The 144179-nt window shown below is 40.1% G+C and overlaps 1 protein-coding gene across 6 annotated transcripts in view; it reads right to left on the reverse strand.

Moving 5' to 3' along the window:
• Positions 1 to 135436: 135436 nt before the first annotated feature.
• Positions 135437 to 144179, reverse strand: part of BNC2 (basonuclin zinc finger protein 2) — a 351311-nt gene continuing 342568 nt past the window's right edge. For all 6 annotated transcript variants that reach the window (XM_084504853.1, XM_084504855.1, XM_084504856.1 and 3 more), the window contains one exon: positions 135437 to 138133. In XM_084504853.1, coding sequence (XP_084360979.1) covers positions 137473 to 138133 — 661 coding nt within the window. In that variant the 3' untranslated portion in view covers positions 135437 to 137472. The remainder of the gene's footprint in view (positions 138134 to 144179) is intronic.

Below are 144179 nucleotides of genomic sequence, written 5' to 3' on the forward strand. Positions count from 1 at the left end.
TGGCTTGCAAGTAGGTCTGTCTGTCATGTGAGGCCTAGCAAAAAGTTGTCATGCAATCCAAACAGTTTTTTTTTTTTTTTTTTTTTTTTTTTTTTTTTTAATTTGAATTAAGTTTGCCGTTCCACAGAGCCTGCAGTTAACACCAGACTCTGTGTGAGCAAGGTGAAAACTCACTTTCATTGCTTTCTTTGAAAAGATCACTGGAATATTGCTTGGATTAATGTATGGTAATGAGCTCATCCAATGGCAAACCTGACAGGCATTTGTGCCAAAAGGATTTTTCTTGCTGAAGGCATTAGAAAATTAGGACTGTTCTGAAAAGAATTAGGACAGTCCACTTTAATGAAAAAAACAAATAATATCTTGGTATACCTGTTGGTATCCTTTCAAAAAACAGTCCTTGGCTTCCAAATATACATTGACTCTGCTCTCCAGCAAAGTGCATTTCCTGTGTGACAAACTCTAGAAATATTTTGTGCACAGAAAATAAGAAAAACAAATGCTAAAGACTGAATGTATATAGTCAATCCTCATTTGTTCCTTGTGTTTTAATATTAATTTCATCAACATAGCTGTGATGTCTGACCCACCATGATGATGAGTTATACTCGACTAAAAATGAATGCTTTCTAGTATAAGCATGAAAATGTCTAGGTCACTTGCTGTTAATAGAAGGTTGTTGTCTCATGGCCTTCACTTTCCATTTTTAAGCTCTCATACAGCATCACTCTATGTCATTAAATAGTAGCCAAGTTATGTCACATTCAGTGTTGGATCTCTTTGCACAAATATCTTGAAGAACCATTTGAGGGACCAAGATGTGTATCAATTGCTTAGACAAGGTGGTCTTCAGTATAGGTTGAATCTCTGGGATGCTCTGCAGTGATGTCTATGAAGCAGCAGAATGTTACTGAAAAGGCTAGATCTTGCAAGGTGCTGAAGGTTCTGTCTTTGGTGAATAAAAATTGATTTTTTTTTTAAATTAATTAATTTATTTATTTATTTTGCAAGTGTCTCTTAAATACTTGACATATTCTAGGACAGCTCTGAATGCATGTTTCACTGCAGAGTTTTTTAATCCTTCAGTAATACTTGTGTATAGATTTCAGCTGTGCTGGAAAAAATGGGGTGTTTCTGTGTGGGAGTGTGTGTGTGTGTATGTGTGTACATGTATTTGGGGGAGAATAGGGGACAGTCTTCTGAGTTCAGTTCAGTAAAATGTTCCATCATTGAACTCTCATGGATAATGTGACTGCAGAAATAAGAAAAGTTTTCATCCCCTACACTGTTGTGCTTCTGGGGGATCCAGGAGAAGTCTGAAAATTGGCAATGCTCACAAGTCTGGAATACCTGGGAGTGCATATAACCTTCACTGACTTAAAACTTTAAATTTTGGCACCTGTCAGCTAGTAAAAAATGAAGTACTGTAAAATCAAAAGACATGTGAAATGAATTAAACCTAAGATTATTATTATCATTGTGTAATCAATTCACAATTTATGATAAACTGAGTCATCAGTGACAGTTTCTTCTCTCTATACATTGGTTAAAATTAAATCTTTTTTTTTTTTTTTTTTTTTCCTTTATGGGGCAAATCCCAGTTGCACTGATGAAATTAATGGTGTTTTTCTCCTTTTTCACTTTTCTGCTTATCTGACTACTAGAATTGCGTAACATTGGATGGCTCACGTGAAACTGTCCCTCTTTGAGACCACTGTTAATCCAGAACTGCTGGAATTTGGCATGTGCTGGAATTTGGCATGCACTGACTACTGCTGTTCTCAAATGCATTCAAAATCTTGAAGCAAATCCTAAATGGAGGGTCTGAATGTCTTTCTTGAATCTCAGATGTAGAAGCTGGTTTAAATTTGTTTGGAAATAATTCAAGATTCAAACTTTACAAATGAACCTAGCTTCAGTGTTGAGCTTGGAACAAGCCAGACTTTTTCAAATCTTATTGTCAGTAGACATTTGTTCTGCTGTCCAAACAACCATGATCTTATTTGTTTACATTAGGCACAGGACCTTCACTTACACTAGGACATTCTGTCCTGTCACCAATTTAAATGGCTGTTGCAAGTTGCACTTCAGCTGATGTGACATTTAACAAACAACTTGTGGCTTAGAGAAGTCTTTGTGGTGATGTAGTGGGCATTATATGCACTAGCTGATGCTTGTCAACTGAAGAGTTGCTTAGAGTGCTTACTAAAACTCACATTAAGAAGCAAACCATACAGAAAAGCTATGAATGATCATTTCTCTTACACTAAAAGTTTCACTGTTGCCCCTGTGATCAACTTATGCCAGTTAGAGACCATATGTTTAAGGTCAAGGATTAAGTGAAGGTTGATGATACCTAAGCCTTTTACAGTAATACGTTCTTTGAAACCCTTTTTTTGTTGTGTATTGTAAAATAGAGACTAAATGTTCCCTACTGCAGATCACTTAAGTTTGTTTTCTCCATAGTAAAAACTATGTCTGTGCATTGTGGTTATACCTATTTTACCACAGCTTATGATCTATGTGTTCAGTTAGGACTGAAGTTTCTGTTTTATGGAAAGCTGAAAACTAGCTCATTTAAACAACAGAAAGAGAAAAGGAAGCTTGCTTTCTTCTGCATGGTTTGTATACTAACTGCTACAGGAGTACCTGGAACATGATATTTATTGTCAGAACATACATGTATAAGTGGGGAAAATGAGATTCCATTTATTTATTTGTTTATTTATTTATTTATTTATTTATCCTTCTGCTGAAGCAGAAATGGTTTCCAGAACTTTGCACTGGAAGGCCATCTGCAGTCATTATTGCTCCTGTACTTCTGAGCTCTGTACTGATTTGTCCCACCATCAGTTTGGGCAGCCATACTCCATAAAGCACAGGGGATGTCCCTGCTATCTCCTGTAACAGTAGGATTGCACAGAGACTGCCTTTTTCTCTTGGTGGCGGTAGGCTATGTCTTCAATAAAGCTGGAATAAATTACAGTCCTGGCATGTGGTCTCCATATTCCCTTTAATGTCCTAGAAAAAAAAATTACCTACAAAACTTGAGTTAGAAATTCTGTGTTTTATAAAACACAGATTAGTTAACAGGTTTTTGTTTGTTTGTTTGTATTTTTTTTTCTTTCTTTCATCTAATAGTTTCATATGTAGTCTAAACAATCCAAACAACCCCTCCTGGAGTCAAGACACATCCGTCCCTGTACACCTTCACTGCTGGCTGTCATAGATGCTGTACATACAAGTATGTATCCTTTTCTGCAAGATAGCATCTTAAGTGACAAGAGGAAGAACAGAAAGAAGGAGTTAGTATTCAAATTGCACATAGGGGGAACTGGGCAACAGTTGTTTTACTGACTTGTCTGCAATAACTGCAACAAGCAAATCAGAGCTTTACGTGCTACCATCCATATAGCACAGCAAATCATAACAGCATTTTTGTTTTTTATTTGCCCGAGTAAGTCTTACTAATTTTGCATTAATGCTTATGTATCACTGCCATGCTTAGAAGAACTATTTGGAAACCATGTCCTACTCACTTCCAGGATACAGATGATGAACAAAAAAGTCCCTGACACAGTGAGCTTACAATCAAGGCACCTCTAAGCCTGAGGAACAACAGTATTTTTGATGTTTAGAGTTTATTCTTGTGCCATTCAGGGTTCACTGAAAGCCTCAATTTTTATTCCAGTCAAAGATCCCTGGAAAGACAGCTTTATTCACTAAATTCACGGATCAATGCAGCAAGATTTGCATATAGGCAAGTATATAAATCCTGCCTCACCAGTATATTTTCCTTCTCTTGCAGTCTGAATTTTTAAAGAGTCTTGAGTCAGGAAGAGGCAATAGTCTGACAGTACTAGAAAATGAACTCTGTTTATCTGAGGTACAGGTAAAGCCCATGCAGGAGCAGTATCAGCTTTCTCTGACTGTGCCCACCCATCTGGGGTGGGCACTTCAGAAAGCATTTCAGAAGACTACTGAGCCTGTATGTTTGTTTAGTCATTAGCTTTATTTACATGTATGTATTTATTTATTTATTTTTCCTCAGGAGTTCAGTGCTGTCAACCATGGGTCCAAATAGCTGGATGCAATCCTTCTCCAACACTCTCACACCCTTTTGGAAAATAAAAAGGGGGATATGTGCACTTGCAGCTCTCAGATCCAACCACATCCTGGGCTGCATCAAAAGCAGCGAGGCCAGGAAGTTGAAGGTGATTCTCCCCCTCTGCTCTGCTCTTGTGATATCCCAACTAGAGCCCTGCGTTCAGCTCTGAAGCCCCCAGCACAAGAAGGACATGGACCTTTTAGAGCAAGTCCAGAAGAGGTCATGAAGATGATCAAAGGGAAGCTTCTCTCTTATGGAGACAGGCTGAGGGAGTTGGGGCTGCTCGGACCGGAGAAGAGAAGGCTCCAGGGAGACATTGTACTGGCCTGCCAGTACCTAAAGGGGGCCTACAGGAAAACTGGAGAGGGACTCCTTGTTGGGGGGGTTAAGTGATAGGACAAGGGGGAATGACTTTAAACTAAATAACAGTAGGTTTAGATTAGGTATAAGGAGGAAACTCATTACTCAGAGGGCAGTGAGGCAATGGAACAGGTTGCCCATAGAAGCTGTGGATGCCCCATCCCTGGAAGTGTTCAAGGCCAGACTGGATGGGGTTAGGGGAATCTGAACTAGTGGTTGGTGTCCCTGTCTATGGCAGAGGGGTTGGAATCACATGGTTTTTAAGGTCCCACAGAACCCAAACCATCTATGATTCTGTGATATGCTTCCAGTTTCTAACCTATGGAGTACATTTTAGTCACAATCACAAGCTTTCTAAAACAATGAAAATTGAAATATTTTTTGTAGTTTTTAATAGGCCAGAATTTAAAATCTCTTTTAATTGCAGCCTTAAAAGAAATATGTTTTAACTAACAGTATCAAATCCATAAGAAAAACCTGTAAAAACTAACACCGTGGATGCCATTTCTGACTCAGCACTTCTTCTCTTGAACTAAACTTCAGAGCTAATGTCTATTTTACATAGCTAGTTGAAAAAATCCTGAATTTTTGGTCTCCACAATGAAAATTGAATTAAAACTAGGAGCTACAAGGCCTGTGGTGCACCATCCCACTGCCAGCTCCACAAATGACAAATTTGCTGCTGTACTCTCTATCCTTAAAGGTATGTGCTCTTAAGAACTTTAATTCACTCCACTCCCCACACCCCCCAACCCCCCCCCCCCAATCTTGTATTCTGTTGCAGCTCACAAAACCATCACTCTATCCTTTTCTGAAGACCAGCGAAATCAGTTGTCTCGGGCAAAAATATATGCAGTTACTGTCTTGGTGTAGCTTGGTCTGAAAAGGAGTCTGGTTAATTAACATTGATTACAATCAGCCGTCTGCAAGTAAAAATTGATCGCCAAGGTTCCTAATTTGAATGCCTCTCTTCCTAGTTTCTCTGTTTCTGTGGCTATCCAATGAGAGACACAGGGATGGAAAGTTAACACACTTTTTAAACATCCCAGCTATTTGTAGGCACCCCTGTGAAAGACGTCAGTGATCCTTCTGGTCCCGCTTTATCACCTGCGGGATGGCCATTTGTTAGCAGAGCATCTAATTGCTGCAAATTGTCAGTGTGCACATTTGGACTCTGTTCAACACTCCATTTTTTATTGAGAGAGGAGCAATGGTATTGATTTTGGATAGCCAGGGAGAATGCCAAGGATATTAGTAAGGAGCTCAGAGAACACAACACATAAACTTTTATGACATGATGTCAAACTGGATCACGCAGGCATAAATGAAAAGGACAACATCTTCTGTAATTACTGCAAACACATATACATCTATTAGAAAAAGGCTACATTTGAATGAAAAAGAGACTTTGCAAAAGGCAGCACCTTAGAAAATTTTGCCAAAATGGAAAGGGGGAAAGAGTTTCAGATGTACATCTGGAAATGGCAGAAGCCAAGAGCTGTATTTCTGATGCTGCTGCTATTTCACTGCGACTGAAATCTATGTTTGTGCAGACTGGTGAACCACTTCCACCCTTCTTTGAGTATTCTTTTGTGTAATCTCAAGTGAAGCACTGGCACTCTCCCAGTGAAGCTTGTTCAAGGGCGGGTTTGAATGCAGGCACTGCCACAGACTGAATGAAGTTTGTCCTCTTCCTCCACACTAAGGTAAACTTCAATCTCGCTCTCCCCAAAAAGGAACCAGTAACCAGCTGAACCACTGTAGCATAAGGAGTAACCATTACTCCTTAAGTTTAAAATAAGCAGCAATTTAACCAGCTAAATCAATACTTTCAGCATCCTTCAAGCACTTAATTGAGAGCCGCAGGTGAGGTGGTGAAAGTTACAACATAACTAAACCAACTTATATCTGAGCCCTCACTTTTCTGTAAAGTGGTCACACAAGAGTTTGTGGTAAATGGTTTGTTTGAATCAATGTCAGAGCCATACATTCAGAGGTTTTTTCTCCTTGTGTCTGCTGCTCTCTGATTTCTCTCTCTTTCTCTGTGTGGTGCATTATGAATGTCAGTGTGAGTAGCTGTGTTTCAGCTCGCCTAGAATTTCACCCATGAAATCTTGATTGCTCAAATTTAAGAAAACCAAGGATTCTACATGGCTATGTCAAGGGCACAAACTGCAATGCAGGAGGTTCCATCAGAACATCAGGAAGCACTTCTTTACTGTGTGGGTGACACTGAGTACTGTCACAGATTTCTCAGAGAGGTTGTGAAGTGTTCCTCCTTGGAGATCTTCAAAAGCAGTCTGGACAGGGTCCTGGACAAACAGCTCTGGGTGGTCCTGCTTGAGCAAAGGGTTTGGGCCAGATGACCTCTGGAGGTCCCTTCCAGCTTCAACTATTCTGTGACACATGAAGAAGGCAACATGAAGAGTATAAATATACTCACAGTTATTGTGTAATTCTGTTTCTACTTTAGAGTTTATTTATTTATTTTATTTGTAGATTTATTTGAATTCTCAAAGTCCTGAATTAAATGAGTGAAAATTTTAAAGGTATACATGGCTACTAGAAGCAGTTTTTGCATGGGGTCTATTTCTTCAGGCAATAGCAAAAGGTGCAGGAGTTCTCACAGGAATTTCCCCACTGACTGACCAGTACTTCTCCCAACTTTGAAATACTGCTTTAAACTCAGAACAGCAGTAGATGAATGGTGAAGACTGAAATGATGTCAACAATTTGTGTGGAGGCCAAAAAAAATACAAAGGGGCCCTCAATAGCTTCATCTCTGAATTTGTTGCAATGCAGCTGTGAGTAATAAGTTTGCTTTCTTTTCAGGCACAGTACACTACATCTGAAATAGTATCTGAACTTAGCACACAGTTTCCTGACCATCTATGTTTTTCCTAGGGGATCAGGAGCCTTTCAAGCATTGCAATGAAGAGTTTGATCTGAACATATCGTACAGCAGGGAGATGGGTGGTGGTCTGTTGGCTTGAACTCACAGATTGCAGAGCTTGGGGAAAGTCACTATTTAGACATATTAATATAATTCGCTATCATTTATTTTGACTCATCTGAACAGTGGCCAATTTTGTACTATTTTAAGCATGTGTGCAGAGAAGTTATGCAAATATGAAGGTTTTCTGTATGGGTGGGTTTAGAAAAAACTCAGTGGGAATAAAGAAATAGATCTAGTTTTTCTTCTTCATCTAAAATATATAGAAGGCCTCCATTCATAGCAGTGTCTTCCATTTTAGGAGGTGAACAGGGCAAGCAGAAAGGTGTCCCTTAATACATATATGAAGGGCTATTTTATTAAAAGTATTTAAATTTTATTTTATCCCAGGACCATGAAATCAGAGATCTTACACATAGTATTTACTTATGTTTGTATTTAGAGATTTCTGTAATTTCTTTCTGTCTCTTGAAAATGACTAAATAACTACAATAACATCCCTCAATAGAGTTTGCATGAAGTAAATATATAAAATGAAATCAAAAGTAAACAGCATTATGAGGTTTATACAAAGTCAATATATTATTTTTTAATTTGATTTTGAGTTGTGCTGCTGCTTCTGTTGGCATCCCAATTCCTGATGAAAGTGACTTGCCTGACCCTTCAGGTTCATCACCTAGCAGGATTAGCATCAAATTAGATTTTTATTTCCTATATCAGACTGAGAGGGACTTCTCAGTATTCAGTATTTGTGGAGAAAGTGAATGTAGCCTGCAGCCTAAAAACACTTGTGTGTTTTGTTCAGCTAGCTGCCTGCTACTGCAAAGATTTTGGGGTTCATATTATCCCTACTATTGTCTTTCTCTGATGGTACAACATGGCTTTTTGTCTATTTGGTAGCTCGGAAGTCTGCTGTGATGTGTTGGGGCATATTTTACTGCTGATATGAACAGCAGCTGTCTTGTGATCCTTTCAGGGGAAACAACTTCTTGTGTGGATGCAGTGGACCAGTTCTGGTGATTTAGGAGCTTCCTTCAAGCCCTCCATGCCCGTGTTTACACTATTACTTCCAAATGCATAGCCCTTAATTCCCAAGGAAGTCCCTTGACTCTGCTTAGTAGGAATGAAAATACTGGCCTTCACATACATCTAGTCTCAAATGTCTGCAGCATGGGGAATGGAGAATGCAAAACCTTTGGTGTGGGGATTTGTCTTTTTTTTACTTATTGTGCATCTATCCTACAGCATGGGCGGGCATCAGGTTAATAATACTGAGAATTCTGATGTAGACAGATATGACTGATCTTGCCCTGCAGAACAGACAAAAAGTCTAAATTAAGGGAAAAAGTGATATTGCTCTGCAGAACAAAGTCTAAATTAAGGGAAAAAGCACAAATAAAACACAGGTAAATAAGTGAGATTTAAAAGTGGCCAAGGATCTGCTCCTTTCTTTGTTGTCCATAAAAATGGTTCCCATCACTATATTCTCTGGTAGCCTTTCTCTCATTTCCCTTTTCCTCCCAGGTCTCCAGGTGATCAAAAGTAATGAAGGAAGAAAGAAGAATAGTGTCAGCAAAGGATGCTTTGATGGCTATGTAAAAGTTAGGAAAATATTAATGATTTTACTAGGGAAAAAGAAAGTGAAATAATTTAAGTGGCATCTGCCAGATCTCCACTGCAGAGAGAAAGTGGCCACAGACACTAGGCACTCTGCTCTTGCTGAAGACCAGGAAGGGAAAACATGAAATGAATGGGATGTTGACACTCATGTCTTTTGTCTTTCTTTCTTTCTTTCTTTCTTGCTTGCTTGCTTTCTTTTGCTTTCCTTCCTTCCTTCCTTCCTTCCTTCCTTCCTTCCTTCCTTCCTTCCTTCCTTCCTTCCTTCCTTCCTTCCTTCCTTCCTTCCTTCCTTCCTTCCTTCCTTCCTTCCTTCCTTCCTTCTCTTTATTTCTTTCTCTGTTTCTTGTCTTTCTTTCTTCTCTCTCTCTCTCTCTCTTTTTTTTTTTTTTTTTGTATATATGTTACTGCTGTAATAGCCATGTGGCAGAAGAAGGGATTTCCCTGCTTTATCCTGTCTGTTAGTACAACTGTTAAATTAATCCAATGGTTTGGATGATTTAGTAGTGATGAAGGATTGAAAGACTGTGAGGAAAAACAGTATTTTTGGGACACTAATAAAAGGTTCATTGGGAATTTCAGTTAGTGAGAGAAACAAGGACTAAAACCATAGAGGCCAGGAGAAAACATCTGCAAAAGTAAACAGTGGCAAGACATACTGTCCCTTCTGCCACTGTTTTTCTTTTCTGAAAAGAAAAGCCACTATTCTGTCTGAGTGATTCAAATGTACCATTTATTAGAGAAAAGGCATAATTCTGACATTCACAGGGAAAAGAACATGAAAACAAAAACAGAAACTCTGAGAAACACTTGAGTTCGATGAACAGCAGAAATGTATGACAAGTCAGGTGAAAGCCAAATGAGAGCAGGGGTAAAGGCTAGAGATACATGACATTCCCAAGATTTGGTTGTCAAGTATGTGGGTTGTTGACAGGCTTCAGGTTCTCTGAATTCAATGTTGTTTGATTCTGAAAGCACAAATTGAGGTAATTTTTACCAGGAACAAAAGCATTACTGTCAATCCTGTAGGTCTTCGTAGATTCTGAATAGGTGCTAGGATCCGGATGCCCATTTCATTCACTTGCCACTAAGCGGTGCAATCCAGACTCAGCTTATTCTCACCAGCTGGCTAGATTGAATGTTCACAATAATGCTCCACAGTGTTGTTTGTGAGAATAAATGCATATTTGGCACAATCTCATAAGCAGCAGTTGGTTGACACCTTCACCAGATGGATCTTGGGCTTGCATGAATTCTCCAGGTCCCAAAAATGTATCTCTTACACTTAGTTTACACTGATTTTGCTACAGTTTACACAGCTGCAAGGGATAATGAAGAAAGTGCATGTATTTCTTGCAAGCAATATTTAATCAAAATATTAGTAATAAATGTAGGTACATGTCCCATTATCTGTTGGATACTGCAAGTTGCATAACCTTTTTAAAAATTAGGTTTAGTAAGGATGTATCATGAAATTACTACCTTTTGAAAACTGTGCTCTTGTTGCACATTTTATAAGCCCTTCAATAATTGTGATTATGAATTTTACAGGATTACATTTCTCTGTCATTCTTTAAGTTTCGGCATTAACTGTTGTGGTAGTTTTACCGTGCTGGGCAGCTAAACACCACAACCACTCTCTCACTCCCCCTCCTTAGATGAGGAGGGGAAGAAGTAAAGCAAAGAACAACTCACGGGTTGAGATAAGGATAATTTAATTAAAGTGAAATAATAATAATAATAGTTAAAGAAAGATTATTATGAACTAAACAATTTAACTAAAAGGAAAAAGAAAAGGAAAGGGGAAAAGGGAGGGGGAAAGGAAAAAAAAAGGAGGAAAACAAATAAAACAAATGAAGGCTATGTGGAAGTGCAGAGGAAAGAAATTACTCTCTGCTTCCCACAAATGAGCGATGATTGACCACGTCCTTGAAGCAGGGCCTCAACACATGTAACTGGTGTTTGGGAGAAGGACTGACGTTTTCATGAGAGCCCACCCCTTTCCTCTTTTTCCTGTTTCCACCTTTTATTGCTGAGTGTGACATCATATGGTATGGAATATCCCTTTGGCTGGTTTAGGTCAGCTGCCCTGGTGATGTTTCTCTTCTCACTTTTTGCACACCCCCCAGGAGGGTTAGAGAGAGGCCCGATGCTGTGCCAGTACTACTCAGCAGTAGACACAACACTGGTGTGATAAGACTGCTGTTCCAGATACAAGCGCAGAGCACAGTACTGTATGGGCTGCTGCAGGGAAAGTTAACATTCCAGCCAGACCCAGTACAACTGTGCACATAGAAGAGATGAAAGTACATCTGTTATATGTGATAGGAATTTCCTTTAGGAAATTTTATTTGGATTCAGGAGTGATTACTGAAATGTACAAAATTTTTTCTTGCGCAGGAAAAAAAAAAAAAAAAAAAAAAAAAAAAAAGAAAGAAAGAACAAGGTCAGTGTCCTAGAACTTGGCATGTCTTTTCTTGAAGTAACAGGAAAGAAGAAATTAAAAGTTTATCACAACAATACTTTTCAAGCCTAGAGCTTGCTGGTTGGAAAAATTATAGAATAAATATCTTCAGAGATGAGGCCACAATGATCCTAGACAATAACTTTCAGTATTTTTTTCTGTATGTAGTTTGAGTTATATCATTTTGTTAATGAACATGCATAATTTTATATGTTGTTCTATCTGTTGGACACCTAAGTTCTGGGTCATAGGTACTAAAATAGATAGCTGGCTCTGTATTCAAAAACTGGACAGTTTAAATACAACTCAGCATGTATTTTGGAATGACTTGAAGCAACTATTTGTGTTGCGATTTATATATTTACACCAAAGAGAAAGATAAGTGAGTCAACTGACTGCTAGGCATACTGTATGTTCATTTTTGGAGAGCTGCCAGCAGGAAAAATCTTCAGCTGGCACAGGAGCGGGCGAAAGTCCAGGCAAACTGATACAGCTCTCAGGTAACTCTCCTCTCAGGAGACCAAATTTGGTTCCTGACAGGTGTCACTGCCAGATTACTTTCAATAAACAGTAACCTGCCTCCTGGCTGCTGCTCTTTCTCTGGTACAATTACGTAGTTGCATGTCTGACATTATTCTCCAAACAGTAGACGTTGCTCCCAGTGATGGATGAGAAATGCACCTTTTGACATAATGAACCAAATGACTCCTTTGTCCTTTTCATAATTGTTGGGGACTAGCTGCCATGAATGGCAGAAAGAAAGGGAGAAAATCTGAGGAACAGACTGAGCAGGAAGAAGCATTTCAGAATAGCTCTGGCTTTAGGGAAGCCAATGAGGAAAACTCAACCAAGATCTCTGTATTTCTGTAATTAATGTGTGAGCAGAACCAGGTTCCCTTGAAGGGTTCAGTTTGGACTCTACAGCTTTGTATGGACTGTGCTTAAAAGTGGAATGGGAATGAAACCTGCTCTAAGACCATTCACAAAAGATTCTGAAAGTTTTATGTTCTTATAAGATCAAGATTGAAACTTTTATGTGAGAAAACGTGATTACCCATGCTCTGATCATTCATAAAATTACCCTATTCTATAAGCTAATTACTACCTATCTTTAAATATTCTTCTCCTGCATTCACTGTCAGACTTTCTCTGATTTTGTCTGGGCTTTCTCTTTGTATCATTCATCATACTTTCTTCAATGCAGTGACTACTACCCCTGCTTCCTCTTCAAAGAGCAGCTGCTGTGTTCTCACAGTCTTTTGGGTTTGTTCAAAACCCCTTGTGCACCCCTAGAAAGAGTTTCTGGATAGCTGTCTTCATGAAGGAAAACTTAATGGGGAGAACCAAAGCAGAGGCTTCGCTAAGTCTGTAGCCCTTAGCTGGGACTTTTGCCTGAGCAGGTTAGCTTCAAAACAGATAGCGCAGGTCAGATAGTATCCCTAAACCAGTTATTTGCTCCTTCCCAGCAAACGACCTACTCACTTGTCTGGTGCCAGGATCACAAATTCAGACTTTAATGTAGTTAATATAAAATTAATATAAATATATTTAATATATTATTAAATATAAAATTAATTAATATAAAAGTTAATGTAAAAACTAATGTGACACCAAAGCAAATAAAACCAAGTTGTTCAAATTTGGATGTTTGAAATATATATATTTAATATGCTTGTATACCTGAGGATGGGATTTAAAAATTTTAGATGCCAAAGTTCAATAGTTTTTGCTGCGTTTTCAACCAATACAAAGTCAAAATTTTGCATTTAATCTTCCAAGATAGAAACAACACATTTAGTTAGACATGTCCACCCACTGCATTTGGTAGGGCAAACACCCCATGGAATAAACAGCATAGGTTAGAATGAAGACTAGGAAAACTTGTAATCTTTGCACTGATACTTGTTAAGTCTGGAATGCAACCAGAATGTTCTTTTGATAGATTTCTTAGCAATTAGAAAATTGCAGGTATGCAAAACCGATCTATTTCACTATTATGTTGCCAAAATGGCATCTTAATACAACATATTACACAATGTTGGATAGGTTAAAAAGAAAAAAAAGTAAAAAGGTTATATATTAAGGAAAAAAAAAGACCCTCCCCATAGTCATTGAATTCCTACAGGCTGATGCTTCACTCTGAGTCAATTTGCTGAAACCTCTGTATGGTATTTTTGCTATCTGCTAGGATATTCTGGAAGATGGAGTTATGTCTTCATTGACTGCAGGTCCACTTTTTTCCCATTTCTCACCACTTTTACTGGTAAAGACTGAGTAAAAGCTGAAAAAACCTCCAGGATATTTATAGTGTTAATGATGGCAACTGTTTTAGCCTGGCTAACTGTACCATCAGAAATAAGCTGGCAGTAGCTGAACTAAAATCATCTAAAGAAAACAAGAATGAGCTTCAGTCAAGGCAATTATTTTAAACAAACACATTCGTTCACCACACTGGATTGACTCCCGGATTTTGGCTGATGATGGTGATGGAGCAGGGTGTGATATCTACACCTGACTTTCCCCTCTGCTGTTTCCTGCTCAGCTCTTGCTTTGATCTCTGTCTCTGAATATAATTATGAAACCTGAATCAGAACCAAACTCTCATTTCTGCTGCCCCAACTTGCCCTCCTCTCTAGCTCTTAAGGAATTGTGAATCTCAAATGCTTGCCCTTTATTTTCAGTCCAATAAAATGGACCACCTGCAAATTCTTTTTTTTTTTTTTCTTTTCATTACTTGCTTTTTATTATGTAGCCAACATACTCCAAGAGTATCCAGTAAGTGTGTATAAAACATAATTAATCTTCTGAAAGGAATGTATCTTCTTCGCCTGAAATCTTTGTACAAAACCCTTAGCTGACACACACTGGTAGAGCTCCACTGAAGTCAGCTAACCTATGTTCATTTGCACAACTTATATGTTTGGCCCAATCCTTTTGCTTTGAATAACAAGTGCACACTGAGCTGTATCCTCAAGACTAAAGACATCTTGATTACCAGCTGGGGCCAATTAGCATAGCTCTCTTAACTGGAAGGAGGTTATCATGCTTTACAGCAGCTAAACATTTGGCCTCTGCAGATATTGTTTCAATATTTTGCATTACTTGCTATGGTAAAAATACATACATGGCATATACATATATATAAATTTATAAGGCTTTACATTGATTTCAGGGGGTTAGGACCTTGCAGTCCTATGTCATACATGCTGCACTCTAGATCTCCAATAAGTAAACAGTATGGTAATCTCTATAATGATACATTGATGTAGTTATGATAACTAATTCCTGCCTACTGTAAAGAGAGCAAAAGTAAAGAATTACCAACAAAAACCAAAGGCTCTGTTTCTCTTTAAAGTAATTCTTTATAAAGATATGACTTCACCTGTCATTTTAAAATTTCATTTAATCAGAACCAAGAAAAAAAATGGATCTTGTACGTGATCAGGAAAATTACATCTCTATATATGCATATGTACATACACACATATACATAAATACATACCAGATCTCTGACTGATCCTTCTTTTCCTAAGTTTTTCACTAGCCTAAGTCCAGCATAAAAAACACAGAAGCAAGGACAGAATCATATATCTTACCTATAATTTTAGAGCTTTGGTTTTGTAAAAAGAATTGTCAAACTTGCCCCAGACATATTTGTTGACGCAGAGCTTAGTGTTCATCCTTTATTCACCAGAACATTTTGCTGTAGCCATTTTCATGTTAGCATCACAAACGGCACATGTCAACCGCATGTGTCTAGTGACTGTTATAAATTCTTCTGGGAGAGTTAAGGTTGTAAAACAAGAACATTAAGTACATGCATAAAAAGCACAAGTCAACGGTTTACAGCTCCTGCATAAATGTGCTCCTTATGTTTCCTTTTTTATTTTTTTATTAGAAAGTGACAAAGCAAAGGTCAAGTACCCAGCAAATGACTGCTTTTTCTGACTGTTGAACTAAAGCAAACTGGGTTTAGTTAGTTTACTTAATCCTTTCTATTGTAAGGGAAGAGCATGAAGGAGCAAATGAAGCACCTCTTTTTCTTCCGTAGTTTTAGAAAAATACTTCAGGTAGTGGAAGCCCAGGTTTAAATCTAGTATCATGTAGTTCCACCTAATTGTGGCCTTCAGCAGAGTTGCTCAAATTCCAACACAATACAGGTGATGAAAGGCTTGAACCTGTCTTACTTATGGACAGATTGGATTATATTTGCAATATAACTGAAATAAACTTTTTAAATAACCTTAAATATTTAAAGGAAAGCCTCTACCCTGTTAGATAAAGCTGCCACTTTTTACCACTATAGATTCACTGACCTTTTAAAGACAGAACTCTTCATTAAACAGTTAAGCACAAAGTTAAAGGGAAAGCATTTCCATCTCTTTTCTCTGAAGTGTCTAACTTTGAAGTTTTGTAGTGCAAAAGATACAGTTCACTGTGAAGTCAAATACTCACCACAGGAACTACTGTTCTTACAATAGCAGAGGGTGTGTAACAATGGAGATTTGCTGAATATACAGACTTTTTGAACACAGTCAATACATGGTGTTCTGTTAACAAGTTGATCTCTTCCTGGAGCCATCCTTTAGATCCTTTATCACAGGAACTACTGCAAAAGAGTTTCACTGAAACAGAGTAATTCCTTTGACGGATGTGATAACAATAACTATATTTTCCTTTTTGATACATGCTTTTTGGTTTCACTTCCCATATCTGTATTAAGGGATTTTATGGACTTTTTATCCTACTACTAGATCTTCTCTTAAGTTGGGATCATTCTGTAATCAGTAGCTTTTCAATCTGACAGAAACACTAGAGAGCAGTTGAGGAATAATTAGCCAGTTTTCTGAAGGCATTTCATGGAACTTTTTCTAAGTACTTAGTAAATGTTAGAACAGTATGCAAAGCACACCAAAAGACTCACAATTTTCACACTCCAAACTGTCTCTAAGGAGCTGTTAAATTTTCCCAATGAGGAGCGATACAGAAATGTTCTGGCTATGTTCCCATAGATATTTCCTTAAGGAAATGTTTCTATCCATTGAATCCGTAGGGAGTATTTTAATAAGACAGACACTCCCTCCAGCATGACCCATCAGTAAATGACAGCATGATGTTATTCTCTTTTCTCAGAGTAACAATATTTCTGATTTTCTGTAGAAAAGCAAATTCACATGCCTAACTTTCTTCTAACCTTCCTGTCTTTCCATGAAAAGCCCGAATGAACATTTTACTTGTGTTTCCAGGCAAGTCCCTTCTTAAATATATATGCTAAAAGAGTATCTATTTTTTTTTCATATAGTTGCAGTAATTCTTAACAGTTACATCAATACATCAGCTGTATTATACGTAGTAGGGAATAAGCCTGAAATCTAGCAAAGCAACTTTGTTTTACAAACACATACACACACAAATACGTATATATATCCATGGTTATATCTTTTTATTTATTTATTTATTTATTTTATATCCATTCAGATTTTCCTATTGAAACTCAGAAAATTTAGAGTTAAGATGGGAGATAATTATTTAATCATGAATGAAAAAAGATGCAAAATATTTACATGGCTTGTTGAAGTTCATTCAGTGTACTCCAAGTTCTTTCACACCAAAAATGATGCACATGCATCACTTCAATGTGTTAAATAGTGAAAGAGTAAAAACCTCACTCTAATTTTACTCTGCCAGGACAGTTTCTTTCTTTTAGAAAACTAATGCTAACTATTAGAAAACTAGAGGAAACTATTACTAATGAAGATAAATTTTATCAATGACAACCTCTACTGAAGAATATACACAGTGGCCACCCATCATTATAGTGTAAAAAAAAAAAAAAAAAAAAGGAAAATAAAATCCTATGTTCAAGGGACAACACTCGCAGCATATAAAGGTTTTAAGGTTTTACCAAAGAATGTTGAATGGCACTAATACCTGCCTTGTCTAAAGAGCCATACTTTTTAAAACCAAAACAAACAAACAAACAAACAAACAAACAACAAAAAAATGGTCTTCCCTTCCCTTCTCTTCCTATACTCCTCAAGTTTTGTGATTATCTATTGTGCTGGACAGTATATAAATATTATTGTAGTGGCTCTGAAAACATGGGACCCAGTTGTGTATCTCTTGCATGCCTCAAATACCTATCAAGGTATTTGAAACTGGGACAGGAGTCTTATTTCTTCTGTTGATGACAATTTATTGTTATTATTATTATTATTAATGTCTCTGAAGAAGCAGCAATTATCTATTCACACTCTTCTGTACTGCTTAATTCCTGAAAAGTAATTCCATGTAGAGAACTACTTTCTTCCTTCTTTTTCCTGCAGAGCATTCTTCTTAGACAAAAGTTCATGTAATCCTGTGACATTAAATTTCCCCTCACTTTTCATAAAGGCTTTCACTCACATCCATTTTGGATTGTGCTGGTGGAAAAAGTGAAGCTGAAGAATGAAAGTCCATCAAACAGTTTTGACAGAATCTAAGCACTACATTACTTTTAAATTAATGTTTGTTTTCAAGACAGTTCCCTGTACTGTATCTGTACATATAAACATCATTAAGAATATTTACTGTTTTGCTAAAATACAGTGTTCATGATAGCAAAGAAGAATGCCTAACTTAACAGAAAACAACTTGCTTGTAACATTTTGATATAGACAGATACAGACAAGAACTTTCTGCTGTGGTAACACAAAAGAATGAAATGCCAACTAGCAATGATCATCCACTGACAGTAACTGCCAAAAATATTATTATTATCCTATTCTAGGTCATCATTTTGAAATAGATAGATTAGAAAAAATCACAGGACAATATTAGCCTAAATACTGATGTCCTGACGTACAATTGCTGTGCTAAATGAGATTAAGAGATTCTGTGCTCTGGTTTGTAGACACTTAATTTCTGATTAGATGACTGGAAGAAACTGTTATGTTTAGAACGGCTGACTGGAAGAAACTGTCAGAGTGTTGATGTTTTCCAGGGACTATGGCTCCACAATGCACATTAATTCTATTTGGGTTTGTGAAACTGCAAATGGGTCATGTGTTGGGGACTTATGAGGTTTACTTGCCATTTTCCAACTTTCCTTACAGGAGTCACTGAATGTTGGTATACAAAAGCACAAACAGAGGCTGATTCTGTATGGTGGCAAAGGTGTTCAGTAGTGAAGATTTCTCTAGCTTGTAAGTTGGAAGAGAGTTAGAGGAAAGTGAAAGGTCTCTGATTGCAATTATCACTGATATTAATTCTTACTTCTCCATCTTTATTCTAACAGTACAAAACAGCTTTTGAAATCCTGAATTGGATTCTGAGAATACACTTTGTGTAGCTACCTTTACTCTTCAAGGAAAACAAGAGCACATTAGTGCCTGAACAAAAATCCGTAAAACACCAAAATGATATTCATTAAAAAGGTTGTTTAAAAAAAAAAAAAGATGCAAGTAATTAACCAAAACCAACTCACACACCGAGTATAAACAAATTCTGAGTTGCAATTTAGAGCCTAGTTATAGCCTAGGAGATTTAAACAGCAAAGATTCAACTTTGTGTCTGCCATGTAAGTATGTTTGGTACCCAGGAACTTAGGGCTTCATTACAAATCAACCTGTTTTCTGTTCTATCTTTTTCAGCAGCTTGAAGAGAGGACAGTTCCCTGTTTGTCTCTTTCTGTTGAAGAGGAGATACACATAATATGCAGTTATACAATCCCATGTCTCACAGCATCAGCAGCACATCAAGTATTGGCAATGAATTGCTATTGTGAGAGCTCTTGCACCTGTGGAGGCAGCAACAACTGTCCCTTGCCAGCCATCCCATGAGGGGACACCTTAGCCAGAAGCTGAAGAGGAGGAGGTGTGCTCTCCATCTGCCTTTCACACTGAGGTTAAAGGACACAAACAGAAGAAGTCCATTGCTACTCTCCATGATTCATGGTGGCATGAAAATCTCCCTGCCATGCGATGCCCTGGGAGGGGTTGTCAGCTACAGACATGATCTGTCTTGGAGCACCTTCCATCTATTGGTCACGCTCTTACTGTAGTGAGCCACTGAGGACTGTCTGGCCCTTACACATTAGTGTTGGACAGCCTATAAGGACCTGACTTGGCTGGATCACACACATTTTGTTCTGTTATTCCAGTACATTAAAACAAACTTATATATATGTGTTTGCTTCCTATAGTGTTTCCAATAATCACAGCTGCTGCAAAGATCATGCTCTCTCTTGCAATTATCTTGCCATCAAGAAAGCTAAGAAAATAGCAAAGGATTTTGTTTTCTGCTGGATACTCAGGGTGTTTCTCATTAAAGAAAATGTATCTGTTTTAAAATGTGTCAGCAGCTGGAATGTTCTGCACCTTTAAAAAGTTGTGTTCAGAGGGTGATGGATTTGCTTGTAGGGAATCACTTAGAAGTTTGTTTTGAAGGGTTTGAAGGGTTAGAAGGGTTTGAGCTTAAGCAGAGGATGAATCAAATTTATAACAAGAATTACAAAAGTTATTGTTGTTATTATTATTATTTTGCCATTACAATTCTGAATGGAAATCTGAGGGTACAGGATTGACTTAAGTAAATAACTATTCATGTGACAATGTATGAGATTTGTGTTAAAGTCTGGAAAGACCACTTGTCGATGATGTTATCTCCTGGAGTCCAACAGAGATTTACCAAGCACAGAGGAGGTTATTATCCCTCTGCTCAGAGTAACACACATAGTCTATTGGGTTCAGGAGGTTCTAAAGCTCTTCCTCACTACTGTGAACATTTATGGTGGATGCTTAAAACAGCCTACATGAGAACTAGGGAGACCAGAGCACAAACTAGGGAGACCAGAGCACAACAGCACCTTCTTTACATTCCAGAAATAAACTATAACAAATTAGTCAAGTAAAACCCTGTAAGATGTTTCCAGTAGAACAGTTTATGAAACAGTTACCTCATTTATCATAGAATTTTAGGATCATTAACAATAGCTGTCAAGAAATCAACTCAGATTTCTCTAAAAAGAGGCTGAGGTGGCAGACAGAGCTATTTCTAAAAGCAGTCAGCAACCACTAGCTCCTGCTGAAAACTTCAGAGACCAGGGCAATGGAGTCTTCTTAAGGAAAACAGCCTTCAAAGATAAAATCTCGCAGGAGTTTAATGGAAATTGAGTACCTAGGTCACACAATTTGCTTCAGAAAAGCCCAGTTTCTGGTCATTTGGCTTCTGCAAGCTGTTCAGAGTCCTTTTCCCTAAGTCCTATTAACTCTACAGTTTTCAGGATCTTTTCCATGTAAATCAGTTTTGAGATGATAAACATTTCTCTATTAACAGATTCCAGACCTATGCTGTGAAAGTATGACGAATCAGAGTACAACAAGCCAGAAATTAAAACGAAACAAAACAAAACACTTTTGTCCTGTGAATGATGATAACACGGCACAAAGATTGAACTGAGAAGCAAGAAAGTCAGCCTCATCAGCAAGAACTTCCTAGATTTAAATAGTTTTGTTAGTATTATTTGGGATGTCTTTACTGATTCATGAGGATCTGTGATTACCAAAATTAGCCAAGGATCTAGTCCTTTTTGTTAGTAAGGCATTTGATTCAGGTTTCTTTCTGCCTGTTTATTCTTAAATAATTAGCTGACCTAGCTGATGCAGCTTGAGCTGATTGCATTGTGAAATATCTCTTTCTCAGTTACATCCACCAGAATAAAAGCTTGTGATGATTCCCAATAGTTCTGATAACTGTTCTCTTCCTTATGTTTCACAGAAGTACTTTACACAACAGAGTTGAGTTTCATCTATTGTGGTGAGCAAACAGTAGAGTTAGAATCACTGTCTGGTTAATACGTGGATAACTTATAGTCTGAAATCACCTGTACTATGTTGCCTCATTAAGGAGCAAGATGATCTCTAAGGTCCCTTCCAACCCAAGGCACTCTGTGATATTTAATGTGTGACATATTTTCTCAGTCCATTACTTATTTCATATTTTCCCCCCAAAAGATGTATTTATGGATGCTTTTAGTGAAGAAAGTACAAGATATATCAATGTATCAAAATGGTCATGCAAGACAGCAGCTTACCACCGTTGACAAAGGAGGTCTTCTTTATTTCCTCTTCTGCTCATCTTCCAAACTCATGGCTGGTACTGGCTTGCACAGAGGCATGGATGAATGAGCTGACGCAAGGTCCAGAGAAGGGCGACGAAGCTGGTGAGGGGCCTGGAGAGCAAGTCCTACGAGGAGCGGCTGAGGGAGCTGGGCTTGTTCAGCCTGGAGAAAAGGAGGCTCAGGGGCGACCTTATTGCTCTCTACAGGTACCTTAAAGGAGGCTGTAGCGAGGTGGCGGTTGGTTTGTTCTCCCATGTGCCTGGTGACAGGACGAGGGGGAATGGGTTTAAGTTGTGCCAGGGGTGTTTTAGGTTGGATATTAGGAAGAACTTCTTTACCGAAAGGGTTGTTAGACATTGGAACAGGCTGCCCAGTGAAGTGGTGGAGTCACCATCCCTGGAGGTCTTTAAAAGACGTTTAGATGTAGAGCTTAGGGATATGGTTTAGTGGGGACTGTTAGTGTTAGGTCAGAGGTTGGACTCGATGATCTTGAGGTCTCTTCCAACCTAGAAATTCTGTGATTCTGTGATTCTCTGAAGGTGCACAGCTGCAGTGTGAGGTTGTTAATGAAAAAGGCAGAGGGAGAGCATTATCTTCTCCTTTCTCAACACCAAAATGGTAGATTAGCTCATCCCACACTGTGAAACTGTGTTCTGTGAATTCAGATATTTCTCCTATGTTGCTTTTTTTTTGGAGCATTGTTGCAAATTGGGTGGGAGAAGTTTCCCTAGACTATGTTGACCTGTTCAAGGGTAAGGAAAAACAACCTACTGCCAAGTAGATTATATAGCAGACAACATCAGTATTTCAGTCATTCAAACAGAAAGTTTTAAGACATAGGGACTTATCTATCCTTGAGGCATGGATTTTATTAGCAAATCTTCATTAGTTGATTTAACAGTGTCAGGAAACACTTCTATGCATTGGAACATTGGTCCCTTTCTGATAAACTGCGACAGTGAGTGGTCCCTGGTCCATGGTAAGCATTTCTCTCTCTGGAGGTTACCAGAGAGGTGTCAGGAGCTAGCACAAACTGAGTCACTCTATCCTGTATGTTAGGAGAGTTCAGTGTTAAGTTTGTGGTCAGTTGGCCTCAGAAACAATTTAACACTGCTCGAATTATCTTTATATTGTAGCCTCCATTCTAATGTGAATACATTTTACAAGGTGTTCCATCTATCTCAGGGTTTGTTGAACTGTAATCAGTGCTACTAGTAATGGACATTCTTACTGTAATGCTCAAGACCTTTGTGTCTACTAGCTTTTCATTTGGAGTCACAGGCTTGCCTGTTCACTTTGGTTCAGCTTTCCCCAGCTTGAATCAAAGATTGATGTGGAACTGCTAAATATCTTTTCAGTTTTCCCAAAATATCCCAGCCAGGGAGCATGATCTGACCTCTGATTGGGTGCACATTTCCATCTCCAGCAGATGCTGATGGTCCATCAGAGCTTCCCACTCCCACCCCTGATATTTTTATTCTGTGGAGCTGCTGAGATTGAAGGGCTGAAAAATTTCAGCATTTCTCTCCCAACCTACTCTAATTCTATTTCTTTTCCTCTGCTGTTGAAGCAAAAAGGAAAGGTGTCAAGAAAGCTAAAGCAGTTGCCCAAGGAAGACTTCTGTGTTGACAGAAAAGAAAAAAAGCTGAACCGTTCCATTAATCTTTAATCACCAGTTCTGGCTAAAGTACGTGTTGGGTGAAGTATATTTGCCTAACATGAAACCAGCTTCACTAATATTTTGACAAAGAAAAAGAAATGGCTGCTAGGTGAATGTTTTGTGCTCTGGATTTCTAAATACAGAGGAACGATCTATATCTTCAAAATTATATCTCATAACATAGGACAGTTCAAGTACACAAACAGGTAACTGTAAGGCTGTGCTGTTTGTTTCTGCTACTAAATGTATTGCAAGCATCATCAAAGAACTTTTATTTTATTTTATTTTATTTTATTTTATTTTATTTTATTTTATTTTATTTTATTTTATTTTATTTTATTTTATTTTATTTTATTTTATTTTATTTTATTTTATTTTATTTTATTTTATTTTATTTTATTTTATTTTTTAATTTGTCCATCCAGTTTGAACTTCCTTTGAATTAACATCTCTTATAGTTAAACATCTAAAGAATGAATATTAGTTATGCTGGAAATATTGGTGCAATACTAACTAGCGTAACAAGGTCTATGCTATCAAAATAACACAAAGATGAGTGCAGATTCAATAGAAGGAGTCTGTTTTTAAGTTGATGTTGAAGAAATCTTTCTCAAGTGTAATTACTTACTAAATGCTCTATTTGTACAAGTTAGATCTGTCCAATCATCAGACATAGACTATTGCTCTTGCACGCTTTGCTTTCATGACAGTATTTATACAGAAAACAATTATATTATCAACCTACACATCTACCCTCCAATCAGATTGTGGCTGCCATGCCAAACAAAGACAAATGGAAACCCGTATTCTACATTCCTTGCAGAGGGAAAGGGCGTAAGTGAATTATTCTTTGACATTAATAGGATAACGTGTGCTTTGTAACAAACAGCAACTTTGAGAGTGATACTGTGGATGGAAGGTTGGGGCAGATGGATGTTAATATCATCAGAGATCCCTGCTTGCAGATAAATGTTCCTGAAGACAGAATTAGATCAGGAAAGAACTTGAATTTGTCCATCATTTTCTAAATAAAAAGCAGTAAGAAATAAAAAACAAATGATCATAGATTTAAAAGCTAGAAGGCTCTGAAATTCATAACCAATGTTGACTTATGAATTTTTGTGGCAAAAGTTTAATTCATATCTGTGGGGTGATGTAAATGTTTAAAGGACAGTTGTTCTTTACCTTCTTTTACTTTAATTTTAATAAATTTTAATAAGTTAAAATTTATTATTTTACTAGTAAACTAATAAAATAGGAAAAACCTTCTAGATTACTTTTCCAGATAGGCAAATATTTTATCAAAAATATGAAGATGCGTGTAATAAGAAATTATATAGTATTTAAAATACTACAGTATTTAAAATTCCGTTGTTGTGGATGCTTTTTACCTGCATTTTAGTAAAACATTTGACACTGTTTTCTTCAGTATTCTCCTGGAGAAACTGTTTGCTCATGGCTTGGACAGTTCACTTGGTGATAAACTGGAAGAGTCCCTGATCCACTCACTGCTCTCCCACCTGTACTCCCTCGCATGGCACGGCCAGACCTAAACAAACACCATGTACAATACAACATGTCAAATGCAAGGGGAATTCAAGAATGCCAGTAATTTTAAAACAGTTGAAAGAAATATGTTTTACATAAAACAAGGGCATTCAGAGAGTTGTGAAAAGGCTTTCCCATACTTTTCTGAATTTCTTGTGTGGATGGGAATGCTGTCAGGGAACATCTTAGAGAACTGTGAAATGCTTTATACATGCTGGTGTGTGTCCTCCTCTCACTGCCTTCTATCTAGAAAGGCTGAGAGATTCTGATATGTGTGAAATACATCTGCTCTCAGTTCTTGGCCTCAGTCTGGTACCTGTGCATGTGATACATACTTCCTTTGCAGCTCTTCCTATGCATGAGGGACAGGATATTATCAGAGAGGGACCAAGGACATCATTTTACAGAATCACAGAATCACAGAATCACAGAATTTCTAGGTTGGAAGAGACCTCAAGGTCATCGAGTCCAACCTCTGACCTAACACTAACAGTCCCCACTAAACCATATCCCTAAGCTCTACATCTAAACATCTTTTAAAGACCTCCAGGGATGGTGACTCCACCACTTCACTGGGCAGCCTGTTCCAATGTCTAACAACCCTTTCGGTAAAGAAGTTCTTCCTAATATCCAACCTAAAACTCCCCTGGCGCAACTTTAGCCCATTCCCCCTCGTCCTGTCACCAGGCACGTGGGAGAACAGACCAACCGCCACCTCGCTACAGCCTCCTTTAAGATACCTGTAGAGAGCAATAAGGTCGCCCCTGAGCCTCCTTTTCTCCAGGCTGAACAAGCCCAGCTCCCTCAGCCGCTCCTCGTAGGACTTGCTCTCCAGGCCCCTCACCAGCTTCGTCGCCCTTCTCTGCACCCGCTCAAGCACCTCGATGTCCTTCTTGTAGCAAGGGACCCAAAACTGAACACAGTACTTGAGGTGCGGCCTCACCAGAGCTGAGTACAGGGGGATGATCACCTCCCTAGCCCTGCTGGACACAGTTTCTTATGCAAGCCAGGATGCTGTTGGCCTTCTTGGCCACCTGAGCACACTGCTGGCTCATATTCAGCTGACTATCAACCATCACTCCCAGGTCCTTCTCTGCCTGGCAGCTCTCCAACCACTCATCTCCCAGCCTGTAGCTCTGCTTGGGGTTATTGCACCCCAGGTGGAGGACCCGGCACTTGGCCTTGTTGAACTTCATGCAGTTGACCTCAGCCCATCGGTGCAGCCTATCCAGATCCTCCTGCAGAGCCTTCCTACCCTCAAACAGAGCGACACACGCGCATAGGATGGTGTCATCTGCAAACTTACTGAGGGTGCACTCAATGCCCTCGTCCAGATCATCGATGAAGATATTAAAGAGGACTGGCCCCAGCACCGAGCCCTGGGGAACGCCACTAGTGACTGGCCTCCAACTGGACTTGACTCCATTTACCACTACTCTTTGGGCCTGACTATCCAGCCAGTTTCTAACCCAACGAAGCGTGCGCCAGTCCAAGTCAAGAGCAGCCAGTTTCTTGAGGAGAATGCTGTGGGAGACGGTGTCAAAAGCCTTGCTGAAGTCAAGGTAGACCACATCCACAGCCTTTCCCTCATCCACCCAGCGCGTCACTTTGTCATAGAAGGAGATCAGGTTTGTCAAGCAGGATCTGCCTTTCATAAAGCCATGCTGACTGGGCCTGATCGCCTGCTTCCCCTGCAAGTGCTGCGTGATGACTCTCAGGAGGATCTGCTCCATGAGCTTCCCTGGCACTGAGGTCAAACTGACAGGCCTGTAGTTTCCTGGGTCTGCCCTCCGGCCCTTCTTGTAGATGGGCGTCACGTTTGCTAGCCGCCAGTCAACTGGGACCTCCCCCGATCGCCAGGACTGCTGATAAATGATGGATAGTGGCTTGGCCAGCTCCTCTGCCAGTTCTCTCAGTACCCTTGGGTGGATCCCATCCGGCCCCATCGACTTGTGCACATCCAAGTGCCTACCAGGTCACCAACCAGTTCTTCATGTATAGTGAGGGCCACATCCTGCTCCCCATCCCCTTCCACCAGCTCAGGGTACTGAGTACCCAGAGAACAACCGGTATTGCCGCTAAAGACTGAGGCAAAGAAGGCATTAAGCACCTCCGCCTTTTCCTCATCTCTTGTAACTAAGTTTCCCCCCGCATCCAGTAAAGGATGGAGATTCTCCTTAGTCCTCCTTTTTGTGTTGATGTATTTATAGAAACGTTTTTTGTTATCTTTAACGGCCGTAGCCAGATTGAGCTCCAGATGAGCTTTGGCCTTCCTAATTTTGTCCCTGCATTTTACAGTAAGAAAAAATCAATGAGTAGATCCAGCTTAAGAATAAGCCTTTGCTTTGCAAGCATCTTTTAAGTTCTGTGACAGCCTCATGATATATTATAGAATAGGGTCCACAAAACACCGTGTAAAAATGTCAGGAAAATGACCAGTGGCAGGAAATACCAGGAACGTCTCAAGTTGGCATTGCTATTAAAATTGCTGCAATATTATATTTTTCCTAGATGATCAGTGCTTCCCAGGAGCAGTCTATGTGTGAAGAGGCTCCTTAATTCAGATGAAGCAGGAAACAGAAGGCAAAGGTCTTATGGCTCTTGCAGACTTCTATTTCTCCTTTTTCCTCCACCCTGTCTAGACCCCTGCAACAGCAGTTGCTCTAGACTCTAAGTCCCCAGCACCTATCCTTTCCCATGTCATTTATCACAGTGGTCCTGTTATTCCCACTTTGCATTAATCAACATCCTTTCCTTTAGCCTCTTTCCTCCATCCTTTTTATCCATGCATAGCCATTTCCTTCTCTTGCCAGATCTTCAAAATAATCTCTCCTCATACTTCCCTTAACCCCCTTTCCTCTACACATCAATGTGTCAATTATTTTCTTTGATGAAACAGCCTGAGCCCCTTCAGAAGTCTATATTGGACTCAGGTTAGTTTTCCCCCAAAACAAGAAATTCACCTTATCACAGCAGGAATTTGCAAAAATGGACCTCCTTGTTTTTAATTTAATTTAATTTAACATTTTTATTGTATCGTATTGTATTGTATTGTATTGTATTTTAATTAGTTTAGTTTAGTTATTTTTCATTTTTATTTTCAAGGACCTGCTTAATGACAAATGCAAAATAACCCGTAGCAGTTATATGGTGCTTTCAGCAGCTGAGCTACCAGCCTGAAAGCTTTTCAGCTGCTTGGATGGTGCCTGGGCTCATTTAACCCACTTTGCCTGTAACTCTGATTTGTTTTTTTTTCTGAAACTTAAACTCTTTTAGGAGAATTAATTTTCATATAGTTTCTCCAAAGCAAAGGGGCAGAACATTGAGCATTAGAAGGAGAAAAAGTTATTTTTATGGGAAAAACATAAGGCACCTTAGGGCCTGAATCGTCTGGTTAGCCATCACAAATTGCTGGAGGAATTTGTCAAACCTATGACAGCCTTTGTACCTGAGAAGGTGGGGTCATGCTGTCGAAGGAAACCTTCCTTCAAGTATCAACTAATTCAGGACAACAAACCATCCTGGCACCAATCCAAAGCAGGCCAAATACTATGAACTTCTGGCTTATATGATATGCCTCTTGTGATATAGTTAAAGAAAACTTAGAAGAAATTTAAAAATCCCATAAATAAGAGGTTAGCTATAGCACAGATAGACCTCTGCTGTAATACTGACTAGGCTGTGTATTTTGCAAGTCCCTGTTAGGTACTTGGTCATGAAATTTACCCTTTGCTGGTAAATTATGTGCTTGGTATATAACATTTTATTTTAGTATCATTACCTTTCAAACCATAATTTCTAAAACAAGAGCCCAGTTGAGTATGAAATACAGTGTTCTTTTTTAAAAGTAATGATAAATCTTTAATATCAATATTGATCTTGTTTTGATTGCTGATAATTTTGGCAGAAGTATAAAGCTAACATGTTTATTCTACAGTTTCAGACTCCCCTTTGCTCTTTTGAGCCTTAAGACTCATTTGTCCCTTACTTTTTATTTTAAAATCCCTGAAAATTATACAAAGTACTTTTACGTCCCCAGTCTGAAACTTTGTGTTGCACTAATAACTAAGATCATAAATAGGTTAGACTTACTGTGAAATAAAGTAACACAGATTATTTTTTGAGTTATATTCTTCATTTTCACATTAAACACAATAAAAGCTATCCTTACAAGTTTATTTGAAGTTAACAAAGGGTATATAATTTGCTGTATCTGACTGTAACAGAAATCAACAGGCTGTATTCAAGTTAGGTGCCACTTCTCACCAAGTATTTAAGTTTGACTGATAGGCATATATGCTATATATCTACAGGTATACAGCATGTATCTACAGGTATATATGCTATATACACAAACACATACAAATGCACACTTGCACCTTATGTATCCTTAAAAAATCCAAATAATATATGGTTTTATGTGGCTGCTACCTAATGTGAAAATATATGTAAAATATGAAGAAAGGCACAGAAATGTTTAAGTTACACCCAAGCAACTCAAACCTGTAATGCTTGAACTCATCATTATTCATTGAGGTGGATCTGATAGCTGCATGAAGCAATATTTTCTTTTCTTTTCTCAGTCACTTTGATTCAGAGTATGGGGACAGAATGAAGGACACCATTATTCTTCCAAAATGTCAAAGCCAGAGCCATGAAAGCCTATATATTCACATTAAATGGCTTATAATTTGTGCTTTTATATCCTAAGTTGGGACAATGACACACACAATATCCATACTACTGTGAATAAAGTTGGACTTTGCAGCCTATTTGGGTTGAAAACTTCCGTCTTAGGTTGTTTTCATCTTTACCCCCATTTCCCGCACCACCTCCCCCCCCTTTTTTTTCCTATGTCCATGAAGAATTCTCTTTTTTTTTATTCTATTAAAAAAATATTATTATTCAAGTGCATGCTGAAATTGAATCATGTTATTCTTACATAATTTTTCATTGGATTGTTGCAACCTATAAAGAAATCCAATTAAATTTCCCTTGCAGGCACAGAGCCTCATTCAGTATGCTTTTATATAGCTGGTTTGTTGTATTGTATGGCACATCTACGAACTGAGAAGCACAGAGGCCCTGTCCCATTCCATGTCCTGGGTGACATGATGCAGAGAGAGAGAGTGTGCCCACAGTGTTTCAAAGAGCTGCATTATCAGAAAACATAAAGGCTTTGCCATCATTTCTGCTGCCAGTGCATTTGCTGAACAGTTTTTACTATGATTCACATATTACTCTCTGTTTCTGTGATTTTCACCTTCCGTATACTAAGGGCATATCATTTGAGCTTTCTTTCTTTCTCTCTCTCTTTTTTTTTTTTTTTTTTTCTCTCTTTCTCTCTTTTTTCTCTTTCTTTCTTTCTTTCTTTCTTTCTTTCTTTCTTTCTTTCTTTCTTTCTTTCTTTCTTTCTTTCTTTCTTTCTCTCTCTCTCTCTCTCTCTCTCTCTCTCTCTCTCTCTCTTTCTCTCTCTCTCTCTTTCTCTCTTTCTCTCTTTCTCTCTTTCTTTTCTTCTCTTTTTACAGATTTTCTGTTGAAGGCAAGGTTAGCAGTACTTTTCTGGATGATATTCTGGTTTCACAGACTGCACAAGTGAAGCTTGTGCTTCTTCTATCTCAAGGAAACAGGTTGAAAAATTTGTGGAGCTCCATAATACAATTGTGGGGTTGCTGCTTTGCTTTTCAATGTGTCTTGTCACTGGCTTAAACATCATAGGATGACCCAAATGATCAGCAAGCTCACTCCGACTGACTCCAATAGGAAGGGCAATGCATGCCTTCATCCATGGACACAGCATGGAAACACACACAGACACTGTCACTCAGTGTTAGACTTCACCAACAATAGCTGTAAACACTGTGTGTCCTACAGGTAAGGGACAGTCTAGGCTGTACAATACAAATGTACTTGATCAGGTTTGATCAGTCTGCTTGTTCTTGTTGCTGAGAAAGACAGGGCACATGGCAAACCACTTTCTGTAGGCTTCATGTACTTTGCACACAAGAGATTACAGGATGTGGTAAGGAGCAGGATCAGTTATCCAAACAGTGGCATATACCTGGCCTACATGTGTAATGAAGTGAACTACAAATGCCTCAGACCTCTGTATCCTGCAGTTGGAAATAAGCTATAAGATCCAAATTATAAATATTACGTGGAATGCAGGGATGATAAAGATCAACCACTACGTCTTCCTGTTAATGTGGAATTGATTTCTTTGCTGTATTTCCTGATGTTTCTCCAACCTAATTTAAATGTTCCCAAGTGTTCTTTTCCCTTGAGAAATTATTTCACCCTGTAATGTTTTGATGATGGGAAAAGTGTAGTCTGGATCCAGTTTAAGAACTGAAATATACATGTATACAACCTTAGGAAAAAAACAGTATCAATCACATTTTTAAAATCACACATGTGCTTCAGTGCTAGAAACAGTCTTACTGCCTGGGATTTTCTTCTGATAGTCAATCTACATTTTTCTTCTTTTAATTTCTTCTCATTATTGCTGTAGTTATACCCCTGTAACTAAGCTAAATAATTAATTGACATTTTCATTTACTTCAATGGGAGTCATTCACACATATCAGAGGACAAATTTTAGCCCTTAATAAAGAAACTATTGTTTCACCAAGCAGATACTGGAAATGCCAGCCTACACCTGCTTACACAAGAGAATTGAGAACCAACAGCTTGTGATGATCATTTGTCCCAAGAGTCCTTTGTAAGTGTTGTATTTTATTGATTCTTTACATACTATGTCTACAGGAAGTCAGGGCAGTCACCCTGAAGCCATATTCACACAATGTTTTTACATTGCTTTAACATAACCTGCATTTAATCTCATTTGTAGCATGGTTAGTGTGGATGTGGTTTTTCATTTTCCAGAAGCATGCTAACCAGACGTAATCTTGAACATCTGTTACCTTATTTTCTAACACTGAAGAGAGTCATGTCTAACTAACTCAAGACTGAGTCAGGAAGAGACATTTCAAGCAAGCTTTCCACAGCAGGTTGGTCTTAAGAGGAAAATTATTTGAATCCCTTTTGGTATATCTCAAACTAATCAACTAATTCAACATAATTTCAACAAATCACGAGGACTAGTGCTCACAGTTAGATGGCTCAGGGGATCAGTGACAAAGCTGGAAGAATGGTTAAGACAGCACAGTGTTGAACAGAGTAATGCATCTGATTGATAACATGAAGAAGAAGAGAATGTTTGTCACTTATTAAATGCAAAATTTCAGGCAGTCATGTAGCCAGAAACAATTTCAGGCTCAAATAGACTGTAGTCTGTTTTAGCCACTATTCTGTCAAAGAAAGGCAAATAGGAACAATATGGATACAGGACGTAGCAACAGAAAGTGTCCTTGAAGATGGTATAGTCATTAAACTGGTGAAATGTCACTGCGAATGCTGTGTTTATATTTAGTGTACATTTCCATGGGCAAAGGAAAACACTTCCTTGGAAGGAATATAACCAAGGACAAGGATGACTCATAGCAGACTTTATTAATGTCTGAGATGGAAGGCTTGCCTTTTTTACTTTTTTAATTTTCGGAGCATGAGTTCAGTGCCATCCTGGTCCATTCTCTGACTTGCTGAATATTGTGTGATGGGTAAAACAGGACAGACCGGGAATCAGTGTAACTCCATGGATTGAGTGCAGGTCCAGGGCTTTGGCCCTCTGCAAACGTTTTGCACAGTGCCACAGGCTCAGTTTCACCTTGGACCTGCTTTCAAAGGGAAGTCCAAACCAGAGGGTTAGGCCAAAAAAAAAGTAGAGATAACAATGAGCCTTATCCAGATTTTTCCAGAGGCTTTCCATGTAACCCTTCAGAGGACATCACTTGTGCTCTTCCTGCCTCAACACCTTAAAACACCTGCCCCCACAGGCTTCCGTTCTGAGCCTGGTGCCAAAGGAGAGATGCATTTTCTTCAGGAGACAGAGGGACATATCAGGGCTTGGACTGAAGGGCCACACAGGCAGGAAGAGTAAGGGAGACGTGTTAAGTGAAAGCCCATGTGAGGCAGAAGCTGCTGCTCTATATTTACTTCAGATCTTTTTGTTAAGTAAAATGATACCAAGATAATGTTTTACAATAAAAAGTGCTGTGATTTAGTCTTCATGTAGCATAGTACAGTGGCTCGTGAACTTTGGGATCTAAATATTAAGCTTTTCCCACCGTCTAACACCACAGCTGCACAGGCTTTAAACATTTATGTATTTCTCCTTTAGACTTTCCAGGTCTGGCTGGCAAGTGAACTCTCGTAGCTTTGATAACCACCAGAGGTCAGCAAACCACATTCCAGTAACTACTGAAGTGGTATGGTGAATTAGGGGATTTGGGGCCGTGTGTTTTGCTTTGTTTATTCAAAGTGTTGTAATCACCCCTAGTTCATAGTCTGAGCAGGTGACAGCATTGCCCCTGGTGAAGAGCAAGTTCTGTGTCACTCAACCCTATGGAGAGAGAAGAAACTCTTTGCTTTACTCTGTTTAGCGCAGAGCCACGTGGGCAGCATCCTTTAAAACAGACAGAATTTTATTAAAGAAAACCAGGAATAATTGAAAGTAGCAATACAACCCCATTTGCTGTACTTCCAGCTGCAAGATTTCCAGGATCTCTGAAAGGTCTTATGTCCATGGCAAAATGATGTCCCAGTGGAGTCTGGGAGCCCTCCATGTGGAGTAGGCTGGAAAGGAGGGGGAAAGGCAAGGAATTCTTTCTGTCTTCTCCATTCCCAGACTGCGACTCTAAGCAGAAAGAATTACATGGGGTTAGATGTCAAAACTGTCTCATTGTCTCATTTCTGGTTCCTGGCTCAGATCTTGCTTGATTCTTGATTTTTTTATTTTATTTTATTTATTTATTTATTTATTTATTTATTTTTAATGCCTATTGGTCCTATAGGGACTTCTGATTAAGGGCACATCTATGTCCAGGGCATATAAATATTCCTTCCCATTGCTGGAAACTGGGCTGAGATTCAGCTGTAAGTCTAGCTTGAAAAACATACAAGAGTGAATTGAACAGAATAATCATGTAGCTAAATGGATGCCTTTTAGACTCTGTATAAAGATTTAGAGATAATATGAAGCAGTTGGAATCCAGACAGTTAAAAGATACAGGAGGCTGCAAGAGAAGAAAAGGGGAGGGGGGCAGCAGGGCTGGGAGGATTTCTCTGAAATGTATTCTGCATACTCTAAAAGAAAAATGTGTGTAATTTGGACCCCAAATGCAGACCAAAGCGACAGCATCTAATAGGGGAAACATGATTTAGTGCTCGGTTTATAAACTAAACAAATTTACCGAGTTCCATAAATGAATCTCATGGCAAGATCCAAATTTTTTTCTTTAAAGGTGGATAAAAAATATTGTGTGTTAAAGGGGGAAATCGAGATGGTTTTTAAGCTGATGTCCTTAGAAATATATGTATATGGTCTTTTTTATAGCTCTTGGCATATAAAATAAGTCATTATTCTAAATAGAAAAATATTGATGATGTCATAGGAGCCATTGCTGGACACATCAAGCTGATCTGATGAACTGAGAAATCAATAGATATTTTCCAAACAAGATGGCATTTCTTTTAATTGGTTGTGTGAACACGATATACTGCAGAGTGTGAACATTTAAAGTTAATTTTCATTTGGCTTGGATTTCTTCATGTCCTTTTCTATTATGTAGAATGTACTTTTTTGTTTTAGGGTTTGCTTCTTCTATTGGCTTGAATATAAATTCCTTATCAGTACAGATAAAATAGTATCTATGCATTGTAGACACTCACATAGCATATCTTTGGGAGCTATTTGAATATCTACCAAGATCAGAAAGTATTGAAGATTTCACCCAATAATCGTCACACTGCTTTAGACTGCTTGAAATCTGTTGAGTCAAGTAAGTCTTTTTAATTTCAGCCCTATCATAGATAAGTAAGGAATTGTCCTTATGTCGCATAGCAAGTGAGCATCAGAATTTGGAACAGAAATCTGGCTGCTTTTTCTTTAAACTAAGCACCAGACTGTACAAACGGCATACGTGGCAGATCAATACACTAATATACAATTCAGGTGTTATTAAGTAATATTGCATACCCTCTGCAGTTCCCCAGACTCTGAATTTTCAAGGACATATAATAATGAAACCCTTGTAAAATCAGAAGTTGATCAGAAAATGATACTGGGTGGGGATCTCATTTGTACAAATTATCTTAGCTTTCTGTTTTTGCATGTTAGTATGTACATGTAAGTAAAAGATCCTGACAGATGTTTGCTCATTCTTCAGGCACCTAACATTTTTTGTGATCTTAGTCTTTTATCAACTTCACAGTTCCACTAATGAAGTGGGGGAGGTTTTCAATCTGTGATAGTAAGGGACATGCAAGTATATGGTATATTGCCCTTTTTCCATTTCTTTCTGTAAATATTGAATATTTTTTTTCACATGGATTTTATATTAGTTAAAGGTGGTAACTTATGGAAGGTCCTCAATTTAACCTCACAAATGTAACAGCAGAGCAGTTTTGCTGCTCCAGTCAAAGTGCTGCTAGTCATGCAAGTACTTCAGACTCCATGCCTTCCCCTGGAGTTGCTGAACAAAATTTCATTCACAATTTGATTATGGTTTGTCTTCTCCCCTCCCTCCCCTTTGAGAAATATTAGTGGAGAAAAGAAACTCTGGGATTCTTCTGACATCTTTCCTCCATTCAAAAGACGTTTAGATGTAGAGCTTAGGGAAATGGTTTAGTGGGGACTGTTAGCGTTAGGTCAGAGGTTGGACTCGATGATCTTGAGGTCTCTTCCAACCTAGAAAATTCTGTGATTCTGTGATTCTGTGATTCTAGTGGCCACAATAATGTGAGGTGCTATTATTTATTTCCACTGCAAAATTTGCAGATACTTTGAGGACATTACTTTGTTCATTGCAGTGAATGATTTGCTTAATCATTATGTTGCACTGAGGCTAAACAATGTGTATAAATACATATCTGTAAACAGGTAAAATATCTTCTCAACAGAAGTTCCAAGTTAGCACTTTGCTCATCTTAATACCCACATTTTCTGTTCGGTTAATGGAGAAGATAGTGACTCCCTTGTCCCATTCTCCCAGAAACTTTCCTTACAATATGCTTTTTGATTTTCTTCCTTCTTCCAGCTGTCAGTGCCCTGTTTTCGTCACTGCTTTAGCATTTGTAGTAGTTTCTTTAGCAGTGTTCTATGTCCAGCTTATTGTTCTTTCTTTATCATTTTTTTTTTTTCTTCTGATCCCAGCCATTCTTGCTTCTTCTAATCCTGAACATCCATTCTTTAGCACTGTAACACATCTAGAGGTGCTTCTAGTACTTCATTTATTTTGCTAATATGTAAATATTATACCTAAGCACTTGTAGAATGTCATTCATTGTAGTGTGTAAGTGCTGGTTATCTGCCACTTTCTTACTAGGAATACTGTTGGGAGGTCAATTTTTCAGTTCCTGTGGATGTGAGACCAAAAAAAAATATACATATTTGTCTTTTAATTAGGGAAAATTAGGAGGAACAGAGTGCATTTTCAAGAAGTTCAAACTTTATTCAATTTTGTCTGGAAGAAAAAGAAATATATATTTCTGCTGCTGTAAGGACTTTAGAAAAACAATGGTTACAGCCATAGACCAAATGATCAAAACTGCACTCTAACTTTCCATCTCTCAAATTATGCAAATGCATATTTGTGTTCACAAAACCTGTCCTCCTTAGTTTCTAGACCAAACTATTTCTGACCTAACCACTAACATTTCACATACAAACTCCTTGGAAGGTGAGCAAATGTGATCTTCGCACTTACACAATTCACAGGAAAAATTATCCTGGCTATAGTTTGAAAAGCTGGATTCATATTTCATAATGAAGAAGGGGTTCAGGCCTGAGCCTTGTGGGTGGCAAATACTTGGCCACTTTGATGTGTTCAGCAGCCTCAGTGTCCCTGCATGTAATAGCTGACAGATAAATGCAAACTTTCTTAACCTCAGTAACTTGGAAATAATTTTTTTCTTACTTCACAAACCATGAAGGTAGGAGTTCTTTTTCTCAACTTCTTAACTAGAATTCCCTGAAAGAGTAATAGCTGAATTCCTCTCTTATCTCTTGTTTATTTTTAATGCACCTTGGCTACATTTTGCTATGCATGTTGTTCTGTATGTGGAACAGAGATTTAATATCATTTCTTGAATCTTTAACGCCACTCCTTTGGAAAGAAACCCATTCTCTTAACTATTTTGAAAAATGCAGCAGAAGCTGTAATTGTTGAGTGGCTCTAAGTAAAACTGCAGATTCTTTTTCCACCAGGGAATGAAAGAGGATGGTTAAGTGGTATGTGTAAAAGGCAGAAATTTCTTGTAGCCAATAATTGCACGGGTGAACATCAGCTTCACAAACAGCAGTACTGGTGAATGTCAACAAAAGTTCTTCGGCTTAGTTGAAAATCACAAGCTAAGGAAGATGAGTCTGACTTATACAAACCTGTCTATCCTTTGTGTTTTTTTTGGGATTTTGCATTGCTGGTGAAATTCCTTAGATATGGGATCTATGGGTGTGAGGCAAGGGACTATGAAGACTTCAACTTCAGGAATGGGGCAGGAGGCAGACTGCCAGTTTATGAATCACATTTCTGCTGATTGCACTGAGGAAAATAAATTTTAGCCAGGCTTTTCACCTGTGGCTCAGCCGTGCCATCCAAGAGAGGCAGAACCAACAAATCTTCAGTGTAAAAGCTGTGTACAGGATGCTGAGGTAGCTCCTCTCTTCTCTTTAACTCTCCTTAAATCTGCTTGGGTGCTTAATCAGTCAGATGACTGACTTCATAGAACACTCACTATGTGTGGTAATTCGACATCCTTGTTACTGCTGTCTATGTAGATGATAAAAAATTTTCAGTGGGACAACAACATAAATATAATAATTACTATATCCCTTAAATTCCTGAGGGAATGATCACCTATTCATAAGAGTTAGGGATTTCTCAACTCTTTGCCAATCAACTATCAAAATACTTAAAAACTATGGAAGCTAGAGCTCCAGAATTAACCTCAGAGTGAACTTGTCACTTGTATTTTTGAAATCAATTGTGAATCACTTTTTATACCTTTTAAATATTGTAAGTCAATTTGACCTTTATAGTTGGAGCAACCAATGTAAATTTCCCATCCAAAAAGATTCTCAAAGCTGCACCTCAGCAGTGTCTGATCATCAGCATGCTCCTCTGACCTCCTCTTCCTCAGGATTTTCACTTCCTGAAGTAGATAGTGTTCTTAAATTCATGCAGCCCTGCTGCCTGAAGCCCTGGACCCCAGCTGTGCTGGGAATCAAACAGCAATCTTTCATGTGCAACAGGCTGTACATGTGAGGACCTTTGTATAATATTGACAAGATTAAAGGGTCTTCTTCACTGATTTTCAAACTTTAAAATGGACAAGTATGATTTAAAAATCTTGCTACCATTTCAAGATGTTTTCCCTCCCTCCCTCCCTCCCTCCCTCCCTCCCTCCCTTCCTTCCTTCCTTCCTTCCTCCCTCCCTCCCTCCCTCCCTCCCTTCCTCCCTCCCTTCCTCCCTCCCCCCCTCCCCCTCTCCCCCCGCCCCCCTCCCCCTTCCTCTCTCTTTTCCACTTCCCTCTCCCCCCTTTCCCTTCCCTTTCCCCTTCCCCTTCCCATTCTCCTTCACCCTCTCCTTCTGCCTCTCCCTCTCCTTCTCCCTCTCACTCTCCCTCTCTCTCCATTTCCATTTCCATTTCCATTTCCATTTCCATTTCCATTTCCATTTCCATTTCCATTTCCATTTCCATTTCCATTTCCATTTCCATTTCCATTTCCATTATTTCCATTTCCATTTCCATTTCCATTTCCATTTCATTTCCATTTCCATTTCCATTTCCTTTCCTTTTCTTTCTGCTTCTCCCCCTCCTTCTTTCTTTCCTTCCCCCCTTCATTCAATCTTTCTTTCTCTCTTTTTCTCTCTTTCTTCTAATGTATTTAATATGTATTCAAGACTGTCCTATCAAAAGAATTATTAATTAGAGAATCATTTAGATATTGGATCGCATTTCATTTTTTTCTCAAATATTTATGAGACATGCATATTTATGAAAATGCTCATTTTGTAATCTGTAAACCTACTTTATGAGTTTGCAGTCAGAATTTAGTCTTGCCAGGTTTTTGCAAAATCCTATTGCTAAATATGACCTAAATCTGTTAAATATTGACTCCAGACCTGTCAGGCAGAAATGTTATTCTGGTAATAAAACAACTCTATTAAAGATCATTGATATTATAAGAGAGATAACTTCTCAACATGTGCATCACTGTTTATTTTAATGAAAGGGATTTCCTGGCACATTGTCAGCTAAATGTTTTTTAGACTGAGAACTGCCTGGAAAAGAATTAAACATATTAAAATCAGCCTGTTACAGGGTTTGTGATTTTGTTTTTAAGTCTTTGTAACCCAAAGTGTGTAAATGGAACTGCATCCAGTAAAGCACAATAATTTATTCTAGAAATTAGCAAGCCCACGTTCCACCTATAAAACCATTCTCTGTGATGTGAGACTGGCCTTCATTTCAGTGCCCTTGATTTATAGTTAGAGTTTGTTTTATTTTCAAGGGGTAGAGACTAGGAAGCAGCCGGACAGAGCTATTAAAGCTGTTACACACAGCAATTTTTCAGGGGTTTATTAATTCTTACAGAGAATAAGCCAATGAACTGAACATTTTTCAGTGTGAGAACACCTTTTGTAAGAGGAAGGTTTTTTTGATGAATAGATATAGACAGCACAAAACAAAACATATGGGTGTTGTATGAATTTAACCAGTTGTGTTTAGCCACCTTCTCAGTTGCAAAGACTTCCCAGTATGAAAGCTTACATTTAGCAATCATATAATCCCACTGATGTTCATGATTTTTGTCCCAGGTTTTTCTTGATGCTCTCATTGATGCCTGATTTATGTAGATAAAAAGTCATGGATTGTTTTACAGAAGAAAGACAATTGGAGTAACTTAATTCCAGTAACACGAATATTCTCAAAAATAGAAATGCTGATATTTTCAGATATGTTAAAGTGGAATCTGGCTTTGTGGCTAATAATTTATGGAAGTGATTTCTAATTAAAACTGTTCTAATTAGTATTTCAGTAAGTAAATCTATTAAAAACAAAATTGTGTGTCAGCTACTTCAAAACTGCAACATTCGCATAAAAAACCATTTGTTTCTTTTACCGTCTCTCACACAAAGTTCTCTTACATGACTGATTTCTGAATATTTCAGCTGCTCTTGGGTCTTTTTTTTTTTTTTTTTTTGAGGACTACTTCAGGTAGGATGGACCCAAGAAGGCTCTTGGGACTTCTAGCACAAAGTTGTTCAGATCACACACACCATCCATATAATGTGAGCAGCTCTTCCTGGCCACAAGTGAGGTGGCAAGTTCATCTGTTTCTGATGCTTAGAGAACTGAAGGGACAGATATCTACTGATGTTTTGGACAGACTTGTAGTGCTGTAGGCCATGTTAACAGCTCACTTAAATTGCAAAAGGATGACTCTTCTCTTAAGTTACCATTAAAATCACCAAACGCCATAGATGGATCAGGAGATGGCTCTTAATTCACATGGTTCATTCACATACTTGTTTTTGTGTACAGAATAAAAAAAAATAGCCTATCATGCTGTAATTAATATTTACTTAAAAACTTCACTTTTTTTAATAAGTAAAAGATTGGAGCATCATCTATCCAGTAACTAAAGCCCTCTTTAATGAGATCTGTTCTCACCTTTGTGTTGAAAGATACTCAAACACTATGCACCAGGTCTCCAGATTGATGGGAGACATGCAGTGAACTGATCTCCAATTGCTGACGACAGTATTTTATAGCTTTCATGTGTCTGAAGGTACCCACCCAGCACTCTTTTGGATTCAGAACAGTGTAACACTAGAAGACAGGTGAGGTTGTGAGCAGCAACACTCCAGCCTACTTGAACAGGTCAATCAGGCAGTCAGGTTGCTATCCTACACTCACTGTACTACATAGTCTCACATCAACCTTTGTGGGTGCTGCAGAAGCAGGTGAAGAGATCTGAAACCGCTGGAGTTATTCCTATGTTGATAATGAAAAAAATCACTGCAAATGGTAGTCAATAAAATATTAATCTGAACAGCCTTTCCTCTTAAGCAGTGGCTCTGCAATTCAGTGCTCAGCAGTCTTGATCTTACAAGTATCCTAAATATTGTGCTTGAGCCTGCATGCAGTTATGTGGCAATTTCTGAAGAGTTCAACGGGTATGCTAGCCAGGATTGCAGCCATTGAACAGTTCTGAGAAATTAATAATAATAAATTGAACAAACAAAAGAATTGGACCCAGACAGAAAGAAAAAAATATTTTTCTTTTTAATAGTAATCCCAGTCTTGGGGCATTTTAAAAGGATGATATGTTAACCACTTTCATGTTAGTGATGCTGCACTAAGGTTAAAGGCCTTTGCAGTTGAGTAAACTGACCCCCCAAAATCACCACATTTCGACATTTAGAGTTTTCTGGCATTGTTTCAAATCGTGTGTGTGCGAATACTTCAGAGTTGTCGGTGAAACTCCCAGATGCCTTGAAGTTTCCTTAAGGAGTCTTCACATTGATTTGAAGAGAAGACAGGTGCAAGGATTGAAATGACTCTTTCTTTCTCCCTCTCTCACCTACATAAGGTTTCCTCTCTAAAGCGCTTAGTCTTTTAGAAAGTAGCATAGCTGTGCCATGTCTATCTAGTATCTTCTCAACTACTGTGGTAACACTTTACATTATCTTACAGCAAAGTCCTGCGCTGCAGATTCAAATCAGGCATAATCAAGTTCATGGACACTTTTCTTTGCTTAGGCCAAAAGAAGACAGAAATTGGAAAACAAACAAACAAACAAACAAACAAAACCAACCAAACAAACAAAACCAAAGAAAAAGAGGTGAATGAAGTAAATTGACTCACAATACGTCTTCTCCCTATCACAAAGTCCATTCTATCCATGTAGGATAGGTCTCTGAATGGCAGTATTATATTATCCCTTCATGGTATGCTGAAAAACATGAAGTTAATGAGTGTGCCTATGTTGGTTTTAGCCTGTCCAGATATTACCTGCGAGACGGGGAAAGAGAAGCTTGAGTAAGACTGCATTATCTTAGCTCTCTGTACTGTTCTGACTGAGCCCCTTTGCCCCTACCCTTTTCCACCCTACCTCCAATGTGGCAGTGGCAGCAAGTTGCTCCCCCCTGTGCTGGGAGCCTGCAAGGAGCTGCCGCAGAAAACCACACATGCAAGCGCTTTGTTGTGACAAGCTGGAAAGCTGTCTGCCTGTGCAGGTCTGTGTGCCTGTGTTTCTGTGATTCCGTGCCTTTGTTGTGGTGTAAAGCCTGGGAGGGAAGGAGGGAGGGAAGGAGGGAAATAGAGAGGGAGAGAGGGAGGAAGGGAGAGGCAGAGGAGCTGGCAGAGTGATGGCAGAGGGGCGAGTGAGTGATTCAGAGGCGCTCCAGCTTGCGCGCCCGCGCTCTTGCCGGCCTCAAAGCATGCACTCCAGAGGGAAGCTGAAGTCTCGTAACTGAGTGTTAATTATGTCTGAGTGGATTCTGGAGAAAAGGAAAACCATATACTGTATCAGCAGAGAAATGGTTTCACTGTGAGGAAACTAATGATGCTTTTATCAGGAACAATATAAAGATTGCTTTTTTACTAGTGTGTGTCCCACAGGGTTTGGACTATGAGATATTTCTGTATCTGGCTTTAGGTTCCTCTGAGCTTTTACATAATCAAATCAATATAGCTATGATTCACCCTCTGGCAAGAACTGCTCCTTGCAAGTTGCTGCTGCTTCTTTAGTGACTAAAGAGGAAATAAATAAATAAGTAGAAAGAAACTTATTACAAATCCGTAAACATTGATTTGTTTGGTCTTAGATTTTACTTTTTTAATTGCCAGGAAAAAAAAAAAAAAAAAAAAAAAAAAAAAAGAAAAAGGAGGAGGATGGAGGATATATGAGTTTGTGGTCAATGGGGCAGGCACATGATTGTTAGCATGATACTTTGGAAAGAAAAAAAATAAGGGTTGATAGGATTTCATGATCCAACACAAAGTATTGTCCAGATACAGACTGAAAGGCAGATTGGGTAAGAAGGGGCAGAGGCTGCAAAAGTCAAGGCAGGCATGGAGTCCAGAGATAGGAAAATTTGATTTTTCAATAGCAGCACTGTATTGCTTGGATCTGCATCTTGTGTATTTTTTAGTGGGAAGTTCAAAACCTGAGTTGCCGATCTCCAGCTTCCAGGCAAGAAGTGGAAGACAAAACAAAAACAACAACAAAACAAAACAAAAAAACTATCCCAAGAAACCTAAAGTTAAAATTTAAAGACAAAGCAATACAAACCAACAAGAAAACAAACAAACAAACAAAAAACAACCAACCAAACAAAACAGGTCAGAGATAATGTCTTGCCCAGCTGTATTTCTTTGTATCACTCCACCTCACCATTTCCGGTCCTACCCCTTGGCTCCCAGCTAACCCCCTTGATTCCAGAAATTTTCTCTCTGTCCCCAACTCCTCTCTCTCCTGGTGTCATATTATTAACCTCACATATGTTTTCTGCTTGCAGTTGCTCGTGCAGCACAGTACTCCAGCACAGTCATTGCACACTGGTGGATGTGACTAGACGATCTCTCAGGATCACCCTGTCATCTTTTACCCTGGGTTGACATCTCTGTCGCAGTGAAAGAGGAGAGACTGCACAAAAATATTGCTGCCTTTTACACAAAAGAAAACCTTGCTTTTAAACAGGTTGTTTTCAGTGTGTGTGCTGTCAGGTAGGAATTTAGTGGAGGGCATTCAAAGGGGCTGATAGCGTTAGTTCAGGAAACTCATTGGGCTCTGTTCCTTAAACGACCACTCACTCAGTGTGGCAGCCTTGATCCTCAATGTGCCAACTAACCTTCCAGCACTTCATTAATCCTGAGCTAACTCCTGCCTGGCTTGTGATGCTCAGTCTGCAGCAGGTAGGTCTGCTGGTGTTTGTACAATGCTCTGGGAGCTTTGGGCAGATGATGTCACTGGCATTAGCTTTTGGGGTTTCAAATCAAGTTTCAACAAAGACGGAAAAAGCATGTTGCTCTTCCCCTCCCCACTGCTCCTCCTCCCCCCCCCCTTTTCAATTCTCCTGATTTTTCTCATAACTTATTTTAAAAAAGAAAAGATGCTTCCTGTAATAAGAAGGTAGAAATATCTGATGATTACTAAGTACAAATAATGGCAGAAGTGATAAACAGCTGTAATTCACATTTCAGTCCCTCCATTCATAATATAAACCTTGCTATTTTCTGCAGATCCAACAGCAACTCTAACATAGAATCATAGAATCATAGAATATCCTGAGTTGGAAGGGACCCTTAAGGATCATCAAGTCCAACTCTTGACACCGCACAGGTCTACCCAAAAGTTCAGACCATGTGCCTAAGTGCACAGTCCAATCTCTTCTTAAATTCAGACAGGCTCGGTGCAGTGACCACTTCCCTGGGGAGCCTGTTCCAGTGTGCAACCACCCTCTCTGTGAAGAACCCCCTCCTGACGTCCAGCCTAAATTTCCCCTGCCTCAGCTTAACCCCGTTCCCGCGGGTCCTGTCACCGGTGTTAATGGAGAAAAGGTCTCCTGCCTCTCGACACCCCCTTACGAGGAAGTTGTAGACTGTGATGAGGTCTCCCCTCAGCCTCCTCTTCTCCAGGCTGAACAGGCCCAGTGACCTCAGCCGTTCCTCGTACGTCTTCCCCTCCAGGCCTTTCACCATCTTCGTAGCCCTCCTCTGGACACTTTCCAACAGTTTCATGTCCTTTTTATACTGTGGTGCCCAGAGCTGCACACAGTACTCGAGGTGAGGCCGCACCAGCGCAGAGTAGAGTGGGACAATCACCTCCCTTGACCTACTAGCGATGCCGTGCTTGATGCACCCCAGGACACGATTGGCCCTCCTGGCTGCCAGGGCACACTGCTGGCTCATATTCAACTTGCTGTCTACCACGACCCCCAGATCCCTCTCTTCTAGGCTGCTCTCCAGCGTCTCATCGCCCAGTCTGTACATGCAGCCAGGGTTTCCCCGTCCCAGGTGCAGGACCCGGCACTTGCTCTTATTGAACTTCATGCGGTTGGTGATCGCCCAGCTCTCCAACCTGTCCAGATCCCTCTGTAAGGCCTTTACGCCCTCATTTGAGTCCACAACTCCTCCAAGTTTGGTGTCATCAGCAAACTTGCTCAAAATACCCTCTATTCCTACATCCAGATCGTTTATAAAAATATTGAAAAGTACCGGCCCTAAAATGGAGCCTTGAGGGACCCCACTGGTGACCGCCCGCCAGCCTGACACAGCCCCATTTACCATAACCCTTTGGGCCCTGCCCGTTAGCCAATTGCTCACCCATCGTATGATGTTTTTATTTAGCTGTATGGTGGACATTTTGTCCAGTAGGATCCTATGGGAAACCGTGTCAAAAGCCTTGCTGAAGTCCAAAAAAATCACATCAGCTGGTTTCCCTTGATCCACCATACGGGTGATCTTATCATAAAAGGAAATCAGGTTAGTTAGGCAGGACCTACCCTTCACAAACCCATGCTGGCTGGGACCAATGACTGCTTTGTCCCCCAGGTGCGCCTCAATAAGTTCAAGAACCAACTTCTCCATGATTTTACCAGGCACTGACGTGAGACTGACAGGCCTGTAATTGCTAGGGTCTTCTTTCTGACCTTTCTTGAAAATCGGCACAACATTTGCCAGCTTCCAGTCTACCGGGACCTCTCCAAATTCCCAGGATCGTTGAAAAATAATTGAAAGAGGTTCCGCGATGACGTCCGCCAGCTCTTTCAGCACCCGGGGATGAATCCCATCCGGACCCATGGACTTGTAGGGATCCAGGTGGAGTAGCAAATCCCGCACACGTTCAGGGTCAGTTGGGAGTCTATCATCCCCACCGTCCCGGTCCTCCAGCTCAGGGCACCCTGGGTCCCGAACATGGCTCCACATACTCTTAGAAGTGGGTATTCCTCAGACCTAGAAAGGTGCTGTTGTAAGAACATGGATACCCAGTGAGAGCTCTTATTTGCTAATCATTTATTGTGACTCAATGAAAAAAAAAAAAAAAAGTAGCCAGTGAATATTATTCCACACATGGGCTTTGATCAGATTATGAAAATAGACAAACAGCATTGTATATTTTTCATTGAATGATGTAGGTTACAAACAGCTATTCAAACATTATTGTTCAAATGACAGTGATAAACATATTGTGCTAGAGGAACAGATAACCTGTGTCTGTACATACCACATTAGATAATGTATAAATGTTAAACCTTGTGTTTTTTCCAGGTATCTGGTGATCACTATTACTCAGAGTTAAGCACCTCCTTCCCTTTGTGTGAAACACATGGTAGACTTTTTTTACTCCCTGGTGCTGTACAGCTCAAGAGAGCACAGGACTTTGAATTCCTGGAAAAATAAAATCAACTTTAATTCTTAAAAGTTGTGGAGTCTTTAACTTCACAGCTCATGCAGAGATAGTAGCAACACTCCTGTGTAAAGCCATATCCCCTTTGTGCATTGACAAAACCTTCTTAACAAAAATGCCTTGTTCTGGTGAAATTATTAAAGATTTTATTCTGACCACCACCAACACAGAACAAAGGGGTAAGGGAACTAATGAGTTTTATTAGTTAGTTCTGTTTTTCTCTCTTATGGCGTTTACCTTTATTTTAGCAATATGGGGTTTCTTTTCCCAATCCAGAGAAATCTAGTTTATGTACACATCAAAACATTCAATGGAATAAGAAAGTTATGTGCAACATTATTTTGGTCTCTGCACTTCCAGGAATCAATGAGACACCATGGAGGCATGTTCCCAGCTGGGGTAAATTGCCATCCCCACACTGAAGCCAGTGGACCAATGACAATTTAAGCTGGTCTGCTCCTTAGTGTATGAGGGTTCGACTTTCTCCAACACACACATGCAATCAGAAAATACACTTTAAAAATCTAATAATACTTACTTGAGGCTTTTAAACTCCTGAGGGGTAGATAGATACAAGGCAGTAAACCAGCAGAGGGAAAGAAAAACAGTTAAAATAAACTAATAAAAAATCCTATAGGAAGGAAATGACACCCCCACCACCACCCACACACACCCCACATCCCCCACCTCTCCACCCCCTTTAAAAAGGGAAAAAATTAAAAGGGGAGCTAAATTGTTGTGCTTGCTGTGGTGGCTTGCCTAGAAATGAACCTATGAGTTGAAGGCATATGGTGCTTATGTTGGAATTGTTTTCTAAACAGACTTTTTGCCTGTGTGTCTTTTTCACCTCTTTCAAACATCTTGTGCCAAAAGCAGTAAAAACACTGCTGCATTAAACATAAATCAGGGCCCTGTGTCTGCAAAGGACCTCTGTTGTTGGAGGGGGGTTATTGGACTAGGGATGAAAGGAGACCTACCACCGCATTGATCTGAGGTGATTGTGTGGAGCATATTCAGTTAGGATGCTTCTAGCTAGTTATGACAATGTGAAACATTCAAGCAATTAATGAACACATGTTTCAAGTAGAAAGACTGAACAAGGGATTTAACTGAATGTGCATGTTTTGCAGACTAAATGTATTCTGAAAGAATACATTTTTATGTATGTTTGTTTAGATATATTACCTACCCAGAGTAACAAAGGGCCCATATTAATTGGCAAAATTATATTTTTGCTATTTATAAAACACTGTGAAGCTATTTGTTAGATAATTTTATGTAAAAGGAGCTATGCTTCAAGTTACCACAAATTCACTATACACTTAGGGTGGGGACAAGCTGCACTATGTCATGCCTGCAAACAATTTTCAGAAGCCAAAATTTGAGAATTTGTTCCCCATGTTGCTAATTTGCAACTTGTTTAGTAAGATTTTAACTCTTCTGTTCTAAAGGCATATTTCTTATATCTGAGACCTCTTCAGATGCCCAGATCCTGAGGTAGACATACCTGCTTCCTGCTTGCAATAGAAACTCTCAGTATAAATGAAGACTCTGCAGGAAATTATGCCACCAGTTTATACAATTGCATATTTAGGGTATGACCAATTACATAAACTAACAGCTATGTATAACCATTACACAGAGAAAGAAATGAACAAATGTCTGAGGGTTTTATGCAGACCATGGCTGGAAGCTAGCTCAAAGTAAAAGTGTTTGTCCTTAAAGTCTCCAGATATCTTGCACATCTTTTTAATGAGTAGGAATGTTAATTTGGCATCAAAAATAAACTTTTCTGTGTATTCAGTCTATTTTATTCCACCCACGACAGCAAGAAAGGACAATTCTTCCTTATCGAATCACTCTGTCAAAGGGTGGCTGAATTTCTGCAGGGTGTCACACAGACTGAGCACAGTTTACAAGTGGCCTGGGAATTATTTCTGGTTTTGGAGAGCAGGAGAAACCCATCCATATGTTACACCTCTGGGAAGGAGACTGGGGAAGGTACTGATTCTGCAGTTGCATGCTCACTGTCACTCAGTTCTGCTGAAGACTGCTTGGGGCCCTGGCTGAGATTCAGTCATCTGTTGAGGCATTCTTCCTGCTTTGGGGACAAACTCCTTGCTGCAGTACTGTCATCTATAGCACTGCCAGTGTCCCCTTGTACTCAGGGAATAATCCCATGTTCCTCACCACTATGGATGGTGAATGCCATGTACCCATGTGGATGTGCACATTCCCTTAGGTGAATGAAAGGAGGATGGAAAAGAGGTTAACAGTCATGTGCTGCAGGAGGCAGAAAAGGCAGCATGGCTACTCAGAAACTGGCGTTATGGCAAGGCCAGAAAGAAATGGGGCTCTGGCATTGGGCTCTTCAGCAGATCCGAGAACACCCATCGCTCTTGGAAGCTCATAACCCCTCTCTTTCCACAAGGAACAAAGCCCAGGTGGAAACTCTGAGCTGAAATGTATAAAGTTTCTTTTCTTCAAAGTGCTTTTATTCTCTTGGCACAGGGACAAATTGTGCCTTGAGGGCCAGATCTGCAAGTGGATCCATATGGAGAAATCTTTTTGTGTTGGGAACATCATTCAAGTCAACAGGACGCTGTGAGGGCACAGAAGCTTGCCAGGTCCAAGCAGCAATTTGAAAAGCGTTTTGTGTTCCTTCAAGGTAAAAGGCATACTATAAACCTAAGCAATAATTCTTTTAATAAGAAAACTATTGTGCTTGTTCTTTTAACAGCAAAATGCAAGGGAAGACCAAAAGCTGCCCTTCTTTCTGTATACCAGAATTTTTTTATTACTCTCTAACAGGTGGGAGAAATTTTATCTGGTACTTTGAGCTAAAGGGGAAAATATAATCCAATGGATAGTTTATCCATAGGTATCAGATGGAGTACAAATCCTAGGAGATCTAACTTAATTGTGCAGTAAAACTGAAGGTGTTCCAAGCAGTACAAGCCATGCCACTCTGTTCAGGAGACAACATGACAAATTCTTTTCACACAAAAAAAATCCACCAGACCCTGTAAATTGTTAGTGAACTTGAAAGTAAATTTAAGGAGATCTGGTTATGGCATTTGAGAGCAATGTGGGACCATAAAGATAGTACTCTATATATAAACATCGTATTTCATATGTGCTGTTGTTGGCTGCAACCTGACCTGAAGAAATGAGCTTAAATCTAGGAATTAGAAACTTTTTTGATTTTACTCTCTATTCTATTTATTTGCTATATCACCTTGAGTAAGTGACTAAACGTTTTCAACAAAGGTCTTACTTGTAGTTGCTTGTTTGATACATGTACAGGGTTGCGTGGAAGATGCATAAAGCTTGAAGGAGGGAACAGAAGGCTGAAAGCACTCCTCATCTTCATAGAGCTGGCATTGAGACTACCCTAGCAGTCTCCACTGCATAGGCCAAGGCAGTTTCCTGGGCCTGTCATACAGACAACACAATCAATGTGCAAGTTAAAACCCCCTTCATTTTCCTACCCCAAATTGTAAGATGAATATAGACTTCACATCAACTAACTCGTGTCCTACTGTCATGACTGCAATGTAAGGGAGGGATTCCTGGTTTCCCTTTTCAGTCAGGCATTAGAAGCACCTTCTATCTAGTGAAAGAATAAAAAGTGTGCTATTAATCCAATAAAGGGTAAGTGTCATTTCATTAGATGCCTGTCTCCAACAGAAGTCTTTCCTTTGCAAGTCCACATTTTGCTGCAAAAACGTCTGCTCCCCTTACCCATGTACAGCAAAACATGGTGGTTGTTGGCTTCAGTGAAAGCAGGACTGGGCCTGAGAGAATTACCTAGCTTACTTTGCTATATAACATAGGACCATCCCTCCCTGGAATGGAGAGGCAACAGATGGGTGGTAGTGGTTTGGAGGGAATGTGTACCCTGCAGTCTTTTTTTTTTTTTTCCTGTTGCCTGCTCTTGACCTTTCAAGAAATATGTTAAAATGACTACAATCCAAGACGGCGTATTGTATATAGAATGAATGACAGCTCCTAGTGCCACCAGGAAAATCAAACCCTTTGTTTATTTAAGATTTTAAAAAATACATGTGGGATTAGAAGTCACAGAGTTATAAATGAGCTCCCTGACCACCACCAAAAAAAAAAATAATTATAATAAAAATAATGATACCATATTCCCTGATAAACCAGTGCCAGAAAAGCTCTTGGGGATCAAGTTTTTGTCAGTCCCCAGCTTTTACCAATTTAAATTCTTGGCAGCATATTAAAAAAAATGTAGAAGGTATTTGAGACTGCAATCCCTCAGGTACTAAATCTAGTGTTTCCTGGCACTAGATGAATGTTACTGGAGTTAAAACCTAGCACCATAGCACCAGATCTCCATAGCTGTTCATATTTATACTTAACAGACAAATAAGTCATGCTTTCAATATCCCTTTACATGGCCAATTTTTTCTCACATTTTTTCTCTGATAAAAACAAAGGTGAGAAAGTTCCAAGCAGTGGCTGACATCAGCCTATTTTTGTTTGCTTTTCAAATTTCTGGAACACACCTTTTCCACCCTTAAACTGTTGCTCTATACTGCTTTTGTAACACTTGCTAGCAAAAAAAAGAGGAAGAGCACAGTACCTGCCAGGTATATGCATTTCCTCAGCACACCACAGCAAGTTTTCCACTCCACGTAACTAGAAATAGGAGGTTTCTCAGGCTCTCACCCCAAATCTCCAGATCAAGTGGCTTGTTCAAGCTGCACATGGTGCAGGCTACAACTGAACTGCAGCAGGGTCAGTCAGCTGTGCTCCTCCTAACACCAGATATCAAGTGGAGCTTGCATTCCAGCCACACCTTACCCTTTTTCTGCTTTTCCCATGCCATTCTCTGTCACCCGAAGACTGGGGATTTTAATCTAAATTCAGGGGGCTCCCTGTGCTGAGGCCTCCCTAGTACAGGAAAGACTGAGTCTTTTTATTTCCCCTGCTCTGAAGGGTCGTCACTGAGAGTACAGTCACACCTGAAGATGACTTTAAAGACTACGTAGACAGTCCGACCTTGCACCATGAATGTGAACCCTAGCATTACAGCTAAGTCCAGTGCAGGTCCATAGTGCCTGTTCTAAAGATTGTCTCTTTTCTTTTTTTTTCCAAACTTAGGTCTTTACCTTAGTGTAACAAGAACCTGCCATAGACAGTCTTTTGTACTGGCTGCTCAGATTATACTATTCATTCTTTTCACACTTCTTTACAAAAACCACCTTTGTTAATTGTTATATTTTCCATACATTTCTGAATCTTCAAGGGCTTAAGACTGAGTTGCTTCCACTGTAAAATGAGCCTCTTCAGCAAGTGAAGGATTCACTTTCCAATGTAATGTTACTGCTTTCAACTTCAGGTCCTTCCTCTTAAAACAGACCACCACACCTGGGCAAAAAAAAAAGGCATACAATGCCTGGCAATTGGTAAGACCAATGTATTCATGCTGTGCCTGCAAAAACAGGCACAAAAATTCAGCTCTAATGATATTGCTACCAAAAATAATCAAACCAACAAGCATAGGGAGCAGACAAAATATCTGAAGTCTACATTAAAGTTAAGTCATCGAATGTTATTCTTGTTTTCATTCATGCATCCTCACCACTTTCAAACCCATGGAGCTACGCAGAATATAAATCAAGAAACAGAGTGACCTAGATAGCATCCTAGCTCCCATCTGTAAAAAAAAACAGCTCTCTGTACTGCTTGCATTGCCAGTACTCAGGGTCTTGATCTGCTGAATCCTCTGAAGGGGGAAAAATAGAAACACAGGTTTCTGAAGAATTACACACTTCTTCGTAATGGATATTCCTCTACAGAACTGTACCTTTGGAAAAACTCAGGGGTTGTGTCCCTAGCTCTGTAGACAGAGCTTGACCCTTTGCAATCTCTTCTGTTCCTGTCCTTTTTGCTGCCTGCCTTAAGATACACCCTTGCAAAATGAAAAAAAAAAAAAAAAAAAAAAAAAAAAAAAAAAAGAGAGAGAGAGAAGTGGCATGTGTGAATCTGGCCCAGGAGGAATGAAGGAGGGTAGAAACGTTGGAAAGGAGTGGACGGTTATGTATTTTCTATATGATACTCAGCATCATATCGATTTCATCCATTTGGTAGACTAAACATGAACCTAATAATCAGATCCTGCTTAAGCCTTGTGCTTCCCCGGTAATTGACTCTCGCATATTGATTAAGATGTTGATGTGTCCCAGTATTTCTCAGTGGTAATGCAGCTGAGAATGGGCCTTCTCTCCCTGCGTTCTCAGCACTCTCTGTACTGCTGTCACCACACTCCCTTTAATGGATAAAGCTGTCATCCTAAAGCTAGAATGTCTTGCAGGCACAAAGACGAAATTAACTGTTCAATAATTTATGGGACATGGAAGAAAACTTTACCCAACAACTTCAATTGATTGCTGTAAGTGTTTTGACTGCACTTGCCTGCTTTGCATAAAGTCAGCTACTTTGGAAAGCCCGATTTCCATTTACAGTATTTTCTTGGCCCTCTCCACAATACAAGATTTTGAAGAACTCTGGCTTGCTTCAAGGGAATTTCCTGTATTGCACAGACCTGACATTTCTTTCATTTCCCCCTAGTTTCATGAGAAAATCAGGAACTTCAGTGAAATACGGTTGGTGGGTTTAATAAGCAAAGATTAAATTCAAGTGATTTAGAGTATTTTGGGACTGTCCATTTTTTTAATTCAGGATCCACAGAAACAGACTGTCAGTGGACTATACCACCAGTATGCTCAATCATGGACAGGGAAAACTTTTACTGTTTCAGATCAGTTCAAGCTAATAATTATTGAAATTTCTTGTCAATTCAGATCCCCTGAAGTGAGTTGATGGATACAGTACAGCTCCTGATGATGTAAGTTCATATCACAAAAGGAGACCAGCAGAATCTTAGTAAGAAGGTCCTTGTAGCCTCTCTGCAGAAGGTTAGTTGTCATTTTGCTGAGAAAGCTGGCACTGTTGCTGTAACGTGTATTAATCAGCAGCAAAAAGAACTTTGTTCTCCCAAGCTTCCACTCTAGAGCTTCTTCTTATTATCAGAGTCTTTAAAAAAAAGTACTCTCCTATCTGGCTGCCTCTTTGTACATTTATTTATTTATTTATTTATTTATTTATTTGTTTATTTATTTCGGTGTGGACATCTCTACTTACTACATCTTATTTGTATTAGTGAATTTTGTGTTCATGAAACAGGAGACATGTAATGGTTGATTAAAGCCAGGCACAATACAAAAAAAAAGAGGGTGGACATCTTTCTGAGATTCTTTTTGTATTTCCGTTCTATCTTACAATATCACTTTCTGTATTCACAGTGACATATTGTGTTTCCATGGTGTATAAATTTACTATTAGGAAAATATATTTCCATTGTGGAGTGAAAAGGTTAAGGAATCTTCTCTGAAACATAGTAACATGGTTACATAAAGGACTCAGTCTATTATAATATTGAGAAAGAAGGCCAAGTCTGCCATCTTCTAGAGGTGGCAGAGACCACATAGCTTCAGAGTGTGATAATCAAATACTGACACAAATCAGCTCAATTTTGGAATGTCACAGCACTGTTGAATATCCCCGTTTCAAGCCCAGGTGATCCAAATTTTCTTAGTTAACTAAGGCGTAATGACATTGATTTCAATATTTATCTAAAGTGCAGTTTTCTAGTGAAACTTTAGGCTAGGTTGTGTTCAACATATCATAATGACTGTACCTGGAGTGGTGTCTGTACAATTAATTTCTACTGGTAAGATCGGATATTAGCATATCAAGGCCTTCTACTTCTAATGGGTAATGGACATCAAGCAGTAGGAAAACATCTTTAAAATGTGGACATCTCACAAAGGCACAGCTGGCCACAACTTGCAGTTAAGTGAAGATCTCAGAAGATCTAAGAAGACTTGCTATAAAGAGGAGAAATCAATTTTTAGGTTGTTTTGTTGGTCAGCATCCAAAGAGTTAACATATGGTTATCTAGGGCCACATCTAGAAAAAAAAAAAGTGTTCATGACACATGCAATGTGAAGAGGAAATCAAAACAGAATGAACCAAATAGTGAAATCGTATCCAGTCATGTTTATTTGCTTTTTTTCTCATTTCAAGGTGTTAATCCTGTGTTACTGAGTACACTCCCAGAATGTTTCCCAGATGGAGACACAAATGCACCAGCATTTCCTGCCTCTATGTACTATATTTCCATTTGTTCTCCTCTGAGAAACTCTTTCTAAACAGTCCCTCCAAGTGAGAGGATGTGTTGATTTCCAGTTTATTGTAGTGTTCAGTAGTTCAGCACCAGCCGTCAGAATTTTCAGTAGTCTCTGCTGTTTGCTTCAGAGCCTGTTCAAAGTCCAGGCCTCTGGAAGTATCCCCAGGAGGACTACAGCTGGGCCTGTTTGGATATCAAAGTCCAAATTAAAAATTTATGCCAGTGTTTGAAAAATATCTGACCAAAATCTCGGTATGGATTAAATCTCCCTTGCCATGCAAGCTTTTCCAACTGGGGCTCGAGGATTTATTTTTAAAGTAAAGAAAGGACCCAAATAGCTGCAAAAGCTGATTCAGGTCAGATGTTTGTTAGCTAAATTATCACTGGCAATAAGACCTTGTAGACCTCCTGGGGAGGCTGAAAGAACTTTTTTTTTTTTCCTGCTCTCTCTCTCTCTTTCCTTCCTTCCTTCCTTCCTTCCTTCCTTCCTTCCTTCCTTCCTTCCTTCCTTCCTTCCTTCCTTCCTTCCTTCCTTCCTTCCTTCCTTCCTTCCTTCCTTCCTTCCTTCCTTCCTTCCTTCCTTCCTTCCTTCCTTCCTTCCTTCCTTCCTTCCTTCCCCCCTTCCTTCCCCCCTTCCTTCCTCCCTCCCTCTCTCCTCTCTTCCCTCTCTTATTCGTTTCCTCTCTTCCTTTCCTCCTTCCCTTCTATCCCTCCCTCTCTCCTTTGTTTCTCCCCTTCCTTCTCCCCTCCTCCTTCCCTCTCTGTTTCTCCTTCTCTGTGTCCCTCCCTCCTTTCCCTTTCTTTCTGTTTTCTATTTAAAGTCAGACCTCACAGCAAATCAATTGCCTACAACTTAGCACAGAAGGAGGCCTATTTATATTGGGGGAATAAAAACCTTGTACCTGCCAGCAATATAATTCAAAGTTAGGCATCAACAATACAGCAATAAGAATATGTTACTGGAATAATTTCCTGGGTCCTGCACTTCACAGCTGAGCTGAAAGAGGATGTGAGCTTGCTCTGCCACCTTTTGAAATTATTCCTCCATGGAGGGCCATAGGATGAGCCTGAGCTAAAAAGGAACAACTAAGAAATCCGAAGTGTTTGTGCTTTAGGTGATAATAACTTGTTCACATTTTCCTGGAAAATACTGTTTAGAGGTACCCACGTCTGCTGTGGAACTGTGGAAAATGGTTACTATTTTTTGCTAAGTGCCTATAGGTTAAAGGGGTGGGGGGTGGGGGTGGGGGAAGAGCGTGTGTGCTGGGGGGGGGGGGAGTGTTGGGGGGGATCACTAATGTGCCTGTCAAGACTTTCTCAGATTCGTTCCTGCAAGAAGTAAAGCTCTGAGTTAGCCAATTATAAAATGTCTAAGTTACCCCAGTTACATTCATGCATGGTATTCATGTTGCACTAGTAGATCAGTAGAGTTAGTCTGGTTTGGTGCTTTTCTTTAGAAGAAATTCCTGAATTTTGTGGAGAGCAACGTATGATCAAAAGATCATCTGATCACAGAATACCCTGGGCTTGGTCCTGCTCCATAAGAAGTCTCCGTACTCCCTGTGTGATCGACTTCTGTTTGTTTTGAACCTACCTCCCACTAACTCCACTTGCCACTCCCTAGTTTTTAACTTGAAAAAGAGAGAGAACAATTTATTGCTATGCACCTCCTCCGTGTCACTATGATTTTACAGGTATGAGAAGGGATTCAGACCTGCCTGGCAATTGTATTTGATGGCCATGTGTAGGGCTCAGACGAGACAGGCAGATACATCTGCCTTGCAGCCATGTCTAGAAAAGCCTTGCACTGTCTCACAAAGTAAGCACAGTAACCCACTCAAGAGTGTAGCCCCTTCTGTGCCCTTCTTGCGAAACCCAGAGGGACTTTGCTGTTCCTCTGGGCAGTCTAAGCCAGCTGCAGCTCAGGGCACATGGACAAGAGAGAAGATACTGCCCACTTTACCGGGGGTCTGCAGAGCTTTCCGAGTGCTGGAGAAAGGCCTTTGAGGCATTTCACCCAGGCAGTTAAAGGTATCACTGAGAGGTGGAAGCACAACCAGGATGGTGTGCCAAGGAGCAGCTGTAAGTCTCCTGGGCACAGTTTGAAGCCCTTCAACAGGAGGGTAGTTCACAAGAGCGCAGAGACATCTCCAGAGTGAGACCAGGGTGGGACAAACAAAATGAGTACCAGGGTGGGACAAACAAAATGAGCTCTAGCACTTGCTCCCTCTTATGACCATTTGCCACTGCCAGCCACCACTGTACTGTCACCAAGCACCTTTACAAATAATACCATTTGGCAGGTACCAGTTTGCAAGAACATCCAGGCAGCATGCTGCACAGCTTTGTGCATGTGCACATAACTGTATGAAGTCTGATCTCACCCAGAGTACTCCATCACTGTGGTGCATGAACCTGCACTAATGGCTAACCTACCAGTGGAGGGTGAAGAAAGTAAATGCTTTGGTGGGGCTGTGGCGTACTATGAAGAGGTTTTCTGTCAGTCCTGTGACTCCCTGGAGGTTCTTAAATTATTATTTATTTATTTATTTATTTTTACATAAGGCAAAACGTGCTCTGCATCTTCTCTTCCAGACCATGATAATGAACACTCTCCTAACAAGTTCACAGACAGAAACCTCGCAGACAGACTTGTGGCCCAAAAGTGTATGGCACAGCCGGTTTATGGCCCTCATTTTTTGCTTACTCTGCTTCAGCAGACACAGAAGGACTATGCTGCAGGGAAATTCTCTTTGTTTCTCACATGCCTCTTACCAGAACAAAGCCAGTGTTTATGTTCCCTGTCTTTCTCTAAGTAATCCACTGTAGGCCATAGCCCAAGCAGGGTCCCTGGGTGCATTGTGTCTCTCTCGGTGGACTCAGAGGGATTCCAGCTGGCCCATGTAGGCAGGGGTGGTCTGCCCCTCTGTCCTCTGACACAACTGCCTGAATCTGAGCCGGGCCCCATAAACAAGAGACAGTGGGTGGGAAGCTGTCTCCCTTCTCCCTCGTGGGCCTCAGCCAGGTTGAAGATGGCCCAATAAACAAGGGGCGGGGGCTTTCCTTGAGCACTGTGACTGCACTTTAGCTTACTTGAGCCAGCTCCCAGTGAGAAGGGATGAGCTGCTTTTAAATGTTTTCTCTTGTTTTTTGGTCTCCCAATAGGGCAGGCAGCCTCTTGAGAGCTGTTAAGTGTGGGCTGGCTTTCTGGGCTTACTCCTGGCTAGCAGCCTGTCTCTGTAAAGCCAATTCAGCTTGCTTGCACTTGACAATGGGAAGAGGTTTCTGCACATGACAATATTTTTGCACTTTATAGCATATATCTGCAGATCCGTGGGGAAGGTCTTTATATCTCTCATTTTTCTCTTTTCTCCTTCCCATCTCTCCACATGGAGCTTGGGAGGCCCATGTCCTGTGCCTGTTCTACTCTTTGTTAGTTTCTATAGGAAGACATGGCACTTCAAGGACACAAGGCTGGTGGGGTTGTTGCATGAAGAATATATATTGGTATATAAGAACAAGGTATATACAGAACAGGGCAGAAGACAAGGAAGTTAGAGAAGGGAGGGAGAAAAGACTGGCTACTTGATGTGCTCAGGTACATCTTGCATTTGGGTGTACATGGAGTAGTTGCCCATTCTTCCTGGAGGAACATTTTCTGAAGCAATTGCTATTTTGAGGAGAGAAGGGAATCATCCACTGTTCCACCACACCACAGCTGAGTGCTAATAAATGCATAAAGCAATTACTTTTTTTTTTTTTTTTAAATTATTATTCCAAATGAAGAGTGGAGGTGTTTTTGTTGTAAGAGAGCAGGGAAATCTGACCCAGGTAAGCATGCAGGCCTGAACAAGGGGATGTAATGAACTACCTGTAGTTTTTCCCCTCTTACATGTATGCTTGCCATGGGTGGTACTGCAGGGACCCCTGGCCCAAAGAGCCACCGTCACTTGCACAGGAGTGTGGCTCAGCACAAGGATGCTAAGGTGGCCACTGTAGGCATGGCTAATGTGGCTGGCTGTGCATTTCTTCAAGTGGGTTGGTATGTCCTTGTGTTACAGAGACTGTTTCTTGTTACCAGAATAACTGCTGTAGCCTTGAGTGGAAGTGGGGTAGCAACATGGGTCTTCCCGATGGCCCCAGTACAGCCCAGTACTCTTGAACCCAAAGGTGACCAGCCATCTGCCTTCTCTCTGACTTTTCTCTATACTTGCATAGAGATTGCAGACTTTATTATTGTCACTTATATTGAGAAGACATTTCTGAGCGTTTCCTTGCTGCCTGAGTTCTGTCTCTTTGCCATCAAACTGAATCACCCCTTTTCATTTTCCATGCCCTTGTATTCTGCAGCAGACGGAAAGAGGTTCACAAGCTGAGCCTTTTCAATATGGGTCCTAGCTGAATGGGAGTGGATATATAGAGGGAACAAATTCTCTCCCAGCTGCCCAAACAGCTTAAAAGAGATGTAAAGTTAAAGGACAGCTGTCTAAAGCTGGACAGTAGTAGGAATGAGCTCATGAGGATAGGATAATAAAGTGTAATATTTAAAACTGAAATAGTTTGTGTTAACAAATATGTGAAAAGTACTTTGAATTTTCAGTGGAAGTGCTATTCTTGTTGGGCTTTGTGAAGATACCTCTGTTCACATTTCAGCATATCTCAATGTTCCAAAATGCAGAAGGGTTTTGATAGTAAGATTTGCCTCCCAAACCATCATTATCCTTGTGATCTCCTGGCATCTTGGCATCTTGAATACATAGTTTTGCCTTCTTTTTGGTTATCTGTTAAAAAAAAAAAAAAAAAAAAAAAAAAAAAAAAAAAAAAAAGCTATTCTCCACTTAAAAAGCCAAAGATTTTTTTTTTTATTATTATTATTTTTTTTTTTTTTCACATGTCACTCTATTTATTTGCATGGGATCCAGACTTCGTTGCATCAGTAGACAAAGGTCCTAAATTAAGCAATTGATCAGAAACATGCTGGGACATCTATGTGTTGCAACACTCACAGACCTACCATTTCATTGTCTTTACTGCTGTCTGCCCTCTTGGGGGAGGTGACTACAGCTGAGGAAAGGACTTGGGAAGAAGAGTAAGGCAGTTGTGTCTCAAATTCTCCATCTTCTTGTCAGTCCAGTAGTGTGCAAAAGTGCATGCTAGTCTAGCTTCTTCAGGTGTCCCAGCTTTTCTAGGAAATAGTAGATACTGCTCCTAAGCTACGGAATGCACAGAAGAATGTTCTTTCTCACAAGAAATGTATCATTTCATGTGAGAAAGAGCACACAATATTTCTTAGTGTATAGTGTCTCTCTGAATGACCTATTTTGAGATGCAGAAACAAAATGAAAGAGTTTGAAAGCAAAAGAAGAAAAGAAAGCCTGCATAAGAGAGTAGGCCATGGGGGTGCCCTAGGCAACCCATTGTGGATCTCTGCATGAAGGCAGGTCACTGGGTAGAGCTAGTTTTGGCAAATTCAGAACTAGTATCAGGGGTTGTACCCTTTTCTTTTGCCCCAAGCTTTGCACAGCTGTCTTCTCTTTGCCCACCCAGCAGCTGTAGCCTCTCTTACTCTGTGGGAACAGCAGAAGCCCTCTCTTGCCTGGAAGTATGGCAGGCATGAGTGGTCATTCTTCACCACTTCTGCATAAATTGAATTTACTCTAGTGAGTTGGATGGAAGCATCTGGCAGTTCAGGCTCGGTCTGGCTGACTGTTGCTAACTGGGAAAACTATAGGGACACTGGAAAAGAAAAAAAAAAAAAAAAAAAAGAGAGACAATGCATTCATAGCTGCAAAATCAGATGTAGCAGAAACTGTGTAGCAGAACTCAGTATAAGTGATTATGTTTTGCAGTTGTCCTACACCAGATGATCATCTCTGTTACAGCTCATGTAGAAAATCTGCAAACATATGTAACCCAAGGTTCAACAAGCTGATAGGCTTGGCAGATAAATATACATTCTTGTCTGTGAGTCTTAGCTCAGCTCTCAAGTATGATTGCAGTGGTACAGCACAAGCCAGATTCTGACCTTATTTACACCTTTGCCAATGCAGAGTAACTTCACAGATGCCAAAGTGTGAACCTAAAAGCTGTCTACCTGTGGCCTGAGCTGGAGTTTCATTAATGCCCTGCATGAGGAAGAGATACATCCAAACTGTTTCCTACAGTGAACTTTGTATGATGAACCAGAATAGTTGGCAAACAAAGTACTTTCATGCTCACCCGAACTTTGTGAGACCTTACCTTCCACCAGATCAGATTAACCAAAGCCAAATCCAAACTGGCTGGTTCCAGATTAGACTTAGTTGTACCTTAGCAAAATGGGTCAAAGTGGCTTAAGATATTGGCATTTTATACAACTATCTTCTACCATTTTCTGATTTGTCTCCTTCAGGTCAGACTCAGATTGAAGATCATTATAAGAGTTGTTTATGTTTGGAGACAGAAAACTGCAGCACTGTAGTAAACTGAAGAAGGGGTCTAGAGAAGAGCAAATAGAGAATGAAAGGAATGGGAGGAGTGTGGAGAAAAGTTTAAAAGCATGGTGAAGAGGAGGCATAGGAAAGTGCCACAGGGTCAGACAAAATCTGATAGACTTTGACAAAAGCCTCAACATACTTCGAAGTATTTTCTGAACCTTCTAGCCTTGTAACATTTTCCCATCAATAGTCCAGAGGTGAAGTGATTTATGAATACACATGCTTACACATTTCTCTGTGAGCATCTTGATAAGGTAAATATATCACCCAGCAGGAGGCTACATTGCACATGAGTCTTCCTCAGAGAGAAATTCAGCGTTGAGGGCCCCAGCTATCCCTTTCTGACATACACGGAGTGTGCAGTTTAGTTCTTCATTAAAAAATGTCCCATTGAGATGTTTAAACACAGATCTCCCTGTAAGGGTGAATACCTTGAATTGCCCTCCATCCAGTTCTTCTCCATTTAATTGGTATAAAGCAGCTTCCCCTTGGCTACTTCCTCCCTTGAAATTACACAAGTAGCCTCACTAGGAAGGCATAGGTAAATATTTTACACTGTGCACTGTGGATTAGGAGCACAGCTCCCATTAACTGGAGCTGGAATCACATGGCTGATTTTCCCCTCATGCTGTGATAGAAACATACCCTACAGGACGCACAGACTGGGATCCCAAGTGCCACCTTATGAAGAAGGTGTAGAACACTTTCATTTAATACCGCTTGTGTTTCCATTAGCAGAGTCAATTGCTCTCCATCCTCAGTTTTAAGACTCCCTGTTTCTCTCTATTATAGCTCTGTTTCAAAATGCCTGCCAATCCTCCCTAGTCCTTCCATCTGAGCCTGCAAAGTTTTGATGATATAACACCACAGCATCTTGGCTTTCATTTGGTTTAAACTTTGTGTTTGCAATTACAGATGTGCTGAACATTGAGCACTTCTATTTCTCATAAGCTTGCTGCTGCTTAGGAAAGCTTATGTGCCCAGAGTATTGACAGTTTGGGGTGGCAACCTAGGGGGTGCCAGCAGAGCAGAGGTCAGCATATGGTGAAACCTGCAAAGCACGTGGGGAAAAACATGTGGCTGCTACTTTGATTCAGAACACCATAGCAACTGTCTGCACTGGCATGGCTCCTGCAGAGCAGAAAATTTATGTATCTGTATAAATTCTAAGTTAAAACCAGAATGCATTCATCCCATATGTAAAAATAGAGTGTGGTTAATATACCATACACTGTGGTCAGTTACTGCTCTGGTAAGTGGCATCTCTGCTGCCTGTGTGGATGTGATATAACACTTGTCAGACATTGGCTTCCCTCATTCACAACCCTGTTGCTTGATGCCACCACAGTTTGTCTTTACCACATAGCTAATTATTCCTGTCTAGGAAATTTATGAAAGAAAATGGCCTGTGGCATGTAGTCTACGCAGGAGAGGTTATGTCAAGGCAGGTAGTAAAAAACTTGAGTTTACTCAAACTCATGAAAAAATCTGAAAGTAGTTTTTAATTCTAATTCAAAATTTAAACTTCCAGAAAATTGAAATTTTCCAAATTTTCTAATGCAGTATTTTTTAATTAAAAATATTCATGAGTGTTTTACTCCAAAAATGTCAAATTCCATGATCTCTTACATAAATCAAGTGATTTGCTTTAAATTTCACCTCAGTAGTAGATTAGACTTACTATTTTATTACTTATTTCTATGAACATATAAAGTGAACCCAAATTAATCAAAAATTAAACAGAAAACACCACAAAATATTTTTACTTGATCAGCATACTGTTTGTCAACATTAGCAAACAGTAAGAGTGAAATACTTCCTTTATGTCACTGAGTTAACTTGGAAGGAGTTTTGATTTTTTTTTTTTTTTTTACTTTAACCACATTCCTTGACAGAAATTTATAATAATTATTTTCACCAGTTTGATCCAGAACATAGTTGCTACGAAATTCTATATATGACCAACGTTCAACATGCAAATCTTTGCTACCTCCTTGCTGATCCTGTCTTTTGTTTTGAATTCTTTGCTAATAAGTAATGAAAATGTTACAGCCTTACAGCTTGTTTTGTGGTTGCAATTACGTAATCATTATTAATGAAGCAACAATGTCAAAACTGTGTGAAACCAAACTCACATTTAAGCACTTACAATAAACAGATATAAAACAACAGATGTCTCAGTTTTTGTTCTCCAATGATTTCATCCCTTGTTAAAAATAAACGTCTGGTTTAAAAAAGAAAAGGGCTTTTCTCCACTCTTACAAATTAATTGAATCCAGAGACTGGTAATACAACTAAGGAGTTCTCTTTTTATTTTTTTTTCTTTTTTTCCTCCCAAAATTTACTTGTGGGGATATATATATGTATTTTCAGCAAGCAATAAATTCACTTCAAAGCCATCCAGAAATTCTAGGAAATCAATGGTGTAATGGTCATTTACCACAGCTGAAGCCTTGGCCCCTGATACCAATCAGAGATGCCAGGGTTGCCTCTAGACTTGAACACCCTAAAAAGCTTTTAGTATTTTTTAGATATATATATATATATTTTTTTTGTCCATGGTTTTGGTTCAACCAACTGATACCTGTCAGTTGCACATGTTGCTTCAGATTTGGGTCAGAATTTGTAAACAGATGCAGGGAGGTCTCTGGAACTGTGGAACCTCAGAAAGCCAGCACCCGATTTTATGCAAACATCAAACGTCCAGATGCTTATTTAAACCATCTACATCTGCTGAGTCTTCAAAACTAGGCTGGAAATTTAGCTGGAATATGTTTTCCTGCAGGATTTCATAGACTTCATAGCTGAACTTGTGGCCAGAAATACCAGAGCTTCTTTTGGTATTTGAGCACTTTTATTCCAGTGATAACTAGGAATGTGTAGGTTACATTTAATGAGTGGGTGGGATATGCAAGAATTTTAAAACTTCACAAAGATGCAGATCTAGTGAGCAGACAATGTGAGCAACAGAAATACTCCACAAGAAACTGAAGCTCTATTAGTGATTTCTGAAACAAAGGAAAAAAATAGAAAGTGCATAGCTTTTAATTTGAATGATAAAATGTAATATATTCTATGACACAAGCAAATCTTTCATACATATATGTATATATTAAATGAAGGCATAGAAAAAATGCTTTATTAAAAAAAAAAAAAAAAAGCTCAGCTTTCAGTGAAAGTCAGTGTACAAATTTAGGACTTGGGCTATATATATGTGTATATTTATTTTTTGCCAGTCCCTCTGGCACTAGAAAAAGTGCAAAACAACTGTCTGTGCACTTCATTGCGGATCTTGCACAATTTTAAACACACAAGCAAAGGTTCTTGCAAATTGCATTCTAAGAGTATAGCACATTTATGCGTACAGCACTATAAGCAATGACAAGAGGTTTTGAACAATCTGTTTTCTCAAATTAGATTAACATCATCGAGCAGCACAATCTGCTCATTGACACCAAAGGGACAAAAAAGAATTGGTGTTTTGTGTCCTCCTTCAGGACCTAGCTTTGGCAATAGACATTCACTGTCTATTTCATCATGAAGAATGTAGTGCGCTTTTAGAGCTGCTGTTCTTTAGAAGAGGCACCAGGCTCCACACAGATCTGCTGATAATCAAGCAGTAAAAATACTGGCAGCAGCTTAGGGTCCTTGCCAGCATTGTGCTCTCTGGTCATACCACAGGTTATATGCAATCCACTTTTCAAGGTGATGGGTGAAAAAAACTGTGTACCATATTTGTCTGCACCTAGGTAGCAGTACATGTCAAGCATTAAGTAATTAAAATGATTATTTTAAAAGAATTCACACAAAGCTTCATGAGTATGAAAGATGCTAGTTAATAGCTAATGAAATATTTTCCCACATAATACTGTTGTGGAAAAACACTTTCCCACCATAGCTAAAAGTGACAATACCTTTCCTTTTGTGCAGGCACTACTACAATCATATTAAGTTTGTGCATTGTTTGAGTAACTTTTTTTTTTTTTTAGTAACTTTTTTTTTTTTTTTTAAGTGAACACACTTCACATACATATTCACACTTACGCTGTTAATCCTAAGAACTACCAATTAAACTTCTTCCTAAATTTAGTTATTACATGCTTTCTGCTGCAAAGTGCAGTTTTTATCATCTGACATAGCAAAAATCCCAGGAAACTGCAGCTGTGAATGACCTACTGCTTTCTATTGCTTTAACCCTCAGTCAAAACGAAAATAGGTGATTGCTTTTTTTATTTTTACTTTGTGTGCATGTGTGTGTGTGTGTGTGTGCATTTTAGTCATACCTCCAAAGAAATTCCTTGAAAGCATATGTTGTGTTGAGTGGTTGTATGCAAACAATTTTGGAACTAAGTGACTTTGATCTTTGACTTACGGACTACAGGGCAAAGGTTAAAATCACAAGCTCTGTTGTCCTGTTGGCAGCAGTTCCTTTTGAAGCTTCCTGCTTTTACTGAAAGTGATATACAGCAATATACTAATATGCAAACCTCAGTGTCTTTGAAAATAAAATTATATCAACCTCATTAACTTCTGTTATTTGATCAAACTTTTTGTAATTTGATGAAAACAGAGAAGCTAGCTGGCTATTTGCAGATTTACATAAGGAAATTTGGACAATAGATGACTACTTCTGTGTGCAAGATTGAAGCTTGATACAATAATCCAGGTTAGAAAAATATGTTCTTAAGAGACTGTTAAATATTTGGACATTGTCATTCTAACAGACTGTAGACATTTTATAATAAGTCTATTGAAATGAGCCAAACCATAAATAGGCTGTTGTAATTGCAATGGGAATCCAGTGCATGAAGACTTTGCAATGCTATGAACAAACTACACTTATATTGCCTTTTACATTAAAAAGAAAAAAAAATAATTAAAAAATGTGCTGAAAGAATTTACTGAAATTTTATAATACCAGGAATTTTGACTGCTTTGGCAAAATGGAAACTTCACAGTTACTCAGACCTTAATGTCAGGACATCTGCTTACTGCCAAGCAAAGCCATTAACAGCATCTATTCCTTAAACTAATGTCTGAGGCAGATCTAGCAGTCCAAGGCACAGAGCAACAGTCCATGGTGTAAGGCTCTGTGCTAGTAATCAGCAGATTTGTAGTTTATATGTAGCTAAAGAATTACAGCTGTTTCATACAATGGGTAATAAATGAGCAAGACAAAATAAATGAGCAAAGCAATCCTGTCCTTCTTCACCCCACTCCCCGGTCCTAATTATCCCTTCTCTTGCAGCATATCTGTCCCATTAACTTCAGTTTGTGTTTTTTTGCATGTGAGTCTTGGGACTGTTGCCCCCCAGAGCAAATACACTGGTGACAAAAGCAGCAACTGAACAAATAGCTAGCATGTAAATTGCTGAGGAGGAGTTGCGAGTAGCAAAACCACATAACATTCTCTAATTTGCTCCATGTCCTGTATTAATCTGATTCCCTCACATGCATGTAGTCTGTTCCATACCTTTCTTTCCCTTCAGCACAGAATATTACAAACACTAAACGCCAAACTATAGCATGAAATGTACCCCTTTACATTTTCAAGCAAGCTTTGGCCCCTGTTTACTTCTCTGCTGAATTTGACCTAGAGGCATCCATGGCACATACAGCTGTCTTCACTGGATCTGGCTTTACTCTGTGTTTTCCAACATGTATTTTCTCTTCGTGATGGCTGGGTGCCTCTCACAGGAACCCCAGGTAGTAGAAAGCCCTTGCTTACACAAAGCTCAAATGGAAAAAATCCAAGCTCCCTTCTAAACACTTTAAAATAACACTTTCTAATGCTTCCTACGGGTGATGTTGACACATTTACAATGTTGATTTAAAGGGCAGGGGGAACATAGTTCTTCCTGACACTGCAAATGTAAAGTTACTGGCCCACCCTATCACTGGAGCCACACTGAAGTGGCTGCCAGTAGATCCCAAGTGCCAGGTATTTAAAACTCAGAAAACAAGCAGATGGTGGGCTCTCTGGCTATGAGCAAATCTTTTGAAGGCTCTCCTGCTTTCTGCCCCTCCAGGCTAGAGTCACAGTCAATACCAAACACAGATACTGCCATTCCTTAGATATTTGGCCCAACAGTTCCTAAACTTTCCATGAACCATTTTAGCCCACGTTTGCTATACCAAACTGCAAACTGAAGATTCCCTTCATTTCTTTACCCTGTCCTTCATTCACAGTTCTTTGCTGGAACTAATCTAACTGTAAAGGTTTGTCAGTCCTCAGATGTTCTAATTTCTCAATCACCTGGTTTGACATGATCCTGATTTTCTTCAATATTTCATCTTCCACCCCTGGGAAATTTATGTCTGTTCCTGGCATTTGTCTCCCATCTTCCTTTGTGAACACAGAAGGGAAAAATTCATTTCATTTCTTTCTTTCTCTCTCTCTCTCTCTCCTCTCCCCTGCCTCTATTTTATTTTTTTATTTATTTATTTTACCTCAGCAAAGTCTTCTTCTGTCAATAAATTACTCTTGCCACATCCTAGGGTCCCACTGTCTCTTCCTTTGACCCCTATATTTCTTATAATTTAAAATAACATTTTATTAATTTTTATCTAGGTAGCAAGTTACTTTCCATTCTTCAGTTTTCCTTTCTTGTTTTGGTTTATTTTGTCTATGCAGCCCTTTCTACAGTCCACTCTGGACTTGATGTTTTAAATTTTTCACATGTCCTTTCTTCACCTTTGATTAGTTTTTCATTTCCTTGTTCTTTATTAGGTGTTGGCAACGCAGTACTGTAGGTGGCATTTTCCCTTTTTCTCTCCCTTCCCTTATCCCTAGCCCATGCTGAACCACAGCCCAGAATGATGTCAGGAGAGCACTTAGACACCTTTCTAAGATGTGATACTGTCCACTCTGCTTGTTAAAGGCCTTACGATACATTTTGCAAGAACAGGAGCATTAACCCCTGCATCCTGGCCCAATTCCAAATGGAGTGATTACTTTCTGCCTGCCTGGGCTCCCCGTGTAGTTGTGATGGGATAGATTAATCTTTACTTTGGAATTTCAACCTGTAGAAGAGTACTGCTATCAGCACATACCACTTTCTATACCAAAGGTGACTGGATTGAGGTTCTTTGTCTGCTACAGAAAGTTCTTTTCTAATCTCACAGTGAAAACATTTTATGAAGAAATGTACTGATAATCTTTATTGTTCCATGTTTCTTACCAGTGACTTATAGCCAGAATTTTTTCTTAACTTTTGCACAGCCAGTGTTCTACCTGCAGGCAATTCTTGATTCCCCTTCTCCTCTCCCTTTTCCATCCCCATGTGGAATGTACTGCTTAACAGTGACATGCACCATCCTCATTGTTTACACTGTTATTACCTGCTCTGATCAGACTGTTTACATCGAACAACACAAAAGCAGCTTCACATAGCACTTCATGTAATAGTCTTCAGTCGTATAGATCTTTAAGAAGAGATGCAGCGCTCATAAAAGGGCTTCCAACCCAAAGATTCTTCCCATGACTTCATGCATAGGAAGTGCCTGGGGAGGTCAGTGAAGAGGAGAAGGAAAGCACAGTAAGGTGTAAAGCTCACACCATTGGTCCATATAGCATAAATGAAAGCAGCAGTCTGTTTCTTCAAAATATGTGTAGGAGATAGACTGTGTGAGTGACAAGAGCCAGAAAGAAAACATTTCTAGGAGTGCTGAAAGCATCCCTTAAGATTGAGAGTGAACTAATAAGGCAGCAGTTTATTTGGGTTCAACTCCCATGTCTGGTTTGTGACCTTTATGCTCTTCTTTATTTTTCTGAAATAAATGGACAAAACTGTTCCTTTTTGAATTCCTATTGTTACTAGGAGCCACATCCTGCCCACATGGCTTCTGCCAAGAAATGACTGGAGGGCAACATTTGACTCGCCCCAGAAGAAGTCCTCTATCACAAGTTCCTTGACCGCTTTTTTACTTTCTTTCACTGTGTAGGATTCTGACTTCTGAGGTGTTGTAAAAAATAAAAATAAAAAAATAATACTATTCCCTCCTTTGTTACAAGCCTTGCTGAACTCATATTCTGGTTTGATTGCCCTCTGCAGCATTATCTTCAGAAACCAAGAGAAGATGCAGGGCCTTAGCCTAACCACTGTTCATGAACTTTCATTTGCCTTCCTCCCTTTCTCTATGTATTATCTCTCTATACTATCTCTCTATATATATCTCTATATGTATTTCGCTATATATTACCTGTTTCACTGGTTTGCACCTGCTCACCCATATTGTTTATTTCTTGCCTTCTGCTGTTGTGTGACTGGGACCACTTACATATCACAGACATCTTTGGACTCTCCTTTCTGCTAGCCTGAATGCAGTTTTATAGTTGCTTCTGTTCTTCACTGTAGCTACCAGACTTAGCCCTCTACCTGTACTGATTTTGTATTGTTACAATATGCTTAAATGGTTGTAGATCCCTTTATGAATGATTTCAGAAAGACTGCTAGTTGGAAAACTACAACAACAACAAAACACAATAAAAACATTAGCACACAGGACCACAGGTGGCTTCAAATCCCATTATTTCTCCTCCTAACAAGGCTCAGTTAAAGAAAAGTGATTCATTGACAGTCCCTATGATCCTTCATTTAGTAAGCTGGAGTCCCTTTGGCCATTTTTGTTCGCATATTCTCAGATTTCCTTGACAGAGCTATCTAATGCTCACACAGAAATCAGCAACTTTGATGAAGACTTTTAAACAAATTCCAGACTCATGCAGGTAGCTCCTTTTTCCTTTCCCTGTCCTGTCCTGTCCTGTCCTCTCCTCCCCTCCTCTCCCCACCTTTCCTCTTCTCTTTTTCTTTTCCTCTCTGAACTCAAAACAACTCTTAAAAGTAGCAGCAAAAGAGGCTATGGAGATTTCTACCAGAACTGAAGATTTGTTTTACAGTACCTTATGTTTCTTTGGAGGCATTGTTTATATTGTGCATGGTGTGATCAGATGTTTCTTTAATACATTCACAATTGCTTGGCTTATTTTACATAGTGAAGGATGTTGTCTCTGCTATGTCTCATCATGTTGTTATCAAACATGACACAATACTGGAAATTAAAGGTGACAGCTAAATGGCAAAAGACAAATAATTATTCTCAAATCAAGAGTATGCTATCAACTTAATTAGCACTTCTCAGCACTTTCCAGGTTTATATACAAATATGCTGGGCCAAATTCTTTGCTCAGTTGTAGCCATGCAAGTGTCCATTGTGCATGTCTGAGAGTTAATTTTCTGCTGTGTTTGCACTTCAATGTTGTAGACAATGTCTGCCATATTCATTTCCAAAGTGTGATGGCAGAAGATGAAATGTGATTAAGGTGGGGACTAAGAGGTAGGTATATTGAAGGCATCACTGTGAGGTATGTGACTCCAAGCAATGAAAGCAGAAAATGTGGTTGAAAATGAGGCTGAAAGACTCAACACAGTCTCATGGCTTAAGGGATTTATGAATGAAAAAGTAACATGTCTGAAGGGATGGGTACAAGGAAAGGGACTGATCCCTGACAGTCTTTTTCATGCATCCAGCATTTATGCAGCAGCAGCAGCTACTGCTGCTGACCTTGGCTGTGTTCTCATGGTTGTTTTGAAGAAGAATGAACTCTAGGTCCATGCCACCAGGCTCTGAAGTCCTCTTTTCAAAGAGGCATACACTATTAGAGGATAAATCTCAAAGGAAGGCAATGGGACTTAGAATCTGGCGTCACTGGGGTATGTCTGAAAAAGTTAACCTTAAAATCTATGCCTTTGCCTGGCCCTGGTAGAGTTGCATATGTTTGTGTGGTAGTGGGTGTTGATATTTATCTTGATCTACCAGCAGCTTGTTGTGTCTTGTAAATTCCTCTCCTGAAACTTCCCATCACCCTGTGTCTGAGTGAACCAAAGTCTGGGAGACAGACTGTTTTGCTGTTATCCTTTGTCAAAGAGGCAATCCTGTGATCCTGTGGGAAAAGGATAAAACAAACCTGAAGAAAATCCTGAGGATAGAGTATTGGTACATGCATCATACTGTAAACTGTACATATTTAAAGTAACTTAGAAATGTAGCAAAAAGTTCTGCGAACTTCTTATGCCCCATAAAAATACACCATATACTCTCCTACCCTACGTCTTTCTAAAAGCACATGAAGAATACAGCCATTCTGGCTCAACTTTCAGAAGGGCTCTGTCAAGGCAAGTGATGTGTTAAACATGTGCTTGCTATAGTATACCATATATTAATAAAGATTTTTGTGTTAAATGTTTTCCTAGAGAGGAACTATTAAAAGAGGCAGAGGGAAGGGTGACAGGGGGAAGAGTTCTGAAATTGCTACCTACAGTACATTAGAAAAGCTTCTAAGAAAATGTAAAAACACAGCCCTGTGTGAAGAACAACAGTTAAACCGTAAGGCATGTAAAAATGCTTGCGCGGAGGCTTGATCTCAGCCATTATTTTAGTTCATTAAAGAAAATGAAGTAATTACTTTTTAGAAAGAAACATGCACAAGCACATTACTAGTTCAAGTACACATAGCATGTGTACTTTAATCGTTTTTTCAAGACAGCAGGTAGAATTTAACTGGGTGTTGTTTCCTTCTAAAACACATCAGGACTCTTTTTACGATACATTCAAAATTCTCAACAGCTATCTTGTTGTGTGACAGGAGTTTATGGCATTAGTTTCACCAGACAAGGACTGGTGGAGTAAAATTAGTCATGTATGTAAATTATAATCATGCTGAATAGTTGTATGTGCTCATTTAGGCATTTTAACAGTGTGTGATGTTATCCTCTCTGCAGGACTAATAAGCATTAGCCATAATGAGGTCAGTCAGTCAGTCAGGCATTATCATGGGATTTAATTGGGACACTGGTCTCTGCTGAAGTGAAAATTAATAACTTTTGTCAATGTTCTGGCGAAATGTTCTGTCTTATTAAACTATGAGGGTCAATTAGAAAGCATTATGTAATAAAGTCCCCAGCAGCAGAACTCAAATTGAGTTATACCACAGTCATTATTCCAGGACGATTGCATTTGAAAATGGAAAACCAGAGTGCCATATGGAGGGCGCAGGTTATATTTACAAGCATTGCATGTTAAAGCTTCGGCAAGAAGGAAACAATTAAATGTAATACTGAAATAAATCAAAGCACTGAAAGTGCCATGTTGTGCCAGGCGCTTAATATAGCTAGCATACCCCTAGATGCGACTAGGCAAAATGGCACCTGTTTATAAGCCTTGTTTGGGTTCTGTCAGACAGCTTCCTCCCTCTGGATCACTCTGATGATTCAAAATCTGGGGCACACCTGGAAGGCTCTGCCTGGCACATTGACTCATATAAATAACAGTTTATTGTATGGCTATTAAGACCAGAGATTGCTTTTATTAAAGTGCAGTTATCATGGTACAACAAATTAAAGAACTTTTAAAGCATGTTTAATGGCCTCTGATACTCCCTGTTCGGTCATGTTTTACAGCACTTCAGATGGGAAGATACAAAGCCTTTGCTGGTGCTGGTGTCTAAAGGCAATGCCAGCAGCCAGCAAAGGTGCGGACACCAGGAGGGAGACAGGTATGCTTTTATGGGGAGTGTGACAAGCTGGGACACCTGGTTCTCCCCCTCTCAGAGGAAGGTAAAGCAGTGACATGCTACTGTGAGCCTTACTGCTTCTGAGGATTCCTGCTGACCAAAAAAGTTAGCAGTATCTCTCTATAAGGACCCTTTTCTCAACCAGTTACACCCCAAAGGCAGTTGAATGGGTACCCACACACTGAAACAGAGAAGGGCAACACAGGCCCTCTGCTGCCACCCAAAGACCTCATGTGAGTCTGTACCACAGCAGTGCCTATCTCAGGGTGACAGTAGGCCCATGACAATGTGTTGGAGATCCAACCCCAATCTGCCTTCCAGATTACTGTTGACGGATGTGTGGGTGGCTGTCTCAAGCACTCCTCTTGAAGCACTCACTGTCTGGCCCACCACAGCTGCCATGGCAGGCGGCAGTATCTCCACGTTTGGTGTCTACAAAGCTTGGCATTTCTGGAAGCCCTGCTCCTGAGGGTATATTCTGATCTCAGCTTCTGCTGGTCTTGGTAAGGGTAATGCCATCTTTGCTGGGAGGAATTTATTTTTTTTTTCATCAAGAACTTTACAGGCCCACAGGACTTTACTTAATTATTGCTGGCAGTGTGGGGTAGGTTCATTTTTACTGGGGGGTTTGAAGGAGCTGAGCTGAACTTCTGTTTCACTTAAAACGGTTTAATTAGGGCCAAGCATGTGATTTCCAACTTAGCTGTAAACTGACAAGCAGAATGAGGCATGATTTTCCCCTCGCTCATTCTAATTTGATGACAGCATGGCTTAAGTTGGCTATTTTGGTGTTACTTCTGATTTACACTGGTGTGAGAAGAGACTCAGGCTTGTTAGCAACCTGTCCCTCATGGAGTGAGAACACTTTGTAACTTAGCTCAGAGCAGCAGAGAATGTCAATATATTTGATAAGCATTTATGAACAAAGCCTCAGGACTAGCCCCAGGAGGTCCTCTACAGTGGATAAAGGTCATCAGCTAGACTGTTAAGAAGCACCTACCAAGTCTGGAGACTACATTTTTTTCATTGTCCACTGTGGTTTCCTGCAGTTTGGAAAGAGGCAGGCTCCCCTTCACCTCTCCTCCTCCTGAAAATCACGTTTGCTGAAAACCCCTGTTGGGGCCCCCGGAGTGCCGGGGGCAGCTGCCAAACGTCCCTCTCTGGCAGGAGTGGGCCCAGAGCTCGGTTTAGGCCATATGTAGTTCTGTGCCTGAACCACAAGACTGTGCTTTCTCCCCTCTAAATACTGCAGGAGAGCCTGCCAGCTTTTCTCTCTCTTCAACCTTTTGCAAGTCACTTTATCTTTTGTTTTCTTTCCTGGTCGGGAATAACGTATGCAGAAGGTTGCTGTTTCTGGCAAGCATGGCTGGGCATTAAATGTTAGGCTTGTACATACACACATGCATGCACATGCGTGCACATACATTTACACATGCACTCACATATATGCATGCCTTCACACACATGAGTGGAACACCACCCAGATGCTGTGCTTCCAATTTACCATTTGAAAGCAATTAGTGTTTATTATTGTAAGCATTTTCAACATAGGGAATACTTTAAAGACAACAGCACAGCTAATTACTTTCAAATGGTGAATGTCAACATTTTCAAGGTGTTGCTCTATAGGCTAAGCTTCATGGACACAGATGCCCTCAGCCTCAACATAGGTAAATGCACATTTGTGAACAGACAAACACACATTCATCTGGTCTCACCTTCCCACTGATGAACCCACAGACATTTTCCAAGTAGGATACTTTATCATCTTCAGGTGCACAGGACACCAAAACTTTCAGGTTTTTTGTTGTTGGTGGTGTTTTTTTGTTTGTTTGCTTTGTTTTGTTTTTGTTTTGTTTTGTTTTGTTTTCTTATTGCACTTATTTTAGTACTGGTACAAGACTAATGTCAGGGATTTTTGTTGTTGGAAAAAGTAAGTGGTTGGAAAAGTGCTGATTCTCCCTAGTCTTTTATATCTACAATGTTTAGGAGACAACACAAAACAATTCCAGGTCTTAGTGCTGGGCTGCCTGCTTCAGTCTTTGGCAAAATTATAATATTTTGGCAGAAGTGCCTTACGTTAACAAAGAAAAGTTTGATTAATCAGCAGGAGGGAAGACGTGGGGGAAAAGGGAGTGGAAAAGAGAGACAGCGACGGATAGACATAAGATGAAGCCTATTCTAAAAAGTCTAATCAGTTTTAAAACAACTTTAAAAAGGAATAAAAATTTTTAAATCTCTTTGATGATATTCAAAGAGCCTTTTTTAATATATGAGAAGGCACATTCTAAATTCTTAACACTGCTAGTGTCACCAGTCCTTTTTTCCACTAAACCATTTTAATTCCATAATTTAGAAGGCCTTGAAAAGTAGCAGGATCAAACTGCAGCGTAATTGGATACACTGTGCACTTCCAGGGTGAATTTGGGTCCCTGGTAGGCACAAGAGACTTCTCTCTTTCTTTCTTCTAAGATCACATACAGAGTACTCACTTGAAAGGAGAGATGCAGCAGTGAAGTAAGCCTTTTACAAGGAGGAAGAGCTAAGAGTGGTGCAGAGAAGCACAGGCTGTTTGTTTGGCACTGATGTTTTTCTTTGTGATTGGCGGGAATGATATTGACAGGAAAATCAATCTGGGTTTACTAAAGAACAGCAAGTGATCAGGGAGCAGGAAAGCAGTCAGAGAGAAGTGGCAGCATACCACATTTCTTTCAGAAACAACTGGGTCCAGGTATTTCAGACCCTTCCACTGCTGTTCTCTCCCAAAACCAATATAGCGTGTCTGTATGCTCAGTTACTAGCTCTGCTGATCTGAGCACTGCAGTAACTAATAGGAAGCTGGAACTTTGGATGTGGGCTGGTTTAGAGAAGCTAGGGACATTTGCAAGCCTTTTCTGGGGTCCTACAGGGCTTTTATAAACAGAAGGCAAGAAAGAAAGAGAGGGAGAGAAGAGAAACATCTGAACATCTGCTGGAAAATCCTAACTGGTTTGTTCAGCTGAGTTCAGCAAGAGCAACAGCAACAGCAGAAGAGTTGGCAGGTGTCGCCACACTTTAGTTGGAAATTGCAGCAGATGATCTCAAGGTATAAATGAGAATAATCTGGACAGTCCCTCCACCTCCCGTGCTTTTCTAGACTATTTCTCCTTCCCAGGAGACAACAACTGCACTGTATGCTGGATAGCTGTGGGAGGTATGACGATAGCTGGGAGCAGGGGTGTGAATGTGCTTCAATAGCTGTATTTTCAAAGATGTCCTACTGTAGTTTACAGCTTTCTTTAAAGTGGCTCAGGGGATAAAAAATAACAGAAATCACCAGTCTTCCTTTCAGGGGTACAAATAATCACCTCTGAAACAGGGGTCAGGAAGGAGAAGTGTTAATGATATTGCATATATTTTTCCCAATTTTCATGCAACATGAAAATACTAGCTTTGTCTCCATTCAGTGTTCCTCTCCCCACCCCTTGCCCCCAGACACATTTACATTCACATGCATAGCGTTCATAAGCATGCATCTATGTCTCAGGAACTATATGTCCTTCTCACTACATTAACAAAGGATTTCGCATATATATACTGAAGTTAGAAGAGGACCCCTTAATTCCTCCATGCTTTGTTTTCTCCCTAAACCTAACACTATTCCTGGCAGAAACTTTCAAAGCTAATCAGTCAGCTGCCCCAGTTGGGGCTTTTCACCATTTGCTCAGCAGTTCATGGTTATGTTGGCTTCATAGACTTTCCCACTGTACCCTCTCTGTTCTGCAGCCTAGCCGACAGGCTCTGGACAGCAGGACAACTAGATCCAATAAATCTGAGACCTGTCTAGGTGCTTCATTTATCAAGAGGCCTAATTTACCCAGGCCCTTTAGACTAATTGCAGATTTGCAAAAAATGCTGATAATGTAGAACAGTGCATTGTGAATGTCCCTTGCCATATTTCTGCTAATGTGTTTCATCTGGAGTACATAAAGAGACAGGGATGCTGATTTTAGACACAGCACTTTGGGGCTAATCCAGTTAAATGATTATCCCTAAAAATCTGCAGTGATGTCATTTTCCCTATAGAACTCTGCCAGTTGCCTTGTTTGCTTTATTGTGAGAAATACGTGATCCCAGGCTTTAAGAGTTCACCCTATATTCTTCTTCTAATGCACTGTAACTTTTGTGTCCTACTCTCCCATTCCTTCTTGTTTATAATACTGTGTTGATAGCAAACCATGGCTTGGCTTTTGTACATACACTAATAGGGAAGAGATGTGCTCCTTTGCTTAGTATACGCTGATGTATGCAGGTACTCACTATGTTTTTCTCATGCAATTCCTTCATTCCATTCCTTGTCATTTCTCACTTTCCCTGGGAGACTACTATTCCACTATGCTTTGGTCACTTTTATTATCAACACTCTTTATCTTTCGTCTCTTCTTGTTCTCCACTTTACTCCAAGATTTGTGTCCACATTTTTTTTTTTTTTTTTTTTTAATGCTCTACATCTTATGCAAAATGTTAAAAACCTGTGACATAATCTCACAGCAAATTCAGCCTCCATGTTCTTCCCCAGGTATCTTCTCCCCTTCCTTTGCTCTTGCAAGTCCTTTGTGCTTTGGGGAAACTGTACTGGGCACACGCCAAACTGCTCTGTGTGGGGTGAGAAGAATCAATTTTTTTTTCTCCCCCATGAACCTCTACCCTTCTGCCCTGATAATATTATGTCTGTTGTGTGCCCACCAAGCCTAGTACCTCTTCCTTTTCCCTTGCCACTGAGGTTCTCTCACTCACACACTTCATCTCTGTGTCTTCCAAAGCTTTCTAAAAATCTCTCTGCAATGTAACTGATACAGTGATTTCACTGAGACAGGGGCCAGCTGACCCAGTATGTAAAGCATCAATATATACTACTGTAATAATCACTACTATTATTATTAATAACTATAATGGTTATAAAACCACCACACAATTATCACTGATTCCTGAGGTAGCTACTAGACAGTCCCAACTGCACTTCCCTTCTCCACTGACAAGTTAATGCTGACATTTGCAATGTGGATTTGGAGAGAGTTTAGGTTCTGGAATAGATAAAACATCAGGAGACCCTCATTTTACTGTAAGTGGCTGTACAGGTCTGTGATAAGGCAGCCTCAGGAATTTGGCACTATAAATATTACAAAGCTTTGAAAGACAGCCTTACATTTATTTGTTTATCTAGCACCAGCTCCTTTGTGGGTAATCAATGGAGCCTTCCATGCAGAGAGACAGGAAAGCAACAGGGATGACTTCTCAGGTATCCCAGCAAGGCTGCATGTGACTTATCAGTGTTTGGCAAGCAGATGGCAACCAAATCCCACTGCTGTAGTATTAACAAGAAGCCTGATTTAAAAGTTTTCTCTTGTTCTTTCAGATGCCCCTCAAGCATAACCCCAGAGTTCAGAGAAATTAGTATATGATGAGATAAATCCTGTCCAAACAAGGCAGGTGAATTTGCACAAAGTAAAACACAGAGGGTCTTTACAGGCCAAATACAGTAAGAGGCTTCTTGATCTCAGGAGGAGAAGCTCTTCTCCCAGAAAAGTCACTAACATTTGAAAACTGTCAGCTAAGGACACTCAAGTCTCTCTGGAAAAGTCCTGAGTACTTCTTGGGGTTGCCTTTTACTTTGTAACATCGATCACATTAAGGTATCCTTAAACATCCTTATGCTATCATGCTACAGAATGGAATAAACTGGCAAGTTTCATAACTAGGAACAGTGAAAGAAGTAAAGTTGTAGACGTTATTTACAGTTGTGGTATTAAAAAAAAAAAAAAAAAAAAAGGAAGAATGAAACCATCAAGAACAACAACAACAAAAAACAGCAAAGTATCCCTTTTGTTTCTCGCCAAAACTTCAGCTTTGCCAAGCCCTGCAGTCAGTAGGTTGATGCAACAAGATGCATCCTGTGCAGCATGGCCCTGAGACAAGCTTTGGAACGTGTGCACATTCAGAGAGTGGGAAACTCACATTTGTTAGTGTTACAGGGGTAAAAGAATTCTATGAAAAATCTCTTGCTCCCTTCCAAAAACTGACCTGGTGGCTGTATAATGTGAATAATCTCCACTTCTAGACTCTTGCAGGCAACTTCTAGACTGTAGGAGAGCATTCAAGGGGGAGGCAAAAACTAATAAAAGTCTGGCTGACATTTTGAACACACTCGTGCATATATCAAGATTATCCCATAGGCATATGTCACAGGAAAGGAGTCGTTTTTCCATATTAAATATGGCATTAACCTTCTATCCTATCTTCTCCCCTTACTATTCCCAAACTCTAAATATTTCAGATGTCTTCTGCTCCACTCCCCCACCACTTGGCCCTGTTAAAAATGGCATGATGATGAAAACCCCAAATCTGATCCAGGTCCTTCTTTGTCTCTAAGGTAATTAAGTCTCATTCCCTTTTTGTGTTCATAGTCAAAGGTATCTCACTGTTAAAAGTTCACCTCAGGTTGCTCTTCTGACCCCCAGATATGCACTGGCACTCAAATAATAGTCATACAGCTCATACAGGGGGATGTTGGACCAGTCAGTGTTTGCTCCATGTTGCATTTCATGATGTTTCATGATGTTTTACCATTCAAAAATGCACTGTGGGCAAAAATAAATAAATAAATAAGTGGGAATTTCTTCTGGGGAAAGATTGGCACTTCAGAGAAAAAGCACTTTTTTTTTTTTTTTTGCATGTCTGAGTAGATGCCAGTCCACACTACTGTTTGGGAAATGTTCATTACTGCTTGTTGTCACCCATTTGCCCACCCTGCATCTGTGGAAATGCAACACTGAGTGGAAACAGTAGTTATAAAGGAACTGGGAATGAAGTTCTGTACAGAATTATTTGGTCAAGAGACAAGAGAAAATGTTGAGAAATTGAATGAGAGTTTTTGTAATAAATGAGCTGTAATAAATGTAGCTGTCATGGAAAGTCAATAGGAATTTTATCATAGCTCTCACCGGCAGCATATACATATTCCTAAGTTCTTATCTGGCAAATACTTTTATCTTTAACTTAACAAGAGAAGGAAATTTTCTCTGAGCAGAGATTTTGACACATTATGCTGCCTTATCTAAACTTCCCTAACCATGAGCCAGGTTCTGGACTGATGTCACACAGGGCCAAGTCAAGCCGCTTTCAAACACATTTTGAACCAACCTCTCTAAGAGTTTCTTGCCTTTTACTACAAAGCGGTGGCCTTCTTCTGAACAAAGAAATGAGATTGTTTCCATGCCCACAAAAACATCACTAAACCAAACAGGCAAAAACTGTGCCTTGGAATGATGCAGTTGAAAAGTAAAAGGAATTATGTATTGAGAAACTAAGTTACTGAAAAGAAAAAATGATGATTTGAAGCTTCAGAGGTAGTATTCATATGAATGTGCTATATATGGTCTTCCTAGGTTGTATATAAGTAGAAGAAAATCATAGCAGCAGGAAGACTTTTTTTCCCCTGTATTGATTTTTGTTACATTTCTCGTGACTTACTGAGAAGATAGCCAGAAGCAATTTATAAGTACAGTAACACTAACAGACTCCAGAGCACTGGTACTGAAGTGCCATAGGTCACAGAGGATGCAAGGATAATTCAGTGCAATTCCTTAACCTTACCCTATGTGGGTGAAATTCAGTGTAAGCCCTTTAATTTCAGTGGAATTACGGTGATTTACACTGACAGAAGATCTGGCCTGAAATACTTTAAGGAGCAGACTTCATTTTATTTTACCCAGTATTCAAGTAAAAAAGTTAAATAATGAAATGCACGCTGTCATTTTACAGAATTTTAATAAGATTATACTTGCTTCAGATGGTCATTTTTCCTTGTACCTCTAAGACCTTAATATTCTCTCCATCCTTCAGAAACAGTCAACCCATTCCCTTATGTGTGCAGGAGTTTCTAGCTTTAGTGGAAGAGAGTCCAGAATAACCAGTGAATTGAGTTCTGTTCTACTTGCAGTCATAGAAATTTGAAGTAATTTCAGCACTGAAGCTGGTTAAAGTTATAATACAATTAGTAAGACTGTTACACCTCAGGAAGATTTTATACCAATGTAAGGTCATTGCTTTGAGTGTGGATTGTCATGACCAAAAGTAGTAAAATACCTTAACTCACATGTTTGCTGACATTATTCATTTATTTGTCCTAGTAAGACTGCATATGGTGAAACAGGAAACATTTTGAAATGTGTTTATTTTCAAAAATAGTATACAACAAAATGGATTTGCCCATTATGACTGATCATTAAGGTTGAATCCCCTATTTTATATGTATAAATAATATATGGGAAGATTGACCTTCAGACAGAAGAAATGATAGATGGCAAAGCTCCAGAGGCAGGAGCTCAGGAGTGGAAGAAACTCTGCACCTCTTGGAGCAGGCTACAGAAACAAATTCATCTAAGAATGCATCCTACATAACTTCTTGTTAGTGGAACTGACTAGGGAAGAAAATGAAAGGACCTTTTCTTTTAGAGGACTGAAGTTTGTGTTTTGGCAACTACCATTTTATCTCTCCTTACTAAGAAGACTTTTTTTTTGTTTTTCCTCCTAAGCACTGTAGTGTGAACTCAGTGTGAACTGAGTGTGGTCAAGTAAGGGCAACTCAGGACAGACTCATGGAGAGGGCAGCTGTTGGGATGTGCAGGCAGAGAGCATGAACAACCACCAGAGTTTCTTCAGAGGAGACATTTATTTATCATTCATACAACTGTGCTGTTTCTGTGTTGAGATTTTGGTGTCTCCTCAAAAGCTGAAGTTTTCCATGGGATTTTCAATGTGGAAAATTAGGATATCCAACAAAAGTTTTGACTGATTCATAAGAATTCTGGAGAAGGGCTCAAGATAGCCATGTTTGTGGCTATAGCAGAGATTCAAGGCTGTTTAAATAAGTGTTGTGACTGCTCACAATATCTGGCTGAAGGATTACGGTTAAATACACATGCGGGTATAGAAAATACTTTTGTCTGGATTCAGTGACTTACTTTAAAGGCTGAATAAGGTTTCTGAAACAATCAGTTTTAAGTTCCTTACTCTTTCCACTTTTATCTGAATTTAATCTTGACATGGTCTGTTCAGAGCTGGAAAAAGGAAAACTTTATTTCGAACTCCATGTTGCCATTTTTATTCAATGAAGCTATCAGCTGATGACATTTTACCTGCTGACCTAGTAAGTTTTCAGGTAGCTGTATGTCCCACCATCCTGTTTTACCCCCACCAGGAATTTCCAAAGAAAGCTGGAAATTTTAAGTACAGGTACAGACTCATCTCACAGTTCCTGGCAGACTTTCTCTCCCACAACCCTCCTTGTTACACCAACCCCTCATCCTCAAGGGTGCCAGGGCCTAACTCCTCACAGATAAGTAAGTACATAGAAAAGTAGGTTTGCTGCAGCTGAAGGAATCTCAAAACCCACCACAAATGGGTCCGATAACGCCTGAGGCTTTGGACCCAGTCTTTAAGTCTTTTCTCATGTTTGTCATCCTGATCAAGCTGCATAGGACAACTCACATACGTAAGCATCTGAACAGCTCACTTTCTTTGTGTTGCTTGTCAGTGCTTGTGTGCTTTGATATGCAATGTGTCTAAATCACCACACAGCATTTTTATTTTTATTTTCATAAAATACTTGAATTACACTCATATGAATTATGCCTCTGGCCCCATACAGATGTTTCCAAAAAGCCTAATAACAAACAGATCACAGGGCAGAAGAGTGCTTATTCTTACAGTCACTTCCAAGCCTAACTGCTCTTCAGAGTTCTGATTACAAAAAAACCATGCTGCCGATGTTGCTTTAACTGTGATGTTTAAATGAAACTCATTGTTGCATCCCAGGGGAATTCAGGAACACTGACTTTGTTGCCCATCTGAAATGGGATAATGTTCTCTATTCCTATCATGTGGGTATCAGTTCCAACTTGGAAATGAGCCTCCTCTCATAATTCAAGCTGGGGCTATACTGATGCAAACCTTCTCAGATATTATAAGCCAGTATGAGCTCAAAAAAAGAATTCACTGCTCAAGGCCAAATAGCTTCAAAGCTAACAATCCTCCAGAGTCAGTGTGAAAGTGTTGAAACTGTCAATGTCAACTTACACCATGCATAGTGAGTGTAAAACTTCAATAATGACATCATGGAGAAAAGGACAAAGGGCAGGCACTACACAGAAAAGTGCCAGCCAGTGCTCTTCAAATCTTTGAAACCTTCAAGGATTTATCTGGACTAACACTTCTACACATAGTCATTGGGGTCTTAGGGTATACTGATTAAGGATTTAGCTTATTCAAAGGCTCTCACTGATAGCAAGGATGACAAGGTTTCAGCAGTTATATTGGATTCCATTAGCTTTCACTTAAAAAAGACGTACCCCAAAACCCTGAGGATCCTGGTCTGTCTTTCTTTTTCTTTCTTTCTTTCTTTCTTTCTTTCTTTCTTTCTTTCTTTCTTTCTTTCTTTCTTTCTTTCTTTCTTTCTTTCTTTCTTTCTTTCTTTCTTTCCTTCCTTCCTTCCTTCCTTCCTTCCTTCCTTCCTTCCTTCCTTCCTTCCTTCCTTCCTTCCTTCCTTCCTTCCTTCCTTCCTTCCTTCCTTCCTTCCTTCCTTCCTTCCTTCCTTCCTTCTTTCCTTCTTTCCTTCTTTCCTTCTTTCTTTCCTTCTTTCCTTCTTTCCTTCTTTCCTTCTTTCCTTCTTTCCTTCTTTCCTTCCTTCCTTCCTTCCTTCCTTCCTTCCTTCCTTCCTTCCTTCCTTCCTTCCTTCCTTCCTTTCCTTTCCTTTCCTTTCCTTTCCTTTCCTTTCCTTTCCTTTCCTTTCCTTTCCTTTCCTTTCCTTTCCTTTCCTTTCCTTTCCTTTCCTTTCCTTTCCTTTCCTTTCCTTTCCTTTCCTTTCCTTTCCTTTCCTTTCCTTTCCTTTCCTTTCCTTTCCTTTCCTTTCCTTTCCTTTCCTTTCCTTTCCTTTCCTTTCCTTTCCTTTCCTTTCCTTTCCTTTCCTTTCCTTTCCTTTCCTTTCCTTTCCTTTCCTTTCCTTTCCTTTCCTTTCCTTTCCTTTCCTTTCCTTTCCTTTCCTTTCCTTTCCTTTCTTTCCTTTCTTTCCTTTCTTTCTTTTTCTGCCTCTCTTTTCTTCCTTTGTGCCAACCTTTATTTTTTCTTTAACACACGCATGCACACACACACACACACACATTAATATATATTAGTGTCTGGGTTTAATTCACAAACAGGTTTTGCAGCACTTATGCTCTCAGTTCTGAGAATGCAGATCCCAGAAGAATTGAATCAATTCGTCAGGAATTCCCTGAAGCACCACATAACGTGTTTGCTCATTTCAGCTGCACTTGGGGTAACAGATACACTTTTAAAAGGGGGAAGATGTATTAGAGAAAGAGAGAAGTGTGTTCTAGTTTAAGAGTAAAAAAATATATAAGTCAGCTAATCAAGGGAGAAATTAAAAAGTGAAACTCAGTGTGGTGTTGGTGCCTGTGATAAAGGACTATCCTAATGGTTCAAATACAACTATAGAACCTTAACTGTAATGGAGAACAGCCATGCTTCCATTCTGCTATGGTATGTTTCCTGAGAGTCAGCCCCAGATGAAGACTGAAGACATGGAGGTAGACTAGGAGGTAACCGTCCAATCTCTCTTCCCTCTCCCTCTGTTTGTGAGAAAATGAACAGGAGAATGGAACAGGAGAATCCATGTTATACTGTGCAGTTTTATTACAATGTTTTGAGCCCCATGCTAAACAAATTTGTTGAAAAAGGAGAATTACTATCTCTTGTCTTACAGAGGGCAAAAGCAAGACAGAGAAAAATTTCTTAAGAATTATTTAACAATTTAATTTGCTTCAATTATTCAGTAGTTCATGACAGTGTACTGCATGAAAGCCACCTGACTCAAACCAGTGTCTTAGCCCAGAGGTTGTTCCTCTGCAGTCTTACAGTTACCTTCGTCATTTCTACTTTTCTCAGACTCTTCTGTAGCTACCACCTGTTTCCTGCCTCCTCAATTGCCCTAGCACCGTTGACACAGTTCAGTTGCTTAACACGGGTCTTTGGTGTACCCATGCTGGTATACCCGTGACATCCACAGGGAGCTGGCAGATCTGACACAGGGACTATGGGAGACCTACATGTATGACTTTCCAAAGCAGCAGCTGCAAAGCCAGACAATGACAGACGATATCTGAAATGACGCTCACTAGACATCTATGTTTTGGCAACAGAAGTGAAGTATGCATGTTTCAACACTGCTGACCTGAGAAGCAGCATGAGCTGTTGCACAGTATTGCCTGGTGCACAAGCTCCAAAGTTCCTGATCTCACCCCACAGGAGTGAGGGACAGACAGCTTGAAATACTGCAGCTCAGGAAAACCCAGTGCACACTTTTCCAGAATTACTGAGGATATCATATAGCGTTACCTGAATTGGTATGGAAAGAGCATGCACTTATTCTAGAAAATAGTCTCTGCCATTATTATAAGATGGTTGATGATAAAGCACAGAGAACATTTTGAATTTATCAAAGTTGCCAATGCATACCCTGTTATTACAGTCCAAGTAGCTTTCTGCATATCAGTACCACTTATGCAAGACAAAGAAGACCTTTCAAGAAAACAGAACCAGCAAGAGTTGTGCCCGTTACACACACAGAAAAATGAGGTTTAATGAGACAGTGGAACACAGTACAGGGAGATGCAAGCTATTGTGATCATACCCAGGTCTGGAAGAGGAAATAATAATCTAGGTTGGTGGGTTACACAGCCCAAACTAATAAACTATGCTGGATGCAGGGTGTGTTCTTCTGATACAGTTATCCTGCTTTTAAGACCTCAGGCAAGAATGCTCTGTGGGATAGCACGGGGGACTGTATATGCTACCCTGGGCAGCACTCTCCTGGATTTACTCCCTGTGGTTTGCTCAGGCTCATCTGAGAAAGGGGCCAAATCACAGACACTGTGGCCAACATTTCTGGGGCTTCTAGGGAGAGATTTGAATCATTGGAGGACTACTGCAGTTTTTGACCAACGGTTCCCTGACTCCTCTACCACTGGCACCCACATTTTGGCCCCCTGGCAAACTTGTTTCTCTGGAAATTCACTACTGTGGGTGAAGTCTCCTGCTCTGGGTCCACCAGATGGCTTATGACCTCTGGGCTTTTAACAATATTTTTAGGGTTAATTTTTCCACATTCTTATTGTTGTCGATGACTTAAACCAACTGCTTACACATTCTTATTGTTGTCGATGACTTAAACCAACTGCTTATTTTTCTTGCAGCACTTGGTCTCCTTAAAAAAGAAATTAACACAAAAGGAATGAAGGGGTGAAGGGTTATCACAGCCATGGGAATGGACAAGAACTGGGGGAAGGTGGGAACACTCTACAATACCCTACCTCATCTACAAGCAATTCTCTTCTGTGTTAATGCCTTTTTTTTTTTTTTTTTTTCCCTTTTCTTTTCTTTTCTTTTCTTTTCTTTTCTTTTCTTTTCTTTTCTTTTCTTTTCTTTTCTTTTCTTTTCTTTTCTTTTCTTTTCTTTTCTTTTCTTTTCTTTTCTTTTCTTTTCTTTTCTTTTCTTTTCTTTTCTTTTCTTTTCTTTTCTTTTCTTTTCTTTTCTTTTCTTTTCTTTTTTCTTAAGGGACTGCACCACAATGCTGACTATTTAAACATTTATGAGGAAGGTTTCACAGATATTCTGTGAAATGATTGCCTCATCATATATGCTTCCTTTTGGGGTCGCAATAATAACTGTGTACACAAGCACCTACACAGCTGAGCTAACTGTTGCTGGACTGTCTGTTAATTCACTCAAACTGACTTTACGCCCACATTAGGTCACTGACTTCCTTCGATCTATCCCAGATTTGTATAGTGAGATCAGAATGGGGCTTTGCTGGAGGAGGCTGCTTTTTCATTTTTAAATAAGGCCTATATAGCATGAGAAACCTCAAAATCTAAAAACTGCTCTTGCTAAAAATTGGAATAGTTCAGTTTCATTAAGAGTGAAGAACTTAAAGGCATAGGTTTGTTTTCCTGGAAGGAAATCTTCTTCCATATTCTTGACAGAGGTCTTACTACATGGTGTTTATGAGCCCACTTTAGTGCACCCTCTCTTCCCAGAGCCAGTCATACATACTGTTCTGTTGTCCCTGAAATCCCCTGCTATAGCTCGGCCCAGAGTAAAATTTCCTTTGGGGCAGAGAGCCAGCACAATGCAGAACTGCATTTGAATGCTGCTGGAGGGAATAAATACTTCTTAGTGACTTGCAAATCTGTGTCCGTTCTCCCATAAAAGGTAGCAAGCACATTGTTCTCTCCTCTGTAGCATTCCCTACTTCTATCCAGTTGGAAGAAAAGGAGACCAGACAAAAAGTCAAACTGAGGGCATCTGCTTCACTGGTAATACCTGGCCACTAATCCACTAAGACAGCTTAGGCACATAGGGATTTTAAGAAACTCCTGCCCTGGCTAGTGCTTTATAATGATGTAAAGTTTTAAAGTGAATACTGCTCAGTTCTAGCCAGTAGCCTGAATATCCTCAGGTTTTCTGCAGTTTTCCCAATACATGTACTTGGTATACAAACAACCCAAATATTGAAGGGAGGTCTTCCACTGGCCATGCCAGCCCTTCTTCTTAGAACAGCATGCATGATGGAAGGAAATATACTTTGTGAGTGGTGGGAGAGGGGTGGATTGTCACCTAACTTCTGAAGAATGGCATGGAAGTCAGCAGCCAGCTTAAGGAATTAATTTCTAGGACAGTAGGAGCAGAAGAGGCATTCCATTTCCTCCTGGCCTCTTGGCAAAGGAGGTGGCCCATGCTTTAGTATTCATCTGAGAGATAACCATCACATCTTTCATTCAATCCTACATCTAGTCTTACTGTTTTTTTTTTTGGTTTTTTTTTTGTTTTTTTTTTTTTTTGTGTCTATGAGTTGAAATGAATTCACATCTCCACCTCATCCACCTGGTTGCATCTCCTGTTCCTTTTCCAATATCCTCTCTCTCTGAAACATCTCCCAGAGAGATGCTCCTTGGTAATCATTACCCAAGCTGGGGATGTGTGAGTGATGAAAAACATCCTTAGTATTTCAAAAAGGGTACGGTAGAGTACTAAAAGCATTGAAAGGAAATACCACAGACCAAACACATATGGCCTACCATTTAGGTCACACCCTTGTCATTGGAATAACACTGAACTGCACCACCTGATACCTGTTCCCATAGCCCTGAAATAGTTCCTCCAAAGGCTTCTTAGTCTTCACAGCAGCATGACAATCTGATCATTTTCTCCTATCCAGCAGGAAAGGTGCAGTGAACTAGGTAGTGTTTACAAAAAAAAAAAAAAACTGTGTGGAAGAGACTAAGATGTGGTGCATAATGCCAAAGAGGCTAGAAAAGATCTGAAAGCAGCTGTATACCATTCCACATTCACTTGAGATGTAAAATCTTTGCAGTAGTTTTGCAAAGCAAAGCACTCTCCTGTCAGAACACAGTAGGACATGGGAGTATATTCACAAGACCAGTCTTATGACTCTAAGTAATCACAGTCTTGCCCATTGTGTAATGTCATCACTGAAAAGGCTGGTTGTACTAATAGGAAGTGATGGCTGATCCCATTTAGAGACATATTTCTGAGAAGCAGCAAGGGGTGTAATATCAAGAGGACTTTTAGATTTCCACATCTCTTCTCCTGGGGGTGCCTTCAGATAAAGAAGTAGACAAGGAAAGTAAATGTTTGTTTGTTTGTTTATTATTATTATTATTATTATTATTATTTGGTAATCACTAAGTACTGTGCTGCAAATGCAGTTGCATTTGTCCTATAAATCATATAATCACTCAATAAAAACAGGAAAGGTGTGTAGCAAGAAAGGAGGATGAAAGAATGAAAAATTCTGTAGGCTAATTAGAGGAACCTTGTGTTTCATCTTTAATTAGGAGGTCTTCCATAGCACATTGGGGATGATAGTCTTTGCCTAACTCTCCTAGGATAAACTCAGAGAAGTTCAGCTAAAGGAAAGGGTTCTCCAATTTGCTCCCATGTAAAGCTGGACTAAGTACATGGATCTCATTGGTAAAAGGTGATTAGCATGCAAATCTTGCCACTGCATTTACAGGCATTTTGCTGGAGGCCAAATCCTTCTTGATTTACATCACTGTTTTAAACATTGTTAGCTTTGTCTTCTCCCTGACAATGAATCATGTTACAATGTCTTTATTCCATAAGAGACCATAAAGCCCTAGTAAATTTTGGTCCATGTGTTATTTCACGGACAGAAGAGAATAAAACAATGCAGAAAAAAATGATTTGCCCACAGCCTCAAAAAGAATTATTATCTGAAAAGAGCTGCCAATTCCTAAAGATCATGTGTAAATATTCTTTGCTTGATCCCATTTCAAAGTCTAGACCTGTTCTGCACTGGTAAAAAAATAAAAAAATAAAAAATCCTGTGGCTCCTTCTCCTTTCCTGAATGTCCACCACAATCCACAGCGTTGCTGCTGGCAGAGCATGTCTTTACTAGCTGTGCTTAACTTTCTTCTGCATGCAAATCAGCAACAGCATGTGACCCACCCAGGAACAGCCCCAGCATGCATATGTCCTTAGAAACAGGAATTATTCCTACTGATCACTCTTACTCAAGAGTCTGAGTCCATGCTAAGTCTCACTGAGAGAGATACTCTCTCTGAGAGTATCTTCAGATACAGTTGAGTTCTGGATAATCTGACTTCTGAGCTGAAAGTTGAACCCACGCTTGCCACAGTGAAATGGACTCAATGCTGAGAACCTCAGCCATCATCCGTCTGAGGCTCTCTTCGGTTCAATGTCTACTTTAAGTGATATGAGTCCCTGAGAAGGTAAAGCACTGTGTTTCCCTGAGCCTAGGCTCCCTTTCAGCATCATGCTTACTAGTTTGCTTTTCCTAACAAGGCATCTATACAGAACAGTCATAAAGGCTGCTACACCTTTTCACTATTCAAACTGAATGTCTTCCCCCCTTGCCTCTCCTTCTCACACCCAAAAACATGCAAACATATACATTCATGCACTGAACTAAATGCATTGCACAAGGAATTGCAATGGATATACAGTATTTCATACTGAAGTGTCAAGCTTGCCTTCTAAATCAGATACATCATCTATTGACTCCTGTGCTGTAAGTCACCCTTTGAAACAGATGGCTTTCCTCATAAATTAGATCGGCAGATCATCTACTAAATCATCTCCATATTGAATCCAGTACAGTACACTGCAAAGTGAACAGCTCTACAAACCAACTATTACATGGAGGAAGTACTACAGTATCTCCCATGGGTTATTGCTTCAAGGGCTGGGCACAGACAATACCCAGGCAGGTTGGTGGTGGCCTGCCTGTGTAGACAATGAGACTCATCAAGCACTACGGTAATCACTCTGACAGATACTATCTCATAAACCTGCTTGCAGCAGTTTAAAAGATAATCACCCCCTCCAGCTGCAGGGATGTGTGCCCATACCTCAGGTGCTCCAGTCCATGTCTGGAGTATTAATTTAAACTGCCAAGATGTGAAATGAAGCAGCTGAGGCATCGGCACACCCTCCACTTTGTCCATTTTGCTGACTCTGCAGTAAGACCATAACCCCAGTGGTGGGGATGGCACAGACAGCCAGGGCGGTACCATTGTAAGCTGCTGGAACTTGATTTGCCAGGGAATGCCTGTCAGGGCACTGTACCCTAAAGGCACAAAGAGCAAAAAAAATTTAGCCGGGGAAGACATTTGCATAACATACATCAAAAGAGGAATATAAAGATACGCTTTCCTCTATCCAGAAGAAGTAATGGATAGAAGCTCAAACTATTTTCCTGTCTGCTTCTAGCTACTTTCAGAAACATGTGCTGCTATAGTCCCATTCTCTCTTATCTCTGTAACCCTTGTTGCACAAATGAGTTTTTTTTTTTTTTGTTGTTTTGTTTTTTTCATTCTTTACTCATGCCCTCCGTGAAAGACAGCAGTAGACTCCATGTGCTGTAATTGGTCTGACTGGCTGACTGATTCCTGTTCTCCCCTTGTGCAGCTCTGGGAACCTAGGAGAAAAAAGGTGGAACAACCAGCCACTCAAAAAACCCCAGACTATTTCAAAGGTTAAGGAGTAGAGCATGCAACTTCTGTCTGTTACAGATGACTGGGCATTGCAATTCAGATGTCTTGTTCCCAATGCTTCCTTACTATGATTGTCACAAGGATGACAAAGGATGGGAAAGGCAAGCCATTCTCATTAAGGACTTATCAGGGGGATTTTTGTGAGGCTAGTATTATGCTTTCCTTTTTCTGAAGTATGACAGTGCTTGGGAAAATAAGATACAGTGAGCCCAGCTTAAGCTGTCTGTGAAATACTAAATATTGTGCAAATTCAGGAAACACACACCTACATGTCCCTTTGTCAAGTAGTCTTTCTACCATTTTCCTTGGCGTTGCTTGCAGTGGTAAGGAAATGCTCTCCATGCCTCACCGTCAGAAAGTCTGAAGTGGTAGTGATACCCTTATTGGCTAAAAATGTCCACTGCAGATTAGGTGCCACAAGATTTGCAGATCAAATTTTTTCCAGCTCATCACCCTTCATTTATTTGTGTTTCCTTCATCCTCTTCCTGAGCATGAACAAAGGAGCTACTGGTCTTGCTGACCATTACTGAAGGATTTTAATATTCCAGTAACTCCCTGTACTTCTGTCCTTACTGAAGTGTCCTTCCCCTTCTTCCCTTTCTTTTTTATAGATCCAGGCTGCACTAAGCCTTTATCTGTCTTCACTACTAATTCTGGTATTCTATGCTTCTCCTTCATTGGTTTGTCAGCAAAAGGGAAACGTAAAGAAATTCCTCTAATTCAGGAGGAAAGCTTAACACAGACTCAGCTCTCACTCATTTAGAGCAATGCTGCTGCAGTGCTTTTGAGGGTATTTGTCATCTGTGCTTCACTATATCAGACACAACTACGGCTGCATCTTAATCGTGTTTCTGCAAGGTCTAGCCAGAGTTCCAGCACTTCAGATAACCTGGGACAGATCTTCTGCCAAAAACATGCCAGTCAGTGGCAAAATCAACAGCTCCTCCATCTAACTAATGCATTCATTGTTTGACTGGTGCAACGTAAAGGAGGGTAGGAAGTGAAAGAAGGGATTCACTAAAAGGCTCCCTTCTTGATTATTCCAACCTATCTAGGTTGAGTTCAGAGTTCTAGGGGCCATGAGATGTAATATCTTGATGTCATCACTGTGCTTGGAATTCCAGACAGGGAGCAATACAAATTAGGTAAAGCATCCATTAATAGGTCCATTTTTTTAAAGTTTGCTGGACTTTCTCAGACATTGTAATTCACAGAAGATCATATTTTTTGAGGTCTGAATTTGACCACACATCAAGGCACATCTTCTCTTATGTTGCCCGTTTTTACCTGATACTACCTTTGGTATCCTTGCCTACCCTAGGGGTAGGGGTTTTTTGAATGTATAATAAATAAAACAAATAAACTCCCACCTTTGGTGGTCACTGCTTAAACCCTATGGTGCTGTCAAGGCTGGAAATCTTGTAAGAGGTGGAAGGTGGTTACCGCTTTAAACAATGCTCTCAGTACTCTCTAAGCCACATGACACAGTGGTTAAAGATGCTGTGAAACAATCGTGGTGCTTTCGGTCTTGACACATTAGCATCTCACAGTTGCTGTAAGCTATACTGGCAATAGTTGAAGTGAATTTTGTTTTCCTCCTCTTTTTTTTTTTTTTTTTTTTTTTTTCCTTCTGATTTTCACCATTCATTTATTGGTTTAACATGTTACAAAAAAATGCAAAACTTCTTTATGGTGTTTTTGCTGGCTCTGAAATGTTGATCTACCAGGACTAGTGACTGATATATTGAATTTGGCCCTTACAGTAATTGTTTAAATGTTATAGCAGTTTTAACATGTCATCTGTTAAACTTATTGGTGATGCAGCTGTTCAACGTGCAGTGTGGGTAATATTTACATGATTTACTGGGTGACGTACCGTTTTTGATTCAATAGTAATGTATTTGATTCAATAGGTGATGCATCTAATTCAACCGGGAGTCCATCTAATTCAAAGGTGATGCATTTGATTCACTAGCTGATGTACCTGATTTAGAAGGTGATGGATCTAGTTCACTGAGAATGATTCCAATTCCCCCATGCAAGGTATTTACTTCAGTGTGTGATGAATGAGCTTTAATAATAATACATGTTTCTCCAATAGTGGATGTATTGGCTTCAATTTATATCCCAAGCTTCCCGAATCTGGAGTGAAGTGACACCTTGAAGCCAGGATTCAGGTGAGGATCACAAGCTGTGTGAAACATTAGCCACTAAAACAATGGGACCAAATTATGTGATAAAAGCCATGCTTCCCAGATGAATTATTTTCACCAGATGTGATGGGGGGATACAAATGCCCTGTCACTGCTGTTATTGCTACCTCTGTACATGACAAAAATCCCCAAATCCATTTACCTTTAGTGTCATTGCTGGGATTACATACTCAGTACTTATTTCCCCAGAGCTATGTGAGCTCTCAAATAGCAGCATTTGAACTAACAGCTCCACTCACCTCATTTTTGTGTGTGCTTTTATTTTGTTAGAGGTTGGCAAATATTTAGCACTGATGAAAATGGGAAAAGGATGTTGGTAAAGACTAGTATTACATGAGGAAGGGAGAGTGGGGACAAGGTCCTGTACAACATATTGCAAACCACCATTTTTGCACTGGGATCACATTGTGGTGCTAACCATCTCTGCGAATGTTAGCCTCACAAGCATCAATTGGATATCCTAGAACCATTTCTGAGTAGGTCAGTCTCATTGCCCTGCCCACCTCTGTCTCCAGCTCCAAAGCTAATGGCAGGATTGTCTCTTCTCTGGAAAATAGTTGAGATACTCAGATGATGCAGGTCACATTTTCAGCCACAAATTCAGTAGGAGCTTTTGCCTGCACACCTACAAGCTCTTGTTGGACTCTATCTGTTGTCTATGCAGAGGCAAGCTCTGGAGCTCTGGATATTGTTTATCATTTGTGCTGAGTATTGTGTGTAGTGAGGGGTCTTATTTCACATGGTCTGGCGTAGGCTGCAAGGAAAGATAGCCTAAGAGCTTGAGTGTATGTTTGGTTGACATGCATCCATTCACTGCCACAAACATGAAATGTTTTTTTCAGTAGGATTCCAGAGCCCCAGATAGCTTCTTCACTACCCAAAGTAGTCTTCTTCTAGTCGCTACCCCAAATTTTGGCTGCTTCCTCCTTATAACCTTTCTCTCCTCATATCCACAATGAAGAATTACTCCTCCTGGGTGGCAGAAGAAGCTGCTGCAGTCTATACAATATTTTTGCCTCCATTTTGTGTTCTATTTAGAAGGCTTCACAGGGCAAACTAACTCATGCTCTGAGAGGCATTTTCAGTTTCTTGTGGGAGTGCAAAGTTTTCTTGTACCCATGATGGATATGTCTGCCTCTGACAAACTATTGGGCAAATAAATGACAGGAAATGTGTGTATTGTTGCTATACAAGCTGGTGTCTCCAGATTCTAAAAATAATGTTCTAAATACAAAAACAGGTATCTAATCTTAAAAAAAAATATATATATATATATAAAATAATAATAAAAAAATCTTCCACACTTTATTGCTCCAGGCTGTGTCTAGAGATGTACTGAAGTTGTTGCCAGAGTCTTAAGCAGTCAGCTTTTTTCTATCCACAGAGTTTTCAGGGTTGAGATTCATGCGCCTCCATTTGGTATCATATGTTCAGACAGAATACATTAACACATTAGTGTCTGATCTGGGGAAATGGGGCTGTTTTTCCACCTTTCATTTCTATTTCTTTTGCTTGCCTTCCTCCCTTCTCTCTATGCAAGGCAGTGACTGAAATCTGTCTTTTCCATTATGAGATATGCAGTGACATCCATCTGCTTCTGCTTAATGCCCAATCCGTAAAATATGTATTCTGTGCTCAGTGAATAAGTGTATTAACTGCCCTTTGCTATTTTAGTGAAGAAAATTAAGAGAAATAATAAGTCTGGAAAATTAAATGGCTTATAGTGATTGTGTCAGCTCTTAAATGCAGTTCAAACTTTGGATACTACTTCAAAGGACTGCATATCTGCAATGACAAACACTGCTGAAATACTAGGTAAGATCTTTAATACTCCCCATCCCTTAAGTGGTTCCACTTGACACAACATACATTGCCAGCCCCTGCTGAATGTGGCACTTGGTAAGTTGAGCAGGCTTCACTTTTTAATGATAAGAAAGCAAGTAAAATTCACAGTCTCGAGTATATGGCATTTCTGAAATCATCTGGATCTTCTGTAGGATATAGAAGACCAGGATGGCAAATACTGCTTTGGTCAGAGTACTTGTAACAAGTATGCTGGCATGGGCAGAACAAAACTAAGCATTTATTTTTCATATTCTCACCTATGACTGTGTTCTCTAGAAGGATGTGTACTACGTGTTTAAGATTTGGGCCCTGTATGAGTCTACATTAAAATTAGGGGAAACAAACAGTAGTTTATGTCTTGAAATTTTCTAGATTATTATTATTATTATTATTATTATTATTATTATTATTAAATCAAGCTATTTAACAGTCAACTCTGGGGCCAAAATAGGCTACATTGCAAAAAATGTCCTGATGGTCTGCTCCTGTGCAGACTTCAAATGTTTCAGGGGGCTCCAAGGCCCAGGCTTTTGAACTTAATGCCATTTCATTTACAAGTGAATGTCCTTTCCAAACATTCCTCTGCTTCTTTTGGTAACAATTGAGCGCTGAGATAGAAAGAGGGGAAAGGCACATTGCTTCAGGGCCAGGAGTGTCTAGATATACAGTTAATTGTTCTGGCTACTTTTTAAAAACTTCTCCCAGGGGCTGAAAAGCTGATCCCACCAGCAGTCTGATGAGCAGATGAATTTGTCTCAGGCTCAATCTGTGCCTCCCAGATCTACAAGAGTCTTTGCATATTACACAGTTTGGAAACTGTAGACGATGCATTCTCTCCTCTTGGCACAGAAGTGCCATAGGCACTGTCATTAGTTGAACACTGCCATTTTTACAATTACAAACCCTGCCATGCCGCACAGAGGAACTGCAGCTGCTGCTTCTTGGGGTACTGAGTAAAGCATACTCCTGTGATGGCCCCCAGAGACCCATGCACAGCATAGCTTATTGAAACAGATGGGGTGAGGGAGGGATGCTTCATCGACAAAGCACATTTGTCTAAATACAAGAAGAATGAAAACACAGCACTTACCACTGGTGCTTAATCTTAAATCCAGAGAAGTTTGGAATGGGGGAGATGAATGTTGTGCTTGCCATGGTACAATACACAAGCACATAAAAAACCCTTCTTCATTCCTCCTTGACTTTTGAGCACATTCACCACTTAATAAACCCACAGAAAGCAACCAGGCTGCCCCTATGAGCAAGCTGAGATATAAAGCAGAACATTTAAATCACGGTGAGTTCATTCAAGCTATGCCCTTTCCCAGCATGTAGTGGAAGCACAGTGCAGAGCCCTCACCACAACGTACAGATCTTGCCCTTACAGAGCTTCATATTTTTGAAACCTGAAACAAACTAACATCTTATCTTGGGTGTTTCTGGGTCTTTCAGTTAAGGCTATCACAATATTTACAAACATTAAAGGTTGGCAAGCCATCAGCTCTGTGAGACATGGACATAATTATCATTGTTTTTATAGGTGGGGAAACTGAGGACAAATTGCATGGTGGTTATCACAGGCATCAGAGGTAGAACCTGAAAGTAAATTCCACTCTCCCACCTTTATTTGGGTCTTGAATATCTATGTTTCTGTCATAAAGTGAGAACAATTCCATGAGGTTTTAGTTAAGGACAGTAAGGAGCAACAGGTAACCTGTTCCTCATATACATTCCTCTCTGGGAGCACAGAGTCTGTTGACTCACAGAAATCATCTTTCTCATGCTCTTTCCTCTAAGGCACTGGTGAATTTTCAACATCTTTGACAAAACATGATGCATTATGGACAGTATTGTTTTGGGACAGGTGCTTATTAAAGCTTCTTCTCTGCTTTTGTGGGTTTGGCTAAGGCTCTCTGCTCTATTAGTGCTATTTGGGCTTGGTTGTTTCAGATGCTGGACTAGAACAGGTGGGGAGATGGTGTCTAAATTAACCTGAAGCAAAATGTTGAGCATAAACCTAAATTAAAGAATAAGAGAAGTATTATTTTACCAGAGTGCTGTTTTTATTTATTTATTTATTTATTTATTTATTGTTATTACTATTGCTTTATTTTCTCAGGTCCCATGTCTAACAACAAACTTACACACCTGTTCTGAGATTTATCATTACTGGGGCTTCTTGGGTATTCTGTGATTTTACTGTCTGAGTGAGAGGATCAGAGTATCTTGGGATACAGATTCGGTCTAGTCACAGTAGACAGGGCTTTGAGCGCTTGTAAGCCACTACAGTATGAAACGTTGCTCAGATAAGAGGCATCTAGTCAGATGATTGCTTAGCCTAGAGAAGAGGAGACTCTGAGGACACGTTATAGAGTTCTTCCAGTACTTAAAGAGAACTTACTGGAAAGAGGGGAGGGACTTTATCTGGCAGTGCAGTGAGAGGACAAGAGCTAATGGTTTTAAACCAGAAGAGAATAGATTTAAGTTAGACTTTAGAAAGAAATTATTGACTTGATGGGTGGTGAGGTACTGGAACAGAGAAGCTGTGGATGCCCCATCCCTGGAGGTGTCCAATACCAGGTTGGATGGGGCTTTGGGCACCCTGTTGTTGTGGGAGGTGTTCCTGTCACCCGGCAAGGGTTTTGGAAGTGAATGATGTTGAAGTCCCATCCAACACAAGCTATTCTCTGATTCTATGGTTTCATCCACAAGAACTGCAGGATTTTGAAGCAGGTGTCTTTCCTTGCAGGAATCCTTACCTTCCTGGGAAGGGGTAGTAAGGATGTCAATGCTTAAATGAAATTGCTAGGCTTTTTAAGGCCTCTATCAGGTACAACAACTTCACAGGAATAGGGCAGACGATATTTATCTCTAGCATACAGATAGACACCTCATTGTCCCAGTTACGTAGACTGTAATCACACCTGAACTAAAACACATTTTCACTGTTCTACCTGTAACATTTCTGTACAGACTGTCATCTTCTTTAAACTTTGCTAAGCAATTTGAATGGCAAAGTAGTGTATTTTCAATAAGAAAATTATGAATGATGGTCTGTGTCTCAGGATAGCAAAGGGACCATAAAACTAGCTCAACCAGCCAGCTGAGAATTTCCCTGGAGAATTTTCCCAGCTCTTGGCACAGGGGACATCTCAGGGATATGGCCAGGAGGGGAGGAGGAAAGAGGTGTGCACTGTGGCATAATTCTCGGGGGCTATTGTTTGTTAAAGCAGCCCCGAGGTTGCCCTTAATTTTGTTGTGGGCTGAACTGGCTCCTAACCAGCTGCTGGGGTGTGAGAACTACAAATATGGTAGAGGCACTTTTCTTTCCTCCACCTCCCAGCTGCAGAATGCACTGTTTGGCCAGGGTGCAGGAGTGAACTTCCTGGCTTATTCCTGAGGTTTAGCTTCTCTACTGTGACTTGTCACAAGCTCCCAGCTCAACTCCATGCCAACTGCCATCTATTAACTAAACAAACTGGACACCTTGCTCATTTCCATAATTAAAACCTATCAAGAATGCACAAACACACAAAAGTAATATTATGGAAACGGACACTGGACAGTAGGAAAAATAAGACAGTACAATATTCTACAATTGAGGTACCTATTTTAGAAAAGATTTAATTACTCATGACAATGAAACAAGATATTATTTTTTAGACACAAGAAATCATACCAGACCAAGTGTTTTCTCACTCTTTTCCCTGCAAGTGCTGTGTATCTTCTTTCCTTCCTGCTTCATGGAGAGCCACTCATGATATCAGTTCTGAGAGGTTCATTTATCACAAGTTCTGCATTTCAATGGCTCATATTAAGTAAATCAATCTAGATCAACACTAGGCCTTCAGGTGTATCAATGAGATAACCTAATCTCCCCAAGTGGAAGTCCACTCCCAATCATTTTATTTTTGTGGGACAGGTACTCTGAAAAGAATTTCACATAGCAGAAAGCCAGTGGGTTTTGCAGCATAGATAGATACCTGTAGGCTAGTACTTAGCCATGGGTTAGGAATGTCATAGCCAGAAAATCCAGTTATTGCTGCATGCCTGTCCACACAACTCATCAATCAGAAAAGAGCATTGCCTAGTTTTCTAAGCTGCTCCCTATCAGTTACCATATTTCCATGTAAGAGTATCTGTGTCTAGCAGTTATGTCTTTGGTCACCCAAGAGTTGTAGAAGCCACAGTGGATGTCGACATCAGCAAACTTTGGGTACCAGATGCTAAATGCAGACAGCACTAAGCACACCAGTCTGAAAATGGCAGTGTCATGGATATTTATGACAAAGAACTACATCAGAGAGCCAGCACTCCAAATTGTCCCTTTCTTCTCTTAGCCTAGATTAGTGCAGAATGATAATAGTTTCTGCCCTCTATTTTGCATAGCTTTTTTTTTTTTTCTATAGGATTTACTAAAAAAGACTTGCTTATAAGATCACATCCTTGCTCCTGTTACCTGCTGAGGAAGAAAAATACAGAGAGACTGTTTCAAACCTCTAAAGTGTTTTGACCACTTCAGGCAGGTCCTTCCAAGGTCTGTCTTACTGCAAGTGCTCTATAAACTCCCACCTACCTCCACTTCATACCCTCCATCCAACAGAGACCCTGCTGTTTATGCTACACCCTAACACAGAGCTGGAGAAAGATTATGAAACAGGGAAACTATCCAGGAACAAAATTGCTTTTTTTTTTTTTTTTTTTTTTCTTCTTTTCCATCTTCCAGAGGTAAATAAAAAGTCAAACCCATCCGACAATGGGAAATGGGATTGAAAGCAAAAATAGAACCCCACATTTTGTCAAATATCCAAGTTCTTTTTTTTTTTTTCTTTTTTTCTTTTTTTTTTTTTTCTCTGATGAGAGGTTTTCATAAGAGCCATAACCCCTTTTGCTGGGGTTACATCACCATTTGATCTAAACCCCCACAGTAAGACTACATCTGCTACTAAGCTGTGTTGTAAATGTCTTTAATTTTTATATTTCATCTGAAGGGAGTTGTTAAAGTGGGTTTATAAGGTGATGGCTCTTTGAATAAAAGACATCAGGACTGAAGCAAAGCTCTGCATGACACTTAATTTTCACTCTAATAAGCCCTCCTAAAACATTACAAGATTTTGTTTTTCCCTGAACTTGCTTTCCCTTCCTGCATGATATATATATATTTTTTTTTCCCCTCTTATTTTTTAGGACACATTTGAGGAGAATGGTTTTATTTTTGCCCAGATGACACCACTTCTCTTTTCACCCTAAGCCAGATGTGCTCCTCTCTCTGAGCAAAAGAAATCTCTCTGAAGTTTTTCTTTCTTTCTTTTTTTTTTTTTTTCAAAGCTATTGCTTTTATTTATTTATTTATTTATTTATTTATTTATTTATTAACAGTTCTTCTGGACTCTCTGGGGCCTTTTGTTTGACTTTTGTCTGTGAGGGTGGGAAGGGATCCTCCAGTAAGTTTGTGCTCAAATTTTAAGGTTCCTTTGGATGTGTTCTCCAATACATGAAAAAGTGCTGCGCTGGCTGAGCAAAACTGAGTGTGGGACCCTTCTTGATCACCTGGAGGGGTCATTGTAGAGCAAACATGAAGTATTATCTTTTCTAGTCCCAAGTGCTTTTATTGACTCCTTTTGCCCTGAATAACAGACAAGAAAGAAAATGTGGAGTCCAGGTTTTTGGCATGGCAACTCAGATCTAAGTATATTTCCACAATGCTATCAGACCTGCCTATTTTTGTTGTTGTTGTTTGTTTGTTTGTTTGTGTTTGTTTTATTTCATTTTGTTTGAGGGTCTTGTTTTAGTTCTGGAGAACAAAACAAATGATTATGGATTGTGGGCCTTGGTCACTAATGAGAAAATTGCAAGAAAAATCTATCTCATTAAGAAGAAAAAAAAAGAGAGAGAGAAAAAAATGAAGGAATATCAATATTTACACTCCAACAAACAATATAGAAAGCCAAGAAGTCCGTCTGCAATGTGATATCCATCTGGAGAATGATGTTGTCAAAACGCAGGGAGATTCTGCAGCAGTTAGAAGGAAGAGAATTACGTGTTTGCATCTCTTTGGAGATGTGGGTTTGAAAAGATTTCAAGCATGTAGGAACAGCATGAGCCATGTTCACCAGACAGGCCTGAACCCAGGATATGGTGTCGTAATTCAACCTGGGGCTTCTGGATTATGGGATACACAGAAATTACTAGCTAGATGAGAAGAGAAATATTTTTCTCTCTTTTAAGCCAGGAAATGGTAAAGGGGCTCCTAAAGGAATATTATTATTATTGCAACAGTAACATATTGAAACTAAGCACTCAAAAGTCAGTAAATTTCATAAACAGATTTTTCCCGCAAGATTTATACAACCACATTGAATATTTATTTTTGATTCGCAATATCATTGTGAAATGTCTGTTTTAATAGATTATATTTGTCATTAGAGCACACCATAAATACAATAGTAATCATCAGATTCATAGCTAGCACTCATGCAGATCTGTACATAATCACAATTCTCTACAAACATACTTGCCTCATGCTCAGAGTTCAAGTGGTAATTCCTGAATAAAGAACAGCGGAGATCAGACTTGTGTAACACTCAGAACCATCTGTGCTCTTGGGGATGCAGAGTGCAGAAAAATGCCTGACTCCCTACTCTCAAGAACTTCTTGTCTGGACTCTGTTCCTATGCTGGTTTATTCATGCTTTCGTTAAAATCAGCAGGAATAGCTGAAGCCCAGTGTGTGTCCCAGTTACCTAAAATACAGGAGCTTACTGCCCTTTTCTCAGCAATCAGAGTCTGTAGAGATACAATATTAATTTGATTTCTAGCATAGATATAATCTACTTAGATTCAAGCTATTCTCTTTCATGCTGTCCTGTTAATATGTTTGGATATACACCCTGCCCCTGCTTCAGAAAACTTCTGAAAACCCACCTTTCTGTGAGGCATGCCAGGTGCTGGACTACTCCCCACTCTGTGGGTGTTCTTTCTCAAATTATTTTGTTTATATCGAGTCTTGCCTTCAGGGCCTTATCTTGCATTCCTTGCACACCCAACACTCACTGAAGTTGATGGAGATACAAAAGGCAGGCCTTTATCTTGTGCTGGGATCTACTGAGCTTTCTCCTAATTCTGCCTCCTGGTATGGGCTCTGCTGTCCTAAATGCTGAGGACTGGGGATTTAGTGTGATCTTTTCTGGGCAAGGTGCCATCTGTCTTCCTGAGTTCAGCGTCTTCTCTGCCCTCCTTTGGGTGGCCTCTGTGAGAGTACGGTATTGTACGTGCTTTTCTCATGGGCATCTCTGTTTTCTGAATTCAGCAGGCACTAATGCTTTGTTTCTCAAGCCACATATCCACTGCCATCTGAAGCACTGAAAAACCCTCATTCCTTCCACTTACCACGATCTGAAAAAATCACTGCTTCAATGTTTGTGGTATGTTTATTATATTATAGTCTTAGTGATTCTTTCATATCTATCCTTATTAAAAACAGACTTAGCAAAGTTAATTAGGGGTAATTTGCATTCAAGCTATTCATTATTTACTTATCTTTGAACTGCAAACTGTAGGAATGCCTTTTGTTCATTAAAATTCCCAATCTTTGCCCACTTTCCCTTTGATAGCACAGTGGTTAAAGAAAGTTGTGTTTAGCTGCTGACTAACCATTCTCTGCACACTGCAGAGATGGCTGCAGGCCATTATTTCAGCATTAGAAAGTAGTTAATATTGAATGCCATGAAGTTAAATTTGTGTTCATTTACTTATTATGCTGGAAATCAGTTGTTCATTCTGCACAAATTTCCCAGCACTACTCTCAGCCAAGTTCTGCAGACTCAAAAATATGCAGTAACGATATTAAAAGTAAGGAGGCTTGAAAGGGGGTAAAAAAGAGGAATAAAACTGATCTCTTAAAAAGACACTGCTATGATCCCCTGCCTTGCATAAGGCTTCTTTCATTATCACAGTCACCACCCTTGTTAGTGACCAGTTAGTCACCACCCTAGTTAGTTTAACAGCATAAGGAAAAAAGTATCTGCAGTTTATTGTTAACCACTAATCCTTGAACAATCACACATCTGTTAATTCCTTCTAAGCTCTTGCTGTGTGCTGTTTACAGATAATGTAAGTTGAAAAAAGAAGCAATGACAATTGTCTTGCTGACAGGGAAGAAGGACTTCTTAGTTACTCAAATAGGGATTTTATCTCACATAACTCTTTGGTACCCTGGCTGTGCCTGCCTAAGGCATGGAATGATACCTCCACATCAAGAACCACATGGGCAAGACAAGAAACCACTGGCTAGAAAAGTAACTTCAGCAGAGAGCTGCAAGGCTGGCCAGATCCTGGTGTGCTGTGTGGACTGGAGCAAATCATGCAGATCAAGTTTAGACAGTTAGTGTCTACTTGGGGTTTGCTATTTGACAATACCTCTGCTTGATTTTCCTCTTCCAATGCAACCTAAAAATGATGACATTTTCTTCCTCTCCCCCCTCCCTCCATCTCTTGAACTAATGAGCAAATAAGGAAAGAAAATTAAAGAATAAAAAATGTAAGTAGTGATAGGGTGAGATCAATAAACTGTGGATTGCTAGCACTGAGTGAGCCTGAGTAATCTTCTGCATATTGCATGTTGAGTTAACTTGCAAGAGAAATATGTTCTCTCTTATTGTCCTGTGTCTCATTGTGGAAAAGGAAGCAGGGACTGCAAATTAAAATACCCTTGATTTAGGTTCTGAAGGGAGTGCCCAGGAGTTCTTTTTCTATTGCCACGTGTTAGAAATTGAACTGGGTGCACCATCACAATGTAATGAGAATATTTTATTAGTGTTTTCAGCCTGTGACTTCTTGTGCCCTCCCTCCCTACAAAAAAGTCCACTAAAAATGCTCTTGGGGGTGGCATCAGCTTACAGTGTCATTCTACATAAGTAAAGGGCTGTGCTGTTTAAGACTGACTACTACAGGGAACAAGCTCAAAGGTACAGAAACAGTGTACTATGTATGTATAGTAATTTATTACACTATTCTGAAGTGTATATTATACTACACTGAGGATTGTTTACTAAGTATAGATGGAGCTAAGAAGAGCTCAGATAGAAGTGGACATCTAAAGATAGTGAACTGTGTTTATAGACATGTGTTTGCATAACATAAAGTTTGCACAAATAATGAGAAGTTTCTGAGTCACCAGTCCAAGGAATATACTGCTTTTAAGGACAGTTCATTTCTTTACACCATCAAGGATTATACTTGGGCTATCATTGGTGAGCAGCAATTTCCACAAATCATGGCACAAGGGAGAAGGCATGGAGGTCTTTTCAGTCCCAAGGGATCCTATAAGAAAAGTTAGAGCAAGAATGAAAACAAAACAAAACAAAACACAACTTGACATTATTAGTTTTATTCACAGGCAGTTAGTTCATGTGGAGTGTAACTACCACAGTGACAGCGGAGACAAGTTTGGGAGGCATTAGGCCTACAGGTGAAGAAAATAAGGAACTTTAATTAACAGAAGAAAACCTCACTTCACAGGAAGAGAATGTCTAGTATTTATGCACAGTTGTAGCTCTCACTTCAGCAAATATCAGCCAACTTCTAAAGAGATAGAAAAGCTCTTCTCTTCTTTTGAAGTCTGGATATGACAAGGCAGAAAGTGAGGAATACCACAGACTTTTGTGTAATTACTTAGATGGGAACTCATGTTTACACCTTTCTTGCTAGGGTCTGCCAAATCAAATTAATAAGTCAGATTTTCCCATATGCAGTTTGTGGAATTGAATACTGCACATTGTATATACAGTGACTTATACTGAGTTGTGAAACAGGCTGTGTGTTTTACTGGTTTCTGATAGGAGAAAAAGAACTACTGTTGAAAGAAATGGTGCTCATTCAAACTGCATGTAAGATCATTTTCTAACCAAACAGTGTCTACTTGCTTTTTACTTCTAAGCTCTCACATGTCAAGAACCACCAGTTTGTCACCAAGGGGAAGTGTAAAGGGCACATGAAGAAATTAAAGAATCTGTATGCTGGATTTACTTACGTTTGCATAAGAATAGGGTACTTTCTAATCTCCTGAGCTTCTACGGGAAATACTCTGGAGGATCAAAAGAGAATAATTTAATTACTTCAGAGATTCACAAGAAATTAGGCTTCAGTGATGCCTAGCATCAGTTAAATTAATAGGCAATATGTTTCAGTCAGAATATTTGACAGTTATACAGTGAAGTTCTGGCACCAGTGCATTTTCATTGGCTTCAGAAGGGTCAAGATTTAGCTCATGTTAGCTGTAAATCCAAAATGGCACAATTACTGAATGGGCTGATTCAGGCCACTGTTAGTCTCCTACAAGAGGAGAGCACACTGCTTTCAGAAATATTCTTGTGATCACTGCAAACTCAATTTTTCTGAGGTCAGCTCCACCTGCCAAATGTAGGTGTGGCAACAGTGCTAAAAGCAGATAAATGGGAAGAATATCACAACGTCACTCGCCAAGGCAATCAGTCCTGGTGTAGGTGCATTGCAGAGCGAGGCAGGGGATTGAGGTGCCCAGTGGGGTTCCTGCACCAGGGAAGCCCCAGAGGAGCACATGGATTCACCAGGGACCAGCAGCTCTCCTGAGAGTGGCTGATCAGGCATGAGGCAAAAGGCAGCCTTATGGAGTGTTGTGACCGGCGTGGGCAGACAGGGTATGGGACAGTGGTTCACTCAGGAGGGTACATAGGAAAAGGGAAGGTGAGGGTGCTGTCACTGCCACTTCCACAGTGGATTGTAGCCTGCTCGAAGGAGCTCCAGTCATGGTATCCACCTGGCAGTAAGCTAGCTATGTCCTCAGCATTCCCTATGGTCTCCCCAGCAACAGGAAGCAACATAGCTACCCAGGCAGTGCTTTCAAGGGAACATGTGGACTTCCAGGTCTTGGGCTTCACGGTGTGTCCAAGTTTTCTGTCAGTGTCTGACAGCAGCAGTGAGTACACCTGTGGGAGGTGCACACAGGTAGAACTGCTCAGAAAGGTGACAGCTTCAGTAGGAGGTGGGCAGGCTGAGGAGCATCAGGGAGTAGGAGAAGGAGATTGACTGGTGGAGTCATACTCTACCATCACTGAGATAGATACATCAGCTAGCCACAACACAAGACATGAAGGATCCCTACCTTCTTCCCACCAGGCAGAAGGAGGGGACCTAAGAGACAGGGGGAATGGAAACAGGTTTCTTCTCACAGTGGCAGGTGACCTACCTCTCTGACTACCACACCTTCTTAGGTGACCTTACACAGTGTGCATGAGGCTCTAAAACTTGATGGACAGGCAAACAATGATGTTGATGAAGGTCCATCCAGGACGGAGGGGTTGCCTAAGGCAAGTCAGCCTACCCCTGTATTATGACCACCTCTGTCATAAAAAAAGAATTGTTGTTGTCAGAAGTTCTGAGGGAAGGTCTGAACTTCTGAGGGAAACAGTGGGACTGATACTCTGACCTGACCCAACCTGTATGGAAGTATTCTGCCCTCCTGGAGCCTGAGTAAGAGGTGATAATAGAAAAACTCACTAGTCTGGTACAGCTGCCTGATTATTATCCCTTATTGTTTTTTCAAGTCGGCAGTGATGAAGTAGTAAAGAAGTCCAAAAGCAATCAAAAGGGACCTCAGGGCTTTGGGGCAATTAGTTAATGGATTGGGGGCACAGGTAGTATTCTTGTCTATCCTTCCAGTGGGAGGGGTCAATATTGAAAGAAGCAGCAGACCCAGCTAATCAGTACCTGGCTCTGAGGCTTGTGGCTCTGAGGCTGGTGTCACTGGCATGATTTTGGGTTTCTTGATCATGGGTTGATCTACATAACACCAGACCTGCTGACACTTGATGGAATATTTCTACACCAATAAACACAGCATGCGGAACAAGCAAGAACTCAGTCACAGAGCTATGACATCATTGGCGTAAGCAATTCTTGATGTAAAGAATCCTGTGACTAGTGTGTTATGATGGATGGTTATAGGTCCTTCAGAAAGGATAGGCATAACAGGCAAGATGGGGGTTTTTGGAGGCTGTATGTAATGGAGGGACTGAACTGAACAGAGCTTGCAGTTGGTGATGACAAGGATGACAGCCTCTGGGTAAGCAGTAAGGGACGTGCAAATAAAGTGATATCATTGTGGGAGTCTACTACAGGCCACCTAGCCAGGATGACATCATTGATGAGTTATTTTTTTAAGGGACAAAGAGATATCTCTAGATGAGCTGCCCTTGTCCTTATGGGTGCCTTCAACTTGCCAGATATTAACTGGGAATACTATACAGCTGATACAAACAGGTCTATGATTCCTGAAACACCTTGATGATTACTTCTTGGTACAGGTATTAAGGGAGTTGACTAGGAAAGGTGCCCTCCTAGATTGGTTTCTTGTAAACAGAGAGGGACTTGTGGATGAAGCAGTGATTGGTGACCATCTTGGCCATAGTGACCATGAGTTAGTCGAGTTTAATTTTTTTTGTGTGTTAGAAGGAAAATTGACATCAATACTTTGATGCTGGATATGGGGAAAGCATACTTAAAGCTATACAGGGAACCAGTTAATAAGGTCCCCATGGAAACTGCTTTTGAAAGCATTGAGTCCATCAGTGCTTGTCACTTTTTAAGTACCACCTCTTAAGAGCACAGGAAAAGGAAATTCCACAGTGTTGGAAGTCAAGCAGGTTGGGCAGAAGGTCAGCTTGGCTGAGCAGGGATCTTTTTCTAGAGCTTGGGTGGAAAAAGAAAATCTATGGCCACTTGCAGCGGGGTTGGGTGACATGTCAGGACAAAAGAGAGACTGTTTGCCATAGTAGGGAGAAAATTAGTGTGGCCAAAACTCAACTAGACTTGAAGCTGTAGGGAACAACAAAAAGGGCATTTAAAAATATATTGACAGCAAAAGGAGAACCAGAGATAACATTGTTGTATTACTTGTTGGGGATGGAAACCTCATAAATGGGTGAGTAGACAAAGCAGAAATGTTCAATGCCTCCTTGACATCTGTATTCAACATGGATGATGTGCCCTGGGATCCCTGTAGCCTTGAGTTGGAGGCCTGTGACTGCAAGAGTGAAAAACTAACAGCCAGCTCTGAACTTGTGTGGGATTTGCTGCTCCAGCTGGATACATACATGTTTATGGGCCCCAATGGGATTCATCCTACAGTACAGAAAGAACTGGTTGATGTCATTGCAAGACCTCAATTATTTTTCAATGCTCTTGGGAATCTGGAGAGGTCCCAGTTGACTGGAACGTGGCAAATGTTGTCCCAGTTTTCAGGAAGGGAAGGAAAGAAGACCCTGATAATTACAGGCCTGTCAGTCTCACTCCAGTGCCTTGTAAAATTACGGAAGATTATTCTGGGAGTTACAGAAAATCACCTGAAAGACAATGCAGTCTTTGGCCACAGCCAACATGGGTTCACAAGGGGAAAGTCATATTGAATGAATATTTTCTTTTATGACAAGGTTACCTATCTAGTTGACCAAGGGATGCCAGTTGATGTAACCTTTTTCAATTTCTGCAAAGCTTTAGATACTCTTTCTCATAGTATCTTTCTGTACAAAACATACAACATTCAGCTAGATAAATACATAATGTGATGGGTGAACAATTGACTGAGAGTTGGGCTAAAAGGGTTTTAGTAAATGGGGTTACATCAGGCTGGTGATCAGTCACTAGTGGGGTTCTGCATGTCTCCATTTCAGGGCCAGTTTTCTTTAATGTTTTTATAAATTACTTGGATGAAGGACCTGAAAGTATACTCAGTAAGTCTGTGGAAGTCACTACATGGGGAGGAGCTCTTGACACCCTGTGGTGGTTTTACTCAGGTGGGCAGCTGAGCTCCACAACAACCGCTCTCTCACTCACCCTCTCCTCAAAGAGGAAGGGGGAGAAAATACAACACAGAGAACTTGAGGTTTGAGATGAGAAAGGTTTAATTAAAGGGAAAGGGAATGGGGAGGAAAAACAGAGACAAAAGAAACAATCAGTCCGCGCGGAAGCACAGAGAGAGAAAAAAATTATTCTCTACTTCCCATCAGTGAGCGGTGTTCAGCCATGTCCTGGGAAGCAGGGCCTCAAACGCGTAGTGGTTTTTCAGGAGGAACAGCCCCCTCCCCCACGAGAGCCCCCCCTTTTATTGTTGAGTGTGATATCAGGTGTTATGGAATATTCCTTTGGTTGGTTTAGGTCAGCTGCCCCGGCAATGTCCCCTCCCCATCACTTGCCCACCCACAGCCTGCTGGCTCTTGGGGGCTTGGAAGGAGTCCTGATGCTGTGCCAGCACTACGCAGCAATAGACACAACACTGGAGTAATATCAGTGCTGTTCCAGCTACGAGTGCAGAGCACAGCACTGTGCGGGCTGCTGCAGGGAAAAGGTGACTCCAGCTCAGACAGACCCAACACACACCCTTGAGGGTAGAGAGTCTTGCAGAAGGATCTTGAAAAATTAGAGGGTTTGGCAACCACACATGAAATTTATAAAGAACAAATGCTGGATTCTGCACCTGGGACAGCAACTGGCTACATATACAGACTGAGGGACAAGAGGCTGGAGAAAGAGAAACGGGTGTTCTGGTGGACAGCGAGTTTAATATGAGCCAATAGCATGCCCTGGCAGCCAGGAGAGCCAACCATATCCTGGGCTACATCAAGCATGTCATTGCTTGCTGATTGACAGAAAGGATTGTCCTGTTTTCTGTGCTGGTGCAGCGTCATCTCAAATACTGTGTGCAGTTTCAAGCACCGCAGTACTAGAAGAACACAGAACTATTTGGGAATGTCCAAAGATGGTGAAGGTTCTAGAGAGGAAGATGTATGAGGATCAGCTGAGGATCCTTGGTATGCTCAGCTCATAGCAGAGCAGGCTGAGGGGAGGGCACATGGCGGCCTGCAGCTCCCTCAGGAGGGGAGTGAAGGAGCAGGCACTGAGCTCTGCTCTCTCAGGACAGCGACAGGACCCAAGGGAATGGCACTGAGCTAGGACAGAAAAGGGTCAGGCTGGGTGTTAGGGAAAGGTTCTGCACCCAGAGGGTGGTCGGGCACTGGGACAGACTCCCCAGGGCAGTGTCTACAGCATCAAGGCTGCCGAAGTTAAAGAAGTGTTTGGACAATGCTCTCAGACATGTGGTCTGATTTTGTTGTGGTTGACAGCAACTTGAATACGAGCCAGCAGTGTGCCCTGGCAGCCAGGAAGGCCAACTGTATCCTGGGATACATCAAGCACAGCATCTCTAGTTGGTCGAGGGAAGTGATCGTCCCACTCTGTGCTGGTCCGGCCTCACCTTGAGCACTGTGTGCAGTTCTGGGTACCACAGTACAAGAAGGACATTAAACTGTTGGAGAGTGTCCAGAGGAGGGCGACGAAGATGGTGAAGGGGCTAGAGGGGAAGACACATGAGGAGTGGCTGAGGGCACTGGGCCTGTTCAGCCTGGAGAAGAGGAGGCTGAGGGGGGACCTCATCACAGTCTACAACTTCCTTGCGAGGGGGAGTGGAGAGGCAGGTGACCTATTCTCTGTAAACACCAGTGATAGGAGCCGCGGGAATGGTGTTAAGCTGAGGCAGGGGAAGTTTAAGGTAGACATCAGGAAGAGGTTCTTCACCAAGAGGGTGGTTGCACACTGGAACAGGCTCCCCAAGGACATAGTCACTGCACCAAGCCTGTCTGAATTTAAAAAGCAATTGGACCGTGCACTTAGCCACATGGTCTAAACTTTTGGGTAGACCTGTGTGGAGCCAGGAGTTGGACTTGATGATCCTCATGGGTCCCTTCCTAACTCAGGATATTCTATGATTCTATGCTTCTGTGATCCTTGTGGGATCCTTTCCAACTCAGCATGCTCTATGATTCTATAATACAAAATGCTAAATATAGTAGCATTTAAATGAATTTAAGTGCACTTTAAAAATAATTTTTAATAATATTTTTAATGACTTGTGGAACTGTAATCTTCAATAGCAATGCCATGTATAACACAGAAAGGAAAAGCCATGTAAGTGCATGATACAGAGACAAATTATCATCTCTAACTACAGAATCTGATGGATAGGCTGCACCGATGGGCTGAGGTCAACTGCATGAAGTTCAACAAGGCCAAGTGCCGGGTCCTGCACCTGGGGCGCAATAACCCCAAGCAGAGCTACAGGCTGGGAGAGGAATGGTTGGAGAGCTGCCAGGCAGAGAAGGACCTGGGAGTGATGGTGGATAGTCGGCTGGATATGAGCCAGCAGTGTGCTCAGATGGCCAAGAAGGCCAACGGCATCCTGGCTTGTATCAGGAACAGTGTGACCAGCAGGGTTAGGGAGGTGATCGTCCCCCTGTACTCAGCTCTGGTGAGGCCGCACCTTGAGTACTGTGTTCAGTTTTGGGCCCCTCGCTACAAGAAGGACATGGAGGTGCTTGAGCGGGTACAGAGAAGGGCAACGAAGCTGGTGAGGGGCCTGGAGAACAAGTCCTACGAGGAGCGGCTGAGGGATCTGGGCTTGTTCAGCCTGGAGAAGAGGAGGCTCAGGGGTGACCTTATCGCTCTCTATGGGTACCTCAAGGGAGGCTGTAGCGAGGTGGGGGTTGGCCTGTTCTCCCATGTGCCTGGTGACAGGACGAGGGGGAATGGGCTTAAGTTTAGCCAGGGGAGTTTTAGCTTAGATGTTAGGAAGAACTTCTTCACTGAAAGGGTTGTGAGGCACTGGAACAGGCTGCCCAGGGAAGTGGTGGAGTCACCATCCCTGGAAGTCTTCAAAAGACGTTTAGATGTAGAGCTTAGGGAAATGGTTTAGTGGGGACTGTTAGCGTTAGGTCAGAGGTTGGACTCGATGATCTTGAGGTCTCTTCCAACCTAGAAAATTCTGTGATTCTGTGATTCTGTGAATCAACCCAGTACTACCAAGCAAGTTTTCTCTGTATTTCTATATCATAATGCATCCCAGCATATAACCAGCCATGTGTTCTACCATAAGCTAAAATCAGATCACTTCACCTTGACGTCTCATTTGGGCTACACTTGCACATGCATGCACCCACATGCATGCACCCACACGCATACACTCACATTCTCTTCAGTCACTTTTCATTTATGCCACAGAGCTGTATGGTCTGTCCTGGATAAGCTGTGTTAAATTAAAATTAAACATCACCAAGCTCAGCCTCCCTCTGTGAATGCTCTGCTGTGGGTGTGCAGGGGGTTAATATCAGAAATGTTCCACAGGAGGTTAGTGGGATTCAGTTTCAGCTAACATTTATTTTGCCAGCTCCTGTTCACTTTCATCTCTGCTTATGAACACTATTATCTTGTTTGTAGTAATATATATAGATCACTGCAGCTGTGCTCTGCAAAATTCATCCATTTTTGAACTTTGGAAAAAAAAAAATCTGCAAGTCTTTTATCACAGTCCTGAGCCCTGTGAATTCACCCACTTTCCTAGTCTAGTCTCTCATACAAACTGTAAGCAGGCGTGGGTTTGAAAACCTTTCACTGAAGATGGACTATTGGGTTTCTAATGTAACCTCACAGCCAATGTGGTTTTGTCCTTTCACTGAAGACTAATTGTGAGGAGTATTTTTTTTCTTTTTTTTTTTTTTTTCTTTTTTTTTTTTTTTCCATAAAAAAAGGACTAAGTTACTTCAACTCCTTTGCTTTTTGTCTTTTCTTATTGTTAATTTCCTGTTACAGGCATACAGGCATTACCTTTAGCACTTATGTGTCATGCCCAGCATACTGTTCTTGAGACCTTCTGTCCCTTGCTCAGTAGACTGCCAATAAATATAATAATATCTGACTTAGTGTAGCACTTTTTGTATCTTGCCAATATACACTTTCCTGTCATGGAATTAGCAGTGCTAATTATTGATGGACACTGGAAAGCATATTAGTGTATCTGACATTTTCTTTCATGACCTTATAAGAACACACTAAATAGCGTGCTCTTCCATAGATTTGATGTCTCCCAAGCAATACTTATGCTCTAAAATCCTGCTAGCCTAGAGAAGAAAATAAGTGTTTTTAAACAATCTTTACAGTACAGATATCTTTAAGAGCAGGTATAAGACTGCAAAGAGGCAGGATTAGGGTTGAATTTACACTAAATTTTCCAGCATAAAATCTTCTTGTCATATGTTTTTTATGATCTGGTCCCATGACTTTATTCTAGAAAGACTTACAAAGCAAACTCTTGGCTGTAAGTTCTTCATGTGTACCTGTCTTGCTATTACTATCATACAGCTTAAAATGGAGCTATTATTCCAGCAATTCAAGGCTGTGATACAATAATTGACTTCCTTACTAGTTTCCTAGTCTTCCTCCTCTTCAAGAATCAGAAGTTTTTGAATGAGTAGGTCATAGCTCTATTCTGCTTTTCTCATTTTGAGACAGAAAAAGGCAGACTAACTTTCAAAGCCTCTACCCTAGGCTTTCAAGAAGGCAGACTGTAATAGAAAGAATAGAAAAGGAAACAAAAAGCAAATGCAATAGAGATTTAAGTAGTGTAGACCTTGTGCTCAGCAGTCTACAAGATCAAACTCACTCCTCTCCATGCAGCAGTTGGTATCAATGCTCTTGCATTGTTCAAACAAGTTCCAGCATTTAGTGAGCTGGGACACTGCCTTCTGCTATACTTCTGTAGAAGCCACCTCTCCAGTTGCAAGCGAAGTGTGCCTTCCAGAAGCAGCTTTGCATTACTTCAACAAAGCCAGACAACACCTGCCCTTGAGGCTTAACAAAAGGTAGTAAAGGGAAGGAGAGAGTAATCTCTCTCAGGCCTGTGCTGCTATCACTCTCCCTTTATATTTCATTTAGAGCAAAACGTGAACAAAGAAAGAGTGTTAGACATGCACACTATAATGAAAATCCATGACTCGACTGTGCATTCATAATTATTTTATAAATAAATGGCTTCTGGAGAGCCACATCTGTCTCTTCCCACAGAGTGTATGTCTTTCATTAATGTATTACAGGCCAAATGAAACCAGCCTGAGTGCTTTGCTTGCATCTTCCTCTTCCTCTCCATCATTGTCCATGGATAGGTTTTTGTGGTTCAGAGAGAGCTGCAAGCCCCACACGTCTCTGCAGGACTGATGGCTCGTCAATAACATTAGCCAGCATTATGGGCCGCATCGGTGTAGAACAGAATCAATATGGCCAACTAAAAAGTCTAATCAGTTGACATGACCATCTTCAGCAGGGCTCACGTTACAAGAAATGAGTTTTTTTAAGGAATCAGCATCAGCACTGCTTATTCACCCCACACCAAGAAGCCTTGACAAAGATTTATGGCTTCTTGTTCTGTTAGCAGCACAGGGTGAGCTGGTAAAATCATTCAGGTTAGAAGAATAATAAGACTGGTCTCTGCAAATACTGCCCATGTTTTCTGAAGGAGCTCAAAACATCCGCTATAGGAAGGGAAGCAGCTTGCATTAGGAAATAAGAATAGTGTAAAGACCTAAAAACCAGGATTCATGCCCTTTGTCTGACTCGGTTGCATTCTTTTCTCTCTCTCTCTCTCTTTTTTTTTTTTTTTTTTTTTTTTTTTTTTTTTTTTACTGAATGGACAGATTTGGCTCTCACTTCTACTTTCGTAAATTAAAGTCAGTTGGCTGAAAATAGGATTGTTCCAGATTTCTATCAGCGTAAGCGAAAGTAGACTTTGTCAGTCATGCCTATGGCAATGTACACATCTTAAAACAAGTTTCTCACTGATGCATAGCTTTATCTATGTGGTAATTACGGAGCTGTTTTACAATCATCTCCCTTTCTCTTTCTCCTCACCCCTCTGCATGCAGATTTACCCACAACACAAGAGCAATGGGGGTGCAGCTATCAGATATTTCACTTTTATGAACTCTGCTGATCATCTGTTCTCATTTGTCCAGTCATCTGAGGGAAACCCTGTTCAATCATGTGAGGGTAAAGCATTAGTGAAATCGTTACTGCAGCATGGGCAGGCTAATAGGCCCATGCCTCAGCCATTTTTTTGCAGGCAACATACCGCCTACATCAGAGTTACTTCAGCAGTGTTATTTCCTAAACAGGTAAAAGAAAATAGTTGCATCTAGGAGGCAAGCAGCTTGTTTGTGAATGGCAAAATGGAGATGTTAACTACTCCCATCCCACTTTGTTAGAATGAAGTAGATGGGAAATGTTCATTAAAAATAAATAAATCTTGAAACAGGTTAAGTACCTATTCAAATTATCAACAGAATCAGAAGAAAATTAAAGGACCTGATTCCATAAGGCCTACACTGACTAGACATAAGAGAAAGAACTGGAAATTTGATTCAGGCTTTTCAGCCACTGCCAAAACAGTCTTGATGCTCACAGGCCAGTCAGTGGTACCTGCGCACAGCAATGGGACAAACCGAATGATCTCCTCCTGGACAGTGGCAGCCCTTTCCTCCCAGCACAGCATTACCGCATTATGCAATGCAGCCACAAGCAATGGGCAGCTGCCCTGACAAATTCATCTTAATTTTTCTGTCTTTGGCATGCACACACAGAGACACACACTGTCTACAGATTTCCTTGGGGGTGGGGGAGGGAGGAAAGGTATTTTTTAATTTTTTTTTTTTTTAATATTAGAGTAGTAACTATGGATTTCAGTCAAAATGGAGGCCTACAGCAGTGCACACACACAAGCCAAGTTCTTCGTCCCCAGGAACTGAAGTCAAGCGCACATCAATAGTGAGTTTGTTCTGCAGTGGCAGAGTTCATCTCCAAGTTTCCAGCAACATCATCTGTTGAAAATGAGGCACAATGAAAAAGCAATGAAAAAGTAGCCCAGCATCCATGTGTTTTATAATTGTCTTTTTTTTTTCCTTCCTTTTTTTTTTCTGCATGAAGAAAAGCTTTTTTTTTTTTTTTACCAATCTAGATTCTGAACACAATGTTGACTTCTTTCTTTCTTTCTTTCTTTCTTTCTTTCTTTCTTTCTTTCTTTCTTTCTTTCTTTCTTTCTTTCTTTCTTTCTTTCTTTCTTTCCTTCTTTCTTTCTTTCTTTCTTTCTTTCTTTCTTTCTTTCTTTCTTTCTCCCTCTCTCTCTCCCTCTCTCTCTCCCTCTCTCTCTCCCTCTCTCTCTCCCTCTCTCTCTTCCTCTCTCTCTCTTTCTTTCTCTTTCTTTCTCTTTCTTTCTCTTTCTCTTTCTCTCTCTTTCTCTTTCTCTTTCTCTTTCTCTTTCTCTTTCTCTTTCTCTTTCTCTTTCTCTTTCTCTTTCTCTTTCTCTTTCTCTTTCTCTTTCTCTTTCTCTTTCTCTTTCTCTTTCTCTTTCTCTTTCTCTTTCTCTTTCTCTTTCTCTTTCTCTTTCTCTTTCTCTTTCTCTTTCTCTTTCTCTTTCTCTTTCTCTTCTCTTTCTCTTTCTCTTTCTCTTTCTCTCCTTCTTTCAATGGGAATCTTTCTGCAGAATATTAGTAGTGTAACATAAATTTAAATGGTTTATTAAAGTTAAAAAAGAGTCAATTTCTATTAAAATTCCACCATTTATAGTGATTCAAGGGAATATTCTACTCTCAGTGCCTCAGGATCTTGATATATAACATCCTTATTTGTGTTAATGGAAACTTTACCCCTTTGAATTCAAGCGGACTGAAAAGTTTCACCAGGCACACAGGCTCTGTATAAATAAGCAGCACACAGCAAACATATTCCTTTAAAAGGATTATCACTTTGACAGCTATTCAGTTGGGGTGGCTTTTTCTGTCCCCTGGAATTCCCAGCTTGCCCTCTTAACTGCACAGAAGGTAAATCTGTATAATACTTCACAGCTGCCTTTACTGGGACCTGACACTGAGCCTACTGGATGTGCTTTCCTGGTACAAAGCACCTTGTCAAGTTTCCTGCTCTGGATGCAGTGAACACAGCTGATGAGCTGTCTTATTAAAAGTTATGAGGAAAGGATGTTCACTCCATTACTTTCCAAACTACTGGATATGCATGGTGAAGCTGAGGAACTGAGCCAGCGAGTCCCTCTAAGCTCCCTCTCTCACATGCACAAGCTGCACGGTCATGTTTACTAATGCATTGCTCCCATGGAAGTCATGATCAATTTTTTTTTTTTTTTTTTTTGGGGGGGGGGGATGTGTTGTTGAGGGAGAAATCTTTTGTTTTATCAGTGTTCTCAGTGTTTTCTTGTTATTTCCTCATCACCACAGACCAAACTCAAGCCTGGTTGTCCCACTGGCACTGTGCACACTGGCAAAGCTCCAAGGATGTTTGAGCTGGGGCTTTGACACCCCTCTGCCTGCAGTGGTGGGAACAGGGCCAGGAACAAGTGCTTCCCTCACCCTGCCTGCCTCAAAAGGAAAGTTTGAGGCAGTGCCACACTTGCTAGGGAGCTGGAGGTAGGCTGAGGCTGGAGGGGCCGAGGGCTGTGAGAGGCTGAACATGGGAGGGCTGGCATGGCACAGATGCTTGGGGATACCAGGGGCTGGAGTGCTGCACGGGGAGCTGAGGTGTTGGATTCCTGCATCCCTCCACACCACGCAGACAGTCCCCTTGCTGAGTGGCATCCCAGGGGGAAGGGGAGCAGGGGCAGAGCTGAGAGACCAGAAGAAAGAGAGATGTTCAAGGTTCAGCTGGGCCAGCCTCAGCAGTGCCATGTGTGGAGCATGTACCCAGTACTTTCTGTTTGGTATAAGGACAAGCTGTTTTCTCAAGTAGTTCAGTTAAAAGTTGCAAATAATTTTATTTTATTTTATTTTATTTTATTTTATTTTATTTTATTTTATTTTATTTTATTTTATTTTATTTTATTTTATTTTATTTATTTTATTTTTCTCCACCCCATTGAAGCAAAAGACATTTTGCAAGCAGCCTGCTTTGGAAAACTGCTGGCGCTTCGACGGGAAGAACACAATTAAAAGATGCAGTAAAAATTGACAAATCTTGGTATGTGGAGCTGAGAATGCATTACGATCCCAATTGACCTATAAATAAAAACCCTAAATTAAATAAATCTTGTACAATTATGGATTAAAATATGGTTGGCTTTAATGACTTAGCATACGGGCCTTGACTGTGGAAATGGTTGCTGAGACCACATGGCTTGCACAGAGATGCAATAATAACAAGATGACTGCTGCTGCAAGGCCATATAACCATGTTGAGGGTTGCTGCTCCTCTGGTAATGCTTTACCCTTCCTATTCTCTGTCCAAAACTTCAGCTATTTAGCTTCAGTAACAGCAAGCAGTGTCAATAGTGGGCTCTGAGTGGAAAAGAAACCCATCCCAATAATAATAAAACTACTGGGGGAGCTTTATCAGCAATTGCTGTCATCAGATGTTGGGAATCTGTGGCTTTTTCCTATCACCCGCAGGCTGTGGCAGCATGTTGTACTCGGCAATCTGCAAGGTGGCAAAGCCCCAAAGGTCAGGCAGGGCAGATGGCAGCAGGCTCCCCTGTCACGGTTCTGCAGAGCAAGGGTTTGCCAGCCCCAGTCTGCCCAGGCAGCAGAGGGATTTGGAGGTGGATATGGCAGGAGAGGTATACACTCCTGCCTGCTCTGCCTCCTGCTTGCCCCATTGGGTAGAGAAAACTGCCCTCTCCTTTTGGATGATAAGCAGGGGTCAAAATATTTTCCACAGTCACTGCTTTAGCTGGTGGGCCAGGATGCCCTTAGCAGTCACCATTTCCCTCTTGAGAAAGGTAGAGAGTGTGTGTGGATCCAAAAAACTTGACCAGTACTGACATGGCCGGCCCAGATATCTGCTGTGCCCCACTAACTGCTCCCTGAGCTGTCAAGGCTCTCCAGCTCTCTAGCTGGCTGTCCAACCTGTCGCCATGGCCCAGTAGCTGCAGCTGCACTACATCACTCCTCCAAAGGGCAGGGCTGAGCTTGGACACAGAAAATAGAAAAAAAAAAACAACATCCTGGGAAGCTCTTTTTCTTGCCAGGGTAAGATGGAGCACAGTTTCCATTAGACAAAGCTGGTGAGAACTAGCCCAAATGAAGTCTGGCTTCCTGGGGACATGGATACTGTGGAGGACAGTGGCACCAAGGGGAAAAGTTCCTGCAGTTGCTCCCCTCTCTGCAGCTGTTCTCAGGGTACCTCACATCCTTTCTTTTACTGCTCATACTTAACATCTTGGCTTTCTACCCTTTGGCCAAACTTGGGTGAGGTGAGTCAGTGCATTCATTCTACTGGGGAGGTGAGTGCGAGGCAGAAGATGCATACAGGCAGACCTATGCATACAGTCAGATGGTGTAACACTCATTTCCTTAGGAAAGTAGGCTGGAAAGAAAACAGCAGCCTGCTTTTCAGGCCTTCCTGCTCTCTGTTTCTCCTACTTTGTCTGAAAGTTATGGTAGCTTAAAATAATCTCTATTCCACATCTAGGAATTTACTTATGTTTTCTTTGAACAGCATTTTTAAAAGGTCTCCCAATTTAAAATGTAGCATGTGAATATAACTGTTTTTTCTTCTTCAGCAACTATTTTCTGGAAGATCTGAAGCTGATTATACTGGGATCATGATTACTTAGTGGCTTGACTAAAGCTATTTTGCAAGTCAGCTCTGATGTGTTACTTTGAATTAAGATGAGTTTTCTCATGTTTTACGGAAAAAGAAATAAATCCAAAAAGCAAGTATTCTATGTGTAAAAAAATTGCTCAATGAAAACTTGTCTTAACATGACATATGATTGTATTTCACAAGCTGTTTTTTCACCCATTATTTTTGTTTTATTAGACATAGTTGACCCTTTGATCTTACTGAATCAACACTTTTACTGATCCAGAGGCTGTGAGTCTAACCCTCACGCTTGTTGGCATTGTTTTCCTATGGCTTGGCATTCATAATCACGCAAATTGTTGCTCTAGCTTATTCATTTCTAAATATTCTCAGAATTGATTCCCTGACGTTCTCTGTGACTCAACAGCTTTCTCTGACTTCCACTGTATGACTTAGCTCTTTAAAGCTTGCAATACAGTAACACAAGGTTCACATATATTTTGGCAATTTACCATCTTTTGGAAATGTCTACTTTAGGGTCTTAGACATTGCAGGAAAAAAATAAAGTCATAGCAAAGCTTTTTCTGGGCTGTGTCCAGCCTAAGGAAAACACAAAGCTTTCAGCATAGAATTTAGTAGATTTGTAAAGAAACTTGAAACATAGTACACCTCTTGACCTGAATTCTTGTAAGCCAATATGTGGTGTACATATACCCTAATGAATTTCTCCAGTTGCAGTTTACATTTCAATCATGTTGCATCTACCACTAGAATCAGTGGACACTGACTGCTGTAGTAGGTCTAGGGCTTTACCTTTTTTATTCTGATCTTAATTATAGGACCAAGTCAAGGGCATAGAGTCCAGTTTTGTGCCAGCTCCCAAGCATGTCAGGTTCTGATTAGAGCCTTCATTCACCAGGCTGGGTTAAACACGTTCTGGCTAAAATGGAGCTCAGTTAGTGTAAAGTTATGAGAACAGACACCAGAGGCCATGGGAACAGGATGGAAAATTTTATATAGCAACTGTAATGCTTTACATCTCAATTTCAAAGTTTGTCTTTTCTCAGTTCCTAGGAGATTCTCTGGAAAACCTGCAAAACTGACACCTCCCAGCCTCTTTCCCAAATCATTCAGGAAGGTACGTCATTATCATTTGGCCACAAATAGAGACTTAGAATATCTGTCTGTATTGTATTTCAGTGCAATGTGCCTTCTGTGAAGCACTTAGGACAGGACTTGTAGAGGAGTACAGTCTTCATATAAATCCTTTGCCTTAGGTGTTGTAATTCTAAAATTGTACAGAATTTTGATAATTCCATTTTATTTTATTTTTGAAAGTCATGTACACAAAAGAAATGGGAAAATTGGAACTGTAGAACACAGAAAAATGTGAAATTATGATAGTGTTTTGAATGTTTAATATAACTTAAATTTGAAACACCGAAGCCCTCTAAAACTTGTAAGTGGCCTAATAATTTCAAATCACTTCATACTGCAGATGCCCAGAGCCCTGATAACCAGCTGTTTATCAGTTTTTTCTTCACGCATTCCAATAACATCTCTCTAAAATGTAGAGTTTGTGATTCATAATTATTGTAGCTCTTCTGATTTTTCCATAGGTCTTAGCATGTGTGAAACAATTCAAACGCTGTTACAGAGGATCAAAATATTTTGGACCAATTAAATCAAATGTTCTAACCAAGAAAACTTAATGTGATCTTAAAACATATGTTAAAATAAATAAATAAATAAAAAAAATATAAAATATATATGGAAGGTCAATGCATAAAAGAATAATCTTGGACAGAAAGAAAGTGGTATATGATATAGAGCAGACAACTGTTACTGGCATAAGGAAGGGCAGATGAGAAGCAGAAATGACAGTCATGTATGGTAAAATAATAGATATTTCTTCAAGACATGAGAAAATGTGTTGGCAATATGAACACATTTACTGTGTATTGTGGTACAAATGGAAATACCAAAGGGTCTTGAACTTAGCCTCATAACAGTCTGCTTACTTAGTTAACAACCACTGGTTCTAGATGAAATAAAATGGAAGTAAGTCCAACCACTGGTTTTGGAGATAGCTGTATATTAAATCTTCTCACAAACTGATCAGTCTCTATCATCTGGATAGTTCTCATTTTGACCTCTTCAGCTGATAACAGAAGATTGATTCAGAATGTCTCTGCTCTAGCGCTTATAAACCCCATTTCTGCTTTCCAGTATAATTTTTTTTTATCTGTTTTTGTTAGCGTACATAGCTATTCTCTTTCCCTGATATTTACACCCTGTTCTCTTGTCATACGTTTATGCAGCACAATCATGCTCCTTCTCATCTCTCATGTGCTTGGCTATGGAGCCAGGCTCTGTTAAGCTAACATCACAAAACTGCCTATTTCCTTCTCTGCAAGCAAGGGCAGCTGTTTTTTGAATTTGTCTTTCTTGTCTGTGGGCAATCAAACTGTATGCAATGCTCTAAATGAAGGCTGGATTGGGTTTTGGGAAGTAGTGCTGGCACTGCCCAAGCTCTCCTGGAAATGACTCGTCTAATAAATCTTGTAATCATGTTTAATCTTGAAAGCCTGTGCACCTCATTAGAAAGTATCTTTATATTGTTGCTTGGTCTTCCTTTACCTACCCAATGAAAAATCATTTTGCTATTTGCTTTAATTTTGCAAAATCCAAGTTAGCTTGAACTCTGGCAAGTCTGACAGTGTTCCCAAGCCTCATGGCTACTAGAACATGCATTTTTGGGTATCCATTTTTGCTCTTCTTTGTAAACACCTTTCAGGCTTCTTATTACTGGCATCACCGTTGACAATATTTTTCATACTGGAAGATGGAGGTGGGAGCAGCAGGGGTTGGGAGGTGTGTCCCGGTACAGCTGGAGTGTTTAGGAATGAAGCTAACAATAGGGCCCCAAATCCCACATCAGCAGCATGCTACACTGGAGAACATGCCAATGGAAAAGCAATCCCAAACACCGCAGAAAACTGTGAAAGGGGCATTCAATAATTGCCATATGGCATAATGCTTGGAAAGCATCAGCATCAGCATTTTGGATTAGATCTACACTGGGATGCATTATCATTTCAATGGAATTAGATACACAGGATATTTTGCTCAACTCTGTTCTGGACTTTGTGAAGCACTTCTCCTTGGAAGAAGCTATCCTAGCATCCCCAGTGTACTGCTGGGAATCTAGCTCAACATGAGCAACAGAGAGGCTACAGTCTTTCTTTCTTTCTTTCTTTCTTTCTTTCTTTCTTTCTTTCTTTCTTTCTTTCTTTCTTTCTTTCTTTCTTTCTTTCTTTCTTTCTTTCTTTCTTTCTTTCTTCCTTCCTTCCTTCCTTCCTTCCTTCCTTCCTTCCTTCCTTCCTTCCTTCCTTCCTTCCTTCCTTCCCTTCCCTTCCCTTCCCTTCCCTTCCCTTCCCTTCCCTTCCCTTCCCTTCCCTTCCCTTCCCTTCCCTTCCCTTCCCTTCCCTTCCCTTCCCTTCCCTTCCCTTCCCTTCCCTTCCCTTCCCTTCCCTTCCCTTCCCTTCCCTTCCCTTCCCTTCCCTTCCCTTCCCTTCCCTTCCCTTCCCTTCCCTTCCCTTCCCTTCCCTTCCCTTCCCTTCCCTTCCCTTCCCTTCCCTTCCCTTCCCTTCCCTTCCCTTCCCTTCCCTTCCCTTCCCTTCCCTTCCCTTCCCTTCCCTTCCCTTCCCTTCCCTTCCCTTCCCTTCCCTTCCCTTCCCTTCCCTTCCCTTCCCTTCCCTTCCCTTCCCTTCCCTTCCCTTCCCTTCCCTTCCCTTCCCTTCCCTTCCCTTCCCTTCCCTTCCCTTCCCTTCCCTTCCCTTCCCTTCCCTTCCCTTCCCTTCCCTTCCCTTCCCTTCCCTTCCCTTCCCTTCCCTTCCCTTCCCTTCCCTTCCCTTCCCTTCCCTTCCCTTCCCTTCCCTTCCCTTCCCTTCCCTTCCCTTCCCTTCCCTTCCCTTCCCTTCCCTTCCCTTCCCTTCCCTTCCCTTCCCTTCCCTTCCCTTCCCTTCCCTTCCCTTCCCTTCCCTTCCCTTCCCTTCCCTTCCCTTCCCTTCCCTTCCCTTCCCGTTCTTGCAAGTTTCAAGAGCATGCCACCTGAAAACAGGGCAGTGGGCACTTTCATCTTACGGAGACCACAGTCTACATGCGGCACATAGCTACCTTGGCACTGCTACGACAGCCAGTACTGTAAGCAGTGTTGCTTATTTGCTCTGACTGTCATTTTGTGTTCTTCTTTACAGAAAGGTTTCAGCTAAAGGTCACGGGAGAGCCACTGTATATTTTTTTTTCAAACAAAATCAATTGAAGGACCTAGAACACAATAAGTTATGTTGCAGGGTTGCAATGCATGTATTCCCATTGGAGACCTATCAAAGTGAACTAGCACTGTTGGGAAATCTCTCCAGCTACCCCAGTTAATCAATATCTGTTCATTATACTGTCTCTGATGAATATGGCTAAGGATTGGGTAAGCATGAGTCAGGTGACTTAAAAATAACTGCACCTCACACAAGATTGATAGAGGTTTTGTTTGTTTGTTTGTTTGTTTGTTTGTTTAATTTTCCCAGCACTACTGTATTACTACAGGCAAACTAATGTACTTTTTATCCCCTCTCTTCTTTCCATCCCTTGCTCATTGTTAGCATATCAACATCACTGTAGGAGTGGCTTTATTAAATTAGTAGCACTTAATCTACTGTCACACTGTCAACTTGCAGGGAGTGAACAAGCAGACAGCAAGGTTTCAAGCGGCCCAGTGTGCCTCGACTGGCTTTCACCCAGGCAGTTACCTCAGAGTTGTGCCAAAACCAGCCTTTATGGGTGCCTACTAATATTTCTGCACTGAGTATGAAAACCCTATGCTCAAAAAGATTGTTTGAGGGGAATTCATGCCAATTATAGATGTGTTATGACAGATGAAAAGATTATAATTATGCTTGGCTTCCATGCAGAACTACATTAACACATCTACGACATTTAATAACATGGGAGGATAACCACATGCCTCAACAGAGGTTGACTTTCCCCAAAGTTGCTTAACTTCTATTTTTTTTCCCTCCTTCCTGCTTCTCCCACCCACTGAAATGAATGTTTGCAGCATTTGGGGGAAAAGAAGGAAAAAAAAAAAGAGAGAAATAAGAACAGGAAGAAGAAAAAGAAAAGCAAAAGAAAAAGAGGGAATGTACAAAGTTAAGAAGGAGGACAAAGTGAGAGGAAGAGGAAGGGGGAAGTGAAGGGCAGTGAAGGGGAGGGAAAGGAAGGCAAGGCAAGGGAAGGGAAAAAGTGGCGACAGATTAATGATATGAATCTAACAACTAAAAGTTAGTAACAGATGAAATGCATTCAGCTCCTTCCTGGGCTATTTATAAAAACAGGCAAACTGAATAAACAGTTAGTTAGTGGACCCTTGGAGGACATCTTGTATCGATATGGTTCATGCCTCTCAGCACATAGGCTAAATTAAAGCTGGAAAGAGCTGGATTGGAAGGTGAAGCCCTGTTTTTATAGCTAAACTGTTTGCAGAAAACTGTCTCTTGGTCATGCTGGGAGGGCTGTAAAAGGTTAGCTTTGGGAAAGTACTAAATCCATCAGAGAGAATGCATTACCAGCCAACCAACCAACCACTTTCCTCAGACTTTCAGTTCACAGTACTTAACAAATTTTAGTTAATTGGCCATCACATTCCTTTCTTTCCCCACCCCACCCCCAAATTCATCTGCTGAGTCCAGTTGCCTCCATTTTGTTGATAAGAAAATGTGATGCAACCAGCCTAGAGTCCTTCCAAACACTTAGCAGGCTGTTTCTAGTCCAGACAACCTGTTAGAGAAACGCTCATTTGCAAAGAGATATCTGTTCTTATTGAGCTGAACAGGACTGTACATGCACTTAAATTTCAGCACATATCCAAACGTTTTGAGGGATTATAGCCACAGTGCTCTGCACCTTGCAACACTGAACCCATTTCTTTTTTTTTTTTTTTTTTTTTTTTAGAATACAAATAATACAAATTTAATACAAATGATATTCCAATACACTGACTCAGATATGCTTGCAGTGTAGCCTCTTTTTGTCCCCCTGAGCACAGTGCCATGCACACACATATCCTGTTGTGAGACCTCTCTTCATCTGCTTGTTTTTTTTGTTGTTGTTTGTTTGTTTTGATATGAAGTACAGTAAGAAAGAGCATAAAGAGCATAAAAACCATTTACCCCAGAAGAGTCTTGCTCACATCCTGCCAACTGCTACAACTGCCCCTTGCAAGAAAAAGTGTCAAGATTAATTACAAGAATTCCTGCTCTTCTCTGCACTGATGCAACCTCACCTTGAGTACTGTGTACAGTTTTGGGCACCACAGTACAAAAAAGATGTAAAGCTGTTGGAGAGTGTCCAGAGGAGTGCTACAAAGATGGTGAAGAGCCTAGAGGGGAAGATGTATGAGGAGTGGCTGAGGGTACTGGGCCTGTTCAGGCTGGAAAAGAGGAGGCTGAGGGGAAACCTCATTGTGGTCTACAGCTTCCTCACTAGGTGGAATGGAAGGGAAGGTGCTGTTCTATTCTCCTTAATCACCAGTGATAGGACCTGTGGGAATGGTGTCAAGCTGAGGCAGGGGAGGTTCAGGCCAGACATCAGGAAGAGGTTCTTCACCGAGAGGGTTGTTGCACACTGGAACAGGCTCCCCAGGTAAGTAGTCACTGCACCAAGCCTGTTGGAGTTTTAAGAAGCATTTGGACTGTGCTCTTAGTCACACGGTCTTAAGTTTTGGGTAGACATGTGTGGTGCCAGGAGTTGGACTCGATGATCTTTATGGGTCCCTTCCAACTTGAGATATTCTATGATCCTGTGATTCAAGACAGCATTCTCCCCTGCAAATGAGTCTCCAGAACACTTCCCCACACCACACCGCACTCTTGACAGAGAGGAGCAAGAAGCCAACGACAAGAATTTGAAGATGAGTCCTCTGTTGATACATGCTTACAGCCCAGTCCTAAGATCACTAAGCAAAGGTCAGTGGGGAGATACACATATGTTTGGCCAATGTCCTCACGTTTTCAGAGCACGAGAAAGCTCTAACAAACAGAATGAAACGCAAAAGGGAGATTGACTTGTGCTAGGACACTATGTTCATTTTGCAAGACCTTTTGCTTGAATTTCTTCATCTATCAGATATACCTAAGTTTGAGCAATGCCAATCTGAAGAGGTTTTTTGCAGATGCTTAAATGACGGACTTAGTAAAACCATAGGACTCTTGACACTAAACTAATGATGACATTTCTGGGGAAATGAGCATAATCCAGAGGAAAAAAATACACCTGCCCCCTAAATTTTTTGATTTCTGGCAAACAAGCAAATCTCTAAAATGTAGGATGTGGCTCTTGAAATACAAGGAAAAGAAGGGAAAGTCAAGGATACACAGAAAGGAAGGTCAGTGACTGATAAATCTTTAATATAAAAATTGTACAAGAATTTTGATACAAATTACAAGAGGTATTTGGACAAAGTATGAGTAAAACTCCATTTATATCCCCAAAACCTTATGCATTTTATGCAAAAGACATACTGTAGGACAGTAACAGTACAGAAAATACAAGAAAAGAAAAGTCAAATTAAAAACAGGACTTTCAATTCCCTCAGATTACTAATGGAAAAAACTTGTTTAGAGTATGTACAGTATTTATGAAGCTACCAATGTTACAATTATTTGATCAACATGATGCAGTTTTTCATATCCCCTTGTACAGCTATATTCCATAGTGCATGCTTTGGTTCTGCAGGCTGGACAGCAGAGCATTCACGTTTTGCTCATGTTGAGAACAAACAGTGGAAATGAAAAGCCTCACCTATCTTGAATGGAGACAGACCTTTGCAAAAGTGTCCATTGGGCCCCAACTCCCACTTCCCTGTGCCCAGCTACCCCAGTGACATGCTTTGATAAAGCCTGCTGGAACAAGCTTAGCTTGGCAAGACAGCGGTGAGCTTGCCACCGTCCTGCTGCATCCCCTGCTGCTGCTGGCATGGCACTGCGAGCAGCAGGAGATGCTGTACCATCGCGCTGTGGGAACCCTCCCATGCTCACCAAGAAAGGGGTTTCCAGGGTTTTTGTCTCTGTGACTGAACCCACTGCCAGCCTACAGTGGGCCCCTGAATGCGTGAGGATTTAAATCCAGTTTATCTCAGCTTACATCTCCACATGAGCCCCCCAGTCAGAGCCTGATCTCTCCAGGTCACCCAAACTGAAGTGCAGCAGACGACTACGTGGGAAAATGTATGTTGCTTGGCCCATACGACCTTCTCAGCCAATGCTGCTAAAACAACAGCTTTGCCAGTGAGCAAGAGCCTTCATCAAAGGAAGGAAACTCCAAACCCATTTGGCCATGTGTGCAAGCCCCTACAATGAGATATTCTTAGGTACAAACAGGTTATGGTGACCTGCTTGTGGGTAAGGAGAAGTGTGTGAAGCTTCAGCCAGGATAAATTTTGAATGTTTTCAGGGTTCAGGTCAGCTTGTTTGCACACCTGTTTCACATACATCACATTGGGACACAGAGCCCTTCTTATAGACTGGAGGAGAGGTGGGAGACATAAACTGAGAACACAAATGCTGCCCGTCAAGAAACAGCCACATTATGGAAAGTAGCTCCATATGACATAGGAACCAAAGTTTGCACAAGAAAAAGCAGCATGCTGAATTTCATATTTATAAATAGCTAAATGAGACACACACACACAACAGTGGCCATTTTATTCATCTTGTCACTTTACAAACGGTGACCATTTTCACAGATGGAATGCATAAGACTTTCCAAATGGAGAATGTCAGGAGGATGTGTTACTTTTCTGAGAGAATTTTTATGACAGATTCTCTTGGAAGGAGAAGAAAATGGGTGGGGACATGTGAAGAAAATGCAAAAACTAAGACAACAACTGAAGATTGTACAAGAGTTTGTAAAAAATAAAGACAATTACAAAAATCCAAATGTAAAAAATATGTTCTGAAAAATAACAAACAACTCAGCCTTAATCTGTACAAGCTGAAGCGCCCCTCTTTGCTCCGTAGGTCGTCAGGCTAACCAGGAAGAGCGGGGTTGGGATCCCAATTCCCATGGCTGCGGTGCTGTTTCACTGCTGAGTTGGGGGGACGCGCCCTGTCCCACTGGCACAGTGTGGGGCCAGGGGGCTGCAGGGGCCTCGGGCGGCCTGCCAACACCCCTGCCTGCCAGATGGGCAGGTGCTGTGCGATGCTCCCTGGCTCGGACGTGGACACGCGTGCCTGCACCAGTGCCACCGCTCCCCTGGAGCTGCGGTTCACAGTCTCGTGCATTCCGTAACAGGAGCGGACAGGTTGTGATAAACTATTGATGAGTTTGCCATCCTAACTGCACATTATCCTCTGATCATTCCCAACCCTTTGTTTGACAACGGAGGCCTTATAAAATCTTTATACATCACTTAGCTAGTCTCGCTCTCTCTTTCTTCTCTAGAAATATAATTGCCCTGGATGCTTTCCTCCATTTTCCTAAAATATTTTTTCTCCAAAGGTTTGAAGAGAGTGGCATGCAAAGTCCATAGAGCATCTGAACAAACCTCTCTACAGATTAGACATTTGCTCAGTCTAGCTTCTCGTGTTTTTAAGCACTTGAGAGAAAATATACATACAGGTAAATGTGATTAAAATTATATAATTTTTCCAATTTATAATCTTCATTTTACTGTCATTATGTCTTCTTCCCCCTCTTTCTCTGTATGTCTGTCACATACCCTCACAAGCACACACACACACACACAAGAACAAGGACCCAAATGGTTTATTGGATCAGAAAGTCCTGGTTTCCACAAACAGCCTCAGAAACGTTGCAGAAAGGCTGCTAGGCCTGCCCAGCTCATTGTTGCAGGTCAGCTAATCCAACTGCTCCTGCTTTGGTCCATACCATGTGCTCATGGAGTTGATGGGAGAGCAAAATTTGGGCTCAGCCTTTACACTTCTGACATACAAAAAACATTCCTTCCTGCCACCTAGCCACAGGAAATTGCTGGTTTCACCCTTTGTAGCTTCTGATGCATGTGGAAAGAAAAGGAGGGAAAAGATCAATGACCTTTGTCTGACTGGTAAAAGGCCCTCTATTATTTATAGTGGGCACCATCACTTCTGTTGCAGCAGATATCAGGTAATTACCATACAGCACTGGAAACAGATTAAGCATCCAAAGCAAGCAAAAAGGAGCTGCTGTCCACTAATCTGGTGAATAATCCAAGGATGTGAAAAATAATGAACCCCAGAAAGGCTGTGTTTAGGTCTTCCAGTCTTGGGATTTGTCTGAAATAAGCCTTTGTATTTTTACGTATTGCATTGGCAATACCAGTTCAACACACAATGAGCAGCACTCATTGGCACAAATGGGATCTTATGTTATGAACCCAGCACAGAAATCCTGCCAACCTGGCAAGGAAAGCATGTTTCCCTTACTTCTCCGGCTACTTGAATTTCCAATGACTATTCAGCAGTCAGTCAATCGGTTCTGATTAAACAACGTACTGTACAAATGAAGGGGGATGCTTGATGCCAGGTAATCTGGCCTTCCATGCACTTGTAACTTCTCAGAACATGGTGCTTGCGCCCAAGCTACCTCCCCTTTCAAACTCTTCCTCTCCTAACTGCCTCATCTGAAAGGCAATTCTGGAGTCTGTACTTTTGGCAGTGTTCTTGTTAATGAAGAGATAAATCAGAGCGGAGCAAATTCCTCCTTGTATGAGGGCAGTAGATAGTGTCTCAGATACACTTCCCTAACACTTTATAGAGGTTCACGCTGACCTCAGCAGGAGATGTTCCTATGACAGCAGGAAGGATATTCGGAATTGGCATTCACTGTTAGAATCTGAGGGGATGGTTTTGCTCTGAAATTTGCCACAAGATGGGCTAAATCAGAAAAAGAAAAGATTATACATCTTCTTTGCCACTGAACCTGCACAGTCAGTCCTGCAGCAAGTCTGCACATCTATTTCTAGCAGGCACAGTATGGCTTATGCCAATATAAAGCAATTAGTTGCTACATAAGCAGACAAAAGTGCCGTCACAGACAGCATTTCTCAGCTGACCTTTTGTTAAGAAGCCATCTTGTTACTGTCTGTCTGATAGCTCGATAGAGCAGCCAGTGGCAGCCTTGGGCTTCCCAAAGACAAATCGAAGAGCTCCAGATGGGACTTCCCTTCACTCATTGCAGATGTATGTGCATGTGTGTGTGTCTGTGTGTGTGTGTGTCAAGGAACAGGGAGGGAAAGCCTGGTTCTTATACTCAATTTCCACTTCACAGGGGATAAACAGGCAATTACGCATCCTTTTATATTTGATGGCCAAGTGCTGAACTTGAAAGCACACTATTAGTTTGTGTCCCTTCAGGGCCAGTGCAATAAGTAGCCAGGAGAGCTGGGGCTAAGCATGAGAGGGTGTTGTCTGCTGTTAGTGTGACAGTCTTGTCAGCAGCATTCACATTACTGGAAGGTAATAAAGTGACAAGTAAGTTATTAGAAAGATATGAGGTGAAATTGAACTGAAGCTTCTTGATGCTCAGCTCAGTTCTTTTTTTTTTTTTTTTTTTTTCCTGCTTTGTAATGGGCCACTATTTGTTACAAACCAAGCCTTGTCTTGAGATCTTATATAAAAAAGAAATATTTATTCTTTGCAGGAAAGGTCACATGAATTTACAACACCACACTTTAAAGGAGAGGAATCGGAAAATAGTTTTATGACAACTACAGCTGTTATTAAAAAAAAAAAAATAATAATACAGTGTCATCATAATGAACAATAATACTGGCAAAAGTCAGAGGACTTGTCAAAAACATGTCCATTTTTTTAACCCTTTTGTGGCTAAGAACAGTTTTCCTTTCAGTGCCAGTGCCAACAATGCCGTAACAGCAACAGTATTGGGATATACATGATCAATATCAAAATCAAAGCTGTCATTTAAGTTGCTATTTAAGATCATGGCTTGACTGGGGAAAACAAGCCACATAAAGACTACTACAGACTCAAGATATCTTACTCACATAAAAAAGTTGCTGCTTCCTTTTGTTGCCAGCCATTTTAAAGACAGTGATAATGCTGCTTGGCAAGAAGAGACAGAAACTATGGGACTAGAACAGACACGTACTTGGGCAAATGTGTGGGTGAAAGGTTCAGTCCATTGTATCATGTTGCTCTGTTCATAAAGAAAAAATGGGTATGGAAAAGAGTTCCTTTTATGTCCGTACAGAAGGGGGAAAAAGCGCAACTCATCATGTGGTGATGGCAGGATATGCTGATGCTTATCTCACAAAGTAGCACTAGAGTCACTGTTTTGTTGAGTTACTATAGCAGCAAAGTAGTGACATAAGTTTAAAAAAAAAAAAAAAAAAAAGAAAAAGAAAAAGAAGGAACTGACATATACCAGCTGCCATCATGTGTCTGCCACTCACCTTCTCCTCGCAGAGAACTCCTGCTGCCTCCTTACCCTTATTACAGACACCTTTGCTGCTTTTTTGAAATAAGAAAAGAACAATTCTGTTAATACAACCCAAAGAGAAAAGTGACAAAAACATTCCCAGGACAGAAGAAGTGCTAATATTCCTGTTCACATAACTGGCACATAATATTTTGAGGAGCATGTGTGCACGTCTAGATCAAACACTTTCCCTCCCTTATTCCTTCCTCAGCCATCAATGGTGCTGTGAAAATGTCCTGCAGAATTTGGGTAAAAATGTATTTCTGAAAAGAAGCCCTGTTTTCTGACAGTGGCTGAGATTTCTAACAATCCTATCAAAAAGCAGATCCAAACCATATAATTTGATTTTAAAATACCAAACTCATTGAAAGAGAATATCCTGGACCTAAAGCTTGTTCTTGTAAGTGGTTCTTATCTTTGGAACAGATCAAACTCTGTATCATTATGTTTCTGGGTTTTCCAGATACTTACACAGCTCTTTGCCCATGTAGTTAACTATGCTGGATCCTTAATTGCATTAACTGAGAAGAATAAAAATCAGGGAAAACTCAAGCATATACCTCAAGGGTATGAAGTCTCACTTTCTATTTGCTATATTGGACTGGATCTACAGAGGTGCTGACCTCCCATAGCATCTGCTTTACTGTTCAGTACCTGTTGACTCTTCTTCCTAAACAGTTCCTGATTTGTGGATGGAATGGAAAACACATAGGTGATGGGAAATTATAAACTTTTGGAATAGGCAGAGAAAGTACACTTTCATTTCCACAATGGTAGAAGAATGGAAGGAAGGAAGGAAGGAAGGAAGGAAGGAAGGAAGGAAGGAAGGAAGGAAGGAAGGAAGGAAGGAAGGAAGGAAGGAAGGAAGGAAGGAAGGAAGGAAGGAAGGAAGGAAGGAAGGAAGGAAGGAAGGAAGGAAGGAAGGAAGGAAGGAAAGAAGGAAGGAAGGAAGGAAGGAAATATACTGAAGTTTACTCACAGCAAAATATGGTGCACAATTTCTGCTGTGAGAAGTATCTGAGAAACACAAATTTTATGAGCTTAGTCATGAAAAGCCTTTGAGAGATCTTTCAGAGCATTGTGTAAGTGCTTACAGGCTTTTAAATCTACCTTCCACATTTTATCAAGTTCAATTGTGACTCAGTGACAGAGTGCTTATACTTTTTGTGCATTACTACAGTGTCACCATGGAGCCAGTTGCAGTTTAAGAGGCCAAGTTAAAATCTCAGCTGTAACAAAATGTAGCTGTTTAAGATACAACTTAGAAAAACTGGCTAAATAGTGTAAGATGCGCAGAAATATTTAAAATATAAATTAGCTCTGCACGAGCACTAAATAATTAGTCCTCACAGAAACACCCATATGCACTAAGAGCATATTAGTATTAGCCATGTTTTAATGGAGTGAAACATAAACAGGTGAGTGATGTGATCTGCCAAAAACTAAGCAGTGACATGAGGCCACCAGTGGTATTAATGCTCAGTTCCTGGTTCCAATTCATGTGATTTGACTGTGCTGTTTTCCTTTCAACTTTTTTCACACAGTCTTTCAAAAGATATGTAATGATTAACTGGTATTGCATGCTTCCCTGAAAAAAAAAAAAAAAAAAAAAAAAAAAAAAAAGAGTGCTCTCCAAAAGCAAGAAAAATGCATAAACATCTCAAGAAAAGTAATGAAAAGTAATTCTGTTTCTAAAGGAGATTCAGCATGCAGAGATATTTTTTGTAAAAGTGGACAAAGCCTGTTTGATATTTACAGAAATATGCAACTACTTTGCATGAACAAAATGGTAAAACACTGTGGAAAGCATGCCTGCAATAACTATAGGAACTAAACAACAAGGAACTAATTTCCATGTAAGATGAAGAGCCTCTGTATGACTCCCCTTCCTCAAATTCAGCCTAATTCTTGTAAAAATGGTTAGACTGACAGTCTTGAAAACTGAGAGAATAGCCACAGGTTATGATGGCGTAAGCAGCAGCACACTTGTCTTGTCATCACGCCATTATGCCCTGTGCTGGACAAATAAGAGGTTCAGTCTTTATAGTGATTACACTGTGCATCTCTGCTGAGATCACCTAGAAATGCTAGCAGTTGTGTTAATTTTGTCAGTAAAACCAAAATTCTACCATCTGGCCTTTTTTAGCATTGTTCAGAAAATTGCAAGTAACACCAATTCTATCACAGGAACATTTCTGATAAACACAGATCCTCATAGAGATGCTTGGTAAATAGGAAGGAGGGAAATACCATTCAATTCAATGGAAGTTTGTGTGCCCTCCTAAAACCTAGACTGTTCTGACTTTAGTATCACTAGCACAGAAAAAGCATTTGATTCACCTAAAGATAACAGTGAGCAATAGTCTGTCCATCACGAAGTTTTCTTACATGGAGATCGTGTCTTCTACAGGGCTTAAGCACAATCTGAATGAAATTTAGGATGCCATAAGAGTAGGATTGTGGATTTTGTAACAGTTTTTGGAGGTTGGTTCCTGCTCCTTTGCTTTTTATGAAGTCCTGTTTCATTTTGTGTAATAAACAGATTTTTCCTATGTAATTCATATGCTGAATTTATCTACTGATGATGTTTAAGTTTCCAAACAAGTTTACCAAAACCATTTGACCTCTAACAGAAACAGAGTGAAATAAGAATGCAGAACAGTGATTCATTCAGTGAAGAATTATTTATATACCTCAAATGTGTTTTTCATTAAAAACAATATTTATTTATACCGTACATAGTTCAAAACAGTGTTTTAGTTTTCTTTTATTCTTTTCTTTCTTTCTTTCTTTCTTTCTTTCTTTTCTTTCTTTCTTTCTTTCTTTCTTTCTTTCTTTCTTTCTTTCTTTCTTTCTTTCTTTCTTTCTTTTTTTTTCTTCTGTAGATATTCAATTTTTGTTTTATTGGTTTTAGACTTTATGTCTTGCTTGGTTCGTAGTAGCATGGTTCGTAGAGGGATGGGAGTGCAGTACAGGTAACACTACAAAGGTCCTCGTGTTTGAGAAGAATCCACCTTTACTGTTCTAATTTCCCTCTGTCACTAACACACTGAGTTTGCACAACATAAAACAAAGCAAAGCAGATAACTCTACGCAATTTAACAAGGCAAAGTAGTAGAGACTTTGAGGAAAAATAAATAAATAAAAAAAAAAGATGAAAGAAAGACACTCTGTGAAACTGGTTAGCTTTTGCTATAAACTTTTGGTTTGTTTGTTTGTTTGTTTGTTAAACCAGAAGGTAAAAATCCCTTATGTTTTCTGTGGGATCCACAAAATTTTTTTTGGGTTTCATCAGTGCACAGAATCAAAAAATTATCAGAGGCTTGTAACCCACAGAACCATAGTGAGAAATATTTTAGAAAAAAATTTCTCTTTTTTTCTACAGCTGGAAGTACTGATTTATTAGCTATTGATTCCTACTTTTGGAAACAAGACTACTGAAATGCATAAAGAGTGAAAAAAGAGGAAATCCATATTGAAAAGTTCCTCTAGAAAGTGTAAGTACTCAAGTGGACATAAAGGTAAGAATGATCGAAATGCACAGCAAATCAAAACAGCTGAAGCTAAAGCAAAAGAAGCATTTCTGACTCTTGGCTAATATTCTGGGTCAGTAAATACAGAAAAGGAACACATTCTCAATGAACAAATATTTTATTGTATGCTGAAATATCCTTTTTGTTGTTTTTGCTTTTTTTTTTTTTTTTTTTTTTTTGGTAAAGAAAAGAGTCTACAACTCTACACACCCTAATGGTTTTGGCTGTAGGCTGAACTTAAGTAAATACCACCACTCAGTCAGTATGTTGTGGTAACTCAGGCTGCCAGTGTGGTTTACCAGCTCAAGGAACATGTGTAAACACCGGAAACAAAAAGAGATTCACAGGACAGCCTCTCATTCTTTCTGCCTTTCTCAACTGACAGCTCCTTCTCCTGCTCCTGCCCATGGTGTCTCTCTTGCATGCTCTATTCCTCAGATTTTAGTTCTTTTCTGACAAACCATGTGGGTGAAACAGAAAACATTAACACACCTAGAGATCCTTTCTCTGGCCTCTAATTTGTCCAAAGGGAAAGTTACTCAATAAAAAGTCCAGCATATGTTTTCAGAGCTAAGTGCTTCTGTCATTAATTTCTTTTGATTGCTTCTATAAAACATGCCTTAATCATACTACAGCACTTTCTATTGGAAAAAAAAAAAAAAAAAAAAAAAAGACAACTTTACAGAACAACATACTCAACATTATTTCCCTGTTCCTTTTTTTTTTTTTTTTTTTTTTTTTAAACACCACAAAGAATCCAGGCCATAGTAAGAAGCACACAAAATTATATTCATCTTTGTTCTGTGACAAGTAGTATCAGCATTTATATCCCCAAATATTATGCATGTTCAACAAAAAAAAGTTTCCACTGATTCACATGACACAATTCTGTTTTTACTTTCATGTAATGTATTATATAAGGAATGAGGATGCTCTATTGTTTCTAGTAATAGTTGGCACTTGAAAAAAGCACCAAGAATTCTGTATTTCACTTTACACCTTTTCCTTCCCCAGTAATTTTTCCTGTAGTCCAAAAACTACAATTGTGGTTGTGGTGGATAAGTAACTACATTTTCTTTTTTTTTCCATTTTTTTTTTTTTTTAAAACGTGTGCAAAGTTGGCACTTTTGTATTAACACTAAACACTAATACTCTTTGTTTGGCATTCATGCCCTCATACTGACCAGACCACTTTTATCTAAGTGTATTTTTTTAAAGACACTTACTGAAAATATGGCAATAGTTTAAGAAAAAAAAAAAAAGCATGGATATTATTACACATCCCCTTGTAGTGTACTAAAAAGTGCATGACTGGATTTATGTAATAGTACAAGACAAAAAAAAACTGTATCAGATCAGGTACTGTAAAGCATGCCAGCACCTCTGTATTACATATATCTAGCAGGTAGTTAAAACAAGACCGTGGTTCTTTTAAAAATGTGCATTAAAGCTAACATAAAGGAGTAGAACTAGCCAGCAAACTATTTTTCCTGCTTATCTAACAGCTGAATGTAACTGTAAAAATTAAGCAAAAAAAAAAAAAAAAAAAAAAAGAGTTAAACCACCATCAATACAATTGTTTTACATCATAGGCCTGTCAAGGCTCAATATATATATACAAGTGTAACAGCCATGCTTAGTAGAACATTATCCCCAATGCTTAGAAGACACAAAGACAACTAAGTAGATTTTTTTTCTTTTTTTTTTTCCTTTGCTTTTTTTTTTTGTTTGTTTGTTTGTTTTGTTCTTTTTTTTTTTTTTTTTTTTTTTTTTTTTCAGGTGAAGCTCGTGGGTAGAACAAATTGTCTCTTTGGAGATGACCAAGAACATTCTAACAGAACTAGGGACAATTGCAGGCTTTCTCTGTGTTTTTTGTTTGTTTGTTTGTTTGTTTGCTTTGCTTTTTTCTTAAAGGGTATTTCACCCCAGATTAAAGATCCCACATTTTTATTTCTATCCCCCCCAAAGGAAAAAAAAATAAACCAACAACCAACCGAGGGAAAAAAAGCACCTGGTGTTTCTTTCTTTTGTTAGAAAAGAAAAGAAAAAGATTATATATATATGTATATTTATATATATATATATATATATATATATCAAGGGAGGCTGTATATGGCAGTTCAAATGTGGTGGGCCCTCTCTGAGAGCTGGCATTATGCCATGTCCATCCTTGAACTAATCTACTGAAGTGAACGGAATGTTTTTATGCAGGTTGGGATTCTGACTGTGCCGGTTTCGGCTACGGACAGAGGAGAACATCATGTTGCACCCAGGTACTTTGCATTTGTGCATCTCTCGCAAGTGCACTGTTTTATAGTGCACTCTGAGGGTTCCCTTGTTGCTGTACATTTTGTGGCAAATGTTACACATTATCCCACCGTTGCTCACCGAAACACTGTTGAACATGAGGGATCCTGGGACATCAGTGCCCATACCTACAGCTAAGGCAGGGGCATCTGCTTTGTGGGCAGACTCCCCGCTGTCACTTGCCCCATCGACGTCATCCAGGAGAATGCCCTCATCACTTCCTGCATCAGATTCTCTTGAGGAATGGATACTGCTGCTGGACTGGATGCTGGAGGTGGTGCTCAGGTCTAGGACCATATAGTCTTCCGACATGACCCTGCCATACCCATTTATATGGGAATCCTCAGTACCAGCAGGTGAGGAGGTGTCTTCCCTTATGTCAAGCCCCATCTGATGCTGAGAGCCATATATCTTCACCAAAAATTCATCACGGAGGTCCTTACTAAGAGAAGGCTGTGAGGAGTCCAGGCCCATGTCATCCAGTTCTTTGGTCAACAGTTTACGGTGCAGGTTTATATTAGCACTGTGTCTGGGAAAGGAAGAGGGAAGGGAAGAAAGGAAAAATGTACAGTATTTTTGATTAAACACAAAGTTGCCAAGCACTAAACCCAAATTCTGACTTAGCAGTAACTTATACAAATATCCCCTATTCGTGTTTCTTGGAAAATTCAGTCTTGTTAAAAATGAATAATTTGCATCATAAAAACAAAACAAATGAAGCAAAATAACCCCCCCCATATCATTTTTGTTTTCAGCTACTGCTCCTCAACATTAGTTCCCAGCAGCAGCTATAGCCCTTTTATTTGATATTTGCAAAATAGTAAGTTGGACTAATAGAAAATGCAAAGTGCTGTTCTTGGTCCCTGAATCCCTGCTGTCCTTCCTAAAGCCTCATTTCAGGAGTAAACACTATTAATACTTAAAATATCAGTGTGTGTTTGTATCTATATCTATCTTTATATCTGTACCGATAACCAAATACTTATATATTTATACATACATACATATAAATATATAATATGTATACATATATATTCACATAACTGTAAGTGAAATATAGGAGAAGAAAACTATAAAGGTAACCGAATGATACATAGTCAGAGGTCCTGATTCTGATAATGTAATTCTGGTATAAAGAAACTCAGAATCGGGCCAAATCAAGATGAGAAGACTTGAAAGGTTTAGGAGAACAAGTCTCTGAAATCCACATGTAAGTTTCTGAAAATCTTAGCCAAAGTCACTGATTCCATCCTTCTGGGAGGACACTGCCACTCCTCACTGCACTCTTCCCAGGACTGTGTCTGATGTAGTGCCTAATGACCCAGCAAAATAACTACTAATGGCAATCAGAATTTTGCCCCAAATCGATCAAAACACTTAACCATGGGCTTTGGCTTAGGTGTGTGTTGAAGTCACTGTGAGTGCTCAAGAGACACTGGAAAAGCTGTCACTGACGTCAGTGGTCTTTGGACCAGATCCCAAGAGCTGCAAGTTAAAATATTCTCAAGAGTTTTACAGGATCAGGGCCTTTGTTCTCAAGAAGTAAAGCTCTACATTTGCAAACAAACATAAGCCTTTGGGTTAGTAACTGTGTAAACCAGCTTATTATTGTAAATGCTGCATTCTACTCTCCACTTTTGACATCGGCTTTATTTTTCCATTGCAGTAGAACCTCACTGATTTGCAGTAGCATCAGAAAACCCTCTTTGAAAAACTGCATTTTCTGAATCAACAATGCAACCAACGAACACAGATATCAAAGACCTCTGACCGCAGAACATGCTCTTTTTGTTGAAGTGTTTAATGATGAGAAATTAGTACAAAGTTTTCAATATTAGAAAACTTTAGTGTTTAGTATTCAGAATGTACACCATTGTGGAGGAAACAACAAATAGTTAGCTTCTTTTGGAGGCTGACTGGATTTTCAAGTCAGTAACAAAAGAATTAGCGAAGTTCTACTGCGGAACATTCTTTGCAAGCTAAGGACCCAAACCCGCAATTTACAACATGCAGACTCACCAGTCTGTCTGCCCATTATAAATTGCAGATCAGAGCCCAAATGTAGGAGGGAAAAGAAAAGGGAGGGAAGGGGGAAGGGAGAGAAAGAGAGAAAGAGAGAGTTTTAACATAGGAATACTTTAATTTGCAAAAAAAGCACTAGGTATAAAACTGACATGGGAAAACATAACAATGATAAAATATTTTACAAACATTCAGATCCTATGGTAACAAAAAAAAAAAAAAAAAAAAAAAAGAAAGGAAAACAATAACTATTAGCAATATTTCCTTTTTGTAAGCTTTTGTTTTAAGAAACCCTTTGAAACATACCTCTCAACCAGCTGAAGTCCAAAACACAGTACAGTAATACAATGCAGATAAAAAAGGTAAATGCAAATGTAGGAAGATTAAATTGATGTGGAGTCAATGTCTCTAATTTTATGTCACTTATTTTATGATTAATCTATCTGTTACTCTTAATTTATGGTAATAAATAAAGATAACAGCAATAGAAGTTATCCAACCCACTCACCTGCAAGTGCAGGCAACTGTTCTCTGACATAAAGCTGATGCTGAACTGCAGTTTAATTCAATAATATCTGCTCAGGATGTAAATATTCCAGTAAGGGAGGTCTATAATGGAGAATTTCTCTTCTAATGTGAGACAGTTGAGAGGTATGGGCAAGGGCAGAAAAAAAGTGGAGAGCATTCCTTGTTTGTTTTCCCACATGGGAAGCACTTCTTTCACACAAGCAAATATAGCACCATTGTTTTTTGAGGCGCAGAAGTGTAATTATGCATATCCCCACACTGCACTTAGGAAGGCTGAGCTTACCTTGTGATAAGATCAGCTTTCTAATCTTTTGCTAAATTGAGATCACAAAAGAGAGAGAGAGAAGAGAGGAAAAAAGAGAAAGAAAGAAAGAGGAGAGAGAGAGAAAGAACAAATTCACATTCCAATCCAGACATATCTGGTTAAAAAAAAAAAAAAAAAAAAAAAGTCAAAAGAAAATAATATTTGAAACTAATAAATTACAGACTTTAAAAAAGTCTTGATTGTGAAACTCTTTTTGTCAGCTGTAATCTCACTTATGCTGTTGTCCTAATGGATACTGTCTCAACCACACGACATGAAAAACATAAAGCAAATTAATCAAAGCATATTCACATCATCCCCATCATCATCCACAAATGAGCTCTGCACAGATGCATACAGAGGACACACACATGAATGGCAAACAGTAGTCCTGACAGTCCCTTGCCTTCCTGGTGTCAGATGGCATAAAGGCCCAGGTAAAGTTGCTAAGCACTGTACAGGAAACGCTTACTGTGAAGGTCTGTCCGCACATGACCATAAAAGCACATTTGTGCTTATCATCATAATGCTAACTGCAAACTACTCATAAAGTGCTTGTGGGTTTACTTCTTACAATTCCCCCCACCCCTGGAAATTTGCTGCGCTGCAGAAACTGGTCAGTATAACTGTTACTGCTGTTTCTCACACATTAGCTCTCATTGTTCCTTTGGTTTGTTGCTGGGAAAAACAGCAGCCAGCCATGAAGTGAAAATAACTTCAACATTCACTGAATGAAGAGATAAGAATAAATCATCTTAAAGAGGGGCCACTGAGCCCCAGATGGACAGAGAATATTCTGAGAAAGACCAGTGTAAGGATGCAAACCCTGCTGATGCTCTGATATGGAGAGATGCCTCTCTTATTCAATTCTCACTTACAGCAGTGGCAATCAGTAATCCAATTAAAGTATGTACCAGCCCATAATATCTGTCAGGCAAACGATGTGCAGAAATGTGTGGACAAGTTCTGGCACTCTACTCAGTAGTGTCCCTTTTCCGCTGTCAGCAGTACTGTTGGATTCTCCTAATATAATTACATTGACTTTTATTCAATTAAGTGCCATTCCTAGCCTTAAAAAAAAAGCTACTTTATCAATTGATTCAGGTGTAATGCAATAATAAAGATGAACTCATGGCAGTGCATTAGCTCTGCTGTTCATAACTTCTGAACATAGGTTCATTCATAGCAGTCGATTTCCATTATGCAACCACAGTTCAAAAGAATTGATTCTTTTACATTCATTTCTTAATCTATTTCACTTGTGTTTAATACTTTCTCTAAATACCATATGCAAAAACATTCAGTTAGGTATTGTGAGAAAAAAAAAAAAAACAACAAAAAACACATATATTTGAACACTGAAGGTTTGAAATCTTATGATAAAACCAATGTCACACAGACTAAAACTTTGACAGAATTAACAACACTGTGTGCTAAAGCTACTAGCTGAACACATTTCCAGTACCTGAACAATGGCTGGGATAAGAGGGAAGGAAAAGTATATTTTCATAGATGCACAAATCTAAAATGCCTGACCTTGCATCCCTTTCCTGACCACTGCACAACTAAATGTAACATTGCACTCTGGGGCACAGACTGAAGACCCCATATAGCATGCTGCTTGAAATGTGCCCTGCATAAAGAATGCTTCTTTTCAGGGTTGGCTGAAGCATTCCCAAGGTTTCTTTGGGAAACAATGACCAAGGAGAGTCCTGTGCAGGAGCATGCTGATGTGTGCAGGAACAGCTACGAATAATGTCTTCATCAGAAAAAATAATTAAGAAAGAAGATATAGGCAGATTAGAAAGACCACTGACCAGGAAAGACAAAAAAAGATGTTCTGGAAAAAAGCAAGCACTCGCAATTGCCAAATAGAATAGTGTTGAGTTTACAGGTAAAAATGAAGCATAATTTTCTATGAAGATAAGAAGAATATTCAAATAGAAAGGCAGAAGAGTATGTGGCAGATACTCAGTATTCTGACCCAGTAGCTGCAAACAGCAATCACAGGAAAAAAAAAAAAAAAAAAAAAAAAAAAAAAAAAAAGCATTAAAAATATTGGCCAAGCCTATACCATCCTATACCATCTTTCATCTTGATAACTGTAACTATTTCCTATTTCTTCTATTTCTTTGCTTCCCTCGTCCAATGCTGATCTTCCTTGCTGTTTTTTCCTTGGAAAGCAGCACTCACTCAGCCATCTTAAATTGCTCCAATGTTCTTTTCTCCATACCATACCGAAGTATTTAATTCTAGTCCTTTGCAAATCTTTCCCCTCTGCTTAATCACACCCAGACACTAACAAGTCCTCCAGCAGCCCTCAGCCAATGCTAGCCTTGTCATCTCTTCCTCTGCTCCTCCCCATGGCACCTGCAGTTTCTCTCTTCAGCTGTTCTGTTCCCTGATGTGATCTACAATGCCACTACCTCTTCCACCCGAGAGTACCATTCCCAGGTACACATAAGCAATATTCCCTGTGTAAGCTGAGGCACAGTTTGGTCACAGTGATTTGTGCCAGTACACGATCCCTGTAATTAAACAAGTCAGAAAATCACAAAGCAAGATACATTGAAAACAGGTAAGCTCCAGCTTCCCATGACTCCAATATTCCTCATCCCTGAGATAGCTAATTTAAGGCTATCTCTGGTGTCCTTTACACTGCAGTGACTGCTGTATCAGCACAGAAAAAAAAGGTTGAAGAACCTAAATGAATGGCAGTAGTGTACATATATATACAAAACATAAAATAGTTGACCCTGTGAAATTATTTGAATGACTCTGGACTTCTTAGACTACTTATTTGTGCACCAGCTAACAAATTAAGAGATTTGATCCTGGCAATAGAAATGTTACAACAAAAGAACTGGTGATTGCAGTCTTCAAGACAGAATTATGAAGTCAAAAGAGCTGATCTAAAGGTAGATCTCACTCAGCTCCAGTTTACAGATCTACCCCATACTAGGCAATAAGGAATAGTGAAGAGGGTTAGTTCTGATAATTTAAAATAATATGTGTGCCAAAGATGATTCAAGCATCTCTTCAACTCCGTAATACATGTCTTGCACCCTTAAAAACAAGGAGAATGTTTTTCCAGGCTGTTTTGATATGCAGCCTGTTGTGGCAAGGAAGTTTTAGCAAGTTCTTGGTTATTTTAGGAAGCCTAGAATGCCTGATTTTTCATATAATTAACATCTTCTTCCAAGTTATTATTATTGAATTAGACATACTCTGGACAAAAGTATGTGGAAAGTCATCACAGGTGGGAATTCAGCCTTCTAAATACAGTGATCTTAAGAATACATCAGTACTGCTGAAAAGATGATAATAATAGTGATAAAATCTGTGGTTGTAGCCAACTCACAAGGGAATCCCACTTCCCACTTCACCACTGTCTTTTCAGATGGCTGTTTCAGCAGCAGCACAAGGCACAGTGCTAAAGTGACTACACCAGCTCTCTGACTCTGGTCATGATCCCACTGGTGGTAGTATTTTCTTTCTCTTCTGAAGTTCATGGAAGTATTCTTCCATAAGTAGAACTCACTGTTGGTTCCTCCCCACATATTACTAGAAAGCTTCTCTTGATAGAGTTGTGCCGTGCATCAACAGAAGAAAGGGGATTGTAACTTTGGGAAACATGGTCAGTTAAATATCCATGCCACTTAAACAGCTCATAAATCCAGCCTGGGTTCCCTTCAGCACTTTCTTTCCTTATTTGTCAATG

This window comes from Aythya ferina, assembly GCF_964211825.1.
Source record: "Aythya ferina genome assembly, chromosome: Z".
In the NCBI taxonomy this organism is placed as follows: Eukaryota; Metazoa; Chordata; class Aves; order Anseriformes; family Anatidae; genus Aythya; species Aythya ferina.